The sequence below is a fragment of the Artemia franciscana genome, chromosome 6 (assembly GCF_032884065.1).
Source record: "Artemia franciscana chromosome 6, ASM3288406v1, whole genome shotgun sequence".
Classification (NCBI taxonomy): domain Eukaryota; kingdom Metazoa; phylum Arthropoda; class Branchiopoda; order Anostraca; family Artemiidae; genus Artemia; species Artemia franciscana.
The window spans coordinates 7,364,280-7,482,348 of record NC_088868.1 but is presented as its reverse complement, the minus strand read 5'-3'; the positions used below and the strand labels follow the sequence as shown (position 1 = coordinate 7,482,348).

General features: G+C 36.2%; 2 protein-coding genes across 8 annotated transcripts in view; one reads left to right on the top strand and one right to left on the bottom strand.

Moving 5' to 3' along the window:
- The first annotated feature begins 471 nt into the window (after nucleotides 1-471).
- Nucleotides 472-101,396, top strand: LOC136027985 (uncharacterized). Of its 7 annotated transcripts, none has more exons than XM_065705490.1 (8): nucleotides 472-610; nucleotides 17,789-18,109; nucleotides 34,568-34,809; nucleotides 67,535-68,875; nucleotides 78,618-78,830; nucleotides 86,009-86,080; nucleotides 95,604-95,789; nucleotides 101,224-101,396. In XM_065705490.1, the coding sequence occupies exons 2-8, from the start codon at nucleotides 17,848-17,850 to the stop codon at nucleotides 101,263-101,265; spliced, it is 2,358 nt and encodes a 785-aa protein (XP_065561562.1). In that variant the 5' UTR covers nucleotides 472-610; nucleotides 17,789-17,847; the 3' UTR covers nucleotides 101,266-101,396. The 7 variants fall into 7 exon arrangements, with proteins under 7 accessions (XP_065561562.1, XP_065561564.1, XP_065561561.1 ...); XM_065705489.1 differs by having other exon boundaries at nucleotides 539-656; XM_065705492.1 differs by lacking the exon at nucleotides 86,009-86,080.
- An 8,550-nt stretch (nucleotides 101,397-109,946) lies between these two features.
- The window catches only part of LOC136027984 (WD repeat-containing protein 43-like), a 22,941-nt gene continuing 14,818 nt past the window's right edge, over nucleotides 109,947-118,069 (bottom strand). The window contains exons 4-5 of the mRNA XM_065705488.1: nucleotides 113,435-113,682; nucleotides 109,947-110,288 (exon numbers count right to left, since the gene is read on the bottom strand). Coding sequence (XP_065561560.1) covers nucleotides 109,981-110,288; nucleotides 113,435-113,682 — 556 coding nt within the window. The 3' untranslated portion in view covers nucleotides 109,947-109,980. The remainder of the gene's footprint in view (nucleotides 110,289-113,434; nucleotides 113,683-118,069) is intronic.

The window sequence follows — 118,069 nt, the reverse complement described above, 5'->3', positions numbered from 1 at the left end:
TAGGGACTGTAAAAACTAATACCGTATTCTTTACCCTACCTTTTACAAAATGGCATAAAAGTGCCCAACTATGCCTGTTATTGTAATTATAATCTAGTGTCTGATTGCATTTCTGGGTATGTTAAAGCACAATTATATGACAGTTGGGATTCCTATTAGGAAAAATTCCAACGAAGGAAATAATTTCATCCTTTATTCAATCCATATAATAGTAAATGAAAACAAGTTACCGTATCCAACACGCAGTTTCTATCCCCCTGCGACCCGACCCTACCGGCTTATTTCTAAGCCATTTCCAGAGATTTCCGCAATGCTCTAATTAAACTCGACTTCCGGCAGAAAAAGGATATTGAACCGTTTCGGGTTAACAGTCCTTGGAAACTTGATTCTAATTGGTCCTTTTTCGAAATGTAAGCTCACCTATGATTGGTCGAATGAATGGCCTTGAGATTTTATTTAGCCATCGTGTCCTTGGCGATCTGCGAGACATTTTCTTTGCTCGCTGAATGTTCTCTTATTTTTCCCATATGTTTAGTAGCCTATTTCAATTGAATTAGTTTTTCGTGGAATTCAAGTTCGGTGAACTTGTTTTTGGAAACTTGTCAATCAGGTTAGTTCTATTGAGTTGGTTAGGTAGTGCGCTAAAATGATGATATGTAAGTTTATTTTTTGTTTTTAATGACTCATAGATTAAAAAAAAAATACTAGGCTACTTTTTGTATTGTTTAATTTTTTATTAATGTTTTTCTTCAAATAAAATTTTGTAGGCTATTATTACCGTCTCAAATTTAATATTTTCCTTCTTAATGATTTATAGACTATATTAGAAAAATGATAATTGCTTACAGTGGGGTATTTTTAAAATTCGATACACTAAACCTAATTGTGTAAGGTAGGAGTAGGCTATACGAAAATCATAGCTGTAGGCTTTCATAGTATCGTTTCAACTATAGGCTAAATACGTTAGGCCTAACCTATTGCTTCTCCATTTTATTTACCTACTGCGCGTTTTAACTAGGCTACTAATCATTCAGCCTGCTTAATGTATCTTGTAGTTAAGGTCAGAACCTATAGGCCTAAGACAGAAAACAGATAGATGAAAGAAAGCTCATTTTTTTTTCAAACTGGCTTTGTTTGAATTATGAACCAGATGTTGCTGAGAGATAAGCACAAATAATAAGGAAAAAACCACAGAATCCGTAGACCTCTTGGCTTATATGGCCAAAGACTGTAACCTAGGCTATTTATTAGGATATGTCTTGCAAGGACAGCTGAGGCTTTTTTATTATTTTATTTTTGAGTTAGACCTTATTTCCTTTAGGAAATAGCCTAAATGCCCCTACTTTTTAACTACAACCTTTGTAGTGTATTCTGTTTGGAACGATCAAGCACCGATTCATTTTGAGGCCTGGGTCCTAGAGGCTTTCCCTGTTGCAGATATTGATTTAAAAATCAGGTTGAAATCTGTGTGTTAGTGAGCCAAAGCCCAAGTAGCGTCAATTCATGGAAATTGGGGAGGTGCTTTTTATTAAAATCCAGGGGGTTAATTTGTTGTTTTTTCATTTTTTTTGAATGAAAATACCGAAAAACCAGTTCCAATGAGAATAACGAAAAAGCTAGTGGGATTGCTTCCCGTAATTTACGTTGGTGCCCAACCCACTCCAAGAAATGACAGCTTTTATACCCTTCATTTGTTGATAGGCCTAGCTTATTCTCAATTGCCTAATTGTGTTAAAAAAAGCTTCGCTTTCGAGTCTTTTTCAAATTTTTCGATCTTCACCAAAAACCCCGCTTGGCAAGCCTCCAAAACCTCCACATGGACCATTTTTATATAATTTTACCGTGAGGATTAGTGCCTAAGGACAAAATAAAAAATAAAACAAACCTCAGAAACAAGTTAAAAGAGGCTGTCTCGAAGTACCAGTGAAAGGGCAACTCCCCCTCCACTTTTTACGTGCTGGATTATCTGTCCATGGGCATAAGTCTGATACCTTTGCATTACTCCCTTCCTAGGGCTATGAGAAATGCTGTCATTTCGAGTGGAGCCACCATCCAAAGGCACCAAGATTTATTGCTCTTCCCCCAAATTTCGAAAAGTGCCTTTTTGGGATATTTTCGTTAAAAAGCGTCTTAGAATTTTAATAAAAAAAATATGCCCCCTTTATATTTTGAAACGTATAGTTCCCCCCCTCTTCTATTTTGAAAGTATACCCCCCATACATTTTCGTGGATTGATGCTACTAATCATGAGGCTAGGTGTCTGTCACAGGTGTTTAAGATGTTTCCGAGTTAGAATCCTTTACGTTAAATGTTCCAAAGCTAACCCCTCCCCCATAGAGAAGTATGAGTGGCCCTAAAAAGTTTTTCTGTCAAAAATTGCAAGGATGACCTAAAATGTTCAAAAACCCCCTGTGAACTTTATTGAGTCAATTAATAATTTTATGTCAGCCCTATAGGTATTTTAAACGCTCAATCTGTGAGTAGGTATTGATCAATTGTTTGTCAAACTGGTGTCATTATGATATTGTTTCTATTGATGACTTGTTGATCATTTGATCAGTTGTCACTTAGCCGGTGTTCACGCGCATGCTAAATTGGCTTTTATGCAAAGATTCGTGTTTATAGGAGGTAATGATGTTGATTCTTTGCATATTAGGTTAGATGTCGAGCAAGGGGCTCCAACGTTCTTAAATCGCATACACCAGATGGCGCGTCTTAAGCGTGGTGGAAATACACCACGCTTGTGGAACTGTGCCACGCATGCTAGAACTGCGGCACACGTGGCTTCTCCAGAAGTACACCCGAGGGCAAATAGTGGCAACCCCCTTGATATCGAGTCTTTTTCGATTACCTTCTTATTCACTAAGATTAATCGTTTCTTCTTTTTCAATGTCAATTGAGAAGGACCTTTAATCCAATACTATTTGAAGGAATATCCAGAAGGTGGAATTTAAAAGCTATCTTATCTTTTTGAAAGCCGTCGTTTCCAATGTCGTTTTTTTTAACTGCTTGTTAAAAAAAAAATTATAAAATTTTTATTCCGAAGCTTTGAAAATATTTAACTCAAAGCCTTTAAAATTTAAATTCAAATTAATAAGTTCAGCACAAGGAAGCGACTTCTTTTAACCAGTGAAAACTGTTGAAACTATCCTTAAATCGGAAAATAACATTTTTTTTAACGTGTGGGCAAACTGACGTTTTGAAATGTTCCTTTTGAAAGTCCACCCGGTTCCCTATATAAAGCAAGGTGTCCCTATATATATATATATATATATATATATATATATATATATATATATATATATATATATATATATATATATATATATATATATATATATATATATATATATATATATATATATATAGTTGTAGAACTTCCAGAGTTTAAAAAAAAGTTTTGTTTGCAATTTTTTTTTGCAACCGGGCACAATCTTTCTACGATCCTGTGACGGGTCTCAATCCGCACTTTCGAAAGGGCTGTCCGAACCTGCTCTCAAGTATCGTCCGCTAATACATATGTTGTATCGTTTTCCAGATTCATCATACAGACAGTCATTGCTGCTCTGAGATTTATTTTCTAATTTTGAAAAATTAAGCCTTAAATCTAAACTCAGTTATCAATCGTGAAAATACGTTTGTTAGTTGAACATAGCCCAACTCACCAAATTACGCATGGGCTGCATTATTAACGCATGGGCTGCATTATCAATCGTGAAAATACGTTTGTTAGTTGAACATAGCCCAACTCACCAAATTACGCATGGGCTGCATTATTAACGCATGGGCTGCATTATCAATCGTGAAAATACGTTTGTTAGTTGAACATAGCCCAACTCACCAAATTACGCATGGGCTGCATTATTAACGCTGTATTTGTGCATCGTTTCGATTTGGTCCACAGATATGGTTATAAATTGGCTTGGGTCTTGAAATGAAGCATCGATTACTCCTACTACTTACCACTCACTACAGCCGCTTGATGCTAAAATAGTTCCGTGTACTCCTGACCCAGTCTGTCCGGAGCTTCGCTCTTGATTCTTATCCTATAAAGTTTTGATATCGTTAAAAAAAAATTTATAACTTCCTACCATATTCTGGGACGTCCTTCTTTTCGTTTGGTTCCAAATGGATGACCGAAGACATTATGCTTGGCATCCAAATAATTATAAATATTCTGTTTTAAAAATTCTTTGTCCATGGGGCACGGATGCGATCCCAGGCGTAGCCAGTTATTTGGTTTGGGTCGGGGGTCAGTGTCGTGACTCTGTAAGCTCAGCTAGAGTCGACCCAGCTCTAAATGGGTACCTGGAGAAATCTGGGGAAGGTAAGCAGGAAGGGTGTGCGAAAGCGTAGAATCGTTGAACCCCCCATTGCACTTCCTGGCTGAAGAGCCACGATACGGATATCAGCACCGCCGGTTTGGATTTTGAGGGTGTAGCTGTCTTACTTTACTTACTTAACCATTTTAGTGCGTTACATCCCTAGAAAGTGGGCTCAACCCACAATTTGCATATAGCTTATTGTTTAATATATGGTTGGTCAAATGAGGTAATATAAAGGAATATCTAACGCCGTGATTCCCAACATGGGTCGCAAACCTCACTGGTGGGGCATGGAATTATTTTGGTGGGTCATGGGCAGAACGTACGTCCTTCGGCTGAATACTTTGGGGTCTTAATTCTGAAAAAGGAAAACATTTCATGTGGATGATGTCACAGTCAAACTGATTTGAAGAGCAGAAAAGATACATAATAATATTACAATGACGTTCCACATTGTATTTAAGGTGTTAACTTACCTTAATTTGCACTTTGGATAAGATCCGTCTTGATCTGTGAATTGCTCCATACTTTATAATGTAAGTGATAAAATGAATCCTTTGGTTCTTCCAGGGAACATCATTCCATTTAACGTCTAGTAACATCTTGAAAGCTCATCGTTGGGATTGAAGCTTTCAGGAATAAAGCTTGTATCTTGTATTCAGACAATAATTTCGTTAATATAGGACCACCCAAAAAGGACACCATGTTAATGGTCTTTCCAGCTTCATTCATGTGAATACGTAAAATTTTGGTATTAAAATTTAGATATCAGGAGGGGGCATCAGGATTTTAAAAATGCCTAGGTGGGGTATGATCCAAAATCGGTTTGGAACCCCTGATCTAGCGTATCTTCCGTATGGTTTATGTTCTCTCTGAAACGTGCTATTTTGCTACGTGCTTACTGCTGCAGCTTGTACCAAAAGGACAACATACTTTGATCTCTGTATTTATTAGTTTCAGGTCTGCTCATTCGACGAGCCAGAATTGGGATATTGCTGCGAATTTTAAAGAACGATCTAAATGTTCTTTTAAATAGAACGATCCCCATATTTACGCACATTTTTGACATATTTTTCAATTTAAAAATGAAACAAGGTTCCAAAAATATAACAAAGTAAGTGATTAAAGCTGGAATTTCAACTTTCCAGCTAAATCGTCCAATGGTCCAAATTGTCTAATTGTACTGCTGAAAAAATGCCACTCCAAAACTTGCACAGCGACATCTTGACCTTGCAGAGCTTTCATGTTGACCAGCAAACATCCAGTTGATCATATTGCTGTTCAGTACCATCGTACAGATTAGTTCTTGTTAGTTCCCATTTGGCTAGCCATGATCACTGACAGCAAGGGAATTACTTTTGTAACTATTACGTGCGATTGAAGTCAATTTTATAAATGTAAAACAAAAGTAAAAAAAAGACTTAAGAAAGTGCAGCCACTATTCTTATTTAGATTACTATCATTAACCCTGTAATATTGTTGGGTAACACTAGATGGTGTTGCCTGTCTTATTTTTCTTCGGAGACAAGCTAGTATTTCCTCTCATCTCAGTTCAGGGCTAAATATCCATTAGTACTTCAAGGCTTCCATCTAAACGCCGCTGCTCTGTTCAGCTGCAGTGTTGTCACGTGTGTGTATTTGCACTTTTTTTTAGGCGACTAGCGCATATAATTCATCAAATCAGCTTATATTTAAGAACGATTATTTTTAACAATGTTACATTTGGCAGATTTCTCTCTAAAAAAAGTGGTGCTTTCGGAGCATTTTCACTGTGATGAAAAGGGTATTTTATACTAGACATTCAGTTCATTTGTTACTTGTTCCGAAGTACAATACACTTTTCTATTGTGTTTTAATCTACGGCTTAAAACAGAAAATCATCATGTTAATCACCAATAAAATGTTGCCCTTTTAAACCTGTGCCTTTAGTCTCGTTTGTTTTGCTCTTGATGGACTGAATCGTACGCTTTTCAAGGCGTCAAAACACATCAATTTCAGCAACCTTTACAGCTACACATTTTGTCGGTACGACAAACAGGGGAGTTTTCATTGGTCCTATTTCAATTTAACATCGTCATGAAGATTTTTCTTCCAATGTTATGTCCTTCCGTCATGAATAATTTATCTCCAATGAAAGTTAAAACTAGCATAAATTTGCCTCTCTCAGTGGTTAAGTTAGGTTACTCCCCCCTCCCTAATATGCGAATAGATAGCCCAAATTATACAAGTCCAGTGCATTCTGTTGCCCGTCATTTGTTTCTGTTGCCATGAAACCTGTTTTCTTAGATCTTACATTTAGCAACCTCCTCGAGTGTGCACTCGTGATTGTGACTGCGATTACTTTTACGTGTAATTACTACTATTAACAACTTACTACGGCACCAGGCCATGTGAAAGCAACACAGCTATTTCCGCTTCTTCTTCATCCCGATGAATTCAAAGCCTCCCTTGCTAATAAGTTGTTCCTAATGACTTCCCATCTCGTACGGGGACGACCTGCTATGCATTTGGACCTGCTTTCTCAGGAACAGGTCATAGTATTAAGTTGAAACTTTCAGGGAATATTGAGGGGGAAAAGACACTTCTCAAATATGATAATATCTTTCGATTCAATTTATGTCTGTTTTCAATCTCTTGATGGAAGTAAAATATTTTACAAAAATAACATTTGGATCTGATCTGTTCAGAAATGACTAGCGCTTGGGTAAATTTCACACCTTCCTCTTGGGCTAGTCCGCCCTTGCTTGACGGCCCTTTTTGTTCTTTTGGAAGCTAATATGTCAAAAAGTTGGATGGCAACCCTGTCCAGAAGTCTGGTATAGATGCCTATTAGTATAACTCCCTTTAATTGGTCTGAAAACATGTTTCACTTGGCTGAAGATGTCAGATACTAAATACTAAATACTAAACTGGATTTCGGGTTTTACTTGGAGCAAGAGGACATCCCTCACCAATGCATCAGATTATTATGAGGGATGTAATTAGCGAAATTCCAAAGCTTCGCCATACACATTCTTAGGAGAAGCAATTCTGATAAATAGTCTTCGTCCAGGTTGGCGCATTGGACTTGCAACCCTGTTTCGCGGAAGGTGGTCGAGTCTTTGTGTCGCTGATTGTTTGTTTTAAGACAGGGGCTAGCGATGTGACTCCATAAGCTCAGCCGACTCTTTGTAGGCTCCTGGAGAAACCTGGGGGGGGGACGCGGGAAGCGTCGGGTGTTTGCTCTTCAGCAACATATTGCACTTCCAGCCTAAGGCAGAGAATCCGGAGACCGGTACCTGCGCTACGTAGACAATATGTCAATCATGCAAAAAACAATTTTTTTGAAGTTTTATGTAAATTACTACTACTACTAAAAATTCACCGCAGCACCAAGTCGCCTGAGGCCAACACAGCTGCGCACGCTCCTCCTCCAACTCAATCTATTCAAAGCCTCCCTTTTTACACCCTCTCAGTAAGTTCCCATTTCCATTAAATCTTTATTAATGACACCCTCCCACCCCTGACGAGGACGACCTGCTTTCGTTTAGCCCTAGAAGGTTGACCAAAAACGACAGTCTTCGGCAATCTGTCATCCTTCATCTACAGAACTTACCCTAGCCAGCTCAATCTTTCTTTCATTATAACGCTAGAAAGCAGGATTGAACTACATTTTTCGTACAACTTACTGTTTTTTTTTTTGTTTTTTGTTTATGTAAATTGTGTATCAGATAATTCAGATCTTTCATACTGACACTTTTTCTTTGCAAAACTTGCCTATTCTCAAGAGAAATTTCGATTCAGTTTTATGAGGGGTTCAACCCGTTTGGAATTTGTTCAGCTGTGGAAAAAATTTTCTTTTAGTCAAAACTATACGTTTTTTGCATAATTTTTACAATAAAGGGTGTATAGCCCATCACCCTCCACACCGCTGTCAATTTGGTTAATTTGAAAAAAAAGATTATATGTAATTATTAAGGTCATGTGCTGCACTAGACAAAATAACTACGGGCACTTGTTTACCTAATTTTCTTGTTTTACGTTTTTTACATTATTCCAATTTACTGATCCAAATCGCTTTTGTATGGCAGAATTAATTTAAAACTTAAAAAGGAAGAATGAAAAATTAAAAAATACCAAGGAAATGAAAACAAAAACATCTTCCTGTCCCTTAGCCAATCACAGATTTATTCATTCTTGAAAATCATGGTCTTTAAAGATTATCTTCTTAAGTCAACAACTCAGCTTAATTAATATCAAATAATCAATACATGCATCTCTTTTAACTCCCCCACAAAAGGCTCCATAGCCTGTGAACGTAGGGAAAAACATTACAATCGTATCTATCAAGATTCATAATACAAGATAAGGGAAATAAAGGCGGAGAGGAAAAAATTAATAAAAAAGAAAAACAAAAAGTGCAAATAGTTATATCAAACCTATTTTTATTATTTACACTCCATTGAACTGTCCAACCAATATATTACTGTTATTACTTATAAAAAAGTAAGAAGAACAATTAACCCAAATGACTTATCATTAACCTTTTAATTACCACGATGGAGTGGCAATCTCTGATATTCTTCGGCAGGGAGCTCCAAACCCTACTATTTGCGTATATAGGGCTAAAATCTGACTTCACGGTTGGAGCTGTAACTCCAATAAAACTTCAGAGTTACCGAGTTCCATGAAGATTTACACTAACTCGGGGCTGTATCAATTTCGAAAAATAAGAGGGAAGTTGACCATGAAGACATTTACGAATAAAAATAGTCCAAGATAGGAAATATTGTGGAGGGAACCTAAGGAGAGAATTTATTGACGTACTATTCGTATATGAAAGTAACTGACAGGCTTTTTCATGAAGAAGAGAAAGTGTTTTTAATAGGGATGGGAACGTACTCATCCAAACAATAGAACAGTAATTTATATACGGCTGTATTAGAGAATTATAAAGAAGCTTTTAAATACATCCAGGACAAATATACCTTAGCTTACGTATCATACCTAAGTTTCTTGATATTTGTAATCGGAGAAGGGTAATATGGTTCTTAAATGAAAGATTCTCATCGACAAAGACTTCTAGAAACCAAACAAATCTATTTTGTGATCTTGGAATAATACCTTTAGAACTTGGAATAATATTCAAACCAGTAAATTGCAAGCCAATTCTGAAAAAAAATGAGACTTTTAAACATTTAGAGTGAGACAATTTGCTTCAAACCGCTCATAATCTCTGTCCATCTGTATTTGAAGCTTTAGTACCAAATTTTTAAGCTGTTCGGTACCATATGTTTTCTTGCTGATTTTGTGTAAAGTTTTTCTTTTTTTTAATTCGATCCCCATTCCTATCAAAAAATCCGTATGAAGAATCTTTTCCATTAAAACTGAATTCCTGATTTTTCCCCAGTTTAAAATGTATCTAATTTTGCAAGATTTTCAATTAACCAATCCAAACAATCAGATTTAATTTTCATTATCCTTGGTACTTCAATTCTTGCGCTGTGGGATAGCAAAACTTTGAAAGGTCAATTTGAAAGTATTTTTTCTAGAAATGTACATAGCAATTATTATAATTTGTGATTCGGCTCATTCAGATATTTTTGAAATTTTGATGATTTGGCTCTACGCCCAAAATAAAGCTGACATTGGTCCTATACCCAATTAAAAAATGCAATTTGGCTCATTCAGGCATTTTTGAAGTTTTGACTATTTGGTTCTACCCCAAAATAAATTCTGGCTAACGTAGATGTTAAGATCAGTAACGTAGGATCAGAGGGCGATGTAGAGGTAGAAAATTAAAATGTGCTTAAAGAACTTGATTATTTTTGCCATCGTGCAAGGAAGAGAATAATCTGTTTGTTTTTTTTTAATACCGTATTGTATCATTTAAAACTGTTTATGCGAAGAAATTAGGCTTATTTTGGTACTTAGATACTACCCTTTTTTTTTCATTGCCCTTACAATAGTTTTTAGCGAAGAGTTTTACAGCGTTATTGGACAATTTGAAGCGTAAAAATCAAAAACACATAGTGCTTCAAAGATGGACGACTAGTTTCTATGTTAAAATCTTTAGTAGAGAATCCGTGAATGCTATTATTTCTTAGAGTTCAAAATCTGTTGTTGGGCTCCTGCATTTTCCTTCAGACTAGACTAGCGTATTAGGCTTTGCTCATAAGTGCATAGATTTAGTTTTTAGGGAGGAGGGGGTTCGCATTCGGCTTCTATTTCCAATCAGGGTCCAGACGTCACATTTTTTCCTTACTATTATCATTATTTTTACTGCCATTGACATTGTGTGGGGGGGGGAATCATTACAGATATCTCCAGGGCCGCCATCGAGGATATCATCGACATCTAAAACATTATTTTTATCGTCTTAAGCATAATGTCACACCGTGATTGGTATCATTAGTTATCATTGCATCTTTTCTGGGAGTGCAGTTGTCCTTATTAGCAAGGCTGACAGGAGATGAGAGTCTGAGCTTGAGCCCTGGGTGAAAATATGTACGAGTTCCACATTTAGAGTTCTGCGTTTAACCAAACTTCACATTTATCGTTTTCGTCACTAGCTAGGGCACGTTCTGCGGATGAAGGATGACAGATTGCCGAAAATTGTTCTTTTCAGGACAAAACTCTCCTGGACCAGATTATGCTGATGATTTAATCATCAAACAGTTAGTGGCAACGAACTGTAGTAAGGAGCGACCCGGCTCAATAGTAAACGAAACTCTAAAAACGGAATTTTGATACTAAACGATACATCAAAAGAATCAGATTTTCGTGCTGATTTTAAATATATAAGTTTCATCAAATTTAGTCTTTGTCATCAAAATTTACTTTATTTTGGAAAATAGGGGGAAACACCCCCTAAAAGTCATAGAATCTTAACGAAAATCACACCATCGCATTCAGCGTATCAGAGAAAATTTCAAGCTCCTGTCTACAAAAATGTGGAATGTCGTATTTTTTGTCAGAAGACAGATCACGGGTGCGTGTTTATTTGTTTTTGTTTTTGTTTTTTTTTGTTGTTTTTTCCCAGGGGTCATCTTATCGACCAAGTGGTCCTAGAATGTCGCAAGAGGGCTCATTCTAACGGAAATAAAAAGTTCTAGTGCCCTTTTTAAGTGGCTAAAAAATTGGAGGGCACCTAGGCCCCCTCCCACGCTCATTTTTTCACCCAAAGTCAACGGATCAAAGTTTTGAGATAGCCATTTTGTTCAGCATAGTCAAAAACCATAATAACTATGTTTTTGGGGATGACTTACTCCCCCATAGTCCCCGGGGAGGGACTGCAAGTTACAAACTTTGACCATTGTCTACATACAGTAATGGTTATTGGGAAGCGTACAGACGTTTTCAGGGGGATTTTTTTTGGTTAGGGGGGTGAGGGGAGGGGGCTATGTGGGAGGATCTTTCCTTGGAGGAATATGTCAAGGGGGAAGAGAAATTCAATGAAAAGGGCGCAGGATTTTCTAGCATTACTATAAAAAAACAATGAAAAAATAAGTATGAAAAAGTTTTTTTTTCAATTGAAAGTAAGGAGTAGCATTAAAACGTAAAACGAAAAGAGATTATTACGTATATGAGGTGTTCTAAAAATACCTTAGCATTAAGAACAAGGTATTTAGGAGGAGATGAATACCTCGCTCTTTATGCTATTAAATAAAAAAAAGGAAGTTTTTTTAACTGCAAGTAAGGAGCGACAATAAAACTTAAAACGAACAGAAATTACTTCGTATATGAAAGGAGATGCTTACTCAACAACGCCCCGCTCTTTACGCTAAAGTTTGACTTTTTCTCTCAACTCTTCTTTTTAAAACAGCAAAAAACTTTAGCGTAAAGAGCGGGGCGTTGATGAGGAAGCAGCTCCTTTCATATACGAAGTAATTTCTGTTCGTTTTAAGTTTTAATGTCGCTCCTTACTTTCAGTCAAAAAAACTTGCTTTTTTTATTTAATTCCTGAACGTTTTTGAATCAATGCATGTTTTGATTTTGGCTCTTCGCAGAGGAATAATTAAAACGAAATTTGCATATTTATTATTTTTTTTGGCTCAATGGCTTTCTAATAATTTTGATCGAATGATTTTGAGAAAAAAAGTGGAGGAGGAAGCCTAGTCGCCCTCCGATTTTCGGTTTATTAAAAAGGCAACTAGAACTTTTAATTTTTTACGAATCTTTTTATTAGTAAAAGATATACGTAACTTATAAATTAGCTTACGTAAAGAACTTTTGTGTTCTCATGTTTTTATTACATATATGAGGGGGTTCGCCCCCTCGTCAGTACCTCGCTCTTTACACTAAAGCTTAAGTTTTGTCCCAATTCATTAAGAATGACCCCTGAATCACAAAAGCCGTAGAATAAATAGCTGAATTTACTAAAAATACTTTAGCATAAAGAGGGAGGTATTAGGAGGAGGTGAGCCCCTCATATGGGTAATAATTTCTGTTCGTTTTAAATTTTAATGCTGCTCCTTACTTCCAGCTGGAAAAAACTTTCATATTTATTTTTTCATCTTTTTAAGTAATGCTAGTAAATCCTGCGCTCCCTTCATGGAAATTTTCTTTCCCCATGACAAATTCCTCGATGGAAAGTTCCCCCAGCATATACCCCTCTTCTCAACCCCTCCCCCAACCAAAAAATCCTCCTGAAAACGCCTGTACACTTCCCAATAACCATTACTATGTGTAAGTACTGGTCAAAGTTTGTAACTTGTAGCCCCTCGGGAGTAAGTCGTCCCCAAAGACATAGTTCTAAGGTTTTTCGACTACGCTGAATAAAATGGCTATCTCAGAATTTTGATCCGTTGACTTTGGGAAAATAATTAGCGTGGGAGGGGGCCTAGGTGTCCTCCAATTTTTTCGGTCACTTAAAAAGGGCACTAGAACTTTTCATTTCCGTTAGAATGAGCCCTCTCGCAACTTTCTAGGACAACCGAGTCGATACGATCACCCCTGGGAAAAAAACAAACAAACAAATAAACACGCATCCGTGATCTGCCGTCTGGCAAAGAATACAAAATTCCACATTTTTGTAGATAGGAGCTTGAAACTTCTACAGTAAGGTTTTATGATACGTTGAATCTGATGGTGTGATTTTCGTTAAGATTCTATAACTTTTAGGGGGTGTTTCCCCCTATTTTCTAAAATAACGCAAATTTTCTCAGGCTCGTAACTTTTGATGGGTAAGACTAAACTTGATGAAACTTATATATTTAAAATTAGCATTAAAATGCGATTCTTTTGATGTAGCTATTGGTATCAAAATTCCATTTTTTTAGAGTTTTGGTTACTATTGAGCGGGGTCGCTCCTTACTACAGTTCGTTACCACGAACTGTTTGAAAGTATTTTTAGTAATTTCAGCTATTTATTCTACGGCCTTTCTGATTCAGGGGTCATTCTTAAAGAATTGGGACAAAACTTAAGATTTAGCGTAAAGAGCTAGATATTAACGAGGGGACAAACCCCCTCATATACATAATAAAAATATAAGAATATAAAAGTTTGTTACGTAAGTTAATTCTTAAGTTACGTATATTTTTTTTACTAATAAGAAAGTTCGTTAAAAATTAAAAGTTCTAGTTGCCTTTTTAAGTAACCGAAAAATTGGAGGGCAACTAGGCCTCCTTCCCCACCCCTTATTTCTCAAAATCGTCTGATCAAAACTAAGAGAAAGCCATTTAGCCAAAAAAAGAATTAGTATGCAAATTTCATTTTAATAATTTATGTGCTTAGAGCCAAAATCAAACATACGTTAATTCAAAAACGTTCAGAAATTAAATAAAAAAAAACTATTTTTTTAACTGAAAGTAAGGAGCGACATTAAAACTTAAAACGAACAGAAATTACTCCGTATATGAAATGGGTTGTCCCCTCCGCAATCCCTCGCTCTTTACGCTAAAGTTTTGCTCTTTGCCAAATTTCTACTTTTTAAAACAATCAAAAACTGTAGCGTAAAGAGCGAGGGATTGCGGAGGGGACAACCCATTTCATATACGGAGTAATTTCTGTTCGTTTTAAGCTTCAATGTCGCTCCTTACTTTCAGTTAAAAAAACTATTTTTTTTTTATTATTTAATTCTAGATGAAAGTGTGAGGAAAATGAATGAACTTATAGAGGTTTTGCGAGTTCAGGATGCTATAATAGGTTTGAAAATTAATGTTAAGAAGACTAAGTCACTAAGGCTAAAAATAAGTGAAGATAAAAGGCGACGTTGAGTTACGAAGAGATAGATCAGGTGGGCAACTTCACTTACTTTGGTAGTATTATAAAAAAGACGGTAGGAGAACTGAAGATGTTAAAAGTAGAATAGCCAAGGCTCAGGGTGTTTTTTCACATTAAAAAAAAAGTTTGGAAGAATAGGATGATGAGTCTGCAAACCAAGATTAGAATATTTGAAGGTGCAGTGATGACATTAGTCAAATATGACCCTGAAGCATAGGGGCTCCGAAAAGCGGATGAAGATTTACTAGATGTTTTCCAGAAAAATTGTCTACGGATTGTTCTGGGTACCCGGTTGCTTGACCGTATTTCAAACAGTAGGCTGTACGAAAAATTTGGTTCAAACTCGCTTTCTAATGTTATAAGGAAAGAAAAGTTGAGATGGCTAGGGCACGTTCTGTGGATGAAGGAAGACAGATTGCCGAAGATTGTCCTTTTCCGCCAACCGTCTAGGGCTAAACGGAAAGTAGGTCGTCCTTGTATGGGGTGGGAGGAATTCATAAGTAAAGATTTAAAGGAAACGGGAAGTGGAGGGTGTAAGGAGGGAGGCTTTGAATAGATTTGGATGGATGAGTTTGCGTAGCTGTGTTGGCCTCAGGTGGCTTGGTGCTGCGTTGAGTTGTCAGTAGTATTAGTAGTATCCTCGTGACGCAGAGACCCACTCAGGGAGGTTACTTGTCCAAGTCAATCTTCACAGCTCTGATCCAACTTTGAAGAGCCTTCTGACGTAACGCCATAGGAGTATATGGAGTCTGGATGACATTAATGACCTTTAGCTTTGATTATACAAAAGTCATTGAAACCTACTTAGAGAGGTTTTTTTCCAAGTCAATCCTCATACATCTGATCTAACTTTGTCGGAGCCATTTGAAATAACGACACAGGAGTCTAATGGCATTAATGATCTTTAGCTTTGATTATATAGAAATAAGATATTCCTGGTAATTGCTTCGAATTAATCTTATTGGTAGAGGAATGGTGAGATTAAGGACTCTTGTTAGGGGAGGGGGGGGCTAGTTTAAAAAAAAGTAAAATTCGGTAAACTACACAAAAGTATAATAAATAATGTGAGAAACAGTAGAAAACAACTACGGCTCAGGGTAACGGTTCCGATGATCCCCTGGATGTGTGTCTGAGTTAAGTATATTTTGACCGCGATGAGTTTTACCAGAGAAGGGAAGATGTACATGCAACTATAGTGGGGGAAATGGTAGGGCCTAAAAGGACCGTGGTCGTGTATTCATTGAATATTCTTGGGATAGATTCTCCAAGTAGGCCTATGAGTTGAGATGGGGGTGTTTGGGGTACACATAATGACCGTCCGTGTACTGTTAATAGTGACAACAGGTTAATTTTCAGATTTTTTTTCTAATTTTTAGGAATTGTAAATGAGTCCATTTGGCGTTAAGAAAGAAGGCAATGGCGAGGGTGCATTCAGGATTTATGAAACAAATCAAATTAAAATGTGGATTTTTTTTATCAGTTATGTAAATACTAGCTGAAGACGAACGTGTTTTTGATGTGGATTTCTATTTTATCTTATCAGTAGCACTTATAACTTCAATCAAGAGAATTAATAATTTTTCAAAGCAACCAAATTGCTTTGAGAAAAATTCAGGTTTCTAGAATCTCAAAAATAATGAAAAGGAAACATAATTTAAAGTCAAGCAATTTAAGGATATAAACTGTTTTGGAAGCATTTTTTTTATGAATGTTACCCAAGACATTAAAGTATCAAGGACATAAGAAAACTTTTCGCCCCCCACCCTTGGACCCATAACAGGTCTACTCACGCCTAAAAATTGTAACTCTTAGATTTTTTTCTCACAATTGTGAAATTTCAGGGCAGTACCACATTTTGTCAGTGTTGCCACGCTCTGCTGGGAAAATAAACAGGCAAAACTAATTACTTAATTTTGATTATGCTTCATGTCTATACAAACAAAATTCTCAAAGGCAGCTATACCTTCGAATAAGCCACACCGTCTTGTCACACCATCAGCGTTGCCAAATTGAAATTGAAGATAAATAACTCTAATAAAACGTTTTTCTTTGTAAAAATTCAAACATCAGCAGCCTATTGATTGCCAAAGGCAATAACACCTTCGAAAAAAATCAGACCTTCTTAAGCTGTTCGGTGCTCCGTATTTTTCGCTTATTTTCTGCTGATTCTTTGATTCACGCTTCTGGTCAAAATCAGAAACATTCATTAACGTTCCTTAGAAATTGAATTCCTGATATTACCGTTTTTCAAAGTTATACATGGATGGTTACATTTTCACACAACCAATTCAAAAAATCTTATTGTATTTTGCTGTTTTGGCGCTTTAAAGTAAAAACTCCGATAAGTTAATTCATAAAATTCAAAAATTGTTTTCAGAATTTGTGAAAAAATTAGTCGCTACCCGGGGAGACAACACAAAATTTCCCGAAGGAGCTAGTTGGCAGATCCCCACCCCTCATTTTTTTCGGGACGTGTTTAAAAGAAATGAGTTGGCTTATTTATTTCTTCTGGATGCTGGAATGGAGGCACAAATCCGTATACTCTTATGACAGGCAATGTACTGCACCATTATAAGAAACCGAAGGTTTAAGGTCAGTTTTGCCATTCGTAATGATTTATTTAATGAAATCCGACTGCTTTAATCGGTTAAGGGGGAAATTAAACGATTAACCGTAGCGTAAACGATTAAATCTGACATTCAATTTTCAATGAAAAATAAAACGTTCCATATGCAGTTATGTGGGTTAAGTTTCCAGATTGTATTTTTATTTAAAAGAAGTTGAGGGCACAGTTAATAAATGGAAATAATTAATAAATTATTAATTAATTAATAAAATAAGTTAAAATAATCAAATTAAATTAATTAATAACTTAAATAGTTAAATAACCCAAATACTAAATTTAAAAAATAAAAAAATCAAATAAATCCAAAAGAATTTTGTTAATAAATAAAAATTTTGTTAAAATTTGACCCGAAATATTATGGGAGACTCGGCAGGGGGGGGGGGGCTAATCAAGATTTTCCCTGGGCGCAAGAGAGGTCAGAACCGCCATTGGGATGGGGGCTCTGTGGTGCATTTTCAGAAGTAGTTCTTTCTAAACATTTATTTGTCCAGGTTCACTGGTTCAATTCTTTTCATTTATTTATTTCCTTGACCTTTGCTAAGTGTTTTCTTCCTTTTCCAATTCTTTTTTCGTTGCTGGTTTTAATAAGCTTACTATATTCTTATTACATTCTTATTTCTCTTCTTTTTACAGTTCCGTCGAAGGAGAATAAAGTCTTAGCGTCAGTTTCTCTCTCTAGAAAGCTCAGCCTTATGTCTTCGTCGGATCCACCCCCTGTCTCGGCCGTGGGATCCCCTCCTAGATTATCTGCTACAGTTCAACTTACTCCCTTAGTAACTTCAAGTGATACAATCGAAGAAGCGAATGTGGATGATAAAAGTGAGGATAAAATTGAAGAAAGTGATAATATTGGTGAAAGTGTAAATGATAAAGTGGAAGAAAGTAATGAGAAAGGTAATATAGAAGGAGAAAAGGAGTTGAATAAAAAAGGAAGTGGGAATATTCTTATGGATGGTGAGTTTCGAAACCGTATTATATTCCCTTTCTTACAGGCACATACGAAGTAAAATTATTTTTCGTTGACCCAAGAAAAACATTTGGGGTGAGGGGGGGGATAGGCTAATAATAGATACAACTTTTGAATAATTTGAACAAGAAATACAGAAATTAGGAGAATTTAGGATATTCCAAGTCCTCCCCCCTCGTGCGTAAGTCCCTGTTTCCTTATAGTGTTTCTTAGTTGCAGAGCTTTGTAGTGATTTCAATTATTGTATTAACGACTTGTCGTATTGATGAACAGGGTTTTATATTGTGGAAATTACTTTCTGGTAAAATTCTAGTTAATTGACTTCTTGCTATCTCGGAAAGGGTTTAGGTTAGGAAAATGAAACTTTCTGGGATGGGTCTACAGGCTAAAGTATGTCCCGGGAAGGTATTTTAAAGTATCCACCTCCACTCCTTCTCCCTCTAGAGGGCCCTGAAATTTGCCTACATGACAGGTCTATACCTATTGAAATTTTGACAAAATAACATTTGACCTTAAATTTCACTTACTAGTTGCTTTTTCTCTGCCTTTAGTTCTGAAAACGCAATTCCTGCTATTTGAGTAGAATTTTAAGCTATATCAATGTTCTTTTTTTTTCAAAACTTAGGAAATGTATTTGCATATCTTTAAAACCTTTAAAATGGAATTGAGCAAAGTTATGAAGCTGAAAACAATTTTGTTGTACTTCAGTTAAGCAGAAAATCTTTTTTGCAAAATTTTACTTTTACAACCCACAGTTTCAAAGGTCATCAAGGGTCAGGGCCCTCTAAAGGGAGAAGGAGTTGAGGTAGTTGCTTCAAAATACCTTCCCGGGACATACTTTAGTCTGTAGATTCATTCCTGAAAGTTTCATTTTCCTAATCTAAACCCTTTCTGAAATAGCAAGAAGTCAATTAACTAGAAATTCACCTTACTTTTTTATTACATAATTTTGTAATTGGTCTAATTAGTGAAAGGACGGCGAGGGGTTGTCTACTCCCAGAAATGGCATAGCCTGCACCAGGTAGCGCATACCAAGCGTTGGGAAAGTACCAAGTGTAGTAGAAGTGTTCCAAAGTGACCGAGTTGTGCCGAAAGTTGTAAAGCTGTGCGGTGCCTGTGGCGCTTGGAGATGTTCACCAGGGAGCGGACAACTCGATGAATGATGTAAGAATGAAATGTGGAATTTGGCCTGAACAACCTGACCAATGTTTTTGTGACGTAATGGGTCTAAAGCTTATACCAATTAACGAGGTTGTATCCAGGGAGAAAGTCTGGGGTTTGAACACCCCCCTCCTCACCACAAAAATGCAAAACCGTAAAAGTGCATCAGAAATGCATATAGACAGATTTGTATGTGTTTTCTAAAGTTTTATTGTAATCCTCCCTCCCATTCTCTGAACAAAAATCCTGGATATGCCCTTGCCGATGAAAGGCCTGTTGCTAAAATAAACTTAAGATTAGCTGTACAAATATTTATACCTCTTTGGTAATATTCTAGGTCAGTATCAAGACTAAGGGAGGGTGGTTCAACTTCAATAGCCAAATTAAGACAATTAGAAACACTTCAAATACTTAAATAAATGAGTGGATCAGTGCGTAAGATCAAGGCCATTCCTAGGGATGGCACCCGGGGCAAAATTAATTACGGTGCCTCCTCGCAACTCAAATATAGGCAAGAAAGCCCGAAGAGTTCCAGATACGGTGCCCAGGGCAGCTTTCCCCGATCCCCCCAGCAATGGCGACTGGAATACCCTCCCCATCCTCTTTGAACGGTCTTGCTTAAGACCAAAGATGACTCATAATTTTTATTCAAATATTAATTCTAAAATTTGCTTTTTTAGAAAACTTTTTAAAACAATTAAAAAAACAAGAGACATTCAAAGCACAAAAATTCTAAGCAAGACTAAATTGAAAAAAATTATTATTATGCAAAAATCTATAGGAAAAATTTCTTGAACAAAGTGTTTATAGAATGAAATCTTAAAAACAATTGGCTGGAAGACAACTGTTTAGAAAGATTGTCAATAGGAAAAATTAAAATAGATGGAAAAGATTGAAAGTGGATAAACAAATTCCTTAGTATAATTAATCCAATGCTGTGATTTAAAACTCTAAATTTTTGTAAATATTGTAAAATTAGGTCCGAAATACTCAGTTTTCTAACAGATAAGAACTAAAGCTCCAGAAGTGGAATAACACTGATCGATGTATTGATTTATTAGAATTTCTGAGAATTTTTTAAAGGGGTGCTGTCAAAATCTTAGGCAAATAAATTCTAATTTATTCATCAACAAAAAAACATTCGGTAATGAAGACTTGTGTTTATTTTTAATTTTGATTGAATTTCGGTTTAATAGCTAAGCTATGCTTAAACTAGAACCAATTTTACTCCTAAAGGTGAAGTACAGTTAAATGACTAAGGATGAAGAACATAAAAAACATTTTTTTATTATCCCCCTGGATACATCTTAGGTCTGTATAAACGTCGTGACTTTCTACGATTTTTTTCTTTTAGTTGCATCAAAATTATGAAGTTTTTAGGACAATGCCACATTTTGTCAGTGTTGCCACGTTGAACCGTAAAAACAACCAGGAAAAAAACTAAATAGTTCAAATATGACTACGCATTTTGTCTGATAAAATTCAAACAGTAATAATCTACTAATTTGGGAAGACATCTAGGCCTTCAAAGGAAAATCAGAGCTTCTTAAGACGTTTAATATCATGTGTTTTTAACCTATTTTTTGCTAATTTTTCACCCAATTTTTTGTCTAATTTGGCGCTCACTACTGCCAAAAACTGCATAACTGTTATTGAGCTCTTTGTTACTAAAAATTGAATTCGTGATTTTTCTCGTTTTTATTTGATTATGTGATTGTGTAAGTTTTCAATTAAAATTATTAATTAAATCATTTAATTAATGACAATTAAAATTATTTAATTAGTCAATTAATGACTAATTAAAATTATCAGATTTAATGTTACTGTCCTTGGTATTTCAAGACGATTTTTGCTTAAGCTCTGTTGTCGCTGGCGTAATAAAGGCTGTAAGGATGATGTACCATAGTAAACTTCAGCTGATAGACCAGGACAGATTCTTTTTTAGTAGGAGATAAGAGTGTTCCTCACGATGACCCACATTGATGTAACTACTAAAAAATCCTCAGAACTGTGTACGTGTGGCTCAACCTATTTAACTCGCCCTCGTCCTACTCAACCCTTCTTCAACTTAACCTCATTTAAATCCTCCTTCGTGCAATTCAACCCCCATTTAATTGAACCCAATGCAACCCAACCCCTTTTAATTCAGTTTCCATGTATTCAACCCCGTTGAGGCTAACATGTTGCAGGGGTTGTGCTAAAGGGGGGGGGGGATTAGAACTAAATTTGATCTAAATGGGTTGAGTTAAACAGAGTTGAGTTTCATGGGAACTCCCAAAAACCTATCAATAAAGGGCGATAACCGATGATAAAATTTGTCGATTAGATGGTACAAGATACAGTATCGGTTCTTTCCGGTATATTCAATTTTTATATTTTTTTTATTATATTCAAATTTTCATTGTTTTCGATTTAAATAGATTTTAGTATTTATTTTACTCATTTTCTAGGGAGCTTTTGTCCATTTTTTAGGGATTTGAGAAAGGTATCCGATAGGGATTTTAATTTGGAAGCAAACAATTTTGAAAATCTTCTTCATGTTCAGGCTATGGAGAGAGGTTATGCTTTAGGCTTTGAATAAAGAAGTAAACAAAATAGCTCTGTAATATAGCCTACTGTATGATAATAGTTTATTATATGTAGCATGATAATAGTGTAGATAATATTACAAACAAGTATAGACCTCTTATTGATGTGCTGTGAAAAAAATTTGGTAGAATATGATTACTTATTGTTATCTTGGAAAGTGGCTCAGTTAGGTGGTTGAAAATTCCAGGAATGGATTTAAGGTTCATACTATTTTCCAAAAAGGTGCTTTTTAAACCATAATTCTGTCCATTCCCTATTTATAAAGCCTAAAGACAGGTCCATAGCCTACCAGTCAGATCTGACAAACACATTTTTCCCATAATTTTGATTTGATTGTATGGCAAAGTTCTAATTGATGGGCTTCTTGCTATCTTGAGATTAGGTGGTTTGCTTATCTTGCTAGCTGAGTTAGGTGGATGAAACTTTGGAAATGAATCCAGGGCCCAAAATACGTCATGAGGAGGTGTTTTTAAGCTTCTTCTTTCCTATATCTATCAGGTAGGTTTACAAATCTTTACAATCCTCTATATCAGGACTGAGAAAAGGTATGATGCCCTAAACACTCTTTTTGTGCCTCATTTGAGTAGGCCTAGTAAATGTATTTCTCAAGGTTTTCTTATATGACTAGAAATATTGTAAAAGGTCATTGCCCTTTGAAGGAGGAAGAAGTGGAGGAAGAACCTTCATAATACATTCCCGGGACCCATTGAAGCTCTGAATTCATTCATTAGTCTCATTCTCATAACTCAATTACTTTCAAAGATAGACAAAAGCCTCAAATCTAGAATTTTGCCAGATCTCTTGACGTTTTGGTAATATTTTATTCCATGGGTCCTATTAAACGAAATATTGTAATAACAAAACAATAGGGTCAATGTTCCTATTACCTGAACTGTTTAGGGTCATGAAACTATTGTTAATAGATGCATTTTGACTGGAATGGAGTTATTACATATTTGCACATTATGGGGGGGGGGTAAAGCATAGCATATATTAAATACAGCAATGGTTAGTTTACGTATTTAATATATGCTATGCTTTGCCCCCACCCCCCTAATGTGTAAATATATAGCCCAAATTCGTTTCTAAACTATTACAGATTCGTGATTTCAAATATCCAATCAACGAAAACGGATAAAAAGGCTTTTAATTGTTTTAAAAAGCAGAATTGTGGCAAAGAGTCAAACTTTAGCGTAAAGAGCGAGGGATTGCGGAGGGGACAACCTATTTCATATACGGAGTAATTTCTGTTCGTTTTAAGTTTTAATGTCGCTCCTTACTTTCAGTTAAAAAAACTAGTTTTTTATTTAATTTCTGAACGTTTTTGAATTAATGCATGTTTGATTTTTGCTCTCCGCACATAAATTATTAAAATGAAATTTGCATATTAATTCTTTTTTTGGCTAAATGGCTTTCTCTTAGTTGTGATCAGACGATTTTGAGAAATAAGGGGTGGGGAAGGAGGCCTAGTTGCGCTCCAATTTTTCGGTTACTTAAAAAGGCAACTAGAACTTAAAATTTTTAACGAACGTTTTTATTAGTAAAAATTATACGTAACTTAAGAATGAACTTACGTAACAAACTTTTATATTCTTATATTTTTATTATGTATATGAGAGGGTTTATCCCCTCGTTAATACGTCGCTCTTTACACTAAATCTTAAGTTTTGTCTCAATTCTTTAAGAATAACCCCTGAATCAGAAAGGCCTTAGAATAAATAGTTTAAATTACTAAAAACACTTTAGCATAAAGAGCGAGGTATTTATCTTCTCCTAAATACCTCGCTCTTTATGCTAAAGTATTCTTAGAACCCCTCATATGCGTAATCTGATCGTTTATCTGTAATATCTGTTCGTTTTAAGTTTTAATGCTACTCCTTAATTTCAATTAAAAAACTTTCATGTTTATTTTTTCATTGTTTTTTTATAGTAATGCTAGAAAATCCCGCGCCCTTTTCATTGAATTTCTCTTCCCCCATGACATATTCCTCCAAAGAAAGATCCTCCCACATAGCCCCCTCCCCTAAACCCCACCCCCAAACCAAAAAAAAATCCCCTGAAAACGTCTGTACGCTTCCCAATAATCATTATTGTATGTAAAGACTGGTCAAAGTTTGTAACTTGCAGCCTCTCCCCCAGGGACTGTGGGGGGTAAGTCATCCCCAAAGACATAGTTTTTAAGGTTTTTGACTATGCGGAACAAAATGGTTGTCTCAAAATTTTGATCCGTTGACTTTGGGAAACATGAGCGTGGGAGGGGGCCTAGGTGCCCTCCAATTTTTTGGTCATTTAAAAAGGTCACTAGAACTTTTCATTTCCGTTAGAATGAGCCCCCTTGCAACATTCTAGGACCACTTTTGTCGATACGATGACCCCTGGAAAAAAAAAACAACAAATAAACACGCACCCGTGATCTGTCGTCTGGCAAAAAATACGAAATTCCACATTTTTGTAGATAGGAGCTTGAAATTTTTGCTATAGTGTTCTCTGATACGCTGAATGCGATGGTGTGATTTTCGTTAAGATTCTATGACTTTTAGGGGATGTTTCCCCCTATTTTCAAAAATAAGGCAAATTTTCTCAGGCTCGTAACTTTTGATGACAAAGACTAAAGTTGATGAAACTTATATGTTTAAAATCAGCATGAAAATCTTACTACAGTTCGTTACGACGAACTGTTTGATTGCCTATTTTCGTTACTGTAAAATTTTACCCTTTTTACCTCAACGTCATCGTTATATGAAAATTGTTGCCAAATATAGAGATGCTAATATTATTATGTAGCTTGAGAAGCTGTCTGAGTATGCTTTTTTTCTTTAGGGCCCCATCAGTCTAATCTGGTTCATTGCGTAATCGTAATTATTGTTGCTGTGGTTTCTTTTTTCATTAGCTTTTGTTTCTGCCATTTTTGTCGCAATTTAGCTTGCTCGTCTTTTCGTGTCTTTGTTTGTTTCTTCACTTGTTTTTATAGTTTCGTATAGTGTGTAACAGTCGTATCAATTAACGAAAACTAAGAGGGGGCGAAACGTTTCTTTCAAAATCTAAGGGGCAATTTTATTTTGTTTTTCCTTTCCGTGAAAAGACCAAAAAAGCATTTTCAACGAAAATACATAAAAGGGATCCGTCTAAAAGAGACTCAGGCACAGTTTTAACTGATTTCTACTATATCGCCCATATTCCACAGTATTTTTTCACGAATTTTCGCCGGCTTCTCGGTTTTGACGAACTTGATTAAGTCGAAGTCTTGTTTTTGATACCTTCAATGAACTAGGTCTTGTTACTAACTAGTATATTATATATAATATATATATATATATATATATATATATATATATAATATATATATATATATATATATATATATATATATATATATATATATATATATATATATATATATATATATATATATATATATTCATTAGTGAATAACATAAATTGTAGATTCCTTTCATACAGGGTTGATTAGATTTGAGCTTATTTTAGCAGTAGATTCATCAGTGGTATTCAATCTACGAAAATCTAGGTTAGGAGGGGATAGCAATTTGTATTTGTCAAAATCTTGGGGGAACTCTGTTGTTTTTTCAAATTTTTCTGTGAAAATGCAAAAAAGATAATCTCGATAAAGACACCAAAAAAAAGGTAGCTTTTAAAATACATGTGATGCCCTCCCCTAATTGACAAAGCCTAGCTAATTTCAAAGACTCCCCCCCACTTGATCACAAGTCTGGTATCTGATAAAATGACTGGTTTTGTCATTATGTAAAACAAATTTAAGAAAAATGCATAACTGTACGTTTCCTGATTACTGTAATGGTTCGGTAGTAATCATTAACAACAATACTAAAAATAGTTCATTAAAGAAATAAGTCGTAAAGAAATGTGCCAAGAAATGGTTGGCAAGGATAAGACTGAGAATCGAGAACTACTCTATTTCTCATTCTGTCAATATACGGTGGGTCATTCTGTCAATATAGGCCGACCCAAGTCCATTAGACAACAAGGTTTAGCTAAAGAGAAAAAGAGAAACTACGGTATCTGTCCTGTACTAGTGTGTTAATAATCTGCTTTAATTCTATTTGTTTGTTTTTCTGAAGTATTTATGGGAGGCAATCACATTATTATTTATTGCTGGAGATACAAGTAGCCCCACTTAAAAAAAAAGATTGATTTTAAAAGTATATTAAGCTGCGAACTTTCATAAAATAGATATATTTCGCATGAAGAAATCCTGTTGTTCAAAATGTGATTGGTCCTTTTGTATAAAATTTGAAGCCAGTACGAATAACTAGATGTTTTTGAGTCACAACCTTTTTTACAAGTAAACTGTCTCTGTTTAATTTTGCTGTTAGTTGTTTTCAAGATTAATTAGGTTTTGGCGATAAAGGGTTATTTGGGTGGATCATGATTGTAGAGGGGAACGAGATGGAGAGAGCTGTGTCTAATGACATCCCTCCAATCGTAATCACCATTTTGACTCGAGAGACTATCATTCCGACACTCTTGCATATTTCGGAGTGCCACTATTTTCACCTCTCTTGACATGCGCCACCCTACTTTGACCCCTCAACAAACGGGGTTGATCAGCATACTTGTGTCGGTCCATATTTTTCTCGTAATATTCAATTGAGCTCTTTTTTTCTTACTCAGAATTAGCTATTGTTGTGCTACAAAATATGGCAAAAATCGAACGTTTTAGCTACCGCAACTACACGTAAACCATATCTTACTTCAGTATTCTTGTTTATATTACAAAATATATATAAATATTTATATTTATAAAAGATTTATAAAAATGTTTTATTTAAGGAAGATTAATATTTAGTGGGATTCAATTCCCAGCTTTCTTAGCAAATTACCAATGCATTTATTTTTTAGAATTAATTTTTAGAATTAATTAAACTTTTAAATTAATTTTTAAATTTATTAAATTATTGCTTAACTATTCAAAGTTGCTTGAAATAAAGTAGTTGTAAAGTACCATTTCGGACAGCTAAATTAGTGAAATGTAAACCAATTCAAAAGTTTGCTCTCTAATATTTAGTCGTTATTGTATGCGAAAAAATTCACCCAATTTTAATGGAAAAAATTGAATAAAAAAAAAAGAAATGCAGGGCTTAAATCATGCTCAGGACTTGGAACAGGTGGTGTTAAGGAGGGGGCTAACCTTATGGCCACTGTCTTGGCTGAGATAAGCTTTCGAAAAATAAAACATAGTTAATTGTCAAAAAAAGATTAAAGACTAATTGATGAGTCGAAAGGATTTTTTTTTGGGGGGGGTGATTCAAAGCTGTTAACACCCCCCCCCCCTTGGCTGGGATATTTATATTGGATTTAAAGTTATGTCAGCCTGTGTAAATGGTTGTTTAGGAAAACATTACTGCTCACCGGGCACACAAGTAGGGTTTTGTTATCGATTGAAGGGGGGGGGGTTGATCTTATGGTGTGGGCTGAACGAAATCACCGAAAATAAAGTGATGTTTATGAAAAAATGAGGCGAGTTGTGAAATACATGCTTCATATCACATAGAACTAAATAGAATCTTTAAACCCAAATCGAACTACACTTTACAGAACTAACTTTACAGTTAATTGATTTTAAATAATCAGATTTGCTACATAAAACCCAAGTCCTCAAGTGCATTCCACGTAGGTTGTCCTTGTAAGCACAAACCCGAAATCTTATTTAGGTGACTTCAATCATTTAGGTACCGTTACTAACTAACGGTTTTCTTTTCTTTTTTTTTGCATAACGGGTAAAAAGAAGCACTTAAGCGACCTATTTTTATCAGACTATATTTCTTTTTAAGTCCGTAAGCAGGTATATAAGAAGAGGGTGATTGGGGGGGGTGGGTGAACCTAGCCTCTTCAGAACAGATTTTTTGCAATTAAGCTCAAATTTTTTGTATATTTTGGCTTTTTTTCGGGAGAGGTAGAGGCAAGGCCGTACCTAGTGGGCTAGGGGATTTGAGCCTGCCCCCCTCCCGAAACATTTGTCTGACTCGTAAGAAGTAACAAAATGGATATAAACGAATTTTCGATATAAAAAATCCTGGGTATGGCCCTGGATAGAGGTGCAACTAATTTACAAAAGCTTGATGTCCGATTCCGGTGACTTTAATTACTTATTATTATTTAATTACAATTAGGTCTTGGTATCAATTTAGAACCTTTTTTCTCTTTTGTATTGCGAATGAAATATGTTATTGTTTGACTTGTTTTTGTTAGAGTATTAAATAATTGAAAAAAACAAGTTTTTTCTTAACTGAAAGTAAGGAGCGACATTAAAACTTTAAACGAACAGAAATTACTCTGTATATGAAAGGGGCTGTTCCCTCCTCAACGCCCCGCTCTTTGCACTAAAGTTTGACTCTTTCTCTCAACTCTACTTTTTAAAACAGTAAAATATCAGTACCTTGGAGAATCAGTGGAAGAAACTGTTGGACACTAAATAGTCATTTGCGTGTGGAGGAGCAATCCCTAAAGACTCCTTAGTTCTGGAAGGCTGTCCTACATTATCTTGATGCTGTTGGGGCATCTCCTTTTCGTGAGTTAGCCAGGAGGGCATTGATCCTGTCGAGTTTGCCAATTAGCATTGCGATAGTGGAACGGATCAAAATTCTGGGATAACCATTTTATTCAGCATAGTAATTAAAAAAAAAAAAAAAAAAAAAAAAACAGTAAACCGGGACCAACAGATAGACAGACCAAAGAAATTGCGATCGCTATATGTCACTTGGCAAATTTCAAGTGCCATAAAAACAGTTCCTAATATGGAGAATAACTGTAGCTAACATAGTGCATGCATCCCAGCAATACTGTACCCCTAACTCCCCCTCCTAATGTGCCAATCTATAGCCCAAATGATATATTTCAAATACATTCTGTCACCCATCATTTGTTTTTCTGGTTCTTGTTTTGCCACAGTTGATTAAATTTACTGGTACACAGGTCGAATTCCATCTTTATATTCGCACATTAAGGGGGGAGGGCCTAAGGTTAATGTATAGCAGGGCTACAAGCGAGATTTGAGTAATAATTATTTTTGTATATTATCAAGCATGAATTGTTTTCTTAACAAGTTCCTTCTCTAGGTATATACCATTACAACTAGGCTAATCTTCACGCTACAAAGTACAAATTGTTTTTTTAACATGATTTCTTCGCAACAGCCCCAATTCTAGACTTAACCTAGCCTAGGCCACAAAAAGGTCGGGCCAGGAGAGATTCATCAAATATATCAAAAAGGATAGCTCTTCATAAAATTAAAGTTTTGTCTTAATCTGAGCAGCAATAAATTTCCTTGTAGCAATTGGAATAAGAAACTTCATAATATATTCCCTTAAATTACCACTGTTCTGCTTGCATCCTAACCTAAGACCTAAAACGCAGAGCCGTCTCAGCCATGCGGAAATAAATTCCCTAGACGGAAAGCGATGCAGAATAGATAACGTTCCATGCGTATCGTTTTGATGTATAGCCACGGCTGAGCCACAGTGATATTGGAATATTCGCGTTAAAGGAGGGCTCTTATCGTCTTGATGTATAGCCACGGCTGAGCCACAGTGATCTTGGAATATTCGCGTTAAAGGAGGGCTCTTATCGTCTTGATGTATAGCCACGGCTGAGCCACAGTGATATTGGAATATTCGCGTTAAAGGAGGGCTCTTATCTTGATGTATAGCCACGGCTGAGCCACAGTGATCTTGGAATATTCGCGTTAAAGGATAGCTCTTATCGTCTTGGTGCATAGGCACGGCTGAGCCACAGTGATCTTGGAATATTCTCGTTAAAGGAGGGCTCATATCGTTTTGATGTATAGCCACGGCTGAGCCACAGTGATATTGGAATATTCGCTTTAAAGGAGGGCTCTTATTGTCTTGATGTATAGCCACGGCTGGGCCACAGTGATATTGGAATATTCGCGTTAAAGCAGCGCTCTTATCGTCTTGATGTATAGCCATGGCTGAGCCACAGTGATATTGGAATATTCGTGTTAAAGGAGGGCTCTTATCTTGATGTATAGCCACGGCTGAGCCACAGTGATCTTGGAATATTCGCGTTAAAGGATGGCTCTTACCGTCTTGATGTATAGCCACGGCTGAGCCACAGTGATATTGGAATATTCGCGTTAAAGGAGGGCTCTTATCGTCTTGATGTATAGCCACGGCTGAGCCACAGTGATATTGGAATATTCGCGTTAAAGGAGGGCTCTTATCTTGATGTATAGCCACGGCTGAGCCACAGTGATCTTGGAATATTCGCGTTAAAGGATGGCTCTTATCGTCTTGATTTGTAGCCACGGCTGAGCCACAGTGATATTGGAATATTCGCGTTAAAGGAGGGCTCTTATCGTCTTGATGTATAGCCACGGCTGAGCCACAGTGATATTGGAATATTCGCGTTAAAGGAGGGCTCTTATCGTCTTGATGTATAGCCACGGCTGAGCCACAGTGATATTAGAATATTCGCGTTAAAGTAGGGCTCTTATCATCTTGATGTAAGCCACGGCTGAGCCACAGTGATCTTGGAATATTCGCGTTAAAGGAGGACTCTTATCGTCTTGCTGTATAGCCACGGCTGAGTCACAGTGATCTTGGAATATTTGCGCTAAAGGAAAGCTCTTATCGTCTTGATGTATAGCCACGGCTGAGCCACAGTGATCTTGGAATATTCGCGTTAAAGGAGGGCTCTTATCAGTCTTGATGTATAGCCACGGCTGAGCCACAGTGATCTTGGAATATTCGCGTTAAAAGAGGGCTCTTATCGTTTAGATGTATAGCCACGGCTGAGCCACAGTGATCTTGGAATATTCGCGTTAAAGGAGGGCTCTTATCGTCTTGATGTATAGCCACGGCTGAGCCACAGTGATCTTGAATATTCGCGTTAAAGGAGGGCTCTTATCGTCTTGATGTATAGCCACGGCTGAGCCACAGTGATCTTGGAATATTCGCGTTAAAGGAGGGCTCTTATCGTCTTGATGTATAGCCACGGCTGAGCCACAGTGATCTTGGAATATTCGCGTTAAAGGAGGGCTCTTATCGTCTTGATGTATAGCCACGGCTGAGCCACAGTGATCTTGGAATATTCGCGTTAAAGGAGGGCTCTTATCGTCTTGATGTATAGCCACGACTGAGCCACAGTGATCTTGGAATATGCGCGTTAAAGGGGGGCTCTTATCGTTTTGATGTATAGCCACGGCTGAGCCACAGTGATATTGGGAATATTCGCGTTAAAGGAGGGCTCTTATCAGTCTTGATGTATAGCCACGGCTGAGCCACAGTGATCTTGGAATATTCGCGTTAAAGGAGGGCTCTTATCGTTTAGATGTATAGCCACGGCTGAGCCACAGTGATCTTGGAATATTCGCGTTAAAGGAGGGCTCTTATCGTCTTGATGTATAGCCACGGCTGAGCCACAGTGATCTTGAATATTCGCGTTAAAGGAGGGCTCTTATCGTCTTGATGTATAGCCACGGCTGAGCCACAGTGATCTTGGAATATTCGCGTTAAAGGAGGGCTCTTATCGTCTTGATGTATAGCCACGGCTGAGCCACAGTGATCTTGGAATATTCGCGTTAAAGGAGGGCTCTTATCGTCTTGATGTATAGCCACGGCTGAGCCACAGTGATATTGGAATATTCGCGTTAAAGGAGGGCTCTTATCGTCTTGATGTATAGCCACGGCTGAGCCACAGTGATCTTGGAATATGCGCGTTAAAGGGGGGCTCTTATCGTTTTGATGTATAGCCACGGCTGAGCCACAGTGATATTGGGAATATTCGCGTTAAAGGAGGGCTCTTATCGTCTTGATGTATAGCCACGGCTGGGCCACAGTGATCTTGGAATATTCGTACGGTTCCAAATAAGCATCGGCACTGTTTCTGTTTTTGAGAAAAACAGAAACAGAAAAAAACAGTTAGAAAAAAAACAGAACAGAAACAGAAACAGGTCAAACAAAAACAGGTAGCCTGTTTCTGTAATCTATTCTGTTTTTCGAAAAAACAGAAAACAGCTGTTTTTATAAAAAAAAAAACAGCTGTTTTAACAGCTGTTTTTCCTGTTTTTTCCTTACTTCTTCCATTTCTAATAGGAAAGAAAACATCTTCTTGTTAAATCCTTGTAGTCACATACAAAAGATGAGCAACTTCGTGTAATTCAACACACTAGCGTATTTTTAGGGGGGGGGGGCGAAATTTGTCATAAAATGTGTCCAATCGGGTGATACCAACGCTATATTCCTTTCAAGCTTAAATTTCATTTATAATTGACAATTTACCCTAGTTGCTCTTAGACCGTTGCTTTAGCGGTAAACCATTGCTCAAAGCATATACCAACACTATATTCACCGCTTAAAGCACGGATGCTTTCAAGCCGAGGCTACTTAGACCGCTGCTTGCTATTATATACCAGACAGACACAGAGTCATCCCATCTAGCTTATGTCCACCGCTTAAGTTAGAGGCTATTTAAACCGTCGCTATAGCGGTAACCCATTGCTCTAAGCAAATACCAACGCTCTATAACGCTCTATGGTTAGACCATTGCTCAAGTGGTAATAACCCTCCGCTACACACATACCAAGGTGTCTAGGTTCACCGCTTAAAGTACGGATGCCTTCAAGCCGTGGCTTGTTGGACCGCTGTTCTAGCGGTAACCCATTGCTCTAAGTAAATACCAACGCTATATTCCTCTTTTATATGGGATTTCATTGAGCCCATGTTTGCCGCTTAAAGCACGAATCCTTAAAGCCGTCAATGGTTAGACTGTTGCTCAAGCGGTAATAGCCATCCGCTACACGTATACCAACAGTAGAGACATTGTCATATGGGGTTCCCATCTAGCCCATGTCCACTGTATAGCGTTCAAGCTTCTCTCTCTTTCTCTATCTCTCTCTTTCGCTCAGATTTACCCCGCCGTGAATTAGCATGAGAGGTTGACTCTAGTTGAGCATTGTGGAGTGACATACATGAGAGGAAAATTTTCAAGTAGTCAACCCGTAGTCAACGGGTTGACTCTATTTCGGCATTGTCAAGGGACATGCATGCACGGAGAGGTGTAGCATAAATGGGAGACAGTCACAACGGCAATCAAAGGGGTAAAATTAACCTTGACTGGGTTGCCCACTTAATTGGACAATCTGTCTTAGCTTTTTTCTAAAATTAGCCATGACTTTGACTTTTCCCACAACTATTCCCTTTTTGTTTAAATTCAAAAATCAACGGTATCATGGTATCATGCCCGCTAGATGTGGGTTTCGGTACGGTAGGTACGGGTAGGTATCATGCGTTTCGGTATCATGCCCGCTAGATAGCGCGGCATTTGAAAAAAAAAACAGAAAAAAAACAGAAAACAGATAAAAAAAAAACAGAAACGGAAAAAAACAGATGAAAAAAAAACAGAACAGAAACAGAAACAGGTAAAACAAAAACAGGTAGCCTGTTTCTGTTTTCTGTTCTGTTTTTTGTAAAAACAGAAACAGAAACAGGCAGAAACAGGCAAGAAAAAACAGAAACAGAAAACAGAAACAGTGCCGATGCATAGTTCCAAACTTTCAGTCAAAATAAGCCCTTTTTTAAAAGAAAGTCCAAGTTCCCTCCCTGCTCCAAAATTTAGCCCGCCCCTGACGGCTAAAACAAGTCCACGGGGTGGAAAACAAACCCAACTGGCCACACTACCAGAACCTTGTTTTTACACTAGTAATACTACTACCACTGAAAAGTCATTGCAGTATTAAGCTGTTTGAGGTAGACACTGCTGCACCCGATCCTCCTCCGCCGCATTTGGGTTAGAAATGTTTGAAGGTTTCTTTAGTAACGGCCCGTTGAATGTTAGGCTATTTTGGAAAACCCACTGTTGTGGTGCAACTCGACCAATCCACGAAGTGAGTATCAAGGCTGTGGAGTAGGTTATAAGTTATAACCGACTCTGACTCTAGACATTTTCAGTATACCGACTCCAACCCGTATTCCACATCCCTGATCTAAAGCTTTATTTAACTAGATTTCATAAGTTATAACCGACTCTGATCCCAGACATTTTTAATATACTGACTCCAACTCCATTGATAAAAAAAATACTAGAACTCCGCCTCCACGACTCTTGATTCCAAAGCCCTGTTTTAAAGCTCCAGTTAACCAGATTTGGTAAGTTTTAACCGACCCCGACCCCAATCATTTTCAATATACCGACTCCGAGTTTATTCAGTAAAAATTTACTAAAACTCTCTGATTCTACAGCCCTGATGAGGACTGTGGAGTCACAGCCCTCTACTCTTACATCTAAAGATCATATGTGACATTTTTATTTTTCTGAAATAATTACCAAATCATTTTCTGAGCTGCATTCAAAAGGAGGATCCCAGAAGGGCACTGTATAGTCACACGTTGATCCTCCTTATGTACATTATCACTGTTTCTCTCGTTGAGAACGGCCTAGCAAACGGTTTCTGACAAAACGGTTTGGCAACCATGGAACAGCGACGGTATTTTACCTTTGCTTAGCAATATTCGAGCTGAATGCACAAAACTGGAAAAGAAGCCGCTAAGATGGAGAATCGAAAGGTTTTTCCTAGGGAGGCCTCTATTTCTAAAAGGTACTAGAGTTCTAAGCTGCTACCCCCCTACTTTCCGCGGGTATCACTATCCCTTCCCTACAATAAAACTCAACTAAGAGTTTGTACCTGAATCTTTTTTCAGTGGACGAATCATCATCGATGTCCCCAGCGCGACTGCAGATAAACTTAGATGAGGATCATCAGTCAGCTGATTCTAGTGAGAAACCTGACCAATCAGAACCAAGCAGCTGTGAAATGGGTCCGATATTGGAGCCAGAAGTAGTTCTTGCTGAGAAGATAAATGGCAATACCGTTGAACCTGACAGCAAAGAAGATGAAATTGAAGTTCTACAAGAAAAACCAGCAGAACCTGGGAGGGTAAAGGTATGCACTCAGAATAGTTCGTACTGGTAAGGGTGATTTTATGGCGGGATAAGCGTGATTTATCCACGTTTATGGAGGCTTACTACCTTGGCAAAATAAATAAAGCCAATTTTTTTTCCAAATTTCTTGATTACTTACTCTCAATCAGGGCGTAATATGCTATGGAGCAGCGGATGGGGTTCACAACGGCCCCTTCTAGACTTTGGTTTGCCCCTCTCCCCTGCTGAAATTCAGCTTCTTCCAAAATCTTATCAAAACTAAGATAAACCTACATAATTAAGCATCAACAGAAACAGATCAGTTTTTTAGTACATATTTACCTTTATAGTACTATAAATCATTATATTACCTTAATATAGTACTATAAAGTACCTTTATAGTACTTTTGAAGTACTAAATAGTACCCTTATGGTACAAATGACTTATTTTTTAGCTTTTACTGACATTTTCACTTGATTTGGGAAAATTGTTTCCGCCTTTGCCCCCTCCCCAGGATTTTGACGAGATTACGCCTGATGGAGTAGTGAGATTTTTTTTACACTATCCCAAAAACTCATGAACTGTGCAAACTTATGAATTCTTTAGATTATGTAGATAATTCAAAGGGTAAGAATTCTGTAGACAACCCAAAGGGTTGCAAAAATTACGTACACCGGAGGTACCTGCCAAACGCGACGAACGGGTGTCATTCGTGGCGGAACTGCACAAAATTTGGCGCTCCGAGAAGTACTCCAGGTGATGGAAAGTAGGCGACCTCTCGAGATAACCTGAAATTTTATGGATCGGTGTCAGCCATACCACGTAACTTTTTCCAATGAGGATAAGATTTCTCATGAAACCTAAAGTTATGTAGATTAAAATTCCTTCCGCCCTCCAATTCTAAAGATTGAAATTTCTTGTGTGAATCCGATGTCCATCAGGGTATTTCTTTCAGGGCTGTATGTTGTGCACATCATTCATCTAAATGTTATCGACGTAAGCCTAACAGTGTTCTTGATAGAATGGGGGGAAGGAGGGCTGAGTGCGGCTGTGCAGTGTAGCTGTGTTAACCAATGGCACTTGTTGCTGCCATGACAATAGTAATAGTAGTCATTGTCGAATAAAGTTAAAAAATAAGTATTTCAAAAGTATCGACAGTTCAGAGGTCAAGGCCGTATTTAGGATTTTTGTTCGGGATGGGGTTATTAAAAACTACAAAACACAAATTTTTTTTAATGTATGTTACTTTTTTGCATCGTTTTTTTAGGGAGGGGGTTCAAGCCCAGTAATCCCCCTCCCTGGGTGCTATCATGAATAAGGTTTATTGCACTGGGAATGAAAGAGCCATTTTTTCCATATTCTTATTCCTTGAGTTACTCACCCTTTATAAATGCTGAAAATTGTTGGTGATTTTTAACATTGTAGTAGGAATTCTAGAATCTTTTTGTTCTACGCATGAAGTGATTATGGATCTCAGAGCTTGTGATAGCATTTTGGAAATAAATATCATTGGTGATTCATTGGAATAAATACCGTTGGTGATTTTTAACACTATAGGAATTCTAGAATCTTTTTGTTCTACGCATGAAGTGATTCTGGATCTCAGAGCTTGTGATTGCATTTTGGAAATAAATATCATTGGTGATATCATTGGAATAAATACCGTTGGTGATTTTTAACACTGTAGGAATTCTAGAATCTTTTTTGTTTTACGCATGAAGTGATTCTGGATCTCAGAGTTTGTTATTGCATTTCGGAAATAAATATCATTGGTGATTCGTTGGTGATATCATTGGAATAAATACCGTTGGTGATTTTTAACACTGTAGGAATTCTAGAATCTTTTTGTTCTACGCATGAAGTGATTCTGGATCTCAGAGCTTGTGATAGCATTTTGGAAATAAATATCACGTGTATCTTCACAATCAGACTGAGGCCCAGGGCTTAGACGCTCCAAATATTTGTTATTGTTTTTTAATGCTTTATTGTACCTTATAGAAAGTTGTTCATTTGACGTTGATTCCAAATATGTAAATTTTATTACGTCTAGGCAGACTATTTGGAAGTTTTTTCTCAACCCCCCTTCCCTTTGAACACCAAAAGGGTGCAAAAAGGGGTATGTACAAAAACAGTTGTGTAATAATAATATCAGTGTTTTCATAAAAATGACTATTTTTATTAAGGTGGATCTCCGAGGTTTGAAGCCAATGCTATTTTCCTATAGCGGTGAAATGCGTATTAACAGCAGACACGAGCAGATTCTTTGATGAAAAAATTATTGTGGCTTCATTGAAAGCTTTAACATGAATAGGCCGAACAAATTCGCATTTTTATTCTTTAGAGCTTCATAAAAAATTAATTAGTGGGGACACCTCTAATTTTTAAAAGTAGTAATAAAATTACTTTTAGAAGATGTAGAGAATTGTAAAGTAGCCTCTCGATTTGCCACAAGATTTCAAAATTTTTGGCCGGGAATTTTTTTTTTTATTATCATCAGTTTCCTTTAAAATTTGCTATTTAAGATATCCTTCCTTTACTATTTAAAAGAGTTGTACTAATTATACAGCCTTGATTTTTGTGTCATTTTGTAGATCTTATACTGATTAATAATCCCAAAGATTCTTAAGTTTGTAGTTATAAGAGATGATTTTTAGCAATAATTCTTAGTATTCAAGATTTTCTCCTTTCTCATTGGCTTAAGCACTCCTTAAGGGGTTTGCCAGAATATCATTAAGAATGTTGACATCTCCTTATTATTACGACCAGATTTAAAAGGAAGTTGAAAACATGTAAAATTGGCAACAACACCTTGAGGCAATATCATTTTTAACACCTCATACGAATGGGAATTTGTTAGGTTACACAGCTGTTACAAAGCAGATAAAATTATTGGCCTTTAAAAGTAAAGAAACACCGATTGTAGGCCTATAAAATGTATGAACATTATTTTTAAAAAGAACATCATTCTTAAAAACATATCATTTTAAACATTATTGGCCTTTAAAAGTAAAGAAACACCGATTGTAGACCTATAAAATGTATGAACATTATTTTTAAAAAGAACATTATTCTTAAAAACAAATCATTTTAAACATTATTGGCCTTTAAAAGTAAAGAAACACCGATTGTAGACCTATAAAATGTATGAACATTATTTTTAAAAAGAACATTATTCTTAAAAACAAATCATTTTAAACATTATTGGCCTTTAAAAGTAAAGAAACACCGATTGTAGACCTATAAAATGTATGAACGTTATTTTTAAAAAGAACTTTATTCTTAAAAAGAACATTATTCTTAAAAACACATCATTTTAAACATTATTGGCCTTGAAAAGTAAAGAAACACCGATTGTACGCCTATAAAGTGTATGTACTTTATTTTTAAAAAGAACAATATTCTTAAAGACACATTATTTTAAACATTATTGGCCTTTAAAAGTAAAGAAACACTGATTGTAGGCCTTTAAAATGTATGAACATTATTTTTAAAAAGAAAGTTATTCTTAAAAAGAACATTATTCTTAAAAACACATTATTTTAAACATTATCGGCCTTTAAAGGTAAAGAAATAGCGATTTTAGGCCTATAAAATGTATGAATATTATTTTAAAAAAAGAATATTATTCTTTAAAACACATTATTTTAAACATTATTGGCTCTTAAAAGTAAAGAAACGCCTATAAAATATACGAACATTATTTTTTTTTATCTAAAGTTGTAGGATATTCGTCCATTTTAGTTCCACGGGATCTCATTTTATTCCCAATAGTGCCGTATCTTAGAATATTTTGGTTTTTCCCCAACATCTCATATAGTTGACGATTTATAGGCTCGTTCATAAATGACTGATTACCCCGGTTTGGAACCGCGGTAATCATATACTTTGCTTTACGGAGTTAAAGTCATATGTTCCTGAAGGTACATAATAAACATTGGGCAATCTTGCCCTGGGGTCATAAATACAGGTAAGGGAGGAAGGAAACCTCTTAGGGGTATTTAATAAATTTTTGGATCTACTTATATTTATATACTATTCGTCAAAAACAAGACCTAAGAGCTCATATGGCACTTGTGACGAGCTCAAGAGGAGCCAAGAGCCAAGAGCTCATGTGATATGAGCTCTAGTAAAATTCTAAGAATCAATAGCTTGCTTTAAGAGAAAAATCAAAGGCTTAATGCCGGTCGGGATTTAAAACAAGAGCTCTGAGACACGAGGTCCTTCTAAATATCAAAATTCATTAAGATCCGATCGCCCATTTGTAAGTTAAAAATACCTCAATTTTTCTAATTTTTCCTCTCCCTTCAGCCCCCAAGATGGTCAAATCGGGGAAAACAACTGTAAAGAGTCAATTAGTGCAGCTCCCTGACATGCCTACCAATTTTCATCGTCCTAGCACGTCCGGAAGCGCCAAAATCACCAAAGCACTGAACCACACCACCCAAGTCCCCCAAGGAAAGCGGATCCAGTCCGGTTACGTCAATTACGTATCTACGGCGTTTATAAGCGTTTTCCAAGTTTTCTGGTTTCCCCCTCCAACTCCCCCCCCCCCAATGTCAATAGATCTGGTCGGTATTTAAAAGAAGAGCTTTGAGACATGAGTTTTTTTTAATTATCAGATTTTATTAAGATCCGGTCACCCATTCTTAAGTTAAAAACACTTCAATTTTTCTAATTTTTCCAAATTAACAACTTCCAGCTCCCCCAAAGAGAACGGATCCATACCAATAATGTCAATCTCGTATCTAAAGCTTGTGCTTATTCTTCCCATCAAGTTTCATTCCGATCTCTCCACTCTAAGCGTTTTCCAAGATTTCCGGTTTCCAAGGTTTCTGTTTTTCCCTCCAACCCTCTATATCCTTGGATCCAATTCGAATTGAAAATGGATTATCTGAGACATAAGATTCTTCTATATATTAAGTTTCATTAAGATCCTATCACCCATTTGTAAGATACCTCGATTTTCACGTTTTCCAAGAATTCCGGTTTCCCCCTCCAGCTCCCTTCAATGTCATCGGATCTGGTCGGGATTTAAAATGAGAGTTTTAAAGCACAAGATCCTTCTAGATATCAAATTTCATTAAGATCTGAACACCCGTTCGGAAGTTACAAATACCCCATTTTTTATAATTTTACCGAATTACTCCCCCCCCCCCACTCCACCAAAGAGAGCAGATCCGAGCCGGTTATGTCAGTCACCTATCTTGGACGTGTGCTTATTCGTTCCACCAAGTTTCATCCTGATCTCTCCACTTTAAGCGTTTTCCAATATTTCCCCCCCCCCCCTAATGACACTGGATCTGGTAGGGATTTAAAATGGGAGATCTGGGTTTCGAGGTCCTTCTAAATATGAAATTTCATTAAGGTACGATCGCTCTTTCATAAGTTAAAACACCTAATTTTGTGTATTTTTTTTAGAATTAACCCTCCCCCTCTCCCCAACTCCCCTAAAGAGAGCAGATCCGTTCCGGCTATGTCAATCCCGTTTCTAGGACTTGTGCTTATTTTTACCATCAAGTTTCATCACGACCCCTATACTCTAAGCGTTTTCTGAGACATGCTATCCTTGGAAATATCAAATTTCAATAAGGTCCAATCTCTCCTTCGTAAGTTGAAAATACCTTATTTTTTTTATTTTTCAGAATTAACCCTCCTCCTCCCAACTCTCCCGAAGAGAGCAGATCCGTTCCAGTTGCGTCAATCTCATATCTAGGACTTACGATGGTTTTTACCACCAAGTTTCATTCCGATCCCCCCACTCTATGCGTTTCCCATAATTTTTGGTTCCCCCTTCCAGTTTCCCCCCAATATCACCGGATCCGTTCGGAATTTAAAATAAGAGCTATGAGACACGATATCCTTCCAAATATCAAATTTCATTGATATCTGATGACTCTTTCCTAAGTTAAAAATACCTCATTTTTTCTAATTTGTCGGAATTAACCCTTCCCCCCCAACTCCCTCAAAGAGAGTGGATCCGTCCAGTTACGTCAATCACGTATCTACGATATTTGCTTATTCTACCCACCAAGTTTTATCCCGATATCTTCACTCTAATCATTTTCCAAGATTTTTGGTTTCCCCCTCCGCCTCTGGCCACTGTCACCAGATCTTGTCAGGGTTTGTAACAAGAGTGCTGAAGCACAAGATCCTTCTAAATATAAAGTTTCATTAAGATCTTATCACCCGTCCATAAATTACAAATACCTCATTTTTCTAATTTTTCCAAGTTACCCTCCCCCCAACTCTCCCAAAGAGTGCGGATCTGGTCCAGTTACGGCGGTTACGTATCTTGGATGTGTGCTTATTCTTCCCACCAAATTTCATCCTGACCTCTTCACTCTGAGCGTTTTCCAAGATTTCTGGTCCCGCCCCCACAATTCCCCCCAATGAAACTGGATTCAGTCAGATCTAAAATAAAAGATCTGAGTTGCAAGATCCTTCTAAATATGAGATTTCATTAAGATTCGATCACTCCTTCGTAACTTAAAAATACCTCATTTTTTCGAATTAACCGTCCCTCCACTCCCCCCTACAGACGGTCGAGTCGGATAAATGATTATTTCTAATTTAATCTTGTCAGGTACAGATTTTTCTCATTTTTCACAATTAACCCCCCTCCCTACTTCTCCAAAGAGAGCGGACCCATTCCGAATATGTCAATCACGTATCTAGGATTTGTTCTCATTTTTTCCACCAAGTTTCAAACCGGTCTTTTTTTCTGAATTAACCGTCTCCCCACTCCCCACAGATGATCGAATTGGGAAAATGACTATTTCTAATTTAATCTAGTCAGGTTCCTGATACGCCTGCCAAATTTCATCGTCCTAGCTTATCTGGAAGTGACTAAACTAGCAAAACAGGGAAAGACAGACAGACAGACTGACAGAATTTACGATCACTATATGTCACTTTGTAAATACAAAGTGCCACAAAAACTTACTAATACCACAGAAATTTACGAAACTTTTTCTAAGACCTTTTAAGCCCTGGAAGCAAGAGATAAATTAGGGTCTAACTCGGTGTCTTCAAGTATCGCCCTGATTTACGAACAATTAGCTACAACTGAAGCCCAGCTGGAGAAAATAAGAAGTCATCTGCTGGAAAATATAACCAATCAAACAGTTGCGTGGTAACGAACTGTAGTAAGGAGCGACCCGGCTCAATAGTAACCGAAACTCTAAAAAATGGAATTTTGATACCAATAGTTACATCGAAAGAATCGCATTTTAATGCTGATTTTAAATATATAAGTTTCATCAAGACCAGTTATACCCATCGAAAGTTACGAGCCTGAGAAAATTTGCCTCATTTTAGAAAATAGGGGGAAACACCCCCTAAAAGTCATACAATCTTAACACCATCAGATTCAGCGTATCAAAGAACCATAGAGTAGAAGTTTCAAGCTCCTATCTACAAAAATGTGAAATTTCGCATTTTTTTGCCAGAAGACAGATCACGGATGCGTGTTTATTTGTTTTGTTTTTTTTTGTTTGTTTTTCCTTTTTTTTTCCAGGGGTGATCTTATCGACTGAGTGGTCCTAGAATGTCGCAAGAAGGCTAATTCTTATGGAAATTAAAAGTTCTAGTGCCCTTTTTAAGTGACCAAAAAAATTGGAGGGCACCTACTCCCCCTCCCACACTCATTTTTTCCCAAAAGTCACCGGATCAAAATTCTGCGATAGCCATTCTATTCACCATCGTCGAAAAACCTAATAACTATGTATTTAGGGACGTCTCACTCCCCCGCAGTCCCCGTGGGAGGGGCTGCAAGTCACAAACTTTGACCTGTGTTTACATATAGCAATGGTTACTGGGAAGTGTACAGATATTTTCAGGGGGATTTTTTTTGGTTTAGGGGGATTTGAGGGGGGAGGGTTACATGGGAGGATATTTCCATGGAGAAACCTCTCATGGGGGAAGTGAATTTCAATTAAGGTGGCGCAGGATTTTCGAGCATTATTTGAAAAAACAATGAAAAAATAAATATGAAAAGTTTGTTTCTACTCAAAGTAAGGAGCAACATTAAAACTTAAAACGAACAAAAATTATTATGCATATCAGGGGTTTACCTTCTCGTTATACCTCACTCTTTACGCTAAAGTATTTTTAGTAATTTCAACTATTTATTCTACGGTCTTTGTGATTCAGAGGTCATTCTTAAGGAATTGGGACAAAATCTAAGCTTTAATGTAAAGAGCGAGGTATCGACCAGGGTTGAACCCCCTCATATACGCAATAAAAACATACGGATATAGAAGTTCGTTACGTAAGTTCATTCGTAAGTACGTATGTTTTTTGCCAATGAAAACGTTTGTAAAAAATTAAAAGCTTTTTTAAGTGATCAAAAACTTGGAGTGCAACTAGGCCTCCTCCCTCGCTCCTTTTTCTCAAAATATTCCGATTAATTGCAATTAATTCATATGCAAATTTCGCTTTAATTATTATGTGCGGAGAGCCAAGATCAAAACATGCATTAATTCAAAAACGTCCAGAAATTAAATAAAAAAAACAAGCTTTTTTAAATGAAAGTAAGGAGCAACATTAAAGCTTAAAACGAACAGAAATTACTCCGCATATGAAAGGGGCTTTCCCTCCTCAACGCCCCACTCTTTACGCTAAAGTTTCTTACTGTTTTAAAAATAAAGTTAATAGAAAGAGTCAAACTTTAGCGTAAAGAGCGGGGCGTTAGGAGGAAAAGCCTCTATCATATACGGAGTAATTTCTGTTCGTTTTAAGTTTTATTGTTGCTCCTTACTTTCATTTACTTTCAGTTACTGAAAAGTTCAATGATCCAAATTCACTGAAAAAAGAAGGTACTGAACTGATAATCAGCCAGGTTTATGATTCAACCACGCTCGAGTTTAATCCATAGTTTGCAAAAATTGAGCAGGCTCTACTAGGTAGTCTGAGATTTCAAACTGAAAATTTGTAGGGGAGAATTGGTCGAATAGAAAAAAAAGCTTGATAATTATGATCAAGAGTCCATGCTTGTTAGCCTTGTATTTCATGGGTTAAAGTAGTTACCTGGTGTAGAAACTCATACGACGATATCTAATGTTATAAATAGCAAAATGTCTGTGCTGGGCCCTTTACTTTATTTAGTTTACGTGAACATGATGCACGTTTATCTAAAGGATACAAATATTACTAACATTATTTCTAACAAAATTTGCAAAATCTGCAGATAATTTAATAGCTAAAGCTCATATTACTCTCAAAAGATTAGAGATGTTTACAAGTTTGTTTGCTGTGTGTGAAAGTAAAGAAAAAATTTTACTGACATTCTGTGGAGTGGGTGATTCTGTTGATGTATTCAGTAAAGTTCTATTTGGTGAAAAACCTATTTTACAAGCTATATCACTGCGGTACCTCGGCTTCCATATTGATTCTAATCTATCGTAGAAGCATCATAGCGACATTATCTCCACCAAAGTTGCACTTGGAGTTGGCATCCTCAAAAGATTGAAGCATATTGTGCCGGAACATACTCTTCGCACGATATATTTTGCAATAATCTACCCATATATCATACGGATGTTTAGTCTGGAGAAGCAATTTTTATGTTAATTACAAGCTAAATGGTTTTCTCATAGTTTTGATCGGACGATTTCGCTAAAAAAAAGAGGATGGGAGAGGAGGCCTAGTTACCTCCCAATTTTTGGTTACTTAAAAATACAACTAGATTTGTTTTATTTTTTTACAAACGTTTTTGTTAGTAATATACATTCGTACCTTACGAATTAGCTTATGCAACGAACTTATATAATTGTATATTTTTATTGTGAGGGCGTTTGCCCCCTCGTCAATACCTCGTTCTTTACAATAAAGCTTGAATTTTGTCCCAAATCTTTCAGAATGACCCTTGAATAACAAAGGCCGTAGAATAACTAGTTAGAGTTATATAAAATACTTTAGCGTAAAGAGCAAGGTATTGTGGAAGAGATGAACCCCCTTATATAAGTAATATTTTATGTTCGTTTTAAGTTTTAATGTTGATCATTACTTCCAGTTGAAAAAAAAATAATTTTCTCATTGTCTTTTTGTAAATGATGCTAGAAAATCCTACGACCCCTTCATGGAAATTCTCTTCCCTCATGAAAAATTCCGGCATGGAAAGATCCTCCCACTCAACTTGCCCCCCCAACCCACCCTAAACCCAACACAAAAAAAGTCCCCCCGAAACGTCTGTACACTTCATAATTAACAACTATTATGTGTTAACAATGGTCAAAGTTTATAAGTTGCCGCCCCTCCCCCGGGAACTGTGGTGGATTTAGTCATCCCTAAAGACATAGTTATTAGGTTTTTGACTAAGTTAAACACAATGGCTATCTCAAAATTTTGATCCGGTGACCTTGGAGAAAAATGTGTGTTGGAGGGGGTCTCGGTGCCCTCCGATTTTTTGGTCACTTAAAAAGGACACTATAACTTTTAATTTACGTTAGAATGAACCATCTTGCGACATTCTAGGACAACTAGGTCGATACGATCACCCCTGAGGAAAAAAACAAAAAAAAAAACAAAAAAATACGCACCCGTTATCAAAAATACAAAATTCCACCATTTTTATGATAGGGGCTTGAAACTTCTACAGTAGGTTTCTCGGATATGCTGACTCTGATGGTGTGATTTTTTTAAGATTTTGTGACTTTTAGAGGGTATTTCCGCCTATTTTCTAAAATAAGGCACATTTTCTCAGGCTCGTAACTTTTGACCGGTAAGACTACACTTGATGAAACTTATATATTTAAAATTAGCATTAAAATGCAATTCTTTTGATGTAACTATTTGTATCAAAACTTTGTTTTTTAGAGTTTTGGTCACTATTGAGCCTAGTCGCTTCTTACTACAGTTTGTTACCACGAACTGTTTGAAATAGTAACTTGTAAATGAATAAAAGTAATACATTCTACTATAACGTTGAGATAGAACTTACTAATGTCTCAGGTTTTCCCGTCCCTTTTTTGTTTTTGTATTTTTTTTTCTGCCCATCGTGAAAATTCAAATGCTAAACTGTTATCTGACTTGTAATCAACCAAATTCAAATGGTCAGCTGTTACCAATTAGACATGTGAAAAATCTAAATTCCCTTTAAATCCGGTCTTAATGTTCAGGGAAAGTCAACAGTCTTTAGATATTCTGATACAACCCTCAAGGAGCAATTAAGCCAATGAGAAAGGAGGAAATCTCGTAACGTATTTCAATGTTATTGGAAATAGAATTTGCTTTCAACCTAGGAGATTGACCTTAAAACCTCCCTAAGTTCTTTCCCTACTTAATTTAGTTAAAACCAGGGTTGTGGAGTTTGTCTTGGAGCCAGAGTGTTAGTAATTTTTTGCTGAATAGAGTCGGTATATTGAAAATTTGTGGAATCAGGGTCGACTACAACGTATAAAACCTAGTTAAATGAAGCTTTAAAACAGGGCTGTGCAGTCGTGGTCGGAGTTATATAAATTTTTTGCTGAATGGAGTCGGAGTTCGAGTCGCTATATCGGAAATGTCTGGAGTTTGAGTCGCTTATGAGTTATATAACTGAATTAAATGAAGCTTTAAAACAGGGATGTGCAGTCGGAATTTTAGTAAATTTCTGCTGAATCGAGTCGGAGTTGGAGTCAGTATATTGAAAACGTCTGGAGTCGGACTCGGTTATGACTTATAACCGACTCCGCAGTCCTGGTCAAGACATAAACATGTGCAACTAGAACACCAAGTCTTTTCTAAGGTTTCCTTCTTCCTAGATAGGAAAAAAATGGCTTATAAAAGCATTAATTTAAAATGTATTGGATTAAACCAAGGCTATGAAAATTCTTCTACCGGTGGTGTTCTGCTGAATGGTTCCATTTGGAAGTGGTCCAGGAATATTTTGCTTGTATTTACTAAAGCATCTTTTTTTGTAGTAGGTAAATCAAAGCCTATGATAAAGCTTTTGTTGAAAATACTATTCGAATGCAAAAATGGGTACAATAAATGTAGGCCTATAGGGGCAGAAAGTTTCAAACCTTAGGTGGGTGCCAAACGATTCTTATTCGGGGGAGAAGTCAGAAACCCACAAAAAGTTTTTATGCCACTTTCTTAAGGGGGCAGGGGTCCTTCGTACCCATCTTGGAAATAAAGAGTCTAAGGATCCCTTCAAAGGCTCAAACAGATTAAACTTTCTATTTCCAGATGTCGAAACCACTGGAAACAAAATTGTCCATTGACACTACATATCTAGGAGAGGTTGATTTAAGGATTCCTAGCAGTAATCCATCGTTTCCACTATTAAACATTATCCCTTTAGGTTCCCCAAATTCAGTACATCTAAAAAAAGAAAATGTCCCAATTCATCCCCCAAAATAACACATAGACAACGAGCTCGTAAATCTCTTGGAAACTTAAAATCCCTCCAAATTGGACAATTAAAATTAAAATCCTCCAATCAGACAATTGGAAAATTAAAATCCCTCCAATCAGACAATTGGAAAATTAAAATCCCTCCAATTGATGTACAGTTTACTCGCACCTGAACCCAGATTCTAATATATTTAACTGGTAAATCTAACTTAAAATAATATTCTTCGCCCAAACTTTCTTTAATTTTTCTAAAGAACACTAAACTGATTTTTGCACTTGTGCTATTCTGCTGATTGTCTTGACCTTCTAGCCTTGTCTTCAAATTCCTTAGGGATTTGGCCCTTCAAATCCCTTAGAAAAACAGTATCAAAAGTATTAAAACGTACGTCGGTAGCAACAATTTTTGGGAAATAGGAAAAACGGTAAAATTCTAGTTAATTGGCTACTTTTTATCTCAGAAAGGGTTTAGGTTAGGAAAATGAAACTTTCAGGGATGGGTCTACAGGCTAAAGTATGTCCCGGGAAGGTATTTTAAAGTATCCACCTCCACTCCTCCCTCTAGAGGGCCCTGAAGTTTGCCTACATGAGAGGTCTATACCTATTGAAATTTTGACAAAACAACATTTTACCTTAATTTTCAGTTACTAGTTGCTTTTTCTGTGCCTTTGGTTCTGAAAATGCAATTCCTGTTATTTGAGAAGAATTTTGAGCCATATCAATGTTTTTTGTTTTTTTTTCGAAATTTAGGAAATGTATTTGCATGTCTTTAAAACCTTATAAAATGGAATTGAGCAAAGTTATGAAGCTGAAAACAATTTTGTTGTACTTCAATTAAGCAGAAGATCTATTTTGCAAGGTTTCACTTTTATAAGACACATATTTTAAAGGTCATCAAAGGTCAGGGCCCTCTAGAGGGAGAAGGAGCGGAGGTAGTTGCTTCAAAATACCTGGGACATACTTTAGTCTGTAGATTCATCCCTGAAAGTTCCATTTTCCTAACCTAAACCCTTTCTGAGATAGCGAGAAGTCAATTAACTAGAATTTTACCGGAAAAACATCAATTAAAATGGAAAGTTCAAATTTTCCTTTTAATATCTTTGATCTCCGGAGTAAAATAACAATTTATAAAACACTGGTTAAAACCTCTCTTATGTTTTGTTTACTTTATGGCCAACCTTTTTTTTTGGGGGGGAGGGGGTTGACGGTCCTTTAATCAGAGGAACTTCTAGTAAAATTATCGTAAAAAAAAAGTAATTACAAATAACGGTACTTGTGTATTATATGATACACACTCGAAGTGAAGTTAGGTGAATCCTGTAGAAATGTACAAAAGCAACATGAAAATAGAATACTTTATTAACAAAATTATGGAACAATAACAAAGAATTATGGTAGGGGGGCGCACAGACCGCATTAAATACCCATCCTAACATAACATAACCCTTTTACAAACTTTGTTTTTCTTCAGAAATCGCTTATATTGAGTTTCAATGTATCCTTTTATCTTAATACGATTAATCAATGTAGCTTAGGTCTGAAAACTAAATTCTTAGTTTGGTAAAACGAGGCAAACACTAGATGAATTGTCTTCGAACCATGTGTCTCTTCTAGATCATGATGAAAACCGGACATCCATGACTTCCAGTTCTGATAAGACCGATGCAAAATCCAAAAATATTTGATTAATTTTATGTTAACTATTATAGTATTTTAGCATCTTATGTTGGTGCCTAAAAGATCCTTAATGTCCTTATTTTGAGTCAGTAAAATGCCTATTTACATGTTTCTTAGCTTGTAGCTACTTCGTTGAGTAGTAATGAACCCGGCAGTGGGGCCAACTTTACGCGCTGAGAACATGCAGAAGTTTTGTGGGGGGGGGGAATTTAAAATCTTGTTCTGTGGTGGGAGCTTCCATTTACTCTTATACGTATGGTCTAAAAAAAACTATTATACATATTTACATTTTTAAAGTACAGCAAGAAATCCGAAATTTTTGTAGTAATAATGTTTTTCAAAAGTTTGATTCCTGCGTTCTAAGCTTTGAAAACTTCTTTTTTGTTTTTTATCCCTTCGGTAGAATTTGTTATGCTTGAAAGAATTCCTAACTTTTCTCTGATCTGAGATATTATGAAACACTCTTTCGTAGTTGTGTGGAGACTATACTAATCCTTTTGCTGCTAGAATTTCCTTTTGTTCCCTTTCCTCTTAAGAAGGTGTTTCTATGGCTTTGGGACAAAATGCCAGTCCGATGTTTAAGTAATCCTGGTAGTGTTTCTCAAAGATCTGCCTACCTGGATTGATGCTAGGACCAGGCGTGTAATTCGTTATGGGGCAGGGGGAAACTTTCCCTGCAGACCCAAGTTTGCCTTCCATACCTAATTCCCCCCCCCCAAATTTAGGCTAAAATGTTGTTTCTTCAAAAAATCTTGTCAAACTAAGATAAGCCGGCATAATTTAAGTATCAGGGAAACAGGTCAGTTTTCTTTAGTATATTTTTGCCTTTATGGTAATATGGGTCATTTTCCAGTTTTCACTGTCATTTTCACTTGATTTGTTGAAAATTGGCTTCAACTTTACCCCCTCCCCCATAATTTTAACGATTATATTCACTAGAGAACTAGGATATTAGCTCTAGATTTGTTTGATGCTATGATCTGGCAGATAGCAGTGGTGTCGATCAGGAGGTGGTGTAATGTGTCCCTTATATTTTTGACTTCCCCCCTTAGATTTTGAAAAATATCTTTTCGTTGGGTATTTTCGTTGAAAAATATCTCTTTGTATTTTTATTGGATATATTGACAAAAACAAATTTATTCCCCTAAATTTTGAAAATTCATTCCCCCCCCCCCCGTTCTTGAACTGATACCACTATCATATTGTTGAGTACCGAACAGTTCGTGGTAAAGAACTGTAGTAAGGAGCGACCCGGCTCAATAGTAACCGAAACTGTAAAAACGGAATTTTTTTAACAATAGTTACATCAAAAGAATCGCATTTTAATGCTGATTTTAAATATACAAGTTTCATTATAAGTCCAGGGCTGTTCCCTCCTCAACGCCCCACTCTTTATGCTAAAGTTTTTTACTGTTTTAAAAAGTAGAGTTGAGAGAAAGAGTTAAACTTTAGCGTAAAGAGCGGGGTGTTGAGGAGGGAACAGTCCCTTTCATATACGGAATAATTTCTGTTCGTTTTAAGTTTTAATATTGCTCCTTACTTTCAGTTAAAAAAAACTTTTTTTATATTTAATTTACTTACAGGGTTGCCATCCCTTGTGATTTATCACTATTTCTATTGATTTTTATATTGCCCGAACAAAAAAAAACACTAAATCCGCACATTAGTCCCTATATTTTTGAAGAAAATCACTAAATCAATCAAGAAATCACTATAATCTAGTGTTTTCTCCTCGCTGAGTTGCAACCCTGGATACTTCAGCCCGTGGATGCAAAACACGGGATTAATGTTTACATTTTAGTTGACACTGTTGAAGATTCTAGCAGCAATGTCTTTTCAGTAAAATTAGAGCACGATGCCAATTAGGACGGAAGGGGGAGGTTAATTGCCCCTCTCTAGACTTCGAAAATGCCTTTCTATTGCATAGCTATTTTCTATTTTATCATGACTAACTGGTCGTTTCGTCCCCCCGCCTATGTTTTTGTGATTCGGTGCCACTGAATCAGAGAAAGCAGTGTGGTCTTCCAGTCATTGCTTATCCCATGTCCAACCGTGCTATACAAGTTCACGCATTCTAAGAGCTGTCTGCTGCTTGTTTAAACTGGTTTTACCTCCAACCACGACTCTTGTTTCTCAAAGTGTTTCTCTATGTATAGGTTTTTGCCTCCGGCGAACCTAGTACCTAAACTAGTACAGTACAGAACCTAGTAACCTAGTACTAGTACCTGTGTAAGTGATTATTTTAATTTTTTTTTTCTTCTCTGAGTAAGTGACTCGTTTATCTTCCCCCTTCTTTACAGACCAAAGAGCCTTTGGGGAAATAGTAAAATGTAATATTATATGTTTAGTTCACGATGAATAAATCTTATCTATATTATTAACCCCTTGGTATCCTTTATTTGTAGGTTTTTGTTGTTGGTGTCCATGGTTTTGCCTCTCTTATATAGAGCAGTTTCTTCCTCGTATTGCAATAAAAACACACGATTAAAATTCCAGAAGGTCAGCCTTGTTTTACTAAATTTAAAATTTACCTAAGTACTAGTTTAGGTAGCCTAGTACCTAAACTAGTACAGTACAGAACCTAGTAACCTAGTACTTAACCCCTTGATATACTTTATTTGTAGGTTTTTGTTGTTGATGTCCTTGGTTTTGCTTCTCCTATAGAGTAGTTTCTTCCTCGCGTTGCAATAAAAACACACGATTAAAATCTCGAAGGTCAGCCTTCTCTAACTAAATTAAAAAAAAAAAAAAAAAATCAAGGTTACAAATCGACTTCTTAAATAAAGACCTTGGACTATCGCACGTGAACGGGTCAGCGTTTGATGGTGCAAGGTCGGAATTAGTGATGTTATTTACTCTGATATTTAAATTTTTTAATTAAAATTATAGGGTTAAAAATTTGTCTCTGATGATATATAAGAATTCTGATTAGAGTTTTCCTTGTTTATTGTATCAAGAGGACTGGCTAAACATTTCCCGGAACAAAATTTGTTTTTTTATGGAGGTAAAAAGTTGTTAAGAAATCCATACCATTTTTTTTTAAATATAGGGTTTTAAGATACAAAGGGTGTTACAAATTAGGTCAGGTTTTTAAATTAGGTCAAATTAGGTTACAAATTAGGTCACACTCTAATCTCATATCAAAACTTTCATTGCTGTTTTTGAGTTAAAGGTATACCTTTAACAAATTTAGCTAACTTTTGTTCTGGAACATTTACAGGGATTTGTTTCAAGGAGGGGGGGAGGTACATGTTCTAAAAAAGTGAAAACACTCGCGAAGTATGCAGAGAATATGAGATATTACAAGTAAATTATAAGAATCTAGAGATTTTGAGGGGATAGAACCCGAAGGCCCCACTGCGCACGCGCATGGTTTATATGAGAATAATAGAATTATAAAAATAAAAAGAAGAAGAGTCGTCACTTTTTCGAGCCATTTTGCTCTTGTGTGGTGGGAAAGTAGTGTTTACTTCGTAGCTGCCTAAACTGGCTTAATTCCTGCCAGAGTCTTCCTTTTGATTAATGTCGGGGATTTTAGCGGTTCTTTTTATGAATAATACAAGGAAAACATAGTATAGGCATAAAGCAAAAAAAAAAACTAGATTTTTGGCTATTTTAAGTTTGAAGAAGGGAGCACACAGTGGCTTTACATCAGAGCTGGAGAATCCTATTTGAGGTAGAGATGCGCGAAAAGCCTTGAAATCTGTGCCCTGTTCAAAATAAATTTTAGCGTAGGTGCCTACATGACAAGGTTTAATACAAAAACGGGTATATAGCCACGTGCTAGGCATCATTCATGAATTTTCTGGGGGGATCTTCCGCAGGGGGAATATTCCTCAGAGGAACATTTTCCGGGAGATGTTACTTGAATTTCCTTTCTTTTCGCTAGTTCGAATGGTATTCTTCTTTAAACTAGCGACACAGCATGTAGTTTTTCCTTGAATTCCCTTTCCGGTAAGATCGCAGCAACGCACGGCGGGTAGTTCCTCCTGAAGTCCAATCATTATTAAATTTAGAAGAAAACCGTTATATATATCAAGCTATACAAATTGAATGTATAGCTCTTTTGAGGGTAATATTTCTCCTCTTGGGAGTTGAACCAGTTGTGGAGAGTTCCTTGCAGCTTATGTACAGCTCCGTCAAAATGACAACATAGCTATAGTTGTTATAATTATAGTTATAAATTTTGAGGGGGTTTTGTGGTGGAAACCAGCTAAAAAATTTGGGAATGTAGCCCCCGGGAAAAGCCTTTAAAGGGCTTTGTACATTCATGTTTAGAATGCTCAATCGAGTTAAATCTGAGAATGTATGTTCAATTGCCTTATGAGTCAATAAAACGGTTCCGAGACTTTGAAAAAGAAAAACCTCATTCCTCGGAACTACCTGGATCTTATCCTGGAAAGTGTAGCGTGGTCTTCGTAGCTGCTTAAGCCTAGGTTAATTTTCCAAATCGCTCTTATTTATGACCGAGGTTGCCACTCCAAGTGACTTATCACTATTTCAAGTTATTTTTTATATCGCCTACAAAAAATCACTAACTCAGCACAGAAATCCCTAGATTCTTGAAGAGAATTATTAAAAATCACTCAAATCTTGTGGATTTTTTTTTACGGAGCGGCAACCGTGCTTATGACTAATGTCGTGGAATTTTTACCTGAAACGTTTCTGAAGACTACAAGAAGAATACACTTTGAAAAAATTTCAAATTTCACACTTTGAATTTGAAAAAAGTCAGGAGGGTTAGGAACCGAGGCGTTTTGCGGTGCCCCTCCCCTTAAATCTCAAGGATTCTACTATTCTTATTATAGATGCCTATATTCTGATATAATCATCTGGTTTTTGCGTTTTTTAATTTACCCACCTCTCTTAAAACATTATGCCCTTGGTGTATCTTTGTATCTGCCTGATGAGGGGTTTGGGAATACCTCTTTTTCTTTGAATTTTTGTAATGGATATTTGGATTTATTTTATATCTGCCAAGGTATAAAGGGTATGGTGCTAGCAACAGTGACGTTTTTTGGGAACTTCATCTTTAAATGTTGCTTCCAGATCGGGGGATAGGGAGCAGTTGATAAGGGTATCAAATTATACAGGGATTTTCAGTTGTTGGAAGGAAAATTTTCGGTCTTTAAGAATTCTGATCCAGTAGATTTACATTCAAAGAAAACGTGCAAAAGAAAGAAAGATTTTCGAAGATCGAATTGGAATTTCGGCACGGGGGGGGGGCATATAGTGGATACCCTATGAGAGAAGATTTTCCAAGCCTTTTTTATGTCCCGCCCAATTAGTACCTTTTTGAAAATTTTTAGATAACACTTTTATTTACTAACAGTTCTATTTCCACGAGTTAACAGAAAATCGTTAGCAAATATTGCTATTTGATAATTGTACAGCGGCAAAGGCCTTGTCAGTTTCTAAGAACATGTTAGGGTCTTTCATTTCTTATCAGTGCTGTGCGCAGAATCATTTTGGCGTGGAATGTCCTTGGGAGAGAACACTTCTTCGTACTTCTGTCGACTTCCAAAAGTTATCGATCGATTTTTATCTAATGTTGGCAACAAGCCCACTTTGAAAATCTATCTCAAAGAGGTCAATGTCCTACATGATTTTCTGGGTTTGCGTCTTCTGAACATTCTTTCTCTTTCTGAGCCGAGTTCCTGCAGAAGGGGCTAAAAAAGAGCTAACTTAATGTCTACATTCCTGACAAAATCGTTTCTCTGCAACTAAGCTCGTTTTAGAACCACCATTGGCTCCAGTACTGCCAGATGTCAGACGCTTTGCGCTGTTCCGGCACTTTTTTGGGCATGGTTGCGCATTGAATTCTTTAAAGCGTATCTTTTAAAAGTGATTTTTTTTTATTGAATCCGTGGTGCGTTTAAGGGTAGTTATTAATTAAACGAAACAGACTCAAACATTACGCTTAGGTTAGGTCTCAGAAAACTGGGTTCATAGCCATAAAGACAATTGACGGGTGATAGAATGCATTGGACTTGTATAATTTGGGCTATATATTTGCACATTAAGGGGTTAGATTATGTTAGGGGTGCTGTTAAATAATTAACCCCCTTTCCCCGTTAAAGTGCAAATATTGAGCCAAATTCCATGTTTACATAAACTAAAGTTTGTATAAAGGCTACCAGGGTTGCCGCCCGGTAACAAAAAACGCTTGATTTTAGTGATTATTTGTTGGATTTAGTAATTCTCTTCAATAATCTAGTGATTTATGTGTAAATTTCGCTTTTTTATGGCACTTGGTATTAACCAAGTGACATATAGCAATCACAAATTCTGTCGGTCTGTCATCAAAACAAGATTGACAAATTTCCTCTTAAAACTACTATCCTCTTCTTGGATAATTTTCATATAAGGATTATTGTGAATATTATTAATATGTATGGTGGCTAAATATAACTGATTTTTTATTTTTCTCACATTTTTTTTAGTTAAAAGCAGCATTCTAGAAAAATAATAATGATAAAAAGCTTAGGTTACAGATACTTGTAGATTAAATTATGTAAGCCAAATAACGCCAAATTATATAAGCTAATTCATACGTTAAGTCAAAATTTGTAGGTCAGTACTAAATATATAACAAAGATGGGGTAACATTTTTAGCCAGTTCTAATTATCTCTGGGATGATTGAAAAAAATCATTAAGAATGCTCACCCCTTTAAATTGTTGCAAGGGGTTGTTTAAAATTAAAAAAAAAATTGTTATTCAAAAGCATTTTTGTAACGCGCCAAGAATGCCCTGTGAGGTGGCCGTATCCAAGGTTTTTGATCTAAGAAGAGGGGTCACAAAAACTTTAAAAAACGTATCCAAATTTATTTATATGTTTTTTCGGTACGTCTTTGCGAGATGGACAAAAATTCGGGGGAGGTGTCGAACCCCCTAACCCCCCCTCTGGATACGCCCTTGATCGTGATGGAGGGGTCATTTCACGACGGAGTTTTCTGGAACGCTTTTTAGCTGATTCTTATATCATTTCCATTAAATTTTTTCATAGTAGGATTCTGTAACAGTTCTTCGACCTTTTAAAAAGTCTACGAGTACAACCCGTTCAGGGTTTTATAGAACGGTTGGCACTACCATGTTGACAAAAATCATGTGTACTTTTTTAATGCCCACTATATATTTAATTACCGACTAGATCATGGGACGCTGGGTGGTTCATTTAAATCAGAATCGTACAAGAAAGTACTGTAGTTTAAGTAGCAAGAAACGAAGTAGCTATTCCATAATGCTTATTTTCCGTAATGTTTGTGACTTTCTTGACAAATTTAAATAAATGTAAATGAAAAAGGAATACAAGTAATCAAACTTCGCCCCTCCAAATTTGGGTATAAGCCACTCACGACTAATTTTCTTCGTATGCCCCTGCATTGAGTCACGTATACCTTCAGTACCATGAACCACCCGCTGGGCTTCAATACTTTGTAAAACTACAATAGCTGGGGTTTTGGACTCAACTTTATCCCTTTCATATACAACGACTACCCACTAAGGCCTAGTCCATCCCCAGAAATGCAGTTTGAGGCGGTTGAGTCCCACTCGAGAAAAAAGTGTTTTACGCAATTGAAAGGTTTTGCTGTTTGTATGACCCCGTTTGATTGTATTGAACATCATGGTGATTAGCCTCAGCTTGACATTTACTTGGGGGGAGGGGCTCAGGGTTTCCGTAAGGAGCGACCCGGCTCAATAGTAACCAAAACCCTAAAAAAACGGAATTTTGATAACAATAGTTACATCAAAAGAAATGCATTTTAATGCTGATTTTAAATATATAAGTTTCATCAAGTTTAGTCTTACCCATCATAAGTTACGAGCCTAAGAAAATTTTCCTTATTTTAGAAAATAGATAGAAACACCCCCTAAAAGTCATTGAATCTTAATGAAAAAAAACACCATCAGATTCAGCGTATCAGAGAACCGTATGGTAGAATTTTCAAGCTCCTATCTACAAAAATGTGGAATTTTGAATTTTTTGCCAGAAGACAAATCACGGATGCGTGTTTTTTTTTTTTTTTTCATGGGTGATCGTATCGACCCGGTATTTTTTATAGTTTTATACACCCAGATGTTTTATTCTTTTAAAAAGTAGAGTTGTGACAAAGAGTCCAACTTTAGCGTAAAGAGCGAGACGTTGCGGAGGGGACAACCCCTTTCATATACGGAATAATTTCTGTTCGTTTTAAGTTTTAATGTCGCTTCTGACTTGCAGTTAAAAAAAAATTTTCTTTATATTTAATTATAAACAGTAATACTAATTGTATAAGCTGTTTACAATTTCACATGCATAATTTGCTACAATATTAATTGTATAAGTATTAAGTGTATTAATAAATGTTACAGTAGAATATCAATGTTATAGTATTACAGTAATAAGCTGTTGCAAAATACAGTAATTAGCTGTTTATAATATATATAAACTTCTGTTTATAAATAAATTATAAACATCAGTATTAAATTTAGGCAGTTTAATAGCTTATTTCCAGTTAAAACAAAAAAAGGCCATATTATGACTCTTAATGTGTGCGTACGTGACAATTTTGACGCACGCTCGCTAGTGGGTTCTAAAAAGGCTATTGACAAAGTAAAAGTAGTATACAATGTATGTATACGTAAATAGGAGCTTATTTCGGATTGGGTCTATTATTTTGGGAGAACGGAAGCTCAATTGGAATGGTTAATACAAAATGGTAATGGTATTATACAAAATGGCTATGGTAATGGTTAAAAATAGTAATACAATTAGCGTTGCTCCTCCCCCAAGTAAAGGTCAAGCTGAGGCTAATCACTATGATGTTGAATACAGTAAAATGACGTCATACAAATAGCAAAACCTTCCAATTAAGCTTCCATTCCACTCCAATTGATTGTTCTATTATTTTGGGAGAACGGAAGCTCAATTGGAATGGTTAATACAAAATGGTAATAGTTATGGTATAATACAAAATAGCTATGGTAATGGTTAAAAATAGTAATACAATTAACGTTGCTCCTCCCCCCAAGTAAATGTCAAGCTGAGGCTAATCACTATGATGTCGAATACAGTAAAATGACGTCATACAAACAGCAAAACCTTCCAATTAAGCTTCCATTCCAATTAATTGGTCTATTATTTTGTGAGAAAGGAAGCTTAATTGGAATACTACACAAAAATAGTTGAATCATGTATATGAAGAACGTGGAATATGTTAATATTTTGGAGATTTCGAGGGAAGTCTTGCTTCAGACTCCTCCCCCGTTTTGCAAGTCTAGTGAAGCAGCCAAGGTTTCGTGAAAAAGTTTCAGTTAAAAGGTAACTCGTGTTTTCATTTAAATGTGAGGAAAATTTTGTGAATGTATGACGTCCAAAGAAAGCTTGGAAGTTTGGGGGTAAAAGTTTCTTTTTTGAAGATCCAACACCGTCCCCGCTCTACCCCTCGACTGACCCTCACTTTCCAGATGATAATCATAATGAAAGAAATTAGTATGTTTGTAAAGAAGCATAAAAAAACGTGTTTAGGTTTTCCTGAAAAAAAAAAACGTTTTTCCAACGAAAAAAGATGCGGGATTTCCTGGGTCGGTTTTTTGTCAGTATTGATGGAGATATTTTCTATTTGTGTCTAATCTAACCTATAAAGGTATTGTAGCAGTGTTTTAACGCCACCGCGGTTTTCCGCTACCTTTAATTCAGGTAGGTCAGAATAGACATAGGCATAAGAACCGACATAGATATAGACACAGATGCAAACAAAAACATAGACATAGACATTGATATAGACATAGGCTAACCTAACCTGACATAACCTGTCTAGTCTGACCCAACTAATTTTCTTGATGATGCAAGATTTCCTGGATGGCTTAAAAAATACGGTGGCAGAAAATCGCAGTGGCGTTAAAACACCCTCACCAAAGGTATAGTGCAAGAACACCGACATAAAGTTTCAGCCGGAGGGGAAGAGCAAATGCTACCAGGAGTTTTGTTTTTAACAGGATATATATGGGAGTATCTCTCATTTCCTCAGAGGTGGGGATGGCCTGCTCCTTGCTGTGTTCAAATTATGGTATAGTTCTGCTTTGTGCAGCTCAGTGGCGGAACTCACGATTATGCTGGGAGGGGGAGGGGTCTAATGTATTTTCAAATCTATAGGGGTATTTTTTTATTTTTAGCTTTGTGCAGCTCAGTGGCGGAACTCACGATTATGCTGGGAGGGGGAGGGGTCTAATGTATTTTCAAATCTATAGGGGTATTTTTTTATTTTTAGCTTTGTGCAGCTCAGTGGCGGAACTCACGATTATGCTGGGAGGGGGGGGGGTCTAATGTATTTTCAAATCTATAGGGGTATTTTTTATTTTTAGCTTTGTGCAGCTCAGTGGCGGAACTCACGATTATGCTGGGAGGGGGAGGGGTCTAATGTATTTTCAAATCTATAGGGGTATTTTTTTATTTTTCGATGAAGAATTCCAAAAAGGTTAATTTCAAAAAAATTGGGGTGGGAGGCAATCGTCGCCTTTCCCTTAATTGGTGTAGCAAATTCTGGTGTAGCATTGGTGTAGCATTAATGCTGGATTGGTGTAGATTGTTTCCCTTGGTGTAGAAAAAAAAAACTGTTTTTGTTAACATCTTAATGGATATAAGTCTGACTAAAAGATTTTACTTAAATCTCGAATCAAACAGTTCGTAATAACGAAATGTAAGTAAGGAGCGACCCGGCTCAATAGTAACCGAAACTCTAAAAAATGGAATTTTGATACCAACAGATGTATCAAAAGAATCAGCTTATTGTTCTGATTTCAAATATACAAGTTTTATTATGTTTAGTCTTGCCCATTAAAGGCTACGAGCCTGAGAAAATGTGCCTGATTTTCAAAAAAGGGGGAAACTCCTCCCCCCAAAATTCATAAAATATTAATGAAAAGGATACCATCAGAATAAGCGTATCAGAAAACCCTATTGTAGAAGTTTCAAGCTCCTATTAGCAAAAATTTGGAATTTGATTTTTTTTTGCCAGAAAAGAGATCACGGGTGAGTGTTTATTTATTTGTTTTTTTTTTTCGCATGGGTAATCGTATTGAACCAGTGGTCCTAAAATATTGTGAGAGTTTCATTCGAACGGAAATTAAAACTTCTAGTGCTCTTTTTAAATGACCCGAAAAATTGGAGGGCAACCAGGCCCCCTCCCATTTTTCCCCAAAGTTTTGAGATAGCCATTTTGCTCATCATAGTTGAAAGGCCCACTAACATAACTATGCCTTTGGATATTTTTTCATCAAATTTTGAGATAGCCATTTTGTCCATTGTTTAAACGTTGTGTTTATTATTGTGAAGTATGTATACATTTTTGGTGGGGGGGGGCGAATTTTCAGCTAAGTGTTTTTTCCACGGGGAATTTTCCATGATGAGGGAAGTTTCCAGGGGGTGAACTTGTCAGTGGAAATTATGCACTGGGGGAATTTCCCATAATTCCTATACAAAATTCTTTTTAATTGTCTTGCCTTTTCTTTCCCGTCTCAATTATGCGCGTAGAGTTGTTAAGGGTAACTGTCCATGGGAAATTTTCACCTGGATTGAATTGTCTTGAGGATATATCCGTAGGGACGGGGATTTCTCCTTCGAGGTGGGGACCAGATTTCCTGGCATAATTTAAAAAACGATCAGAAATTGAAATTAAATAAAAGTTTTCTACTGAAAGTAAGGAGCAACATTAAAACTTCAAACGAACAGAAACTATTACGTATATGAAGGCGATTGCCCTCTCCTCAACACCTCACTCTTTAGTTATAGTTTGAATTTTGTCCCAAACCTTTACGAACGACTCCTGAAACACAGGGGTCGTTTAATAAGAACAATAGGAAGCTTTTTTAAAAGTACTGAAGAACTTTGGTTTAAAAAATGGGGTGTTGAGGAGGGGCAATTCACTTCATATACGTAATAATTTTTGTTCGTTTTAATTTTGCTCCTTACTTTCAGTTGAAAAAACCATTTATTATTCAATTTTTGCTTAAATTCGGATTTTTTAATGGCTGTAATTCATTAATTAAGCATTGTCCCGTTTCAAATATTGGCATATTTATGAACATTTTCTTCCTTTTTTTTGTCTGGGCCATATATTCACATTCATGACCATCGAAAAAGTGAAATCAGTTATGGCAAAATAAAGCACACGCAGAAATAAAAAGTTTTACTTTGTCTGATTGCGATTATACCAGCCGCGTTGTTTTGTGTCAGAGCGTTGGCATTATGCCCGAAAAATTCCAGGAAGGGAACATATGCTTATTTACGCCCTGAAGGTCATATAGTATGGGGTGCTTATTAGACATCGTAAGAGGAAGTTGATAAAACATACGTTTGGCAGTTCATAAAACCTGAATCAATCACCACTACCAGCATGTATTGTGCTTCTAAGATATTTTAACAATGTCTTCAAGATCATGAAAATAAAAGTTGCGTAAAGTTGGCGAGTGTTTACAAATAAAAAAACGATAAAGTAGGTTTATATGCCTTATTTTATTGGCGACGTTTGTAAGGGCTCCAATTTATGAATTGTTTTCGCCCAAGGATTTTTTTTTTCATTTTTAACAAAGGAAAAAACATGTGTTTCAAAAGTCTAGGGAGGGGGTTGGTCATTTTTACTTTTTTTATCTTTAATCAAAATACCGAAGGGCTGCCGACTTTCCAACACCTGGTGCAAATGTTCGGAGTGTCTTATGTGCAACACAGTTTCGCCACGCATGGCATAGTCCTTGCAACGCTTGGCACGTTCCACTTGGTGTACGTTATTTTTGAAATTTGGTAAACCCTCGAAAATGCAAAAAAAAGAAATTAACCTAAGCGGACCAACTGCCCCTCCCCATCCTCATTTGGCATTCCCTGGGCTTTTGGACAAACCTAACAAGAATGGGAAAGATCAGAGGTTGCTTTTCCAAGTCTTGTTGGGATGATATAAGGTTGAAGGAAGCACTGAAAGCTTAGTTTTGTATACAGAAGAAAGTCAATAAGGGGGGGGGGGCTGGTAAGGGAAAAATTTGAGCAATTTGGCAGTTGAATCATTTATGTTGAAATAGTTTACCTAGGATTTATTTATAAGGTCATCTGTCGTAGTTGTTACTTGTGTGTAGTGGGTTTATGGTTCAATTTGACGATTTTTTGGTTGTTATAATTGTATCTGGTTTTTTATGCAATATTGTGATACAAGACAAAAAGAAATGGTTTAGCGAGGGAACTGTCAAGATTTGTTTAACCCCCCCCCCTCCTAAGTACCCATGGATACTGGATAGGCACGCACATAGAAACTGATTTGGTAAGAGAGGATAAATTCTTCAAAAGGGGTTCGAAACAATGTAGAAGATCGTTAGGAACTTGTGCATTTTGTGGTACATACTCGAGAATTTGGATCTAGAAATCAGACAATAACCGGTTTATGCCTGTCCGCAAAAAAAGCTTAGCCTTAATCGTTGTAGGTATATTTTTATGAAGCATTTAACATATAGAGATGATATTTTGGTTGGGTTAGGTTAGGTATTTGATATAATACGTTCTTTGTGGACCCCCAACCACTATTCTTTGTCGTAGTTTTTATAATTTTGTCACTAAAGTATTGTATTTGTTTCATATTTTGAATGTTTCATTAGGATTAACCTAACCTTACTTCTCGACTCTGTACCATATTATAATTCAGTGGAATCCCCCTGTGATAAATGGGGGCCAAATTGGATCTTAGTCAATATAAAGTATAGCTGTTTTTTTGCTTTGCGCCCTCAAGCATGTTTCTAAAGGCCTCCCCCCTCTGACATCTATTTACATGGTTTTAGCGTTTCTCTTTTTGAGCACTGAAGGAGTATAACATACCCGAGCACAACATACCCGGTTTTGAGCACAACATACCCGCACAAAGGGAGATACAGGGAAATTCTCATGAGATATTCCAAAGGATGCTTCTCAAAAGTAACGTAATTTTTTTGCTTACGACCACTCCCCCCTCCTCCCCTTAATGGACAATTGTTGAATTCTTATGACCCGGCTCCCTCCTCAGACAAAAATCTCCCGTTTATCTCTTCTCTTAAAACGTGCCAATTTTATCTTGGTTCTGTATATCCTAATAACAAATCGTCACATGAGAAGTTGAAATCTTTTCAGGTCCGACTGCGTTTTACCATTAAGTACTAAAATATATTATAGAAATATTATAAGATAATATATTTTGTAACATGTGTAAATATCAAATAGTTCGTGGTAACGAACTGTGTTAAGGAGCGACCCGGCTCAATAGTAACCAAAACTCTAAAAAAATGGAATTTTGATATCAATAGTTACACCAAAAGAATCGCATTTTAATGCTGATTTTAAGTATATAAGTTTCATCAAGATCAGTCTTATTCATCAAAAGTTACGATCCTGAGAAAATTTGCCTCATTTTAGAAAATAGGAGGAAACACTCCTAAAATTCATATAATCTTAACGAGAATCACACCATCAGATTCAGCTTATCAGAGAACCTTATTGCATAAGTTTCAAGCTCCTATCTAAAAAAATGTGGAATTTCGCATTTTTTGCACTGATCACTGATGCGTGTTTATTTTTTTTTCCAGGGGTGATCGTGAAATTAAATAAAAAAACAAGTTTTTTTTAATGTAAGTAAGGAGCAACATTAAAACTTAAAACGAACAGAAATTACTCCGTATATGAAAAGGGCTTTTCCTCCTCAACGCCCCGCTCTTTACGCTAAAGTTTCTTACTGTTTTAAAAAGTAGAGTTAAGAGAAAGAGTCAATTTGTTTTCGACTTTCCACTGTCTCAGTACTTTCCCCCCCCCCCTAATGTGCAAATATATAGCACCAACTATATATTTCCCATCTAGTGCGTGGCTGTGTTGGCCTCAGGCGGCTTGGTGCTGCAGTGAGTTATTAGTAGTAGTAGTAGTAGTATTTGGCTACAACCAGGATCAACCTTTTGCAAGATATTTAATCCTCAAAATATATAAAACTCAAAATTACATTTATAACATAACTAGTCAAGCGCCTGTTTGATATTGTCTTTTAAGAAAATAAGAAAAAATAGGGTACTTATCGGTTATATAATAGACACTATAAAATTTCAACATAAGAAACTGGTCAAGTGACTTCTTTATACTGTCGATCATTTGGATGGCAAAGATCAGATGGCGGGCGGCAGTAAAGGCAGAAGGAAGACCTTCTTTTAACGCGATTCTTAGCGACAATCTGCGTTCTGGGTACATAATTATAAGTTGTAATTTTACAGTTTTCCTTATAAAGTATTATATTTTCATCATATTTTGTTTTATTTCATTAGCTTTATCAAAAGTTTGGCTATATATTTGCACATTAGGGGGGGGGTAAAACATAGCATATATTAAATACAGCAATGGTTAGTTTACGCTTTTAATATATGCTATGGTTTAACCCTCCCCCCCCCTCTAATGTGCAAATATATAGCCCAAATTTCTTTATAAATTATTATATATTCATCATTTTCATTTCATTAGCATTAATCGAACTTCCCTTCCCGAGTGTCTTATATAACCGATAAGTACCAAAAATAGTTTGATCCCTTTCTCCAGGAATATAAGTCCCTCCCCCTAGAAAAAGCAAAACTTTCCATTTAAGTTCCACTCGATCTTTGGACTGCAAGACAAAACAAGTTGGATTTACCAAACTACAAGTAAAGTTCGTCACTTGTTAATGATTCCAATGACTTCATGCAATTTGTATTGTGAAATGTAGTCATTCGTCTTTAAGAAAAAAATAACAAGAAAAACGCACGTTCTTGTGGACATCAAAAAACCAACTGACTGATCTGATTCTGATCTCCGGGAAATTTTAGTGCGTTTGAACATTCCAAGACTAATCGGGACGCGCCTGATGACTTATCCTAAGCCTTTTACGAGACTTTAATGACGCCAGAGTTAGTAAGGTTAGCAGAGTTAGTGGGATTACTACTTGGAACGATCTGGATTAGTTACTGGATAAGGTACACCTGCTAAACCTGGAAAATACAGGATAACTGAGGATCAGTTGCGTCATATATATATATAATAATAATAATAATAATTTATTACAAACCCGCTTATAAAAAAGAAGCATGAAGAAGCGGAGCAAAACAAAAGAAAAGAGAAATTAAAGACGAAAACAAATCAACCGAACATAATAATCACTAAATACAAACAAATCACACTTCAACTATCAAGCAAAAAAGTCGCTGGGAAATCAAATAATAGTGCCCTGTGTTTCACGAGAGCTTGTTTTTCAAAATTCGGCATGAACTCAACAGGATCAGGTATATGATACTTTTCTAGCAGACCAGTGTTACGGAGGTAAAGTGGCAGACCAAGCAGAAACTTTAAATATTTGCAAAAGCCTGAACGGATTCGCAACATATCCGAATTCGATAGCCAATGCCAAACGGGTGAGATGTAGTGAGCAAAGGGAAGAGCGACGGCACGATACAACCTAGCAAGAATATGCTTATTAAATTTAAACTTCAGAGCTGCAAGTTTAGCATACCCAGACCGAAAACCCGACAGAACCTGGTCAACAAAAAGAGCACGCGAGCTTCTGAGGTCGCTTCCATATGTGATACCTAGGTACTTCAACTTGCGGCTTGGAAGTACTACTTGCCCTGCAACGGTAACACGGGTAGCCTCGCGACGGGCAACTTCAGACGGCGCACGCGGGGGTTCAAATACAAGAAATTCTGTTTTAGCAGGGTTAATAACCAGACCAATATTAGTATAACCTCGACTTAGGAGATCGATATTAGCTTGAAGGTTACAAAGCGATGTGCTCACCAGTAATATGTCGTCGGCGTAGCACAGTAGGCTCACATCCATACATTCAGTGTTAAAACCACCGTTAATCTTTTTTGTTACCGACGAGGTTAGTGAATTGAAGAGTACAGGGCTTAAAACCGACCCTTGACGCAGTCCCCGGTGAAGCTTAATCGGTTTCGACAGGAATTCACTACTCAACTTAACACGGATAAGGCTACTCGAATACCAGTGCCATAGGACGGCCGCTACATGTGGGTTCACACCTTGGTGCAGCAGGTTCAAAATTAACTTTGAATGAATTACCGAATCGAACGCCGCGGACACATCTACTGCACAAATTAAAAGAGTCCGTGATTGATTCTGAGCTTTCGATACTATACGCGTAAGGAGGCGATGTGCAAATGCACAACCGAGGTGGCGACGGAACCCGAATTGTCGATTGTCAATTTTACACTTGCGTAACAGCTCAGGTAACAGAAGTCTCTCTAACACTTTGCTTAATGTACTAGAAACTGTTATAGGCCTATAGCTAGAGCAGAGGTTACGATTTTTTCCCTTCTTCAAGACGTTAGACACAATACCTAGGGCAAACGACTTAGGGACTGCACCAGAATCAAGGCACATTTGATATAGCAGCGTCAAGTGCTCAATGAGCAGAGGTGAGCTACAGCGGAGGTGTTCAGTCACAATTCCGTCGTGCCCGGGAGCCTTGCCCTTTCTCAGCTGCTTAATAACCTGGAGCACTTCGCCTATTGAGACGGTAAAATAGTTCCGTTGGCTCAAGAGGGACGCAAAAGCTCGTGAGAGCTCGCTATCACTTTCGGTTGTTAGTTGGGCATGTTTGATCCCAAAAACTTCACTATAGTGTTTTACCCACTGCTCCTCAGGTATGTTACTAGCAGGGTTTGTCACTGGTTTAGACTGTCTAAAAGACTTCCACATAGATACAGGATTATTTGCTGCTTCTTGGGAAGCAAGTTCGGCTTCGGCAGCTTTAAGATCACTTACAGACTTATTATAAGTTTTTTTCGTGTTGCGGAACTGCTCAAACACTACACCTGACCTAGGCCTCTCGCAATCGCGCCATAATCTCAGCCATATATTTTTTTTTTTTTATGAAAAAACTGCATGTGAAGTTATGTAAAGAAAACAAAAAGGGACAGTAATTTGAAATGTGGCACACCTTCAGGGATTTCTGAATTAACTATTTTACAATGGAGTACACTTTACTTTCGACGTAATACCTTAAATTAGGTATATTTTTCCAAGACCACCCTGCTTTCTATGACGAACAAATAAACGTTCAAACGGCGATCATCATCAGCAGAAATACCAAAGCATTAATCATCAGCACCATCAGCACAGGGTGCTGATCACGATCGCTGTAATGGATTTATCCCTATTTGAACATTTATTTGTTTGTAATGGAGTAAACTTGATTAATGTTGCTTCTTCTTTCCTTATACTTTGATCGAAGGACTTCACTTGTCCGTTACGACCTCTTCTTCCTGTTGGAGAACAGGCCTCCAAAAATGCTTTCGTCACGAGGTTCCAATTCCAGAATTTGTATGAGGGTATATCCTTCTTTGTCATCTTCTCCTCCCTTCTGTTTGGTTAGTGGGAAGTGCGAGTACTTGAGCTACCTGTCCCCAGCAGTTTAAGGCCTAGGGGCCGGCTGGTTGCTATTCGTCTAGTTGCCTATAGCGTTTCAAGTTTCTGGATTAGTATTTGTTGTTATCTTATACGGATTACATCCGGGTTAGTTAATACTAAGCGGATAACTCGGATAAGAGATGCTCAAAGCACTCTTTGTTGCCCATAGCGATCCCTCCATACTTATCAAATTAGCGACTGTGCCCCTACAATCGATTGCACTAAATATAAAAAAACAAGAGTGGGAGAAAAAGAGAGAGAAAAAAACAAACAAAAGAAAGACAAAATTTTAATTTCTATTTTCATTTCAGGTAAAACGTGACCTAATGTATACGGAAGAAGAGATTCAACAAAACCAGAACGAAACCCTTCTCGATCTAGGAGAGTCGCCCCTCCACAAGAAACCCAAGCTGGGCAATGAAAGCTTAGCTGCCATCTTAAGTCGCCCTCTGATAAACTCAGACAAACCCTGTGATATTCAACACCCATCTTTAGTAACAGCAAATGACATGATAGTCAAATTACAGAAAGATATCAAAACTTTACATTATATGGCTAAACAAAAAGAGAAAGAGTGGAATTATATTTTAAGACTAAAGAAAATGAAAGAAGAAATGGAAATGAAGTTGCGGAGGCAGAAAGAAATTTTGCATTTTACTTTGCAGGGGGTTGAGCCAGATTTAGCGAATATTTCTATGCCGCCGATGAATGAGGCTTTTGTGAGGAATCACGCAGACCAAACTTTAAGGCATATGAATGGCATTATTCCTCAAAGTGGGGGTCAAATGCAGTTACCTGGAATTGGCAATTTGCCATCAGTTTCGCCGCCTACCATTTCTCCTATGAATACGCCACTCAAAGTTGAAAACTATCGTAGGGATATGCCACTATTATCTCAGCAGATGATTCAACCTCCATCAATACCGGTGCAAAATAAACCTCCTCCTCAGTATAAACCTCAGCCCATGGTGCAGATTCCTGCTTCTGCTGCATTGGGGCTAGCTAGTCGTTCGAATTCACAGTCCCCAGGGCCTGTCCCCCCCACTCCGCCTAATCCAAATTCTACAAATAGTGCCATTACTGCTTTACTTAATAGTAGGCTGCAAAAACAGAGGCCTATTCTGCCTAAGCCTCAAGAGATACAGAACATGGGGAATGCTCAATGGATGGATGAAATGACCGATCCTAGAAACCGTGTTGGACCTACTGTTAATGTCCAGCGTATAATTGATGATTATAGAGCAAAACACCCAGAGGATACTTCCAATCGATCTAATCGACGAGGGGGTCCACCCAATGGGAAATTTGTCCCTCCTTCATTTCCTATGCACCAGAGTGGTATAAATATGAATAAAAAGCTGCAAAATCCAACTGCAACAAGTGGAGGTAATTTTGAAATTGGAGGTGTGACAGTGAATCAGGGTGGTGAGAAAGTGAGTTTAGAAAGTTTTCTTCAGCAAAGAATTAAAGAGAGTCCTTCTGGTGTTAATTTTAAAGACTTGCTTCTTCAATTCGCTAAACTAAGTCAAACAGCTCAACAAAACCAAAGTCAAAATGAAAACATCGATTTGAGTAAAGTGGCAGCTGCTCTTTCGAATTCGGATATTACTCTTCAGCCCATCTTGCCTGGAACCAAAAACCAAAGTCAACAGGTATGTTATTCCTATATATAAATTTTCTATATCAGGATGGATACAGAATTTATGTGTTGGGGGGGGGCAACATGACTAAAAAATTTAAGATATGAAATTTATGTTTTGGGGAGGGGGGTGCAATGAAGCTTGGACTCCTTCTTTGGTATTTTTGTCCATCTTCCTCTGTAAGTAGTGTAACTTTGGCTTTCACAGGGGGACTTCCCCTCCCCCTTGGATCCTTGACAAAAGAAATGAAATCCCCATCTAAAAAAAATATCGTAAGCTAGATTTTATCCCAGTTTTAAGGTCAGTATTTATCCGAGAATGTCAAAGTCAGTTCTAGCATTTGTTCAAATTTCTGCCAATTTTCTATATCAGGAGTTGATACAGAATTTATGTTTTGTATTAAACTATAAAATTTAAGATATGAACTTTATGTTTTGGGGAGGGGGGGGGGGCAACGAAACTTGGGCTCCTTCATTGGTATTTTTTGTCCATCAGCCTCTGTAATTAGTGTTACTTTTGGCCTTCAGAGGGGGGACTTCCCCCCTTGGATCGTTGAAAAAAGAAATGAAGTCCCAATCTAAAAAAAAAAATATATCGTAAGCTAGATTTTATCCCGGTTTTAAGGTCAGTATTTATCCAAAAATGTCAAAATCAGTGTTAGCATTTGTTCAAATTTCTAATCGAGAATTCAATTTGGACGTTTATTGCAATTAGTCTATCACAAGACCCCCTGAACCGCCCCTTTCGCGGGGTTGGTCCCGCGAAAAATTGCAGTTCTACAGTAGAGTTATTTCTGTGTCTTCCATCTCTCTCTCTCTTTCTCTCTCTTTCTATCTCTTTCTCTCTCTCTCTCTCTCTCTTTCTCTCTCTCTCTCTCTTTCTCTCTCTCTCTCTTTCTCTCTCTCTCTTTCTCTCTTTCTCTCTTTCTCTCTTTCTCTTTCTTTCTAAAAAAAGAACAACAACTAAAACTTCCATTCCATTTTGATTGGATGCAGGAGTGTTTATTGTGCAAACCTATAATTGTTAGAGCATATTGTTTGGCATAGTAAAACCATAAAAAAAAATAAAAATAATAATAATAATTATGCTGAAAAGAATAATTGGCTGGTTTGATTTTATCTAATTGTTACATCTAAATAATTTTCCTGCTATAACTTCGGTTCTACAAATCTTAATTGTCTCCTAGTCAGAGTTTTCTTAGAACTCTTAAGAACATTTTTGGGGTCATTTACTAATATTTCAAAATTTCATTTCAAAGAAGATGTCAAATGTTTTAATATCAATTAATATTAGTTATATTTGTTGCTAATTAAATTATTTTTTTATATCAAAGTTAAGAAAGTTGTGTAGTTGAATGTCCACGTGGCCGTTTTTGCAATTGTCTTGTGTTTAGCTCAAACTTGTTTTTTCCACAAACCTTTATATAATCATCCTTGATGCAAAAGTGCTTATAAAGAGATGCCTAAATGAGGCAACATAGCTTTTTTTTTTATAACGATCAGATCTGAAGTAGAGACATTTTTATGAAGTAAATGCTTAATGTCTTTATGTTTGTAAATTCTTTGAGTAAATAGTAAGTACCCATGTTAAGAAAACAATTCCTACTTCAAAGTCTGCAGAATAATCGTATTTAATACATTTTGCATGCAACCTTGCTTGTTTCCCCCCCAATCCCCCTAATGTACAAATATATAACTAAAACTATATATTTTCATTTCATTGTAACGCGTTTGTCCAGTTTCTGTTGCTTCCTGGTCGATTCAATTTACAGGTGAGTTGTGCGAAGATAGGAAATATATAATTTGGGCTATATATTCGTACATCAAGGGGGTTGGGGGTAAAGTACAGTGGGGCTGCATGCAGAATGTGTTAACTATGATTATTCTGTATATTATGAGTTAAGAATTGTTTTCTTAATATGGGCACTTGCTGTGGTTGATATATCACACATGTACATATTTTTTTTTTATTTTTATATAATATAAAAATATATAATAAAAATAATATAATATAATATAATTAAAATTTAAAAAATATAATTAAAAATAATATATAATATAAAAACATATATAATATATTTTATTTTATATAATATACATTTTATGATCTAAGTATTTTTGTCTGTTAAGTGGCTTCATTTGCCCTTTTTTAATAATGACTTTCCACGACGATGCTTGTGACAACCCTGTCGCTTGTCTTGGCAATTAGCCTGTTTTGCTCATTTGAGGATCACCAGTTTGACGAATAAGCAACCTACACAACAGAAAAGAAACTATCAGCGGTTATACCTCCAATCAAGGGGATCGGGGCTAGGATACCCCACTTCCTAAGGGGTGGACCTGTGTTCACGTATGTCACTGACCTCATACTTGTCCTCAGCAAAGGTAGTGCCAATTCAAATGATACCCTAAAGTGCAGTAATGTACTTAGGGCCCATTCACAATGCGGTTTTAGTATTACCAAGAAATAGCTAGCGCTAATTTGAGCCAATTAAAACTGTTATTGAATTTTTCTGCCGATCAGAAGATCCTATGAAAAATCTGATTGACTCGAAATAGCGCTAACTAAATCTTAATATTAGTCAAATTTTATTGTGATTGGGCCTTTAGCGTACACAGGTTCCAAATCCACCGTCATTAGTGTCATGCACGAAAGTGAAATTGCTTGAATTAAGTTAGGAAGTGAGGTCCATAGTGAGGCTGGTGTAGAATAAGGAGTTAGGAGGATCGTGTCTTGTCTGCTTTTATGGATTCTTTATCGCACATTGTCCTAAGGACATCAAAGACAATACAAGATCATGGGAGGAGCAATAGTCAAACGGGAGATGAAACTTTCATAGACCTTGGATGTGCAAATATTTGGAGTGTCTCAGGTAAAAATTTTGGAAATGAATGCATTTTTGGAGACGTTCAGGGTTCAAAGCAAGGTTTCCAACTTTTTGGTCGATGAATGTGTTCCCTGAGCATGCAAAAATCTGTAATTTTTAGTTCAAATCTGTCCATCTTGAAATCTTAAAAACTAAGGTTTTTTACCAGTTGTATTTTTGAGCTAAAGACGCTTTGTAAACCTCCTTCAAACAGCCAGTTAACATCGAATAATGAAAACAAAAACGAATCAATATAAAACATTCATACAAAATGACTTAGTGTGAAAGCACGAAACTCTTGCAAACATGTAGATCCTTACTTTGGAGAAAATCCTTTACTTACGAAATCTCTGGCAAAACCTGGATGTTAAAAAAAAAGACAGAAAAAGTGACATTTTTTTTGTCAAAATATATATCCAGTTCGGAATTGTTTCGTTTTACGTCATAAATTTACAAAATGTGTCCCTTTTTGCTCCTTTAAGTCCCAAATTTTAAAAGTATCATTTTTTTCGCTCTTTTATGTCATTGTGTCCTAGCACTTGGGAATGTGTCTAGTTAACAACCCTGGTACAGAGTTGCAGAGTATGTATGTCCGGTGAGAATGAGGTATTCTCACCAGACTCACTAAGTAGGGTAGCCCACTTAGGCTAGGAATAAATGGGGATCTAGGTGATCTAGGTACCAAGAAGATAAACCAAGTGGATAACTTCGCTTACATAGGCAAATACTTTCATACTTTCTAATAGAAAGCATGGTGGGTGCAGTAAAGCTGCAAAAGGTAGATAAAGCAAAGAATTTTTTCTCGCAGTTGATTTTTTTTTTCTTTTAATTATAAGAAGATAAGTCTTTGAACACAGATTAGGATGTTGAAAGTTAAGATAAATATTATGGTCAAACATGGCTAAGAAATGTGGGGGGAGGGGTTGGAAGGGAGAGGAACAGGGCTGTGGAATCGGAATTTTAGTTAATGTTTGCTGAATGGAGTCGGAATCGAAGTTGGAGTCGGTATATTGAAAATATCTGGAGTCCGAGTCGCTTATAACTTTCAACATCTAATAAAATGAAGCTTTGAAACAGGGCTGTGGGGTTGGAGGTATAGTAGATTTTCGCTGAATGGAGTCGGGAGTTGGCTATATCTTATAATCAACTCCACAGCCCTAAAGAGAAAGATATTCTTGATATTTTCCGAACGAAATCTCTAAGGGTAATTTCAATTGCTCGTTTGAATGATCGTACATCAGAAAGCATATTTACCAAATATGTGATCCTAACCCACTTTCTAGGACTATAATGAACAATGGCTATTATGTTTAGGTTATGTTTTATTCATGAATAATCATAAAGCTTTACAAGTATATGGTCCTATCCCATTTTCTAGGGCTATAAGGAATAAGGGCTAGTATGTTTAGGTTAAGTTTTACTTATGAATTATCATAGGTCACTAATTTTTTTTTTTTTTTTTGCAATAACGATCGAATGAAAAGGAGAACGCTCTCGAATAAAGGGGTGGTGTGTATGCATATCGTAAGGACGTATCTAAAGAAATTTAGAACGTCATAGGACAAAGTAAGTTGTGCATCTTTGAGGGGATTGAATGGAGAAGGAATGTCTAGTCCTCTGTTAGTCTTTAGGAGATAGTTGCTACAAAGAGTAGTAGTTGCGAGGAAAGGCCTAGTCATTAATTTTATTGCTTAATATAAAAATGTTTTAAAAGTTTTATTGTAGACAGTAATAACTAAAAATACTAAATAAAATAAATAATTAAAACACGAAAAAGAGCCCTCGTTTAACTGAACCCCTTTACAACTCAACAGTCGTGCAACTCAGCCCCCGTGCAACTCAACTCCAGTGCATCTCATCCACCACGCCACTGAACCCTCATTTAATTCAACACCCGTTTAATTCAAAACTTTAGTTAACTCAACCCACTTAAAACAACCCTCGTGCAACTGAACATCCTTGTAATTCAACCCTTAGGCTAGGTTAGGCTACCCAAACGAGGGCAATATTAAGTTGCATGGGGGTTAAGTTAGACGAGGTTAGGCTATTTTTGAGGTAATGCCTTAAATTAAATATTTTTTTCCTAGGACCATGGGTTGGGTTGGGTTAAATGATGGGTGAATTGCGCATCGGTGAGGGTTAAGTTGCATGGCGATTAAGTGAAATAAAGTTGGATTAAATGGGATTGAGTTGTAGGGATGTTGAATTGACTGATGATTTTGTTGAATGAGGATTGAGTTAAAGAGGGGTTAATTTAAACGGTGGTCAGTTGAACGAGAGGGTTAGTCAGTTGAGTTCAATGGTGTTCACTTAAACAGGGGTTCAGTTATACGTACACCTTTGAAAAAAGATATTAAATAATTAATAAGTATTATATATAATAAATAATTATATAATAAATAATAATAAGTAATAATAAATAAATAATAGTAATCATAATAATAATAAGTAATAATGGTAAATAAAAATAAATTATATAATAAATATAATAAAAATAAATAATAAATATTATATATTAATACATAATTAATAATAGTTAAATAATTAATATTAAATAATTAAAAAAAAAGTATTCGATAATTCGGGATCGCTGTTAGGAACCTTTCCAAACTCCAGTAAGAAATCAAAACTAAAGAAAAATAGAAAGTGAAAACAAACAGAAAACATAAAACGCTTTCATTAAGTAGATTTAAAACTTTCAATGAAAATGCCAAAAACCTTGCCAGAACATATGTGTATAAAATTTTCGTCAAATAGCATTTTTCTTAGTGCCTGCCGAGAAATTTCAGACAAACTTACAAAGTAAGTTTGCCCTCGTTTCTTGTCGAAGACAGAGCCATCTACCAAAGAGTGAGCGGACATCTGAAAACCAACACTCGAAGTAATTTTTAGTTTGTTCAGACTTGGTTTTATAAATATTGCGCCTTATTTCGCTGGAAAAATTAAAACTCGGAAACCATGGCTCTAAGTTATAAAATAATAAAGATCTGAAAATTTATTTAGTTTGTTTACATCCTTTTAATGTGATTGGAGCTATCTTTTACTTTTATTTGGCATGCTTTCAAAATCTCGATGACTTTTTCTATTGCAACGCTGACGTTAAAATTACAAAGAAACGCTAGACTGTTCTTTATGCCAAAACATGGAAGTAACAGAAGTATTGCAACATTGAAGCATACTGTTTGACAAAAATAGAGAATGTCCCAGTGTTGTCAGAATAGTTTCTTTATAAAAAAAAAGATTAAATAAGCTGCTTAAAACCATGTTGTTATTGTTGGTGTTGTTTGACTCACAAATAACAAAAAGGGGAATAAGTCTGGAAAATCACTACAATATGAAAATCTTAGACGAAAACATTAAAATATTCATATTATAGACTCTTGAGTCTCAGATAAAGTTGTGCGTTTGTCCGTTGGTTCACACTAATGCAACTCAACAACGCAAAGCGCCACTCGGATGCAGGAAAATTACAAAAATCTTTATACAGAAGCAGTTCATTGCAGGCCTAAAAGCGTTAAAACTAGAATAACATATTTAAATACAGAAATTTTACTCCTATTAATTAATTTAATTTATTTATATTTATTTAATATTAAATTGAATTTATCAATTTTTTTCTAATAATTTATTAGTTACTTAATTAAATTTGATTTAAACCTTTCACTAAGCCTTTAATTTAGCCTAAATTAAATGGTTTAACATTAATTAATTTAATTTATTAATATTTAATCAATATTAAATTAATCAATTATTTGTTAGTTGCTTATATCAATATTAAATTAAATTGATTAATTTTACTAAGCCTTTTATTAATTAAAACCGTTAACAAAATTAATTTAGTCTAAATTACTTTTTTAAACATAACATAGTAGGCTATAACATAGGGATAGGCTAAATCAAGTTTTAGAAACAGAGAGAAATATTGAAAAGGCTAGCCTGTATTATATGTCTAATTAGGAATATAATTTTTGTCTTTTTCCCTAAAAGTATCTTCCCCGGCCTTGAGGATTAATGTTTTTTTTTTAATTGCCCTTATGTTGTTTCTCATATATTAATGGACGACTTCTAATAAATATGATTACATCACTTGCTTCCACTGTTTGGTTCAAGAAGGTTTCAGTTGGAAATAAAGGATGCGTTTTTCAAAACTCAAAATATTTCATTTGCAGCTGTTGAATCGTTATGACGCATAAACTTGCCGCAAAAAAGGGATGAAATTTCACGGGTCACACAAAAACGGCCGTTCTTGCGTGAACACGCAGCAGTGTGAACCAAGGATATGACTTTAATAACTCATCTACGGATCAGGGGCGTAATTTGCTGTGGGGTAGGGGGCAGCTGCCCCTCCAAGACCTCGACTGCCCCCCTGCTGACCCCATTTTGCCCCCCTCCCCTGCTGAAATTTCGTTTCTTCAAAAATCTTGTCAAAGCTAAGATAAGCCTGCATAATTCAAGCATTCACAGAAACGCGTCAGTTTTTTTTATGGTACAATGTGGCGCATTTCCAGGTTCCAATGTCATTTTCCCTTGATTCGAGAAAATTGGCTCCACATTTGTCCCCCCCCCGGGACTTTGACAAAATTATCCCACTGTTATAGATGACTCTGGAAATGAAAGAAGAACCTTCTCCCCTTTTGCTTACATTCAGTGCTTCAGACCCCGAATCAGGGAATTGCATTTTTTCTTTTTTTTATAATTCATTTCCTATGAAGCCTATAATACATAGATGGACCCTTCGACCTGTCCAGCCAAGTTAATGTACAAATTACTGCTTAATAACTATAGGGTCTGAGAACGAGAGACGAGCTTATATCCTCTCTCCCCACACACTGGTCTTTCGAACATTCCTTGTCGCATAATTCAGAGCCGTAATCAGGGGATTATCTTTTCATAAAGATAACTTATTTCCTAGGGCCATGATGCATTTAACAATGTATAGATTCGATCTGAAGCTTTGGCTGTGGTAATAAAAGGCGTTATGTTACATAGCAAAGATCTTACAGCAAAGCAGAATAGCAGAATAACGCGCTTTTGGGTTATATAAATCATATTGAGGTTGAGTTCGTTTTATAAGTTAGGGGTTCTCTGAGTATTCAAGACACAACAAGGAACATGTTTAATATCAAAGCTGCATTTTCCGGTTATGTCTGCTAATGAGAAAAGAAGATATAAGTTAATTCATTTTTGAAAAATTAAAAACCAATAAAATAAAAAAAAATGGATTAGGCTAATCATTAGTTTTTTTTCTGACATTTACCCAAATTTCCAATGTCGTGTGTCTTTTTGGAAACTCTTGTAACAGAGCATAGTTTCTCAAATGTGGAAAATATGAAATTTCTTTCAGTTAATTTTGTTTGGGAATATAAACGTTAATTTCTTAAAACGCTCCTAAAACGCTGGAAATGTTGTATAAACGTTAATTTCTTTTCTCGCTTGACGGGCGATATTTGTTTTCCAAACTCCTAAACTCCTAAACTGTAGGCTATTAAAAATAAAATTAAACATGTTCATGGTTATTATTGGGCCTAAAACAATAGGATATGCATCGCAATTTCTTAGAAAATGTATTAGAATATATGGAAAGACTCCTAGGAGATGGTTAACCACTCGCCGTGTATAGAACCACGATGGTAATGATAGTGTGTGTATGTGGGGGGGGGGGTGTTTCATCGTCTCTTGTGCAAAAAAAACAATATAAGTTATTTATTATATACCAAAACGTAACCAAATCATTCTGCCTCATGTTGCAATTATGTACACATTTTTTTTTTTTTCCATCTAGAATTTTTCCTATTGAAAATAGCTTTTAATAGGCTGATCTTAATAGGTCTTAATATCTTAATAGGCTGATCTTTAATAGGCTGAGCTTTTAATAAGCCTTAGAAACCCATGTAGAATTATGCGTTTCTTTGGGTGCGTCAATATAAGATAATAATATAATTAAATGTAATATATCGCGCGACACATAATTTAAAACATGTAGTAATAAAATAATGTTGGCTATATTTTCCGTTTTGAGTGCATTATTTAAAAAAAAATATTTTAATTTAATCCGTATACACTCATAAAAGTTTGTAGTGACACTCGTGTGTAGCCAATCTCATCTAATGTATTAGATCATATTGTATAGCCAATGTGTAGCATATGTAGTAATATGTAGCAATATGTAATATATAGCATATGTAGCAATGTGTATTGCATATGTAGTAATATCATATTGTTTGACTGCATTTAAAATGTTGAATTGCAATTTGACGCCGGTATAGTGCAGCTCCCTTGTAGCCTACCCCTAAAAAATTATAGTGTTAACATACTGGCTGAATGCATTTGAATAGTTTATGTCTTAATTCTGCGTCATAAATTGCTTTACTACTCAGAAACTGCCGTCCTGGCCGAGTGGATTGGTGCGCTGTATTCAGGATCCCTTGCCTGAGAGGGCACGGGTTCGAATCCCAGTGTACCCAATTGTTTTAATTTGAGACGGGGGTCAGTGGCGTGACTCTAAGCTTAGGCAGAGTCGAACTAGCTCCAAATGGGTACCTGGAGAAATCTGGGGAAGGTAATCACGAAGGGTGTGCGAAAGCACAGGATGGTTAGCCCCCAACCCCCCATTGCACTTCCTGGCTGAAGGGCCAAGAAACGGAGATCAGCACCGCCGGTAGGGACTGTAAGATCTAATGCCGTATTCTTTGCCTTTTTTTTTACCAATTGTACAGCCCTCTTGTAGTTCATCTTCTTTGATACATTGTAGTGATATAATATTATAGTGATATAATATTACATGAATGCATGCCTATACGATCATAAAATGCAATTCCCATATAGCCCATCTCCTCTGTTATATTGTTGTGGTAACACATTATTTCTAATATATGTGATCCGTTTTAGAAGAAGCCATCACCTACAAGTACGCCCCCTGCCGAAGCCACCTCAAGCAGTATCCTCCACGGCGCTTTGAGCGGAACCATTGCTCGGGGTGAGATCTCCGTGAAGCCTGCAAATTCAAATTATACACCCACTCTTGCCTCGTTATTAACGTCATCTACAGATTCAGAACAGCCTGAAGTCTTAACGTTATCAAACTTGTTGAATACAAGCAAAGTATGTTTTCCTCAATGTCTATTTTCTATTTTTAAATTCGTTTAACTTCAAGTCTGCAAGTAATTTGATTATTCGATTACTTGACCTAGTCAAGCTAACCCCTTAACTAAATAAGGTCAACGCTCAAACTTTCCTTTCCGTATTTACACCAAACCCCCAGGGGCACCAATTTACGTAAATGCAGGGGAGGGGGATAATTTTTAGGGTTATTTGTATTAAGGTACAAAAGAGGGAATTTCAAAATCTAATGGGGTGGACAATGTAGGTCTTTTTGATTTTTTTATGAAAATACCATAAAAAGTCCATCTCCCTCCTCAATTGGTACGTTCCAAGTCCCTTTCATCGACAGTTTGAATCTATAAGCCCAAAAAATACCTTTTTTGAGGTTTGAATGAAAAACCCCTATAGATGATTTTTATGGACGCCATTTAAGGGAAGGCTGATGGGGACGTACTAATAATAAGATATAAATAAATAATATAAGAATAAAATAATAAGAAATATAAATAATAAGATGAGTTTGTCTTTGCCATCTTAGAAATATACAAAAAAAAACAAAATAAAGTAGCTGAAAAACTTAAAGAAAATATCAACTTCTAAACAACTTCGAAAATATCAAGTCCCAAATGAATCCAAACGACACTGGCAAATAACGCTAAATGGCCAATAATGAAACAAAATGCTTAGATTTGTATTAAACACATAAAACTATTCAAGGCATCTAAAGGGTTGAGAACATAATGTTTTCACAAAATAAAATAATCCTTGAAAAAGGAAGGGAAACTCAACTTCAAATAACGACAAAACCCCCGGATGAACCTTCAATTGCTCAGTTTTAAATAGCGAGTGTCGGAGTGGCGGAATATACAGCGCACAGGACTAGGGAACGCTGCAGTTTAGCAAATAAATATCGAATATAATGAAGCGAAAAATAATCGTATACATATTTATTTATCTGTAATTTTTTTCTCGAAAACGGCATCATAATTTTTTTGCAAAATCAGCATGTTACCATTTTCCGATGTTGTAAAACAATCTGGGAAAATTTGTTTAGGGTCCGAATTTTTTTGGGGGGGGGAGGTGGAAAATCCATATCAATGATGTCCCAGACGCCCAGTCGTTCAATACCCTAGCGGTTTTAATTTCTACAACGAATAAAATAAAATTAAGTTAAATTTATTTTGCAACAGAGACTATTTTTTTTTAAACAACCAGTGTATAAATGTATATTTATTGACTTATCTTTAAATATCCTCTCGAAAAGAATACTACCCTATTTTCTCTGGAACTTGGGCTACTACCATTTATCGATGCGAAACGTCGAGATTGGTCGCTACTTTGAGAAAATTTGTTTCAGGCCTTTTTTGGGGGGTTGGGAGGAATGTTCATATATGTGACGTTTTTGAGGAAAATGTTCATTTAAGTTACGTTTTTGGGGGAAAATGTTCATGTAATTGGCGTTTTTGGATAAATTTGGGAAAAAATGTTCATATAAGTGACGTCGTAAATGCTCCGACATCCAAATCAAGTTTGTTTTCCGAAAGCAAATTTCTGTGCCCTGAACGAAGCTTAGTCTACTGGTACTATAATAAAGAAAGAAATATTTATTTAAAAAAGCATAGAAATAAGTAATGCAGTATTCTGTTGCTACTTTTCGCGAAAAATAATTGTAAACAAAAAAAATAAAGAAACAAAATAGATAAAATAATAAATTAAATAATAGGTAAAAAAAATACAAAGTAAATAAAGTTACTATTTGACTGAATTGATTCAGTGGCGTTGTTTGATTCCCTGAGTTTTGGTGATTCCCCTTGCCACAAAACCTTTGTTTTGGTGATAACAGTAGTAGCAAAGAGGGGCTAGGGAAGAGACCCCCTGAGCTTACTATTAGGGGCCTGAAAAGGACCTTTAGTGTCGGGAAAATTGAGAAGTGGTGATCTAAATATTCATTTTTTTAAGTTGCCGACCTCGTTTCCTCTAGGAAGAATTATCTCCTTTCACCCTCCCGCAAGGGTTTCATTTGTATTTCTGGAATGATCGAACTGATCGAATGACAACCCTATTTTAGTCAGCACACATAGCAATAATCTGATTTTGGCGGTAATTGTATTTAATCCCGTGATTTTAATGATTAATGTTCTTTAACACCCTGTTTCTGACGATCAGATTCATCTGAATATCAACGTTGTGGTTATTATGTATTGTACTTCTCGGGTTTAATAATCAAATGTATGATCAAATTTATGATCAAATGATCACTTATTTTGTGTACCTCTAAATTCCCTGATTTTGGAAATATCGCGTCAGTTACGTCAATACACAAAAATTTAGGGAGAAGAAGACAAAATGTCGAAACCTAAGATGGGGGGCAAAAAGGGCCAAGGGGTAAATGCCCCTCTCCTTCATTCCAATTGTATCACTTAGCTTAAATCCTAATTTTCGTGATTACCTTATCTTGTGCCCTGATTTTAGTGTCATGCTTATCGAAATATCCGGATTTTCGCCATCACACTTCGCTTAAATCCTGGCTTTTAAACCCTTCTTAATTCCCCTGTTTCTGGTGATCTCACTTGTCTTAATGTCCTGATTTTGGTGATTACAGTTAACGAAATACCTTGATTTTGGCGATCACACTTATCTATATAACCTACCCTTGTTTTAGTGATAATGCTTAGTTAAAATATGGACGTTGATAGCTCCACTAGTTTTAATGGATTGATCCTGATGATCACTCTTCTCAACCCCTAATTTTGATGATGTACAATCGTATCAACCAACTACAAGAACTATCTTCCCATAAGGAGAGTATATTGATGCTGGAGCTAGATATGATTCTCTGTGTCCTCTTTCTTAAACTTTGACCCTTTTTGTCTTCTTTTCTCTCCCTTTCTTCATTATTCATTCTAATTTATTTATTCGCTAAGTATCCTCCTTCATAAAGGAAAACCGATTTTTCTTCTTTTCTCTCTATTCATTTTATTTATGCTCACTCCTTTACGTACTTAGTGTCCTCCGTCATAAATGTAAACCTTTCTCTTCTGTTCTCTCTATTCATTTTATCTGTGCTCACTCCTTTATGTACTAAGTGTTCTCCTTCATAAATGGAGTCCTTTTTTCTTCTTTTCTCTATACTCATTTTATCCATGCTCACTCCTTTATGTACTAAGTGTACTCCTTCATAAATGTAAATCTTTTTTCTTCTTTTCTCTTTATTCGTCATTTGTGCTCACTTATTTGCCAGATTTTCTCCTTCATAACTATAAACCTTAGATTGTTTCTTCTTTTCTCTATTCATTATGTATACTTCCTCATTAATTTGCTAAGCGTTCTGCTTCATTAGTATAAACCTAATACTCTCTTCTTTTCTCTCTCTTTTCAATTCGTTAGTTATACTTACTTCTTTTTTTGATAAGTGCCCTCCTTCATAAACTTTTCTTCTCTGTTATTATTATTATTGTTATTAACATTATTGTTTATATTTACTTTTGTATTTGACAGTTTTTGTTTGTTTTTTTCATTTTTTCTCTATTTATTATGTCCCCCTGTACAACGCAATAAGAAAAAGCGAAGCTGGGAACACCCAAGGCCAATATCTTCAAAATATAGAGCAAAATTGATATATTGATACAGTCATTGCACCCAGGGGGAGGTGGGATCCCCCTTCACGCAAATAAAATAAGACCTTTTGCTGAATGAAAAGAACTAAAGTAGTCTAGAGACACCTAATACGTCAAAACACAATTTCGATTTTTTCATCATTTGGAGACAGACAAACCAGAAAAATTTCCTTAAGGCCGTCATTAAGTGAAATGATGGAACTCGAAAATCCCATGTTAAAATTGAAAGTTTATATTCAAAAAGTACTCAAGTATTCATTGGTGGAAGATACCGCTTTTAATATCAGGCCGTAGCTTCTTGAAGATGCTACAAAATGTTTGCTAGGATTTTGCTCTATTTCCTCTAATTGCTTAGAAATCTTAGAAAATGTCTAACTCTTTTTCACAAGTGTACTCTATGAAGGATATTGCTTTTAGAATAAAATCGGTACTATCATGAGCAGAAGACAATAACCTGTAAGATGATTGCAACCATTTCTCGATGTATTTTCCTGTTTTCGAACAGTCCCGTAGAATTTTTTCAGCTACCTGAAACTTTTACAAGTTTTTTGCCAGAAGGAATCGTTCCAGATGGCCGATAACACCCCTAGAGACCAGATTGACAAGCTGGTATAATTAACCTGCTATTTCCGCCAATGAATAAGTGCTATTTGGAGGGTTTTTGACAATCGACGATCTCTAGAGAATTGAGAGACAGAATGCTACCCTAATTTTAATTTTGAACCTCGATGTTTTCAAGTTCGCTTAATCACGGCCTTAATTTTTCAAAGAATAAAAGATATTTTCGAATTGTTCTAATCCAGATAGAAGTTTTAAGCTTTAGATTTTTGCTCTTACGAAGGCATCGTGACCTTCAAAATGGAGGGAGGGGTGTAAATACATATAAACACTAACTCAAAACCACAAAGAAAACAAAATATTGAAGAAAGGGAAAACTCCATTCAATGGAGAAAAACTGAATACTAAAAACAATTAATTTATTTTGTAGGTTTTATTTATTTTTTATTTATTTTTTTTTAGTGTGGCATATACACTGGGTTTTTTAATTTAGGGTGGATCATACAAAAATTGGTAATTTGAGTAAGAAGTTTCCAGAAATTTGGGAAAATTAATGGAATTTTAAAACAAATCTATGAATTTAATATTAAACATTTTCTGATAAAGAAAGGGTAAGGCGAAGGATTTTTTCATAATTTAAAGTTAAAGTGATAAATTTCTAAATTAAAAAACTTTAAAATGTCGTTGTAAATTTTTAAATGTAAGTACAAACTTTAGAATGTCAATTAAATTTTTTGTTTTCTAAATTGAAACATAAATCTTAGTCGAGTGAACTTTTAATACCAATCAGCAAATTCATTTTAAATCTTTTTCAAAAAAGGAAGGACAAACAATTTCTTTATAATCTATGATTTAATTGGTAAATTTGTAAATTATTACAAATCATAAAATATCATTATACATTTTTGAATTTAAATACAAAGTTTATAACTTAAATGTAGGTTTTTCTAATTTTAAATATAAATTTCAAAATTTGCAAGAATCATAAAAAAAAAATTAAGTTAAACCTAGATCCAAGACTGATAGATGTTGGGATTAGAGCCAAAACGATTAAAATAAAAATTGACAGTCCTAAACACATGCACAATAATCGTTTAAATCCTCGGTGGAGGTTCGATTCCTGGTAATAGTTTGCAGATTGTTCTGAACCCTTGTAGACGGGTACGAATAGGGCTGAAAGAATAAATAAACATGGCAGTTTTTAGCTAATAACATGAAATTGAAGCATGTAGTTAAAAAGATAGAAATATAGAGTTAATAGATGTATTTCATCTTTATATAGGGGTCCACTAGTGGATCTCAGTAACAGGGGGGGGGGCTGCCCCCAAGATCCGTCGGTTTTTTTGTTCCAACAGGAAAATAGGGTGAATATTTTTATACGACACGAGTTGTTTATTAAATTATTTGCTTGAATGTGTTCGTAATTCGAAAATAACAGACAACAAAAAATGGGCTATTAAATGAAAAATATTTTGAATTTTGGGTATAAATTTCAAATATCTTTTATTTTTGGTGGAGGGGGGAGCTGGTTCTACACGTGTATATTTTATGAAAGCAAATAAAAGGACTGCCAACTTTCCCCTTTCAAAATTTTTGAAGTTACAGGCTTGCGGAATTTTTTCTTTCCTCACTTTTATAATGCTTACTATTATTTCTTGCTGATTTTTAGGGTTAGTTGTGACCATTTTGTCTTTATCTTCATCTTCACCTTTGCCCTGTTATTCAATTTCAGTAATCATATTCTGAACCATTTTGTTAAATACCCCCCCCCCCTCTGCCGCGTTTGAAATCAGTTTTGAGATTCATCTGACTTATGTCATCCGAATAAAGGTTAATAATTCCGCCTCTTCAGATGTCGACATGCTAGAACAAAAAGAGACAAGTTTTTAGATTGCTAATTTGATGCTCATTTTCATGGTTCGATTCGTGTTTGACACGTCCCCCCCCCCTCTAATGGTTTCATATAGCCTTGAGCTATGAAGTAAAATGTAACAACTGATTAAAAAACAAAGAAATATGATTCATTGATACTAGCTTCATATTATACACTAAGAATTCTATCTTTTCTTTTTTTTTGGAGGGGGTAGTTTCTTTATGTCTAGGGCTATATGAGATCATTTTAGAAGAGGCTGGAGATACATTGTCAATGGTATTTATCAAGTGACATATAGCGATCGCAATTTCTGTCTGTCTGTCGGTCCCGGTTTTTCTAGTTCGGGCACTTCCAGATAAGTTAGGACGATGAAAGGTGGCCGTTGTATCAGGGACCGGGCCAGATTAAATTATAAATAGTCACTTCCCCGATTCGATCATCTGGGGGGGAGGTGGGGCAGTGGAAGGACGGTTAATTCAGAAAAATTAGAAAAAATGAGTTACTTTTAACTTACGAACGGGTTATCGGTTCTTAATGAAAATTGATATTTATAAGGAGCTCGTGTCTCAGAGCTCTTATTTTAAATCCCAACTGGATCCGGTGAGGTGACATTGGGGGGAGTTTGATGGGGAAACCGGAAATCTTTGAAAACGCTTAGAGTGGAGAGATCGGGATGAAACTTGGTAGGAAGAATAAGCACAACTCCTAGATACGCGATTGATATGACTGGACTGGATCCACTCTCTTTGGGGGAGTTGGGAGAAGGGGGATTCCAGTGCTTTGGCGAGTTCGGACAGAGTTTGGCGAGTCCAGTGCTTCTGGACGTGCTAGGACGATGAAAATTGGTAGGCATGTCAGGGACATGATCAATTTGACTTGATAACAGTCGTTTTCCCTGATTTGACCATCTGGGGGGCTGAAGGATCTTGGCTGTTCCGACCTCCTCACAAGTGTCATATAAACTCTTGGCTCTTGTTGTTCTAGTATGCTTCTTTCTGAATTGCCCCAATTCGTAACCTTTAACCTCCTCCCCTCCCCCTACTCCAAAAAGTCCACCAACTTTCAGACCTGTGTTTCTTTACGTTTTTGACCTTATTTTAATTGTGTGCTTTTGTTTCCTTGCTGAATAGGGTCAGGTGACTATAACCAAACCCAAGGAAGTAACCTCTGAGGCAAGATGCTTGCCGTCCATGTTGGTTGTTGTAAGTTCACCTTCATATCCTGTGTAGATGCATGGTTGCCACAACCCAGTTTGCTTATAAATTGATTATTAAGCGGCGTTCACATGCAAGTCCAGCGAGACTCATGCCTAGACCTGTGTGTCTGGCCATGTACTTGCTTAAGCCTGTAAGTTTGGTAAGACATACATGTGGACGCCGCTCTGAAACTCGAAACAATTTTAGTGCAAAAGAAGCTTCCTGATTGGTAGAATGTGAAATTTTAAAGAGTTCTAGGCACTAGAACTAAATGCTTAGCTGTAATTTATTGCAGCAAGTACCGAATTTTATTTGAACGGGAACTGTCTGGACAGAAAGGTGTCTAAACATGCAGTTGGACGCCGCTTAAGTTATTAGGAAGAACAATTCTTATGGGGAGCAACTATTGAGCGGTTCAGTTGGCAGATGTATTAACGATAGAAGAAACAATAGAAAGAACCAACACAATATATTGTTATTTTTGATTATTTTTATTAGCTGTTGGAGGGAGGGGGTTTGTTTTCATAATCTTTGCTAGTAAAATAAGACTGGCTTCTTGCCATATCCGACTTTTTTTCTTTTTTTGCGTTTCCGTATAAAGAGGCTGAATTTTGAAACAAGAGAAAACGACCTTGAGTTAGACAGAGCTTCAACGAATGCTTGTCTTTTGGAGGGGGGAAGAGGTGAGGTATCCACAGAAGAAATAATAGAAAGAAGTAAAAAAAACTAGTTGACTGATTATTTTGCCAATCATCAGGCAGGGGGGGGGGTCTTTAAAAACTTGCTGAAGTATACATTAGTTTGGGGTTAGTGAATAGAGCTTGCTTGGTTTGGAGTTAGCTTGGAGTCCGTAATGTTATTATGAATTCATGCATATTGGTCTTTGTATTTAGGGTGGAAATTAAACATAGAAGAGCAATTGTGGGAAGGGGTAAAATGCAGCGCCATGTTATCCCTATTATTTTCACCAACCATTGAAGGAGTTCTCACCAACCAGTCCAAATACTATATTGGCAAATCACGATTGGTATCTTGTCATATGTGACAAAAACTTTTTTTGTATACCAATAAGAATGACTTAAAGCTTAAACGAAAAAAAGAAAGGGTGTAAATATGTGTCCTTAGGGCGAAGAAGTGAGGTCCCCTTTTGTCACATTCATTAAATACTGAAGAAATAGGAGGGAGAGGTGACAGAAGGACACTCTGAGCAGCTATTTTCACCAGTTTTCCAGTATCCAAAAATCCATATGCAAGAATTTTGCTCGGGGGACGGGGTTACAAATAAAGTTAAAAAAAAACGGATACAAAATTTGTTTATATGCATTTCCTACGTCATTACTAAGTGTACACATATTTCGGGGAGGGGGGCAAACCCCAAACCGCCCTGGATACGGGCTTGTGTTCAAGTATACTTTAGCTTGGGGTTAATCAATAGAGCTTTTTTGGCTTGGAGTCTGTAATGTTATCTTAAAATTCATGGTTCTCGGACTATGCATTTAAGGTGGTTGGGGCACTGCTGCTTATTTTTGTGAAATTTCCTAATGGACCTAAAAACCTTGGGAACGTCAAGTGCTTTTATCCTAAATTCTGTAGAAAAAAAAAAACAAATTAAGAAAGTGGAATAATTCATTTGGCCGCTGAGAGACCCAATTTTGGTTCTTATTAATAAAAACAAGAAACAAAAAAAAACAAAAAAACGAATTAACTAAGCTAATAATTCATGTGGCTGCTGAGAGACCCAATTTTAATTCTTATTAATAGAACCCAAAAGCAAAATAAAACGAGTTAAGAAAGTGGAATAATTCATTTGGCCGCTGAGAGACCCAATTTTGGTTCTTATTAATAAAAACAAAAAGCAAGAAACAAAAAACAAAAAACGAAATAACTAAGCCAATAATTCATGTGGCTGCTGAGAGACCCAATTTTAATTCTTATTAATAGAACCCAAAAGCAAAAACAAAACGAGTTAAGAAAGTGGAATAATTCATTTGGCCGCTGAGAGACCCAATTTTGGTTCTTGTTAATAAAAACAAACAGCAACACATAAAAAACGAAAAACGAATTAACTAAGCCAATCATTCACGTGGCTGCTGAGAGACCCAATTTTAATTCTTATTAATAGAACCCAAAAACAAAAACAAAACGAGTTAAGAAAGTGGAATAATTCATATGGCCGCTGAGAGACCCAATTTTGGTTCTTATTAATAAAAACAAAAAGCAAGAAACAAAAAACAAAAAACGAAATAACTAAGCCAATAATTCATGTGGCTGCTGAGAGACCCAATTTTATTTCTTATTAATAGAACCCAAAAGCAAAAACAACACGAGTTAAGAAAGTGGAATAATTCATTTGGCCGCTGAGAGACCCAATTTTGGTTTTTGTTAATAAAAAAAAACAGCAACACACAAAAAACAAAAAACGAATTAACTAAGCCAATGATTCATGTGGCTGCTGAGAGACCCAATTTTGGTTCGAATTAATAATTACGAAAAGTGAAAAAAAAAACAAATTAAGAAAGGGGAATAATTCATTTGACTGCAGAAAGACCCAATTTTGATTCGAATTAATAAAAACAAAAAGCAAAAAAAAAAAGAATTAAGAAAGCGGAATAATTAATTTGGCTGCTGAGAGACCCAATTCTGGTTCGAATTAATAATTACGAAAAGCAAAAAAAAAAACAAATTAAGAAAGGGGAATAATTCATTTGGCTGCAGAAAGACCCAATTTTGATTCGGATTAATAAAAACTAAAAGCAACAAAAAAAAAACGAATTAAGAAAGTGGAATAATTCATTTGGCTGCTGAGAGACCCAATTTTGATTCGAATTAATAAAAACAAAAAGCAACAAAAAAAAAACGAATTATGAAAGCGGAATAATTCATTTGGCTGCTGAGAGACCCAATTTTGGTTCGAATTAATAATTACGAAAAGCAAAAAAAAAAAAAAATTAAGAAAGGGGAATAATTCATTTGGCTGCATAAAGACCCAATTTTGATTCAAATTAATAAAAACTAAAAGCAACAAAAAAAAAACGAATTAAGAAAGTGGAATAATTCATTTGGCTACTGAGATACCCAATTTTGATTCTAATTGATAAAAACAAAAGCAACAAAAAGAAAACGAATTAAGAAAGTGGAATAATTCATTTGGCTGCTGAGAGACCCAATTTTGATTCGAATTAATAAAAACAAAAATCAACCAAAAAAAAAAGAATGAAGAAAGCGGAATAATTCATTTGGCTGCTGAGGGACCCAATTTTGATTCGAATTAATAATAACGAAAAGCAAAAAAAAAAAATTAAGAAAGGGGAATAATTCATTTGGCTGCTCAGAGACCCAATTTTGATTCGAATTAATAGCAACTAAAAGCAACAAATTTTCTTCTTGTTTATCGCCTTGGACTACCCGGGCTCACCTAGTCTAGATGTTATTTGGTGTAGGTACGCCTTAATATAGTCTTGAGAATTGTTTTTCTCAATTACTTCCTGTTTTGAAAATATTTTTGAGCACTTTAGTGGTATATTAAAAAATAATCGAGCTAATTATACAGGGGGGAGGGGGCGCAAAATCATTTATAGTATTTGAACGGGTATGGACCAGAGAAAGGTTGAGAACCTTGGTCTATCCAGTTGCCTCAGATATTTGGATTTTTGCTAGTCACTTAAAGGTTTGATTTTGGTGAACGGTGTATATTTAGTCGATTTTTGGATTTGTATCTTGTGGTTAGTGAACATTTTAGTGTATTGTAGTAAATTTGTATTTGAGAAGAGTATAATTTTGACCTTCAAACATATGCTTTTTTGATGTTGATATTGTAGTGTTCATATAGTATTTCTGCAGTAGTTGAATTATATTTCTGATTTTGTATTTTGTTTTAAATTAAAGTTCCTGTAAAAGTGTACTAAGCCTGTAAATAAACGCTATCAAGGCCGTATTCAGGGGGGTATTAGGGGCTGGAAGCCCTACCCCGAAATGTTTGTGTCACTCGTAAAAACGTAATGAAAAGTGTATAAAACACATTTGGATGTTTTTTTATGACCCCCCCCCCCCGAAAAAAATCCTGAATACAGCCCTGGACACTGGTTGACAAATATGTTCTGTTGATTTTCTTCTGTTGATGATTTTTTTTTCTGAGTGCTTTTCTTCTTTATTCTTGTGTTCTTTTGCAAGACCACAAGTTTCAAGTTTGATTCGTTGCTGTATTAATTGTGATAACAAAAAACTCAACAAATTGATAGATGAATAGATTAGAGATTAATATTGTAATATTAATGTTATAATAATAGTAATATGATATTAAAAATTACAACTTATTGTATTGTAAATTACAACTTATATATATATATATATATATATATATATATATATATATATATATATATATATATATATATATATATATATATATATATATATATATATATATATATATATATATATATATATATATACGATAACGAACACATAGTTAGACCCATTACACATATTTTTTATTTGTTTATGAGAAGTGGATACTTGACAGGGAATAATAACTTCAGGGTGGGACAGAAAGTTAATCCCTAATCGATTTTCATTCAATCTTTGAAAAAGAAAGAACTTTCTGAATCTTGATATTGATAAATTAAATAGCTTTTCGTATTGCAGAATTTCTAAAGAGGCTTCTGCGTAAAAGACATGAATTTATTGACGAATGAGTAATTAGCTGATATACACAATGCAATACAATGGAAAAAAAATTGATGGCACAGGATATTCTGAACGACTAGGCACCGACTTTCAGAAATCACGTACACAAGGTAGCGTGTGCTAGGTTTGGTGAAACTGTGTGGCACATGTGGTGCTCTGAGATGCACCCCAGGTGACGGAAAGTGGACAACCCCACGATTCTGAAGGATAGATTAATTTTTGTATTGCTAATGAATGTGTTGAATAATAGAAGATCTGGGGTATCCTCAGCACTAGAACACAGGCAACTCCTTTGTGTTTGCCTTGAGTTTTCCAGATCAGATTGAAACCAGGAAGCTAAAAACCGAGAGACCACTCGCTTTCCGTCACCTGGTGTACATCTCAGAATGCCAAGTGCGCAGCACTGTTTCACCACGTTTGGCACAATCTCGCCATGATTCTCGCACTTCTGCCACTCCCGGCTTGCGTCAAGTTTTGTACGTAATTTCTGAAAGTCAGTGACCCCTCGGCAAAGACTAACCAGACCAAAAAATTGACATCTGTTATCCCTGGAATAATGGAATCAGACCAGTAGAATTAAAGGAAAAAGAAGATCCTACGATTTAATTTGGAGTTGATGTATTCAATTTTTGACCACTGCTACTGCACCTTCTCTTTTTATTTTAATGAGCTCAGTTGAAACTGAAGGGCTTATTTCTCTATATTCTTTTTTTATGGCATTTGATATTTACCAAGTGGCATATAGCGATTGCAAATTCTGTCGGTCCCGGTTTTGCTAGTTTAGGTACTTCCAGATAAGCTAGGATGTTGACATTTGGCAGGCGTATCAGGGACCAGACCACGTTAAATTAGAAATAATTGTTTCCCCGATTCGACCATCTGGGGGGGGGAATGGAGGACGGTTAATTAGAAAGAATTAGAAAAAATGAGGTATTTTTAACTTATTGACGGCTGATCGGATCTTAATGAAATTGGATGTTTCGAAGGATATTGTGTCTCAGAGCTCTTATTTCAAATCCCGACCGGATCCGGTGACATTGCGGGGAGTTGGAGGGGAAACCTAAAATCTTGGAAAACTGGTTGAGTGGAGGGATCGGGACGAAACTTGGTGGGAAAAAAATCACAAGTCCTAGATACGTGATTGACATGAGGTATTTTTAACTTACGAAGAAATAATCGGATCTTGCTGAAATTTCATATTTAGAAGGACCTGTTAACTCAGATCTCTTATTTTAAATTCCGATCGGATCCATTGTTGTTGGGGGAGATGGGGGGGCGGAAATCTTGGAAAATGCTTAGAGTGGAGAGATCAAGATGAAACTTGGTGGGAAGAATAAGCACAAGTCCAAGATACGTGACTGACATAACCGGATCCGTTCTCTTTGGGGGAGTTGGGGGGAGGGGGTAATTCGGAAAAATTAGAAAAAATGAGGGATTTGTAACTTACGAACGGATGATCAGATCTTCATGAAATTTGATATTAGAAGGATTTTGTGCTTCTGAGCTCTTATTTTAAATCTTGACCAGATCCGGTGATATTGGGGGGAGTTAGAGGGGAAAACCGGAAATCTTGGAAAACGTGAAAATTGAGGTATCTTTATCTTACGAATGGTGGTTATTGATATATAGAAAGATCTTATGTCTCAGATGCTCCATTTTGAATTTGAATTGGATCCGGGGACATAGGAGGTTGGAGGGGGGAACCGAAATCTTGGAAATTGGAAATCGCGGAAAACGCTTAGAGTGGAGAGATCAGGATGAAACATGATGGAAAGAATAAGCACAAGTTCTAGATACGTGATTGACATAATTGGAATGAGTCCGCTCTCTTTGGGGGAGATGGGGGATTTCCAGTGCTTTGGTTAGTTCGGTGCTTCTGGACGTGCTAGGACGATGAAAATTGCCAGGCTTGCCAGGAACCTGCACAAATTGACTTGATAACAGTCTTTTCCCCGATTCGGCCATCTGGGGGGGCTGGAGGGAGAGGACACATTTAAAAATGCGGTATTTTTAACTTACGAATGGGTGATCGGATCTTAATCAAATTTGATATTTAGAAGGACTTCGTGTTTCAGAGCTCTTATTTTAAATCCCGACAGTATCTTGTGATATAGGGGGAGTTGGAGGGGGAAACATTCTTACTGAATTTCTTAGTTTGTTAGCCTATAATGTTTTTTCATTGTTTTTTTTCTATGCAAAAGCAAAAGGTGAAGTCAAATATCATCTGTAATAGGTTCTTTATTGCGACTCTATTCTTGCAAAACTGTCCTATGTCACAGCTTTTCATTAATCAGCTTTTTTAATAATTGACTAATTAGATATGGCTAATTAATTCATGAATTAATCAGGTTTTTCACGAAATTAATCACGAAAATGATTGCAGATGAGATTTAAAACATCGCGAATAAAAAAAGAAACAATAGTGTGAGTTGATCAACTCCCCTTGCTTGAATGCTTCTTCTCGTATCTTAAGTATATATTTAATAATTCAGTAATTCTTACTGAATTTCTTAGTGTGTTAGCCTATAATGTTTTTTTATGGCACTTGGTATTAACCAAGTGACATATAGCAATCGCAAATTCTGTCGGTCTGTCTGTCGGTTCCGGTTTTGCTACTTTAAGCACTTCCAGGTAAGCTAGGACGATGAAATATGGCAGGCATATCAGGGACCGGACCAGATTAAATTAGAAATAGTCGTTTCCCGATTTGACCATCTGGGGAGGAGCGGGGGGCCCGCTAATTCGGAAAAATTGAAGTATTTTCATCATCTTAATGAAATTTGATGTTTGGAAGGATATCGTGTCTCAGAGCTGTTATTTTAAATCCCGACCGGATCTGGTGACATTGGGGGGGGGGTTGGAAGGGGGAAACCTAAAATCTCGGAAAACACTTAGAGTGGAGGGATCGGGATGAAACTTGGTGGGAAAAATAAGCACTAGTCCTAGATACATGATTGACATAACCGGAACGAATTCTGAAAAATTATTGAAAAATACGGATTCTGAAAAATTTGATATTTAGAAGGATATCGTGTCTCAAGGCTCTTATTTTAAATCCCAACCGAATCTGGTGATATTGGGGGAGTTTCGGGCGGGGAACCTAAAATCATGGAAAACGCTTAGATTGGAGGGATCGGGATGAAACTCGGCGGGGAAAATAAACAGAAGATACGTGACTGACATAACCAGACCGGATCTGCTCTCTTTGGTGGAGTTGGGGAGGGGGGGTAATTTTGAAAATTGAGGCATTTGTAACTTACGAAAGGGCGACCAGATCTTAATGAAATTTGATATTTAGAAGGATCTTGTGCTTCAAAGCTCTAATTTTAGATTCCAACCAGATCCTGTGACATTGGGGGGAGTTGGAGGGGGAAACCGGAGTTCTTGGAAAACGTGAAAATTGGGTTATTTTTATCTTACGGATAGGTGATCGGATGTTAATGAAATTTGATATTTAGAAGGAATTAATGTCTCAGAGCTCTTATTTCAAATCCCGACCAGATCTTTTGACATTGGGGGGAGTTGGAGGGGGAAATCTTGGAAAACACTTAGAGGGGGGGAATCGGGATGAAGCTTGGTGGATAGAATAAGCAAATGTCCTTGATACGTGATTGACGTAACCGTACTGGATTCGCTCTCTTTGGGGGAGTTGGGGGGAGGGGTTCAGTGATTCGGCGAGTTTGGTGCTTCTGGACGTGCTAGGACAATGAAAATTGGTAGGCATGTCAGGGAGCTGCACAAATTGTCTTGATAAAGTCGTTTTCCCAGATTCGACCATCGGGGGGGCTAAAGGGAGAGGAAAAATTAGGTATTTATAACTTACGAGTGGGTGATCGGATCTTAATGAATTTTGATATTTAGAAGGACTTCGTGACTCAGAGCTCTTATTTTAGATCCTGACCGGCATTAATTACCTTAAATTACCTTAAATCGCATTGTCCAGCGAAATAAGGATTAAATTCTGTAGAATCGCTGGTTAGTGATGACGATGGTTGGACGTCTCAACGGCATCCCACTCAGTTCGTCACGGCTTTGATGACCATTCTCCATCAACGGCTCTTTTAAAGGTAGCAGTGCTGGGGGTAGTGACCGCTTTTTCGGTGAGAGAATTCCACAAAATCACTATTCTGTAAGTGAAGAAGTTATTGCGTAGTCTAGTGGCAGCTCTCTTCTGATACAGTTTCCGACTATTCCCCCTAGTTCTGGCAGACTGGTCAAGTTGAAATAGCTTATTTAATGGAGAGTTGTAATTCAGGAGCTTATGCGTCATGATAATATCACCCCCTTTACGTCTGTAGACAAGAGTGGGGAGTTTCAGCCTCTTCAGACGGGATGATTAGTTTAAGTATTTGCATCCCTAATTGCTTAATGCATCCTATTTGCAAGTCTCTGATTTTCCGTTTAAATCAATCTATTGATTCTTAGAATTTTGTTAGAGCTCACACCATATGAGCTCTTGGCTCTTCTTGCCTCGTCACACGTGCCATATGAGCTTTTAGCTCTTGTTATTGTTTTTCGTTCTATCCAAAAGCAAAAGGTGAAGTCAAATATCATCTGTAACAGGTTCTTTATTGCGACTCTATTCTCCCAAAACTGTCCTATGTCACAGCTTTTCATTAATCAGTTTATTTAATAATTGATTATTTAGATATGGTTAATTAATTGATTAATTAGATATGATTAATTAATTGATTAATTAATCAGCTCATCTTAGTCTTTTACGAAAATGATTGCGAATGAAGATTTAAAACATTGCAAATGAAAAACCACACCAGCGTGAGCTGACCACTTCCCTTGACCACTACTTGCTAGGTCTCTAAGTAATAACTTTTCCCTATTTCAGGACGATAGTCGAGTTACTGTGTCACCAAGTAGCTCTTCAACTGCTGCAGGCCCGTCTACTTCTAACGGCAGTAATTCAAAGAAAGATGACCAAGAGGTACCCAAATGCCAGGGCTGCAGCTCAAAGCCAGCTCAATTTGTTTGTGCTGGTTGTGGATCCCAGTGGTACTGCAGTAGAGAGTGCCAGGTATATATATTTTTTTTCCTTTTTGTAAAAAGGAAGTATGGGTGTGGGCGCATTTCTTTATCCTAGATTTTTTGCCCCTTCCCCTCCTTGGTCTTTTTAAGATACCTTTTTTTCGGGGGTATTCCGTTGCAAAACTCCATATTTGGTATTTTTTTTTATAAGAAACGACCGATTTGCCCCCTCCCCCCTGTATTTGCAAGTTTTCGTTTTGTCTTTTCTTTTATTCGTGATATATTCACAAAATAAGATTGTAAAATTTAATCGCCTCTGGGGAAATTCCAATTTAAAAAGCTTGGCAACCCTTAAACTTTGGCTGACCAAAAAATCTTTTTCCAGCATCCCCTGTCCCACTTGATAATTCCTGCAGTTTCCCTTGACGATATATATTGATATAAAAATTAATAAATAAGAAGGTATTTGACAAATCTTAATTTTCTTCCTTTTAGAAAATCCCTCAGCATCTGGGCTGTTTTTTTTTTTTTTTTTTTTTTTTTTTTTTTTTTTTTTTTTTTTTTTTTGCATTTAAGCCATATTTCCCTCAATTAAAAAACAGATGTCACGTATTATAAAACATAGAAGAAGTTTAAATGAATTCATTGAAGGTCATCCAATTGATGAAAATATCATTTCAATCCTCATCATATGCTTCTCTTCTTTTCTTGTTTTTAATTTTTTGTTTATTTATTATTATTATTACGAGCCATATCAAGCTTGGATATCATAGTACAGCCAATAACAGAAAAAGGAGGATCATATTAAAATGAAATTCTGTAGATGAAAGGATAAAGGGGAATAAATAAATAAAGGAAAATAAAATTGGAAAAAGGAAAATAAATAATAAAGGAGAGGAACAGAAAAAGGAGAAAGAGAAAAAAACAACCAATGGGACTTGTTTCCTTCAAACATAGCATTTTCTGTTGTTTTGAGTTTGAATTTATTGGTATTAAAATGCGCACACTCGTAGCTTAGGCAATCGGATTTCAGATTCCGGTTAGTAATCGGGAAATTTGTTGATCGTTCGAGGACTTAATTAAGAAAAATTTATAAACACTACAATGTTGTGTGATTTCCATAAAATGATGTGTTGTGTTCTATCCCCATTTATGTGGACCATTTCGTGGACTTTGTCTTAAGGAGCACAGGAAAGGCAGTGGGAGAACACGGAATCAAATGGGGAAGAAAAACTTTCTTCGACTCAGATTATGCTTATGATTTAAGCATCCAAAATGAAAGTACGAGCAAAATGAATGAAGTTAGAGGTTTTGCAAGTTCAGGGTGCTGGAATAGGTTTGAAAAGAAGAATAAGTCGCTAAGGCTAGGAATAAGTGACGATGAAAAGGTGACGTTATATAACGAAAAGATTGATCAAGTAACATCTTCAGTTATCTTCGTAGTTTTATTAGTAAAGACGATGGGAGCAGTGAAAATGTTAAAAGTAGAACAGCCAAAGCTCAGGGAGTTTTTTTGCAGTTGAAAAAAAAGTTTGGAAGAATAGGAAGATAAGTCTGCGAACCAAGATTAGAATATTGGAAGCTACAGTGATGGGAGTGGCCAAGTATAGTGCTGAAGCCTGGGTGGCCCGAAAAACGGAGGAAGATTTGTTACATATTTTCCAGAGAAATTGCCCGCGGATCATTTTTTGGTACCCGGCTGAATGACCGTTACCTAAACACTAGGTTGTACGAAAAGTGTGGTTCGATCCCACTTTCTAGAGCTATAATGAGAGAAAGGTTGAGATGACCAGGGCGTGTTCTGGGGATGACGGATAACACAATGCCAAAGATTGTCCTTTTCGGCCAACCGTTTAGGGTTAAACGGAAAATAGGTCGTCAACGGATGGATGGGGAGATGTAAAGAAAGATCTAAGGGAAACTGGAGCTTCCTGGGAGGGTGTAAAGATGGAGGCTTTAAATAGATTAGGATTGAGGAGGAGCGTGCACAGCTATGCTGGCCTCAGGTGGCTTGGTACTACGGTGAGTTGTTAGTAGTAGTAGTAGTAGTAGTAGCAGTAGTAGATGTATTATTTTCCTACTTTGTTGGAGTAAACACGTATGTGCATCCACATATATGTAGATGAACATAGGTATGAACCTATGGGTTGGCCAAACACGAAAAAGAGCTTCATTTTCATTATTTTTGGACCAATCTCAAGGGAAATACGCTTGCCTCCCTCTATACCTAGCGTGTGCAAGAGGAAAATATATAGGGGTGCAAATGGTATTAAAAAAGAATCAAGGTTTTCCTAAGGAAAATCTTAAGTGAATAAGATTAAGTCTTCATGATGTTGAATATCTTGTAGGGAAGCCTTAAGTAAATCGTATGGTCTTCTTTGTGACTTCGAATAGTCGGTAAGAAATCTTAAGATTTTCTCAAGTACAGTCTTAAGTTAGTCTTAAGGTGTCCGTGACGTTGACTAGCTAGCAAGAAAGTTTGTAATATCAAATGATCTAAGTGGTTCCAAAAAGGGAATTGTCTGAAGATTTTCTTAAGTAAACTTAAGCAATGGTATCTCCAGTAATATTGGGATTTCCATGACGTTGAATAGCTTGTAGGAAAGTCTACAATATCAAATGATCTTACAGGCTCATGAACAAATTGAACATTTTTTTGGGGGGAGGGTCAAGCTCAATAGCCTCTTCCCCCTTCGATACGTCCTTGACCGTCAGATAGAATGATTTGGCCTAAATCTTCTTTTTTCTTTTTTTTATGATCATGAGATTAAATTTGCATTTAATGATAATACAACCACACTAAGCGGTGAATAAAAATTCTTTTTGTGACTTTATTGCGTAACAAGTTTGTTAATCAATTGTTTGAACAACCGGAAAAAATTGTAATAAATTCAGGAAATATTTGAATACAATAGATAGCACACATTTTATTTTGATCGTGTTTGATAGCACATTGTTTCCGGCTGGAAACTCCAGTTGTTTCTTGTATTGTTCATTGAAGACCTTGATAATTCTACATTGCTTTGAATTTTCAAAAAAACTGGAGGAGCGTATATTATTTTAATCTGAGAGTCGAATGGATTGTATAACTATATACGTGACACAACGGATGAAGAATTCTTAAGTAACTCTCTGGTTTGAACCCACCTTTCAGAATCAGCGGCGTATCCAGGATTCTTGTTGGGGGAGGGGAGGGGGTACAAATAACTTTACAAAACACATAAAAAATTTGTTTATATACATTTATGTAACCTTTATATGAGTCGGACAAATTCTTGGGGATAGAGTTCAAACCTGGTAGCACCCCCTGGATATGCCCTTGTTCAGAAGGCATTCTTCCTCGAGGAGTGGCAACGCTTCAAATAAAATAAAAATATACTGAAACAAATGAACAAGCAACAGCGATCCTTCGTCTCGAAAAACTACAAATTATTGCATTTTGGTAGACGACATTGAAATCTTTGTTAAAGAGTTTTCTAATGCGTTGAATTTGATGGTCTGATTTTCATCAACATTATTCTGCATTTTAGGGTAATTTCCCAATTTTTCCTAAAATGATTTTCTGAATTTCTTAAATTTTTTCGACCTTGATTTTATAGGCTATATTTGGAACAAACTGTCAACTCCTTTAATACATTTATTGTTATAAAAATTAATTTCTTTTTAGAGCTATAGAGTTCTGTTTACTATTAGCATTGGCCGCTCTTTATTGACAGTTTATTACCACGAACTTTTTATAGCCATGGAACAGACTTGGCATTGTGCCGAGGGGTCCCTCACTTTCTGGTGTAAATCTTAGAGTACTACTGTTCCTGGTGGACTTGATTTCTAAATCCCTTTGAATCACATTTTGTGCTACCTTGGTCTCGGGTAGCGTTTTGCTGCAACTAGTTGCTAGCAGTAGTAGTAGTAGTAGTAGTATGTATTCACAAAAAACTGACATTGATATGTAGCCACGTCAAAGTACATTTTCCCGTAAAATTTTCAAACCAATTTTTATAAATACTAGAAAGATCTGATTAGTCCCTTTCCCCGCCAATAAAAGAAAAAGGGATATCGTCTGTTTTAGAGAGTAGCAATGTTTTGAATAATTTTCTCCTGGTATTTTTGTTTTGTGTTTTTAGGTTTTGTGTCTTTTTTTAGTATGTGTTCTTATTCTTCTAAAAATTCCTCTTTGTTTTATGTTTGATCTCAAGTAATAATCAGTTCGTCATTGCTGCTGGTTTGACGAAACGCTTTCAACCAAGAATTAATTTTTAAAAAAATCCATCCATTTAAGAGAAAAATTTACATATAATTACAACACTGACACCTCATAACGAAAGTATTCTACACATTCTGTGGCGACACACTGAATTTATCTCCGTTTCGCAATAATAGGTCAGGGGCTCCAGTGGTGCCAATTCACGAAAATGCAGCAGGGCGTGGAATTTCAATAATAATAATCGAAAAAAAATGTTTTTTTTTTAATTTATGGGGTAATTTTGAGGTTTTCAACTTTTTTCAATGGAAATACCAAAAAAAAAAAATTTTTCAAAATCTAGGAGTAATCCCTCCCAGTAGCTTCAATTGGGAAGTATTTATGCGGTCCCTCTTGGGGACGGATTCAGAGGGTTGTGAAGGGGGACTCTGTGCTCCCAACATTTTTCTGGTACCCTCATTCCATTCTTTTTTCTCTTTCTTTTAAATAAATTTTTCAATTTGGTCAATTATTGGCGCCCTTGCCACATTGGCCCCCAAGATTTTTCTTTGGATCCGCTGATGTCCTTTGGATCCTCTACATTGTTCCCCTCGTGGGTTTTCAAAATTACCATTATGGTGGTATTTTCATTGAAAAAAATTATTAAAAAAAGATAAATCCCACCCCCCTAAAAACACTTTAAATTTTCGTCACTGTCACCTTCCGAACTGGTGCATCTGCAGGGTTCTATACAAGCTGCTACACGAGCGTTTCAACAATTTATGTGAATTAACTCTCTGAAGATGAGCTATGTGCGTTCTAAGACCACACTGGCTATGTATGACGTTTGACAGAAAAAAAATACTACGGAAAAAATATGTTTATAAAAGTAATCAAGAAACCAAAACGAGGTTTTTTTTTCAGGTTTCAATTTGCATTTCATTTCAATTTCACCCTCGTTTTGGTTTTTTTATTTATATATATTTTTTCTTGGCATTTTTTCGATCTTTGAGGAGGGCTCACTCCCGCGGAAAATTAGAAACCCTGTTTTCTCTCTATCCTGTAAAGTTCTTAAAAATGTGGGGAATGCCCATTTGTTTGGGGTATGATGTTGTGTCTTTTTGCTTGTCTTATTTATTCTTATATTAAATAAGTATTATAAAATACAACATTCATAAAATAAAAATGAGCCTAATAAAAAAAAAAGAAAACAGATGTAAAAGTGTCCAATGATAAAAATCCAATAACAATTTAAATTAAAATATGAAACTTAATATATTCAATATATCTTATTTTTTTTCAGGTTGATGCCTGGGAGGATCACTCAGACAACTGTGTTGGCTAATTAGTTTGCATCAAATGAGTCATTACCTGACCTGGGGGTTGTTTTCATTAATTCATTGATTTGATATCAAAATTTGATTTGCACGTGTTATTTTGCATTTATTCTTAATAAATTTGTTTTGTTCTGATAAATTGTCTTCTGTTTATTGGGGACAGCTGATGGATCGATATATTGATTGGTAAAGACTGAGCCCTGATGGATACCAGTAATTTTTCTCTTGCCGTAATTTTTCTGAAGTTTGTTTTATAGGGTAAGTTGTTTTGACATCGGATACGCTCAGTTGGATGTGACTCATTCTTAGGAAAAAAAAAAAAAAAAAACAGTTCAAAATTAAAGTGCCAATGATGGTGAAAATGAAATCTGATTGGCGGAATTGGTTGAGCAAAAACTTAAGCAAAGTATTCTAAAAATTTGGGGAAATCAAATTTTGAAGAAAAAAGACCTCCGTATGGAGTCATTTGTTCAGTTTTTAGGTAGTAACTGATGCCAAATTAAAAAAAAAAAATAAATAAATAAAAATCAGGAAACGTCGGTGAAAATCAGCACAAAAAAACTAGCTAAACATATGGCACCAAATAGCTTACGAAAGTAAAGCTTTCCTTTGAATGTGTAGTTGTCTTTAGGAGTCAACCAATAGTCAGTTTTGGATTTTTTTTTTACAGACGAAAAATATTGTCAAATCTAACTTGTAACCCGTGCTTATTTATTTTTCGCTCTCCACTCCATCCAAGTATTGCTGAGGACTGCAACACACAGGGAGGCATACTGAAAATATAGTTATGATGCCAATAGAGGACAATCCCCGAATCGGCCAACCTGGCCGGATGGGAGTTGAAAGAAAGAAAAAAGATTCAACGTGGCAACACTGACGAAAATGTGATACTGCCCTAAAAACTTAAAAAAATATTATAAAGTTGTTCTTTTCGGATATTAATAGACCTAAGCAGAGTCCTGGGGGGACTCACAAGGAGAAAGAGAACACACAGGGAGGCATACTGAAAATACAGTTATGATGCTATTAGAGCAGAATCCCCGAATCGGCCAACCTGGCCTGATGGGAGTTGGAAGAAGAAAAAAGATTCAACGTGGCAACACTGACGAAAATGTGATACTGCCCTAAAAACTTAAGAAAAATATTATAAAGTTGTTGTTTTCAGATATTAATAGACCTAAGCAGAGTCCCGAGGGGGACTTGTGCTATTCCCTTGGAAAATGTGATTTTGCAAAGTCTACTGCTGTAACTTAAACTAAGAGGAAAAGATATGTATATCATTCATATACATATCATATCAGCTATACATATCATTGTATTCATTTGTTTTAGGTAAAATTTCAATTACCGGTCTAGAGTTATGATATTGTTTTTACATTCTCTTAGGAAGTGATCTAAAATCGCTTATAAATACAGGTAAATGTTTCTGTCATATTTTCAATGTATATTCTACTCTAAAAAAAAATGCAAAGCAAGTTTCAAACCTGTAATTCGGCTGTCTCAGCTATCAGATGATGGAAACAATTATAAGACTGCAGGAAAAGGCAAAGAAAAGCTTTCAGAGGAAAAATAAATTTCAAAGCATAGAATTGGTGTCAAGAATAAAATAACTCCTTTTCTTTTAAAGAATTAAAATAATAAGATGATAAATATATAAACAAATAAATGATAAATAAACAATCAATTAGATAAATGAAAAAAACTCAAAAGTAAAATAATGCGAATATATACAAAAATAAATATGAAATAATACAATAATTCCAAGAAATGACGAATTTTTGTATTAAGGTAGTTAATTGGAAACCAGTGTTTCCGAATTCCGGCTGTATAGTACATACAGTCAGTCGGGGTGGCTTGTAGTTAAGTCTTCTCAGGGTGTTATTGCAATGACGGCATCATTGTTTATGGAAAATACTTAACAAGCCTTGAATCCATTTTTTTTCTGCAGTCTCTGCAGATGTTTCCCCATCTCATCCCATTGTCGAACGATTAGGGTCTTAAAGTGCTCTTTGGAAATTATGGTCTTGTTTGGATATCGTGTTTTGTATTCTGTTAGGATCTTACACCATACGTGTTTCATCAGACCAAACAGGGCAACATCTAGCAGCTGAAGAAGGTGGGTTGTATTTGGTAGGAGACAAAAAAATTTGAAGTTGTGTTCAGTACAAAAACGCAAGACCCTCATATCGATATGCAACGAAAGATTGTCACCTATCAAGACTTTTGGTTCATCTGGGCCTTACTTCTTCACCCACGGGACGATGACTGACTCAACGAAATCATAAAAGCAAGTTCAATTGAACCACACAGACTTTGATCTGTTGAATTGAAAACCCTTTGGTGCTCTTTTAATCCACGCATCCCAGAGCTTTTCCGATTTAAAGACAATATACGGCGAAAAAAGTTCTCCACTAGCAGTAGCTGCTACCATTGCAGATGCTGCTGATTTTGTCTGATTCAATACCCGCTCAGGATATTTTACTTCGCGTTTAAAAATAGCCTTCACTCGTCCATGATTATCAGACAGGTTGGTTTCGTCATAGTTGACAATGCATTCAGGCTTAACGTCGCGAAGCGTTTCCTCTAGGCGATCGAGGTAATCGAGGACACCTCCAGGTGATCGAGGCGACGAGCCCACAGTCCCGTAGTCAGCTCTGCTGCGGCTTGAGCTAATGACCTGGGAGATTCTGTGGCTCAGTTGATCCGAGTGTCTTAAGAAAGATTCCGCCACAGTCGTCTCCCGGGAGGTTGTTCTTAAAGCGTGGTTCATTCAGATTCTTCTTATGAAGAAACAACGTGACAAGGAGACAGAGATCAAACCGTGCTAGCGGAAATCCCCACTCAGACAGGAGAATCAGATGGTGGATAAGAATCATTTCTTCGTGCATTCCAAGAACTCTCTGCCGACTAACTTTTTTTTAGGTGCATGCCTTTCGTGTGGTACCGAAGAGTACCGTACGGAACTCTATAGTCTTTCGTTGCAGTGTAGATATTCGACCCATTCTTTACAGCTTCAGCTGTCTTCTCGAACGCTTCCTTGGAAAGCCTTGTACGAACGGCCGTCAGGCTTTCGTTAGTAAGTTGTTGTCATCTAAAAGGGAAAAAAGCTTAAAGAAAACCACAGTAAACTAATTATGACGTTTAAGCTCAGTTAGGTAGATTTTTTATTTCATACAACTAAGAACAAAAACAAATTATGAAATAAAGCCAGCAGGGAGCTAAGCTCGAAAAGAAGGTATAAAGAGGTATAAGTTATTACAATATTTTCAAATACACCAAAAAATAAAGATAAAAAGGATAAACCAAAAAATATCATAGCATATAGAAGGAGAAGGACAAGGAGGCGTGGCAAATTCCAAAAATAACACTGAATAAATATCAAGTAGAATCACCCGTAAAGGTTAATAATATATTCTACGAATTTAGTCTTTAAAAGTGATCTGCTATTAAGGTTTTAAATTTAGTATTTAATTTGAGCCTATTTGCTTTAGAAAAGATTTGGTATCTTAATGAAAATTATCTCTTTCAGTTAACTAAGGGGAACGTTAACCACAGTTAACCAAAACGAACCGATGAAGAAGCGAATGAGCAAAATGGGGTGACAAGAATATATATTCATAAAACTAACTCACGGGAGACTGAATTTCATAATGCCAGAGCGATAAATGCAAATCCCTAAGTTGACTAAGGTTTAATATGTGAAGAAATAAAAATAAAGTTTTTGCTTTAGAAAGACTTTGAGGTAGTGTAGAAAGATGAAAGGGTACCAATGATTCTTATAGCTTTATTTTGCGATGTCTGGAGGGGTTTAGAATGATTAGGAAATGTATTTAGGTAAATAATGGGACGATATCTTAGGTATGATTCTATTAAAGAATGATAGAAGAAAATATAAAAAGAAACAAGATTAAAAACTGAATCAGAACACCTCGGGGGTAAGTTTGATAACTGTCAAAGTCACCCTTGAAATACCCGTTCTCCAAGGAATAACTTTGACAAATCCCCATCTCCTTCCGTTTTAGAGTTAATCTCTAAATACTTACTAGGCAGTTTTCTGGTCACATTTACAAGCCTACTAGTGCCCCACAACAATAAAACAGTCACCTGTTCTTTCCTGGTCAGACAAATTTTCAGTTCCCCTGAACACCGAGAAGTACTTACTTTACGCAACCAGTTCACAAGTAGACACTCTTTACTCAATGGACGCCATTTCCACACTGACTGACGAAGATAATCTAAAGAGCCATCTAGAATTTTCTTGGATTTTTTCGTGATACCACCTGTCGTCAAAAGTCAAAAGAAACATTTTTCTACTGTTGTGTCAATGTCACCCCTGATTACCAATCTCGACCCGGTTGACGGTAAGAACTGTTCCACATCCAACAGAGCCAAATACAATAAATTATTGAATAAGCATAAATTATTAAAACAATAAAATTATGGAACCCAATTTGAGCATCAAAGTGAATTCTTACAAAAAAGAAAGAACAAGAATCTCGCCACCCCATAGACCCCTCTGAAACGAGCCAAGAGTATTATTAGCGTGTAGTGATAGACAAATATAGAAAACATATATAATATAAAATATATATGTATATAATTGTAATATATAAAATGTATATATAAAGAATTTTCTAGCTGTTAAAGGACAAGTTGTCCTTTATACTATATTTTATAATTTAAATCTATTATTCAATTGTATTATAATTAAATATATAATTCCTTCCAGAGTCCTAAAGAGCAATAAGTAAATAACTAATTGAATAGGTTTCAACAAGTACTTTTGGACGCAATTCATGTGTTAATTTGTCATATGTTTATCATTTTTTCGACCTTAAATCCACCATTAATATACGAAAAAATTGGGACAAGTCACTGAGATGCAGTGAACGTGCTGAGCACTCAATAAGTCGCTATTTTGAAGGCTTCTCATGTGTTAAAGTGAATTTGGCCTCAACTTTACGCAAACAAGCGCAAGAAAATGAGCTGTGGCTAAGAAAACTTCGAATAGATCTCGTGGGTAAGTTATTCCTTATTGTTTAATAAAACATTTTATGAGCGACAACTTGGTCGCCACGAAATAGGGCCGTATCTAGAGGGGGGGGGGTAAGATCTCCGGGCGGCAAGACGAGCTTAAACTGTAATATTTACATTACTGATGGTTTAGCTGGGGGAGGCAAAGTCTACATTTGCCCCCCCCCCCCCTGAGAAAAAACTTAACTGGCTCTGCCACGATGCCTAACTGTGTCTCTGCCACAGAGTCTGTGAATACGTATTTCGACTGCATGAAACCCTTTGTTCAGTAAATTGACTTTGTGTAGGACAAACCAAAGAATGTACAGCCTAACTCACACTGAGGGGTGACGAATAAATTTATCTTATACTCTTTGATCTCCAGCCAAGTCACCTGCTCTGTGGTTCAGCGAAGAGTAAAAGAAGCAGGTTTTGCTGCTCCAAGAGCCCTTCAAGTAATACTTTTTGGGAAATCTATCCTATAATTGCCGTCTGCAGCAGCCTACGGTTTTCCACCGGACAAAACCCTAATATCCATTAAGCTTATCCCGCCTCTTTGAACTGTTTCCAACCGATCCTGCAGCATTATGTCTATCACAGCATCACGTCTATGTCTGTACCTTCAGGTGATTTTAATAAACCTACCGGTTGTAAAAATTCTTTATATTATAAATAGTTGAACAGCTCTTAAAAAGACAGCCATTCCAAAAGCTGGGTTTGGGTATTATCTTCTACATTACCCTCCTGACAAAGATATCCAGACCATATCAATACTAAACTATGCAAATGTTACTTGTGATTTTGCCAAAGCACATTGTTTCAGCGAGTTGTGTCGAAGGACGGTGTTTTGCCAAAGCGCAGTATTTTGTCGTCTTGTGCCATAACCCGTGGTTTTGTCTAAGCACAGTATTTCACCGTTTTGTGCAAAACGTGTAGTGTTTTGGCGTGTGTGTTAAAGCACAGTGTGTTTCTAAAGGCCAATATTTTGCCGTTTTGGGTGAAAGCCCGAAGTTTTGTCAAAAGGACGGTGTTATACGAAAGTACACTATTTTGCCGTTTTATGCATAACAACAATGTGTTGGCGTGTTGTGTCAAAACACCGTGTTTTTCAAAAGGCCAATATTTCGCCGTTTTGGGTGAAAGCCCGAAGTTTTGTCAAAAGGACGGTGTTATACGAAAGTACAATATTTTGCCGTTTTATGCATAACAACAATGTGTTGGCGTGTTGTGTCAAAACACCGTGTTTTTCAAAAGGCCAGTATTTCGCCGTTTTGGGTGAAAGCCCGAAGTTTTGTCAAAAGGACGGTGTTATACGAAAGTACACTATTTTGCCGTTTTATGCATAACAACAATGTGTTGGCGTGTTGTGTCAAAACACCGTGTTTTTCAAAAGGCCAGTATTTCGCCGTTTTGGGTGAAAGCCCGAAGTTTTGTCAAAAGGACGGTGTTATACGAAAGTACACTATTTTGCCGTTTTATGCATAACAACAATGTGTTGGCGTGTTGTGTCAAAACACCATGTTTTTCAAAAGGCCAATATTTCGCCGTTTTGGGTGAAAGCCCGAAGTTTTGTCAAAAGGACGGTGTTATACGAAAGTACACTATTTTGCCGTTTTATGCATAACAACAATGTGTTGGCGTGTTGTGTCAAAACACCGTGTTTTTCAAAAGGCCAATATTTCGCCGTTTTGGGTGAAAGCCCGAAGTTTTGTCAAAAGGACGGTGTTATACGAAAGTACACTATTTTGCCGTTTTATGCATAACAACAATGTGTTGAAGTGTTGTGTCAAAACACCGTGTTTTTCAAAAGGCCAGTATTTCGCCGTTTTGGGTGAAAGCCCGAAGTTTTGTCAAAAGGACGGTGTTATACGAAAGTACACTATTTTGCCGTTTTATGCATAACAACAATGTGTTGGCGTGTTGTGTCAAAACACCGTGTTTTTCAAAAGGCCAATATTTCGCCGTTTTGGGTGAAAGCCCGAAGTTTTGTCAAAAGGACGGTGTTATACGAAAGTACACTATTTTGCCGTTTTATGCATAACAACAATGTGTTGGCGTGTTGTGTCAAAACACAGTGTTTTTCAAAAGCCCAGTATTTCGCCGTTTTGGGTGAAAGCCCGAAGTTTTGTCAAAAGGACGGTGTTATACGAAAGTACACTATTTTGCCGTTTTATGCATAACAACAATGTGTTGGCGTGTTGTGTCAAAACACCGTGTTTTTCAAAAGGCCAGTATTTCGCCGTTTTGGGTGAAAGCCCGAAGTTTTGTCAAAAGGACGGTGTTATACGAAAGTACACTATTTTGCCGTTTTATGCATAACAACAATGTGTTGGCGTGTTGTGTCAAAACACCGTGTTTTTCAAAAGGCCAATATTTCGCCGTTTTGGGTGAAAGCCCGAAGTTTTGTCAAAAGGACGGTGTTATACGAAAGTACACTATTTTGCCGTTTTATGCATAACAACAATGTGTTGGCGTGTTGTGTCAAAACACAGTGTTTTTCAAAAGGCCAGTATTTCGCCGTTTTGGGTGAAAGCCCGAAGTTTTGTCAAAAGGACGGTGTTATACGAAAGTACACTATTTTGCCGTTTTATGCATAACAACAATGTGTTGGCGTGTTGTGTCAAAACACAGTGTTTTTCAAAAGGCCAGTATTTCGCCGTTTTGGGTGAAAGCCCGAAGTTTTGTCAAAAGGACGGTGTTATACGAAAGTACACTATTTTGCCGTTTTATGCATAACAACAATGTGTTGGCGTGTTGTGTCAAAACACCGTGTTTTTCAAAAGGCCAATATTTCGCCGTTTTGGGTGAAAGCCCGAAGTTTTGTCAAAAGGACGGTGTTATACGAAAGTACACTATTTTGCCGTTTTATGCATAACAACAATGTGTTGGCGTGTTGTGTCAAAACACCGTGTTTTTCAAAAGGCCAATATTTCGCCGTTTTGGGTGAAAGCCCGAAGTTTTGTCAAAAGGACGGTGTTATACGAAAGTACACTATTTTGCCGTTTTATGCATAACAACAATGTGTTGGCGTGTTGTGTCAAAACACCGTGTTTTTCTAAAGGCCAATATTTCGCCGTTTTGGGTGAAAGCCCGAAGTTTTGTCAAAAGGACGGTTATACGAAAGTACACTATTTTGCCGTTTTATGCATAACAACAATGTGTTGGCGTGTTGTGTCAAAACACAGTGTTTTTCAAAAGGCCAGTATTTCACCGTTTTGTGTCAAAGCCCGTGGTTTTGCCAAAAGCACAGTGTTATGCCAACACTATTTCGCCGTTTTATGCAAAACCACAATGTGTTGACGTTTAATGTCAAAGCACAGCGTTTTGTCAAAACACGGTGTTATGCCAAAGCACACATTTACACCGTTTTGTGCAAAAGCACAACTTTTCGATGCGTTGTGTCAAACACAGTGTTTTTCCAAAGGCCAGTATTTTGCCGTTTTGCGTCAAAGCCCGGTCATTGTTATCAGCCAAATCAAAGTTTCCTCAATTGATAAGGAGTATATAATGGGTTGGTTGCAGAATCAGTTTATAAGTTCAATTTAAATTGGATTTCAAGATTTAGATTAGCAACAGTAGGATTAATAACCATCATTTGTTTAAAGATAACACAGAATATTAGGTTATTAAAAAGAAATTACGAAAAAACCTACTAAAAAATTGACAAAAAATAAACTCGAAACAGAAAACGTTTACTGCAAATAAAACAACTACATTTTCTTCTTCTTTTTCTTTTCCTTTTTTGCGCTCAACGGAACACCTATCGAAGAGTTTAACACTGCTTCAGTTTCATTTAAGTCTATTTCACTTAAATTCAAATCGTTCACTAATTTCTTCTTTTTACTACTCTTTCGTTTTTTCTTCTTCTCATTATCATATTCTTCCTCTTCACTTACGATTGGGGAATTATTAGCTGTATTTATTGCCAAAACTAAATCCATTTCAGACAGATCTGCGACATCGTCAGATTCGGCCCCAAGCGGGGGCATCATTGAGAAATCCATCTCGTCCTCAGAATCTACAAAAAACAAAAAATAAACTAATATGATGACACCGGATATGTACGTAGGCTATAGGGCAAAAATTGTAATATTTACGATATTGATGGTGCGGCGTTACTTTTATGTACGTTTTCTAAAAGAAAAGATGATTTGTTTTTGCCTTCGAAACCCAAATGTTAGATGTTTAGTTACTATTCTTCACGTTTTTAAAATAAATAATTGAGCTTCAATAGACTATTTAAATTAATTTTAAGACCATGCAAACAGTGTCTTCATTAACAAAATATGCCATAAGCAGCTGAAGTAGACTCATTCACTGCTGACGACTGACAGCGACACCGGATATGTACACAGGCTTTTATTGGGACGGGAGGGGGGGGGATTGAAATTTACTAATTTGATTAAGGGCCAGACAGCTTAAGGATTTCGGGGGACCGAACGCGAGGTTCTCCTCCTTCTCCTTCTAGCCGCCTGGATACCATTAATAGAATAATTCACAGCAGCGTTGATAAGAGTATAACCGTAATACGTAATACGTACGATTGTGCCGTAATACGGGCCATCGTCTTACGGACGATGGCCCACCGTAATACGCCCAACCGTAATACGGACGATGGTGCCGTAATACGGGCCATCGTCTTACGGACGATGGCCCACCGTAATACGCCCAACCGTAATACGGACGATGGTGCCGTAATACGGGCCATCGTCTTACGGACGATGGCCCACCGTAATATGCCCAACCGTAATACGGACGATGGTGCCGTAATACGGGCCATCGTCTTACGGACGATGGTGCCGTAATACGCCCAACCGTAATACGGACGATGGTGCAATTTGGGCTGAGAGAGGTGCAGAATTATTTATTTATCAAGATAAAATAGTGCTGAGCACAACGCTTGTCACTTATTAGAGAAATAAACTTAGGGCAACACTAATCACAAATCACTACACAAAGAAATGAAACAAAAGAGAATTGACTTGTATAGAATGGTGTTTAGGCAATTCTATGGACACATGTATATAATTTGATTCTACTACACTGATTTCACCTTTATTCTACCTTTAAGCAGACCCCAAGTTAGGCTTTTTTCTCAAAGGGGGGAGGCAAATGTAGATTACCCCCCCCCCCCTGTCGCACCATCAATATTGTAAATTATTACAATTTTTGCCCAAAAATATTACAATTGAAGCTTGTTTTGCCGTCCCTGGGTATGCCACCAGGGGGCGCTTAACCTCTAGCCCCCCACGTAGATCCAGGAATTAAGCCACCCAATAAACAAAAGAGGGCTGACCAATTTTTTTTTGGCTTAAAACAATAGATTTTGTACCAATATTGTAGTTTTTTCAAGAATTTTTGCCTCAATTGCAAAAAGAATTAAGCTGAACTCCATTTACGCCGGCTTCGGAAAGGAAGAGAAGGAATTTATACCCCGAAGAGCTTTTGGGTATTTGGAAGAATAGAAAGATAGGTAGACATTTAAGCGGCCTGCCTCTGTATATTTTTTCAAATTATGCTCATATTTTAACTGAAAACTAACTTGAAGAGTGATATTCTAAGTGAGGTCGCACAAGGCATAATGAAAATACATAAATTAAACTCCTTCAAAAGATAAAAGGTACCTTTTTTCAGAGATAAAAGGTAAGACTGGCATTTTTCACGATTCTAGGCGTTTTATGCCCGGACCCCGCCCCCCCCCCCCCACGTCTGGTTGGTCTCTAATCGCTTATGACTTACAAAACAAGGACTGGAACTCTCGATTTCTGGCCGAATGATCATCCTCCCAAGTTCCTACGACCCTGAGGCAGAGGTGGAGATGAGAAAGGGGCAGCCTCCCTCCTATACGAAATAAATTCTACTTATTTTGGGGTTTGATGTTACCCTCTACTTTCATAATAACAGTGTAGACCAGAAATTTTCCCAGAAATCAAGAGGGATTAAATATTAGTTTTACATTTTTGATGTGTCTTTTAAAGTTTTTCTGTGAACCCCCCCCCCCCAAAAAAAAAAAAAATAACCAAGAAATAAAAGTGCTGGATACAGCCCTGACGATTATGCATAAATTTCTACCTCCACCTCCCCTCGTCTTTTCCTTAGAACTAATTCTGTATTCATCTGAAAGCTTAATGAGAGTTGTAATGTTTTGGCGGGGGGGGGGGCTGGTTTTAAACACCAGCTCCTATTTTTCACAACATTGAATCAAATTTTCAATAACTATCATTACAGACACCCACCTGGGCTAAATTGAAAAAAAAAAAAACTTGGTCTAACTGAACAAAATCAATCCTCATAATCCCCTTAGAGTTAATTAAATCTCTCAAGATATTCAACTTTAATCATGGTTTAACTTGCTAAAAGGCTTAAGAGGTGAAAATTCTGCCATTGTAATTGATTCAAAACGGAACATTATTTAATAGCAGAATATTATTCGAGGCTATAGTATCGAGGGACATGCCAATCTTTTTTCCATTCATTTGCTTGGGACTGATATATGACTTTAATTAAATATGAAAGGAAAGGCCTATGTCGAGAAGGGATTGTTTATCCTAAGAGCGTGAAAAAAAATCCAAAAAATTTTGAGTTTGGAGGGAGAGAGATGGTGAACACCTTTTCATGGTCAATATCAAACAGCATAGGTAACTTATAAGAGCAGAAACTGGCGACAAAACTACATTTTTTTTGTCGACGAAAAAAATCATCAATGCCATCTATCGTTTGGCGTTTCTTGACATTTTGCAGCATAATAACAAAGAAAAATTAGTGTAATTAATATAACTGGAAATATTAGTTTATTAATAAGTGTCGGATCTCAGAAAAACGGAGTACCGTTTTTTTCTCCTTTTCTGTGTCTGTTCCGTTTTTTACTGTTTCTGTTTCAGCCAAAAACAGAAACGGTGCGGATCCCTATTAAAGATTCTTATTTTTTTTTTCATTCCTAAGCTTAAAGTGAAATAAAAAAAAATATACTCTGTATTCCGGTTGCCTTAAAGCCAAATTCAAAATACATTTGGTAAAGTCACAATTTGCAAAGGAGAATAAGGAAAAAATGGAAACACAAAAGATGGAAGAAGAAATGAATAAAGATTATACATGAGTAGGAAAGAAAAAATTCAGAGAGAGAGAGAGAGAGAGGAAGAGGAAGAAAAAAAGAGAAAAGCTTACCATCCTTATAGTATAAAACAGGATCTATTTGCTCCTCATCAATGTCATTAGACTTAGTCTGCATTGCTGCCCTCTCAAATAATAAATTTAATCTCCCTTTGAGGAAGCACATTCGCTTGAAAAGTCCTCCCCTTTCTGACAAAGTGTTGGACAATGGCACTAGCTGATCCATTATATCTGGACATGTTGATAAATATGATGCATGAACTGTTAATAGTTTTTGTAGCCACTGAGCGCTTGCGTGGTAGCTGAAATGAGTGCAATGGAGCATTATTATACTAAAACATGAGGGGTAAGGGGGGTGAAATTTGTTCCAAAAGCCCACACAAGGGTCAAACACGACAGTCTATGATTATCACACAAGTTGTTATCTAAATAATTATAAAAATGTAATTTTCATTTATCTATTTCTTTAGAGAAAAATTTAAAGACCAATATTCACAAAAAATCATATCAGACCTGCTATTTGAAATCTGTCTAGATTTGTTTGTGACAGGACTCAATATTTTAACAACTTGCTATATATATGTAATAAATAAGAAAAAAAAACATTATAGGAACCTCCAACTGATACTTACAGAAGACATCCCCCTCCCTCACCCACCCTTACTCATCAAGAAATTCTTTATCTTTTTTAAAATACGACAAAGTCAAATAAAATGAGATTTTTTTTCATGAATTTATTTATTTTATTAAAAATTCATAAAATGTTACAATTCTCTAAATGTTATAACCATATCAGAACTTAAAATTACCAAGTTTACTTTTAGATTTTAGGGAGTTTAGGTGGTCAAATTTCAAACCTCACCCTGCGAAGGTCTGTAGCAAAATGGTTACAAAAATTAACAGCAACATAAAATTTAAAAACAAAACACATCCTCGAATCCAAATTTTGAAAATAAATTGAAGAACATGGTCCCTACACTTATCCCAAATTTCCAGCCAGGGGCTTTACTGGGCCCATCTTTCTTCTTAACTCATTCTAGTTATGACAAAAAAAAAGACAACAGGAATAGGTGAGAATATCAAAAGTAAAAGAAATTCTGGGTTCCACCCTTAATTAGCTTCATTTTCTCATCTTTCTTTCTTTTAATGCCCTCTGTGTATCACAATTTTTTCGTCTCACGAGTTTTTTTTCTTTATTTTTATTTACACCGCAATTGTAAAATACTGGGTATTAATACTATAATAAGAAGATAAATAATATATAGAATAATATTATAATATGTAATTTTATATATTCCAAAAAAAATCTAAGGTATTCTGTACAATATAAGATATATATAGTATATAAGAATAATAATAATATATGAGAATAATACTATAATAAATTAGTATTATTGATATTATTAAATTCAGTAGCTGATATTGAGCATATATAATTGACAGTTTGTCAAGAGCCACCAGACAATAAAACAAGTACTCCACCAAAGCGCTGTCTATTCCCCCTCAAAGTTTAGAGTGTGCGATCAAGCACATATTAATAAGTTCGAACAACAATAACTATACCTACTTTTTCTTTATTTATTTTTTTTTATTCTCAGTTTATAATTATTTGGGAGGTTAATATTACAACTAATTTAGTCAGATATTGTAATTAACTCATCAGTTACTTAATTACTATTATTACTAGTGGTTACTAGCTTAGCATATTTAGCTGATAATAAGTTTTATTTCTAATTTATTCAAATCAAAGAACCATTTTGAAAACTAAGACAGATATTGTTCAAGAAGTTGGTCCTATACCACGCTGTACAAATTAATAGGTCAATTATTGTATATTGTGAATAATGTACATAGTAATGCTTGTGAAAAATGTGAAAAGAGCTATGTGTGAAAGATATTAAACAGAACGGTTCGCATGGTCACCAGCAACTGGTCTTGAATAATGTTTTGTCTGTCAACTCTGTTCAATTTTTTCTACACCAGATTTACACCAGACGAATTTTCTTGAAAGTTGAGGATGGTTACTACAGCACTACCAAACCTGGTACCAAATAACTAAACAAATTAGCGGTCAATATTAATCATGTTAACGAATAACCAAATGACGTAAATAGGCTACAGTTAAAATGATGTAAAAAAATATAAATTTTTTTCTCGTTTTCTCATTTTCTGGTAATTCAGCTGGTTTTCTGGCTTGGAAAAGCCAGCTGGCTGGCTTTGCTGAAGTATATCCTTGGACCACGACTCAATTGAGAGTTTATCAGTATATAAAGTGAATTCTGTCACATGACTGAGAACAAATATTTGTGCCTATTTGAAAAAAAAATCAATAACAAATTATAGAATCCATGTTTACAAGGAGGTAGAGCTTCTAGCCTGGCACATACAGGCTAGGATTTGACTGTGTAAAGTTCATATTATTTTATTTGAAGGGGGGGGGGGTGGAATTGAGGAAGGAAAAGGAAGAATCTAAGAATACGAAGAATGAGACAAGCAGCATGCTAAGAAATTTTGCTTGCTTTTGATTTTCAATCAATCAATCAGTCAATCAATATTCATTAATTCAAATTAAAAAATATACAAAAGCAATACTATGCCCCAACAGAGAACAGCGCTCGCAAGGCTGGGGCAGCACAGATGCATAGAAAAAAAACACAACGTCTCGCCATACTAATAATTCCCCCCCCCCCCCCCAAAAAAAAAAAGATACAAGGTAGGAGATAACAGAGGAGGCCACCCCAGCGCGAGAACACCACAACAAAATACATGCTAAAATCTATTATTAATCAATCCCGACATCCAGGCAAAGAACTATTTTTGAAACATATTTTTTTTTAAAGAAAATCGACTCATGAAACTTCGGGACATTTCTACCAAGTTAAGTTTATTTACAATATGAGGAATCAGGTATCTGATTGAGAATCTAGCTCTTTCTGATTTGATTGGCGGAAGACGATACTTCTTGGAGCGGATGCGGTGGGCAGGAGAAGTGGGAGTCTCAATTATACCCAAATCATGGAAATAGTTTGTTGAAGATTGGATATCATAATACCATATTGCTGTATGCACGTCTTTCAGTTGTTTGAGATTATTTATATTGAAAAGTTTGGGTTTCTGACACATTTTTAAGCCTCACAGGGCGATAAAAAACAGTACCCAGAAATCTAATTGCCTTATTTTGAATTATCTGAAGAGGTTGCAGATGGTAAAGAAATAAATTGAGATAAACTATACAGCAATAATTAAGATATGATTCAATTAGAGAATGATATAAAATTTTACAGATGGAAAAAGGAAACATCTGTTTCAATCTATGAAGACAACCTAAGTGATGGGGAAGTTTCAATCTCAAATAACCAGAATCCTTACGGAAACATAAAAGCTCATCGAGAATAATCCCAAGGTAACGAAATGAATTTACTCTTTTTATCCTACTTTGATTTACAATTAACTCATCTATGGTAATTTTATTTACCGCCCGCTGTGACCACCCAAAAATCATGAATTCAGTTTTAGAAAAGTTCGGGGCTAGGCAGTTACACGCAAAGATTTCATTGTTGTCATCATTTTCTCAACCAACAAAGATGGGGTTTTAGCTTCTACTGTCACAGCCGTTTCATCTGCAAAAATTACTGCTAAGCTATTATCTTGGAGTAAACACCTTGGGAGGTCATTTATAAAAATCAAAAATAGTAATGGCCCCAATGCTGATCCATGGGGGACTCTAATATCATCAATAACGATATGGCTTGACAGATGTCCATTTATGTCTACCTGAATTTTTCGACCATGCAGCTAAGATTTTATTAGATGTAGGCCTTTACCTCTAATACCTGTGTTATTAATTTTCTCCATCAAGATTTCATGGTTTAGCGTATCAAATGCCTTTTATTATATCAAAGAAGAGAGCAGACACATGATTATCATCATTTAGTGAGTCATTAATCTCTAAGATTAGCGCAACAATTTCTTGTTCAGTGGAATGACCCGACCTAAATCCAAACAGATTTTTAGTAAATAAATTCCTTTTATTAAAATACGATACAATTCTTTTTTTGAATAGTTTTTTCTAGAACCTTAGATATTGGAGAAAGAATAGCTATTGGGCGATAGTTGCTTATATCTGTCTTATCATCTTTCTTATGAATTGGAATAACTCGTGCAGATTTCCATATTTCTGGAAAGATCCCTGATGATATAGATGCGTTTAAAATATGAAGCAAGTTCTTAGCAAGTTGTTGATTACACAAGCAAGTTCTTACAGATTATTGTGGATAGCCCATTTAGACCTAAGGAATTACCACGTTTTAAATTCGTAATTACTTTCTGGAATTCGCTGAAAGTAACAGGCACATACTAGAATTTTTGGATGACAGTAGACAATCTTTATATGAACCAAATAAAGATTCAGGGGATTCCAGATCAGCAGTAGTACTAAAACGGGAAAAGTAATTACAAAAATAATCTGCAACAACATCCTTCCCCTTCAATTCAATGCCATTTTCATTTAAGATCACTTCAGGGTGTAATGTCTTAGTATTGTTTCCAATTTTTTTCTTGGTTAATTTCCATGTAGTCCTAGGTGAATCCGATTTTTTAAATGAATCTTCATAATAAATTTGTTCACTTGTTCTAAGAATTCTACCCTGCAAATTTTTATAATTTTTGAATCGCTGTATATTATGAGCT

What these genes read in the sequence shown, in the direction of transcription:
- LOC136027985 (XM_065705489.1), top strand. An exon ending in ACTTGTTGAATACAAGCAAA is followed by an intron (nt 78,831 to 86,008) that starts GTATGTTTTCCT and finishes CTTGCTGAATAG; the next exon opens with GGTCAGGTGACTATAACCAA. An exon ending in ACTGCAGTAGAGAGTGCCAG is followed by an intron (nt 95,790 to 101,223) that starts GTATATATATTT and finishes ATTTTTTTTCAG; the next exon opens with GTTGATGCCTGGGAGGATCA.